This window comes from Pseudopodoces humilis, chromosome 2 (assembly GCF_049639895.1).
Source record: "Pseudopodoces humilis isolate 2021_Gansu_Grassland_sample_001 chromosome 2, ASM4963989v1, whole genome shotgun sequence".
NCBI lineage: Eukaryota > Metazoa > Chordata > Aves > Passeriformes > Paridae > Pseudopodoces > Pseudopodoces humilis.
Window position 1 is genome coordinate 111,669,604 of NC_142201.1, and position 144,179 is coordinate 111,813,782.

The 144,179-nt window shown below is 40.1% G+C and overlaps 4 protein-coding genes across 14 annotated transcripts; 2 read left to right on the forward strand and 2 right to left on the reverse strand.

The window, feature by feature from the left end:
* Positions 1 to 36,413: 36,413 nt before the first annotated feature.
* On the reverse strand, positions 36,414 to 50,617 carry NSUN3 (NOP2/Sun RNA methyltransferase 3). Its single transcript, XM_088051314.1, has 7 exons — positions 50,597 to 50,617; positions 50,166 to 50,318; positions 49,337 to 49,443; positions 48,151 to 48,494; positions 46,720 to 46,874; positions 46,063 to 46,184; positions 36,414 to 37,051 (listed from the first exon to the last, which is right to left on the reverse strand). The coding sequence occupies exons 1-7, from the start codon at positions 50,615 to 50,617 to the stop codon at positions 36,781 to 36,783; spliced, it is 1,173 nt and encodes a 390-aa protein (XP_087907440.1). The 3' UTR covers positions 36,414 to 36,780.
* Positions 50,618 to 52,771: 2,154 nt separating this feature from the next.
* ARL13B (ARF like GTPase 13B) lies at positions 52,772 to 86,188 on the reverse strand. Of its 10 annotated transcripts, XR_015771969.1 has the most exons (13): positions 86,105 to 86,188; positions 83,529 to 83,697; positions 81,949 to 82,015; positions 79,897 to 80,146; positions 63,772 to 63,877; positions 61,315 to 61,517; positions 60,227 to 60,320; positions 58,892 to 59,108; positions 58,366 to 58,482; positions 57,850 to 57,918; positions 57,091 to 57,134; positions 56,240 to 56,258; positions 52,772 to 54,904 (listed from the first exon to the last, which is right to left on the reverse strand). XR_015771969.1 is itself a non-coding variant. In XM_088051932.1 (12 exons), exons 2-11 carry the CDS (start codon positions 83,595 to 83,597, stop codon positions 57,127 to 57,129), a joined length of 1,200 nt encoding a protein of 399 aa, XP_087908058.1. In that variant the 5' UTR covers positions 83,598 to 83,697; positions 86,105 to 86,188; the 3' UTR covers positions 52,772 to 54,904; positions 57,091 to 57,126. The 10 variants fall into 10 exon arrangements, 7 of the variants coding, with proteins under 7 accessions (XP_087908058.1, XP_087908060.1, XP_087908057.1 ...); XR_015771970.1 differs by lacking the exon at positions 57,850 to 57,918; XM_088051932.1 differs by lacking the exon at positions 56,240 to 56,258.
* On the forward strand, positions 66,498 to 79,890 carry STX19 (syntaxin 19). Its single transcript, XM_005524095.3, has 2 exons — positions 66,498 to 66,716; positions 74,849 to 79,890. The coding sequence occupies exon 2, from the start codon at positions 74,985 to 74,987 to the stop codon at positions 75,861 to 75,863; it is 879 nt and encodes a 292-aa protein (XP_005524152.1). The 5' UTR covers positions 66,498 to 66,716; positions 74,849 to 74,984; the 3' UTR covers positions 75,864 to 79,890.
* A 653-nt stretch (positions 86,189 to 86,841) lies between the features above and the next one.
* On the forward strand, positions 86,842 to 108,776 carry PROS1 (protein S). Of its 2 annotated transcripts, none has more exons than XM_005524094.3 (15): positions 86,842 to 86,972; positions 90,563 to 90,720; positions 91,143 to 91,167; positions 91,506 to 91,592; positions 92,726 to 92,848; positions 92,974 to 93,096; positions 94,895 to 95,020; positions 97,039 to 97,160; positions 98,833 to 98,951; positions 100,447 to 100,636; positions 101,305 to 101,472; positions 102,495 to 102,663; positions 103,107 to 103,255; positions 104,062 to 104,275; positions 106,411 to 108,776. In XM_005524094.3, the coding sequence occupies exons 1-15, from the start codon at positions 86,903 to 86,905 to the stop codon at positions 106,554 to 106,556; spliced, it is 1,989 nt and encodes a 662-aa protein (XP_005524151.1). In that variant the 5' UTR covers positions 86,842 to 86,902; the 3' UTR covers positions 106,557 to 108,776. The 2 variants fall into 2 exon arrangements, with proteins under 2 accessions (XP_005524151.1, XP_014109080.1); XM_014253605.2 differs by lacking the exon at positions 86,842 to 86,972 and adding an exon at positions 87,142 to 87,326.
* The last annotated feature ends 35,403 nt before the right edge of the window (positions 108,777 to 144,179 follow it).

Consider the following 144,179-nt stretch of genomic DNA (forward strand, 5'->3'; position numbering starts at 1 on the left):
CTAAATTTTACCCAGTTACCAATGAAATAAGCCCAGTAACTTCTGTACAGCTAAAAGATGCCATCCATAGAGGGATTCAGTCTTGATTTCCAAACAAACCCAGCAACTCGGGTGTTAAATGTTTCTCTTGGGAGCATGTACTCTGCACAATTAAAACTGTGCCTCATTTGAGTTTGTCTGGCATCAGCTTCCAGTGACTGACCTGTTGTGTCTTTCCATGCTCATTTGAAGGGCCCATTAGTGCCCACTAATTTTTCTTGTCAAAGGCACTCACATTTTGCAATCAACTTATCCCATTGCCATTTTTTTGAGACCTACATAGACTGAACTGGTTTTGCATTTCTTATTGCTAAATGTCCTCTCCAGCCTCTGGCTGATTTTGGAGCCTGTTTTCTACACTGGCTGTAGTTTATAATAATACTGGATCACAAAACAGTTTTTCAAGAACTGAGGGGAAAAAACAGTCTTTGCCAATGCTCTAGACAGATAAAAATCCCTTTTTTATCACCTCCTACTCTTAATTCCTTACCAACAGTCCACATCTTAGTAGGCCTCTAAAACAACCTTGCACTGAAGGCTTGAGATTATCTGATGCCAAAACATTCACCCTTTTTGATTTGGGAGGAATCATTTCCCTGTTCCAAAGCTACCACTGCTGTTCAGTGTTTCTCAGTTGCTGGTGCTCCACACTGGGCTGATTTGAAATCCACGTTGTTTGAATGTGACTTCATGTGAGTGGGGCCCTGCTCCTTGGTGACCTTGATCTGCAAGACTTTTTGCCCTCAGCATTTAACATTTTGATGCCCTTTGTGTCACAGGTTTTATGAACCTTAAGAGTAGTTTTACTCCCAGTTGTTGAATGCCACAGACCATGCTGAGATGCACCAAAAATGTCACTCTTGTTCATGGTAGTGGCTTCCCACTGATGACTACTTCCACATTTGGCATTTCTCAAATAAATTAAAGGCATACTGACAAATCCAAAGACTGTTCCATCTTCAGGCAACCATGATATTACATCAAATTCTGTATCACTGCAAAAGCCTATTACATCTTTGTGGGTATCACTGCAGTCCTTAATAAAAAAACCAAAAATCTGACTGACATTATCCAAAAACTCCCCTTGCATTCACTTTTAACTAAAGTTATCAATTCTGTATAAATCAACTCTGTGTCACTAGCCCAATACTGGGCCTGAGAGAGACATCATGCTAACATGGATTTCACTGTCCATATCACCAAAGACAATTTGAAATAGCAGATCTGTGATTTCCCCAGTAACCCAGAATCAACAGATACCAAAAAAATACAGTTTCATGTCACTGTTTTCATCCTTGATAAGAGACACCTTAAATCAGCCAGCTTGTGTGTTCACCTCTCAGAGACACTATTCAACATAATAATTTAGCAGTTCCTAGGTATTTGCCATCTAACAGGCTAAGGATTATTATTTCTTAACATGCCTTCCTGAAGTAGAAAAATGCATTTTCTGGGTCCTGAGTGCAACATTACATTATACAAGATAGAAAAAGAATTAACTACATTCCACTTCTGGCTGCATGTCACGGTATATGTCTGAATCTCTAGTCAGTATATGGATTCTAGAGATTTAGACACTGAAGATTTTTCCACCTGAGAGGATCTTGAGTTGGATGATCACTGGAAGATAATCACCACACACCAACATAGCAGAGAATTCCTCCCCCCAGCACACAAGGCCCTTTTCTTACATACAATTTTAAAATTTACACAAACTACTGACCAACAGAGCTCTGAGGCATACAGAACTGGCCACCAGATACAGGCTTGGTCAAAAGAAACTGTGAGTCAGAGAACATTAATTTCAGAACTGAAGATCTATATCTTCCTGAGGAAAGCCCATGCAAACCACAGCTGAACTTAGCTTTTGAGCTGGTTTGTATGGCAAGGAAAACAAATTGTGCTCAGTGACAACCCAAGCTGTTTTCCAAAATACTGGCTTGATCTCTTGAATTTCTTGTAAAAACAATTTGTAGTTTGATGCTGTTGTCAGAGACAAGATGGTCCTTGGGATTAGCATTAACAAGCTGCTAAAATTTGGCAGGAAGTGCACGGCTTACATTATTCTCAAGAAATGTACTTCAACTACTTCAGGATAATAACAACTAATTCTGCAGATCAAATTAAAAAAAAAAATAAGCATCAGTCATTAAGTTGTCAGATACAGAATTAAAAACCAACAGCCAAACTAACAAATAAGAATTTCAGGAACCAGATCAGGTTTCAAGAAGCAGCTGAAGAACAAAACACTTTTGAGTCAAGCTCCTTAGTCAAGATGAGTAAAATTGCCTCACCTTTATCTTTGAACTATCTTATCCTTTCATTTGGTTGTCATTAACATCAAATAAATCACTCACCTGTCCCCAGATTTAAACCTTATTTAAATGGATTGATAAGGAGAGGGCATCACTGAACTGCTGGTGTTGTTGTTCCAACCACCTTTACTGAAAGAAGCTCTATCAGAGCCTCAGAGTCCCCTCCCAGAGCCAGCTGAGACATCAGCCATGAAATTAATGCTGGATTTACATGGAGAGAACAGCATCAGTTTAAGGAAAAAACTTAGAGTTTGGAAGTAGTACATAAAAAAAAAGAGCAGACTAACCATGGAATATACCCTGCCTGTATTTCAGCTGTACAGAAAGGGCTACAAAACTCAGGGACCATAATTAATTTATTCACATTCTCCTGTAAAATGGGAGGTTACCACAAGATGAATATCCTGAGAAGGAAAAGAAGGTGGCTTCACATGGGAGGACTTGTTCTCTGTTCTGTGGAAGAATGCGTACCTTACATGGACATAAAAAACCTGGCAGGTATTTTGTGTCCAGCTCTGATGGTGGAACATGTTTACAGAGCTACAGGCTAGAAGGGATCTTAAGAAGTAGTGACTTCATCCTGCCCTAGTCCTAACACCAGCACCACTATGTTTGTTTAAGCTCAGTCCAAAATAAAGATGCTGTTGCAACCTGGGCTTAAGAGAGTCAAGCATCCAACTTCCACACCAAAGATCAAAACTGGAAATATCCCCAAAACCCTCAGGGAATTCAGCATGAATGCCAGGAATATGATGTTTATTGCAGCATTGAGTCTGATTTATTTATATATATTTAACCAGGAAGTTCCCACAGCTCTTACCTTCCACACATAGTCACAGAAGCCAACCTTTCAGTCAGAAAAGTCTAACAGAGTGAAGCCTCATTCTGCACTTCATTTAATCAACTACCTGGAAACTTGTTCCTGACTAAATATAAAAAAATTATTTTGCATCTCTATTAAGCTTCAGCATAGAAGGTTACAATGCTCTCACAATATAGCAAATTCTGAGTGTGCTACTTGTCCATGAACTATCCTATATTTCTCATCTGTCACAGGTCATTTAGCTCAGACAGGATGATAATAATAGAAGGAAGATGCAGGAAAAAGAACACTTACAAGTTATCATGTTGACAGCGAAGGGCACAATATATGTGAGTTTGTTTTATCTTTTACCATAAAATACTTGTCCAGACTTTGTGCTTTGTGAGGTTTAGGATATTTCAGTGCACCTTTCTTATGGATAGGGAAGATGACACCACAGCCATTCCCACATCATATTCCTCTCAGGTTTATATCATATATAAATCTAAGTATATATATAAATCGTATATGCCTGTCCATTGCATCTATATTAAACTTATTAATAAAAATAATGGACAACCTTTTCCATGTTCTAGTGTACTTTTAATCTTATAAAGATACACATTTCAGATTGTTACATACAAATATTGAGTGTTTCATATGATTTATCAGAAAGCATTAAAACTTAAAGCAGTGAACTGTAAATGAAGAGTGTCCAAGAACAGAACTATGCAGCTTTTGTGCTTTTTGTTCTCCTTTTACTTTTTAACCTCTAGATCCCCTTTCTGGGCAATCAATAAAAGGCTTTCACTTATGTTTTAATGTCTCACTCCAAACTTTGTGGAGTACAACATATTACAGTGGGATGTTGTCTGCGTTACTGTCATAACTTTGTTTTAGTGGATGCAGGTTATCCTTCAGTGCCTTCTGTGAAGAGTTGAAAGAACTGATCAACCACTGAGGAGCAGCCCTCCTGTGCCTGGGGAGGAGTTTTCTGCAAGTGGGAAGGAACAAGCCTGGGAGCCAACCTACTGCAAAAATGGCCTGGGATTCCTGGTGGACAACACAGGGAACATGAGCCAGGAATGTGTCCTTGCAGCGAGGAAGGCTGAGAAGATCCTGGGCTGCAGAAGGCTCAGGGGAGAGCTGATTAGTGGAGATAAATACCTGAATCACAGAATCATTTGGGTTAGAAATTCTCTTTAAGATCTTGGAGTACAACCCTTAGCCTAACACTGCTGAGTCCACCGCTAAACCATATCCCTGAAACACCTCCAGAGATGTCAGCTCAGCCACTTCCCTGGGCAGCACATTCCAGGGCTTGATGACCCTTTTGGTGAAGAATTTTTTCCTAACAGCCAATCTAAACCCCCTCTGGGTGAGCTTGAGGCCATGTCTTCTCATCCTGAAGGGAGGGTGCAAAGAAGACTGAGCCAGGCTCTTCTCAGCAGTGCCCAGGGACAGAACAAGAGGAGATGGGCACGAGCTGAAGCACAGGAGCAGCTGCCTGAACATCAGAAAACACTTTTTCACTGTGAGGGTGACCAAGCAGTGGCACAGGTGGATCAGAGATGTTGCAGAGACATTCATGAGCCTTGGAGACACATGGAAGGCATCTGGACATGGTCCTGGGCAGCAAATATACTTTCACAATCCTATAAACCTGTGGGAAAAGCTCTTCCTAAACACAGGTTATTGCAAATTGGCTTATGATCTAAAGCATGAGGGTTTATATCCTTCATGGTCTCACCTCATTGTCAACTGTTGTCCTTTCCATCAGGGATGAGACCAGAATAAAGTGAATTAGCAGAGTCCCTCAGTCTGGTTGTTAAATTCACCTTGAAGGAGTTCTGGAAAATACAGAGATGAAGATCTTCATCAGCTTTACACATCTGGGGAAATGATTGCTTTGTGATACAGGTCTAAGCAAATAAAAGAAAAGGAAATGATTAATTTACAATGCTTTAAAACTCTTGGGAATCTCCTTTGTTTTGTGTACTACACACACACAATTCAGATCAACTCCCACGCATATTTCTACACATATATTTTATTATTTTTTTCTCACTCAAAGATCAATAATCTTTGAAGAACTGCTTCAGTTAAAACTGCAGCTACTTTGCCTGTGAGATACCTGGTTTGGTCACCAAAACTGGCCATCTTTACAGGCTGCCTCATACAGAGCATTTAGAGGTGAGGGTAAAATCTACCCTCTATGAATCCCATAAGGTCTTACAGTAAGTCATATCTGACATCCCATTTGTCATCCTGAAATCCTGAGAACATAAGACAAAAACCCCTCAAAGTTGAAGGGAAACCTTCAGACAGAACTCACTTAAAAAGTAATAAGTTAATAAAGTCATTAGGCTCATGGGCTGGGGTTTTGCTCAGACCTCTTTAAATAACTTCCTAGATAACGAAGAGAATTTAATTTTCCTGATAAAATTAGACCAATTAATCAGAGAGCACAGCAAAGGATATATTTCCCTTCTATAAGGGGACAACCAGCTATGTTATGATAAAGAATTTATTAGCATGAAGAGTTCTCCTTAGACTTCCTTGGGAAATGAAGAGCAAGCCAATAGTAAAATATTTTAAAGCTCATTGAGGGCTTTTGGAGCACTGGTGGAATGTGCACCATCTATCAAGATTATTAAGATGAAACTATTAACCCTCTGACAGTTTAATAACCATTCTTTACTTTATAATAACACAGGGCCCCTTTGGGATCAAAGTTCCAATTTTGGAGGCACTGTCCATCATTTGTCAAGGAAACTGAACCTTTGGGTTGAACAAAACAGCAACAGAACCAGCCTACCCTACCTTTTGCTCCCTAAACTATAGAACCTTGCTGTTCAGGTCCAGCTTTTTCTCTTTTTATAGATCTTTTAGGGTAAATAGAGCCACTGGGTCAGCACACATCTTGGGCAAAAGAAACAAATTTGAGAAAAGGATTAATGAAGTGTGGTCTCACAGATCTCAGCACCCCTGCAGCTCATGGAGGTTTGGGCCATTTCTAGAACTGACATGCTGGGGTTCCAGACTAACATCCAATCCAGCACAGCCATCCTCAGGGTAACATGCCAGCACTGCCCAAAACATTGCCACCATAACAAAGATGAGAACCATTCTCCCAGACAGTGAGTAATTAGCCCTGAGAGGATGTGAAGATCCCACTGAAATCGCTCTTACAAGCTCATAAATGTCCTTATAGCTATTCCACACTCACAGTGTATTCTGTATGTTTTGCTTTATCCTTGTGAATATTAAGGTTCACAGTGCAACCAAGAATTCTGCTTCCCTAAAAAGTAGCAATGCATGATCGCCCAGCAAAGGAGCCTTTTGTAGAAATGTCATTGCAGCCATGTTAAAGTTTCAGCCAGATTGATTTCCAAGCTGTTTCTGTATTAAAGCAAAGTGCTTTGTTGTCAGCTTGGTTTTCTTATCCAATTCATCCTCAGCTGCCACAGCTCAGTATTTGCACCATAACCCTTTGAGGGGACAGTGCTCTAGTTTTGGATGAGACAGAGTTCACTTTCTCCCTAGCAGCAGGTGTAGTTCTGTGTTTCAGATTTAGAATGGGAATGATCCTGAGAACACACTGCTTTGGTTTTTGCTGAGTAGTGCTGGGTCCCCACCCCACTGGGGACAGTGAGCAGGGAGCTGCACAGCACTTTGTTGTCAGGGTTAAACCACGACAGACAATGCTGGAGATTCTCCTTGGCTTTGGCTCTGAGGTTCACCTGAGCTCACAAGACACTTGTTTTGGAGTCTGTGCCATATATCTTGCTCTCCCAAGAGGGAAAAAGAAATCACAAGGACACCTATAATTTTGCTCAAAAATGATATCCCAGAATTTAGATCATAGCTCTGTTTTTCTCTTACCTCTTCCGACTTAATTTTCTGCCTCTTTTGTATCAGGGGGTTGGTTGGTTGGTTTGTTGGTTTTTCCATTCAGTGTTCCATAAATGCCTGTTCTTGAAACAATTCCTGCCCCATTTTGCAAACCAGCAGCACCTGGACAGGCCATCCTTCAGGTGGTGTAAGAAAACACTCCCAGGCACTGAATTCAGTACAGCAATGGACAAAGTAAGGGTACCCCTGTATTTTTTAATACAATAGAAACCTGCTGGTGTTTTCCCAGCACCAATCACCAGCAAGCTCTCAGCAAAGCCTGTGCTAGCAGTCAGGGGAAGAGCTGGCAACAAATAGTGGGAAGTAAAAGAAATCATACCTGAATACTCCTGAACTCCAAAAATTCCAAGGTGGGGAGAGTGGGAAGGAACACAGGGTAGGAAGGATGAAATTACAAAGATTGCTCCCAAAGAGACCCAAATAAACAGAGGTGATTATGCTCACTGTCTGCTAGAGATCTGTAATCAACAGTCCTCAGAGGTACCTTTTTTCCTCCTGTAATTTTTGCTGACTTGGTTTATGTTTAAATGCAGAAATTACTCCAACTTTCATAAACATTTGTGCATACCAGCATTTCTAACGTGCACTTTTGGCCCTGTGCCTAATTTGATGTAGTTCACATCTGTAACCTTGCTACTTTTTTGAGAATTCAACCCTGACCTTCATCTATTCCTTCTCCAATGCAGCTCAGTTTTCCATCCTACCCTACACTTGGCAAAATCACATTGTGTTCCTCACTGACAGTCCTACCAGATGTCTTTGGGTGACCTCAGTACCCTTCTGCAACTGTCAACGCTTCCCAAGTTCCTAATTTAAAACATCTCCCCCAAATCTCATCAGTGTTCTGTGTCAGCAGTATAGGAAAGGAAAAAAAAACCAATAAAAAAATCCCACTCATTTGCATAACCTTTCCTTTCTACAAGGATCTGAGTGCCTGATGTGGCACTGAGCATCTTCCTAATGCCATCTTCTGTCCTCATGTTTAGGCAAGGTCAAGCTGGGCTTTCCCACTGAACTGGGACCATTTGAGGAAGACGCTGATGTTTCCTCCCTTCCCTTCCACCCCTGGGAATTAAGTGCAGCTCCCCAGAACCCTCTCCCCCAGCTCATCACACTAACTACAATCAGAGCTCCTTAGAATCCTTGCAAATGTAGGGATTTTCTTTTTGCTGTAGTTATTGAAATCACTCCTAGAAAAATACTGCGTCTCAAACTTGATGTCATGTGAGAAGTCACCTATGTCATCCAACTGGTTTATCAATGATTTCAAATTTAATGTGAATATTCATTTTGTTCATCAGAGCTCTTAAGGACTGCTTTCCTTTGATCTGAATCTTTAGGCTTCAGACAAAAAATACCAACATAAAACTTATGCCATGGCATCCCACATTGGATGACGATGTTAAAAATCTCCTCCTCTGTGCAGTTCACTCTCCTTATATCAGAAGTAAAGAAATCGGATGCAGTCTGTGCCTCTTTCTCTCACCAGCCTTTTCTCCTCTTCCAGTCCCTGGGAACGTCTGCAGTTTTGTCCCTAGGATTAGAGTGAGGAAGGAGAGGAAGTTTTCTGGTGTTTAAAGTTTTGATGGGTTAGTTGATTTTGTAATTCTTTTCTTCAGCATTGTCTCCATGAGTTCGTACTTTGTGCTGTTCTAATTAACAAACTTGCTCTTAATTAGGCTGCATGAGAGCTTTGGCTGTGAGGAACATGGGCACTTATTTTAAGTTTCTTTTTATTCTGAGCTTTTAAGAAGGTGTTTTTCAACTTCAGGCAGGCATTTCAGTCACATGAAGCCCAATGGCTTTTAAGAACCTGTGTTCTTTGCTGAATACAAAAGGATTTGGAGGCATCTTTAATTAGTCTGATGAAATTGGAGCTGGAAAGAACAGATTATGCTACTTTACTCTGACTTTCTCTAAATGTGTACATTTTCCATGAGAGGCACACAAAAAACTCCCCATTTGCTATCCTGTCATGATTTTAAACTGTCATGATTTATAAAGTATCCTTGGACTAGAAATGGCTTTTAGAATGGGAATAAATGTTTTGCAGATTACAGAACATTAGGGCACCAAGAAGCACACAGTAAAGACACCATGGGTCAAAGACCAAACAATTCACATTCCTTATTACTTAAATGATGGCCATGTCTATAGTTGAGCACCACAAAGTGGTAAAAAAAAAAAAGAAAATAAAAATCCACAACAAATCCACTTGGAAATTTACTGTATATAGTTCATTAAAACAAAGAATAAAAGAGGCAAATTGGATAGAAGAGGCAGAGAACTGAAATTAGATGTCTAAAAAGAGCCCAATCAAAATTACCCTGGTTTTATAAAATAATGTTTAGCAGCAAACTCCAAAGCATTAATTATCCTGTGAAAACTTTCAGACAGCCTGAAGGCATTGTCTGACCAGCTGTACAATGTATCAACTAAATGTCCTCTGAGAGAATAGAATCTCCTAGCAGAGGCACCTGCAGGATGTGTAACTTGTGTGTCACACATTCTTTCAGGGCAGCCATGCAGCTCCACAGGCTCATCGTTTGCATTCACAATGGACAGCTGGCATCACCCAAATGAAATATTACATTTGCTTTTGCTGGCAAATAAATAAAAAAGCCACCCAAAAAACCCCACAAAAATACACCCAAGAACAATAAAAAACAGCAACAAAAAAAGAGGAGGGGAATGTCTTCAAAGGTTCTTCCGGATTCTGAAATGTTTAATTGGACTTTCAAATGACAATAAATCAAAATATGCAGCTTTTCATGTATAATGAGAACTAAGGAAACAAAAAATAACCCCTTGCAATAACCCCAGAATTCCAGATAGATGAGCTTGCCAAATCAGGAAGTTTGAAGAGGGAAGTATAATTATCTTAAGTGTCTGCTTCATTAACAGACCATGATGCAGCAGGAAAGTTAACCATATGTTGCACTTTGCTAAGGGCGAGGAGAGAGCAAAACAGAAAGCCTGACACAGTCTCCCAAGCATCTGCTGAGTTCTGCAGGGTAAAAATCCTTCCCTTGCTTGTGTGAGGGGAAACAGATCTACTGATTTTTAGATGTGGTCATGGACTTGACATGAGCCAAGCCCCAGTCTCCTGTCACAGCTCACCCAATCATGATGGTGCAGACACCACGGATCCTTGCTCTTTCTAAATCCTGATAACCTCCAAGGCTGAAATTTGTCAGTAACACATGCACATTGCAAGTTCTTAATTTGGAGAATTGTATACAAACAGGATGGGAGAAGCCCCACTGGTTCCAGTGTCATCATTTCCAAGGCTCACTTTGCAATAGGAAAACCTTCAGCAAGAGAGATCTCAGCCAGCAGCTCTGACTTACCTCGAGTCCTTCCCACTCTGACAAATGCTGCCTGAAAAGTTTCAACTTCAACCCTTCCGGACTCAGTTTGGTGTTGTAGAATAGTTCTCAAATTTCTTCTTTACCTCTGTGCCAGCAAAAAGAATAAAACTTCTCTCCAAGATCCCTTGGTTGAAGCAAGATTTATGACTCTAAAGAACAGGTTTAACTTTGACTACACCAAACAATGCAGCTTTCATACAGTGAAGGTATTTCTCTCCTTTTGATGGACAGGCACAAAGAAACAAGAAGAGATTTAAAATCACGGAATGACTTCAATGGATGTCTATGCAAGAGAAAGCATCTTTAAACAGATAGCCTGGTAAAAAGCACAATTACATCCCCAGTGAACAGAAGACAGAGTCCAAATACCCCTTTTAGTATACATAAATACAGTGCTTTTATTTTTCTTACCTTTTTGCTATAATACTTCAAATACAAAAGTGTATCTATAATTTTATTCCAAGCAATATTTGTGAACATTTCTTGCTGTGCTCCCATTGCTGTGCTCATTATCATTTGATAGCTCCTCGCCAGGTCACGTTTTTTGATCTCATCTTGGATCTAGAACTTGGAGGTAAGCACTGTTTCCTTCTCCAGTACTGATCCCTTGAACCTCATATTTACCCCTCTGACCTCAATCACATCAACAACACTGGAGTGGGGAGGTGAGGGAAACTAGACTGAAGCTGGACTGAGTCTAGCATTCAAGAATAAATGCTGCAGGCAAGCTCAGAAATGTGATGCTCTCAAAAAAAAAAAAGAAAAAAGAAACCACTTTTTTGTTGTTGTTTTTGAATGTCTGACAAATTTACTTTTAAGCAGAAACCTTTAAAATTAATGACAAGCACATACTGGAACTATTTAACAGCCTAGTGAGAGTTTTGCTTCTTTCCTCTGGGTTTTCAATGGAGCATGGAATCCAAACCCATTTTGTGCCTTGAATAAAATGTCAGTGTTATTCAAAATGCTGAGATCTGTGGAAATCTTGGTGCCTCCTTCCTCTCACTTCTGATGGCCACATTTATCAGTGGGTAAAGAGACTTGTGGCTGCATGGATCCCGCAGCTCTCAGTCAGTTAATGCAGATGTAATTTCCTGATATTGTGAAGAACTGCTAATTGTTATTATCTCTCCCTTTGGTGCTATTAAGAAAAGGTTTAAACTGCTTCAAACTTCTGGACTGGTGAATCTCTTTTAAAAGCCACTTATTTAATCCTGGAAACATTGGGGAAATGCTACCAGTGATAAAGCCCTGCTGTTAAAATAAATACTGGATTCTGGTTTGCATCTGTATTTATTTTTAATGCAAACTGCTAAGGACTTGTTCAGCAGTGGGAGTCTATTTATCTGCATAATGCATGCTCTTGTTTACACATTATCACTTGTTAAGTGTTATGCCTGCATAAAAACAGACAAAAGAAAAAGCTGGACTGAAACCACATGAATCTGACAGGGGAACAGTCTTGACAGAGCAGACAAGGTTATGGGATTTTAGCACAGCCTTTTATGAGTTGCCAAGTGATGACAATAGGCAGAATTTTATTAAGGCTTAAAAAAGGCTCTGCTGCACTCTGCTCTTAATCAATATGGTGCAAATATTTTCATAAATAACACAACATCCTACACAGGCTGATTATCAGAACAAATCAGGCCAGAAGAGAGGGAGAATAAATGGAGTTTCCATCCAGTAAGAGAGGAACCACTGCATTTTAGCAGGAGTTTCTAAGCCCATGTCTAACCCTTTCTTGCCATGACATTTTTTGGGATGGGATTTTCTAGCAGGTTTGTTATTGCCATGAGACTTTGGAAATCTATGTCTGGCTTCACTCAGTCAACATTTCACCCACATTTAAAACATAATTCTGAATTATCCAGGAGGCCCCTTATAGGTATAAGTGGATGTAGCCCAGCATCATGCCTCTCATCCATGTGATACTAAATCAACAGGCACCTTCCACTGGATGATTGTGATGACTTCCAGTAATGTGTAATTCCTCATTTCATACAAATTTTACAGGTAAAAATATTATTTAGGATTAAAGATCTACTTTAGTCTCAAAAGGAAGAGATTTAATTGGTACATCTGTAGCTGGAGAACAGACATTTTAATTTATACATAATCAATTTTCATCATGTATTCTGCCAAATTTATTGCTGCTGTTTTATTATGGTGTTATTTCTGGACAAACTACAAAGCATAGCACTGAATACTCTGTTAGGCTTTTCTGAGAATCCATTTTCATGCAGAGTTTTTTCCATCACCCCTACAACCCAACCCAAGTCTGAAACGAGCAGTAGTGACATTTTCTTTTGAATTACCTAACACTATTTCAAATTTTACATCAAGCACAGGCTTCTTTTCTTCTATATGTAACTTTTTGGTCTACATTGCACTAAGTCTGAAAAACAGTCTTCTATTTACCAGGGAAAAATAAATATAATCTTGCTCCAAGGCAGAAACTCATGGCCCAGTTTTGTGGAATACAATAAATATAGCTTGAAAGAAACATCTGAATGAATTTGTATAAATGGCCACCTCACCATGAACTGCAGTGTGACAGGGTTATGATCTCTAAATCTTGCACTTCATCTCCTTCAAGCACTGCCAGACTGAGCTCCTTGTCCTGGCTGAAGGGACAGAACTGGAAAACAGAATCAGTGCAATTTCTCTATCAGTTATCCCATTTCACATGGGAAAAGACTCTTAAATGCCAAGGAAAGAAATGTGCACCGAATTTATGTCCCTCGGGTACTAGTTCAGTCAATAACATCCAGTGGACTCCTTTTGTCTATTCAGGGAGGGTATTTACTATTTTAAGTCTGCTAAACAGGAGATTTCTTGCTTTTCTCTAGAAAACCATCAACATTTCTTTTTTGGTCAGTTCTCAAGAGGCTTTATCAATAAGTGGATTTCTAACTGTGTAGAAAGCCTGTGTTAACAGTTACATCATATTAAGCACATAAGTGCCTTTTTAAATACAACTACCAGCATCCTACAGACATGGGCACATCCATTACAGCCTTCAGCTGTGTTAATACAGAACATTAACTGCAAAGCAGAACATTTCTGTGTAAGGCAGCAGATGGGAGCTCAGTGCCGTGTGTTTTCTGCTCTCAAATGGAGCCTTAAAATCCACCTCCTCTCCGGGGGAAATCCTCAAACGACCTGCAGAAATGCAAAGCCTGTAGCCAGCAAGTCTCTGTGCCAAGAGGGGCTGATCTCAGCTTTCCAGCTCCCTGCAGGTGGGATGGATCCTTCCAGATCCATCCACATGGATGCTGGAGCCTTGGTGGGTGCTCTCCAGGCTCCTGGGCCAGCTCTCACCACCTCAGGAGCTGACCCCCAGACACTGCTGCTCTTCTCTCCCCTCCATTGGGTGGACTAGCTTTGGTCATCAGGGGAGACAAACCATGAAGATCTGCTGTTTGCTACATTCCCAGACTGCCTTACATGTTTTTACCATTTTCATTCTCTTCCCTCATAAACCAGTCTAATCCTAATCTCTTTTGGTGCTGGGCTCTCCACAGAACAAAGGTCAGGGAAAGATCTCATGGATTCCATCTCACTTAGTAACTACTTTCTCCCTAACATAAGGAACTGGTGAAGCTGAGGTTGAAAAACCTGTCACTCTTCTGGATTCATCCCACATTCCTAGATTCTTTGCCAGTTTTATTAATTGAACAGATTTTTAAATATAGATTAATTTGACAAGATGTTTGCTTTACTGTTTCTTCTGCCTTCATTAGCATTTAAGAGACATTTGATGATAAAGTCTTATTATATCCATCACAGACATTGCAAAATCTGCAAAATTTCCTGGATGATCAGATGGGACTTTGGAGTACATTGTGATAGGCAGAATGTAGTGGTATCTCAAGTTAACATGCTGCATATATAGGAACCCTTCCTGGCACAGATTTACCCACCTCTGGTGACACAAGAGAATTTATGCAGACCAAAATTTGGCCTTTACCTACAAAAGTTGGCTAAGGGGGCAAAAGGCTCCCATTTTAAGCATGGAAAGCAGAGCTCAGGCCAGCCCCCCACAGCTCCCTGTGCCTCTTGTGTGCCATGGGGCACCTCCAGCCCCCTGCCTTCCATGGTGCCCTGCAGGGACAAGCCCCAGGTCCCAAGGAAGAGCCAAGCTGTGCAGAAGGGCTCTGCCAGAGCAGAGGTCTGAGGACCTTGCACAGCCTGGGAATCCACACCATCTCCTTCCCTTCTTGGGGAATGCATCTGTGGACATTTCAAACACTGGTGCCATCCGAAACATCCTTGAACAGCCACCCAAGCTGGAAGTGAAACCCATCTGCTGTGTGTTCCATTCTCTGCCCGAAGAACTGCCAGTGGACTTCACACCTGCTTCTTCTCTGTAAATATTTTATTCCCAGGGAAGCCAGGTTGTTTGTTTTTCTTGACTGTAACAGTGCTGTTCTGAGCATGTTTTTGAGCAAAAATGCAGTTACAAAACCTATTTTAGATCATCACAGCAACACAAATATGGCTGATTCAGAAAAGCTGTGCAAGGTATCCTAGTGCATCTCTGTGCTGGATGATCCAAGTGTTTGTAGCTTTTAGACTTTTCTAAGTTTGTATCAGTTGTTTGTAGATTTTATGACTTAAAACAAACAAACAAACAACAGCTACAGATAGGAATAACACATGAAAGCAGTTACAATAGCAGAGTACAATGGAAAAGCACAAAAGCAATTACCAGGTTGTTTGTTTTGGTGTGTTTGAGAAATGTCTAATGCCATCACATCTCAAAATTACACATAGCTAACCCCTACACTGAGTGGAAACTCCAGCAATATCTAGCATCAGTTTCAATAACTGCTGCTGCTTCTGTGCAAACGTATATACAGAAGCACACAAATTATTTAAGCAACATTACCTCGGAGTTTAATGTGTTTGCATTTCTTGCTGCAGGCACCCCACAAGGTTGCTATCATAAAATACCCCACACCTACCAATTCCTTCTCACCAGCTGGGTAGTCCCTTGAATTTCAATTATGTAGGCAGCCTTCATGTTGAAGGTGCTGCTCATTTTTGCCTTATGATTGCATATTTCTGCTTGTGACATGAGCAGCAAAAAAACATCTCCCTCCACAAACTGCAGCCACTCCAGGCTGGATCAACACAGTAATTCCCTCTACTCCAGGTCAAAATTTGCTTTGTTTTATTACTTCATGTGTATACTGCTGTTAGTTTAAGGTAGTTTTAGTACTAAAGTCTCTCCTACAGCTGAAAATTATGATGTCAAGACTAAAAATTCATGAAACATAAGCTACAGAATTGACTACAATAAATGAAGAAGACAGGGGCACTTTAAAATTATCTTGGTGAATTATCTAAATAATCATGCACACATTTGACATATTTTCATATATTTGTCTCATTTATTATAGAACAATCATTCTGAAGTAAAAGCATCAGGAAATAGAGACCCAAACATGAATAATCACCTTGGAAATTAACATGTGAAATCCCACAGAATTATCATTTTTGTACAAATTTCTCATCAAAATTTTCGTTGATTTTTTTTTTGTTGTTAAAAATACGTCCATGAACACTTTATGGTAGTCACTGTATCTGTAGATCATTTAGGGGATTCTTCAAGCTCATTCTAATTTACCAATGAGAAAAAGAGGAAATCTACCACATGAAATACCAGCATAAATGAATGTCATGGTCCTTTCAACACTCTTTTTCCTGAGCCTTAAACAGAAATCAAGCAGACCATCTCTCTTCTGTATACTGGGGAAAAAGTGGAAAAGGAACATCTGAGGAAAAGTGCTCCCAAGAAATGGAAAGATGGGAGCAGATTTGTTCATTTGGGGTGTGCCTGGGAATGGCACTGCAGGCTGCAGGGAATATCTGAGTACATAGGTAGTGAAACATATTGCAGCTTTTGAGGCTCTGATCAGTGCTACTTTTAAAAGACTTAAAATTCACCAGTTTATACACTCACAACCTTCACCAGCTAAATTAGAGTTGCCTGGGACCCATATTTTTCCCACAAAATGTTTTGAGAAATGTTTTCCAAATGCTGCGGACTTTTCTGGATTCACCTACTTTGATCCCAAAACCAAATACCCAAAATATTCTGGAAGATTCACTGCTACATATAATTAAGAAATTGATGTTAGATACAGCTCAAGGCCTTGCAGCTCAAAAAACACAAACCTTGGCCAAATCACTCCTTTCTTCCTCAATTTGTTTAAGCAGGAAACAAGAATAAAGCCTCTCCCTTCACAACAGCTTAGCCAAAAGGTTTGCAAAGCGTTTGGAGATCCCAGGGGATAAGTCAGCACATAAAAGCATAACATTTTGATTGCAAGGGGCAGGTGTATTTTATCACCTGCTGGATAAGTCAAGAGTGCAGAGGATTAAAAGCAAGTGCATCAAAGGAAAAGTCTCCATGTCCACGAGCTGCAGTCCATGTAAATGCAGACAGCCACAGTCTCCTCACGCCTCAGCTACTTTAGAAAAGGCACACAACCAAGCCACCACTCTCAGCTGAATGACTCCAACTTATTAATTCCTCATGGACAAGATAAGGAGATAGGAAACCTCTGAAGCATGTAAATTCCATTGTTTGAAAGTGTAAGCTGTTTTACAGTGTAAGGCCGCCTAACCCTGCAGAGTCGTACCAGATGTTTGGAGCTCTGCCAACACCTCAATGTCAGACAGACACCTCCTAATTTTTTTTGTTTTACTTCAGTTTGCCTTGAGACAAGGAAGAACTCCCCTCCAGGAGCCAGTTAAACAACTTGGTGGTGAAAAAAGTGGAAGAAAGAACTAGGTAAGGATCCACACTTCAGTATTGGGAGAAACTAGAAAGAGCAGTGTTCAGCTTTGCGAAGCAGCTGTGAACAACAGGACAGGGATTTAGGATAATATTTTTAAATTTGCCAGAATTGAGCGTGCAAAATCACACAATTTTCAGAATTAACCAGGAATTGAGGGGATCTGTGATCCTGCTATCAGCAGCCTGTGTCCTCAGGTACACTGGAGTCCTTTCCAAGGCGGGAGAAACAGATTCCCTCCCCCAGTCCCACACAGCATCTTCACAGACACTGCAAAAGTTTGGGGCAATCTTTGCCCTCCCTCAACAAAAACTTCATTACAGATGCTGTTGAAAGTCTTTCTTACAGAAGTTGAAGCTTGATTCTGGTGACTTTAGGACTTCCAGAAATCACAGAAGATTTTTTGGCCTGAGCAATTTTACCCAGAACCTTCTCTAGGCTTTCCTTAAAGCAGCAGCCAACCATCTCCTATATAGGAGCAGCAATTCATCCAGAAATAGTAATTTGCTGCTGACAGCCAAAAATACTATGCAATAAGCAGAATTCTTTCCTCATCTGCACTGGTTTTATACAACTCAAGTCACAAACTCAGTGAAACAGCTGCTAATTTACAGCAACTGTGAACAGAGCCAGGAAAAAACATCTTTAGAGTAAACCCCTTAAACTATGACCACTAAGTGCAGCTAACAGAGCTGTACAGGGGCAAAACAGGGATAAATCATGCTCACATTCTGGATCTCAGTAAAAACAGATCCTGCTTCACTCTGTGACTTCTCCCCAGCAGGTGCAGGTGTAGATGAATTCCACTGACAACCACCCCAATACACTGGTCCATGAGAAGGCAATGCCAATACTTTGAGAGGTGTAGCTTTTTTTTTTTTTAATTTTTATTTTTATTTTCTTGCTTTCAGATTGGTTCCTTAGGCTTCCCTATTTCTCAGCAGCAGCTGCTTTAGCAGTTCAGCCACCACTGCTAAGACAAAGTGGTTGTTGAGGACAGCCTGAGGAAGGAACAGGTGTGCTGCTTCCTGAAATGTAATCAGTTCTGGGGAATCAATACTACCAAAACAAAATAGTGGCTTGTTAATAGACAGTCTTGATTCAGAATGGCAGATCAAGTGATGATTGCACTTTTTAGGTTCATTCTTTGGATAAGCAGACCATTTTAACTTGTGCCAGAGGTGAGCCTATAAAGGCACTCACCTGCTAGAATTAACTCAAGCCAGATTGAAATCCCCTCATTATAAACAGCTGAACTGCATTACAGTCCCCAGGAAGGAAGGAAAAGGGCTGGAAAGGAAAACAATATCTGTTTCTGGGTACACCATGAGCTGTTGAAAACATAATAACCCTTCTCTGACACCACTGCACGCTGGAAGGATTTGGGATTTCTCTCATTCGCTCAAATAGGAATCACTCAACACATTTGGATCAGAAACACAGTTCAGTGCTCCAATAGGCAAAAATTCAATATATAGAAAATGCAGTAAACCCCAGAGGAATGAAGAGAAAGAAGCATCTCCTTCACAAGGTAAGTAAAGGGTAAAAACAGACAAAACAGATAAAATCTTGTGGACAGAGTAACTAGGGCATACATTGGATTTATGTCAGCATATCTTTACCAGTGTCAGTCCCACCCACCATCTGATCATCAATTTATTTTAATTGTGAGGGGCAGAGGTGACAGATTCAGCTGTCACATTCTCAGAACAGACATCTTTCCTTAAAAATAGTTATCAGAATCATCCACCAGTGCATATGGCCTTTCTTCAAGCAACATTTCCCTCTGCAGATGAAGCGTGACAGAAGAAACAGAATCTTTTGACTTACAGGACACTCAGTTTCACTTAAAAAAACCACAAAAAACAGGGCTCTCAAATAGCAAAGATACTTTTGGAGAGGATGTATTCTACATCTTGTAGGTATTATCTTAAAAAGGGAGAAAGACAAAGAGTAAATCGTAGGGAAATTATACGTGTGCAACTTAGATGTCAGGGTGCACACAGAGACAACAGAGAAAAGTATTGGGAAGTTTTCTGCAATCAGATCAGATTTTGCAACAGAGTAGAAATTCTTAAAACAGAAAACAGAAATAGTAGGAGCCTCAGCATGACTGTCCCTACCAGAAGTGACAAAAGCCCAGGTGACAAAAGCCACACAACCTGCTTTTGCTGCTGTGTAAAAGAGTCCAAGGGGTTAAAGAGCACCTCAAAAGAGCCTGCAGCTCCCAAAATATGCTCAGTGACCTCCCTGGCTGCTCCTGCAGATAAGGCCCAAGTGCTCAGGGAGAACACAGAGCCTTTAAATCTTTTTTTGCTGGTACAGTATAAACATCTGCACCCTCTGCTTTGCTGGTGTCCTAAAGATGAACCTGGCCAGGATAATTGACTCTCAATCTTCCTGATATAGTTACTGAAAATAACTTCATCTAATGTAATCCCTTTATTACTACTGTAAAACACTTTACTCCTTCTGCAGGTCACAGGCAGAAGGGTGAGCTCTTTGCATGCCTAGCATGGTCTCAGGAACACAAAACTCCAGCAACCACTAATAGACCTCCATATATAATCAGCACTGTTCTCAGCTGCAAGGAAATCTGATTTACATCAGGCTACCACTGCAGCAAAGCCAAGAAAGGTCCTGCAGAGATGCAGAGCTCCAATAAATTCAGATGCCTTTTCAGAAATTAAACTGAGGGTCACATTCTGCCCCTGGTAAGGCTGGAGAAATGGCCCTGCATTCAGTGGAGTTATTCTTGATTTATGTCATACCTGGTAGCATAATCTGGCCATCAGTCTCCTGAACCAGGCTTCATTCTCTAGAGAACTCTGAAATCTTTCTAAGGTTGTTATTTTTAAGCTTGCAGTAACAAACAACAAAATACTAGCTTTTGGAAGCAAAATATTTCCTCCTCCCTAATGAGGGTGTTAAAAGCAGGTCTCCCATGTGTGGCTCTCAGAAAAATTCAAAGCAAGGCTGAAAGTAGGAAGCAGAAGCAAAATCTGCAGGACTCTGATGGGCCAGAAAGCAGAACTTTTCAGATGATTAGTCAACTTCCACTACTGAAGTTAGGAAGAAGAAAAAGACCAAAAAAAAAAACAACAACAAAACAAACCCAAAAAAAAACCCCACAAACAAAACCCCACCACTTTCTCCATCCGTTTACCACCAACAGAGAGGCTTGGGAGTGGCTGTGAAGTGTTCAGGGCCAAAGGAGTGGGAAGAGACTGAGATGTTCAGTACCTTAAATGCAGACCACGAATGTTAATCCTTACACTCATTTTATAGTCTGAAGTTACAATGGAGCAACAGCAGCAGTTGGTTGTCTCCTGTCTGTTGATTACAATAGCTGGCATCTTATCAACACATCAATTAGATTCAGATAAACCACTAGGCAAGGCAAGGCTATTTTTAAAAAAAACTCAAACAAATATAAAAAGGAGAAGAAAAATTCTTTCTATGATGTCCATCCTTCTGGAATATGAAAAGCAAGGAAGAAAAGCAGATTGCTGCCTGGAGAGCAGAATTTTTTATGTCACCATCCCAGCTGTTTGTCACCATCCTTGTTCTCCAGGAGCAGTGGGACAGGCCTGTGTCCTCTGCTGGTGCTGAGAACTGAGACAACCTCACAGGGTCAGCCCGCAGCAGAACGAGGTCAAAGCTGCATTAGGATCGATCCAGACCATTGTGGCTGCTACACTGACAGGGCCACTTCTCATTTCCTAGCCAGAGCCAAACGCTAAGAGCCATTACAGGTTGCTCTGGTTACATCCATCCTTTCCTTGGAAAAGGAAGGATGCCTCCAGCCCCTTTCATCTGTAACACTCTACCCTCAGACTCAGCCATCTTCTGACACTCAGGGCTTGTGACTGGAGTTGGATCTTCTAATCAGAGATAAAACAATTGGGAAGCCAAACAAAGAAGCAAACAAACACCATCACCTCTGCAGAGGTCAGAGCTTATCCAACACGCAGGGGAAAGAAAGGAAGCCACAGAGAGTGTGACTAATTTTGTGTTTACTGTTCTGGTGCAGTGCCCACCTACAGGTGATGCTGGACTCTGTCTAATATTGATTTGTGCTGGATGTTTTGATCTTAACCCATTACTCAGAGGAAGGAAAGCCTACATTTATATCAGACACAGCAGAGCAAGAGACCTCCACTTGCTGTTACAAATCTCAGTGCAATTAAAATGATTCATCATAAGCGATCCCCAGGATTTCAGCGCAGAAGAGTCAAAGGAAAAAACAGGAGTATTCTCACAGAGGCACTAGAAAACTGCTGTGCCAGGACACACATGCAATAGGTTTTAATCAATATTTAATATTAATATTTTTATGGTATATCTGAACAGAGAGATATGAAACCTACTTGGTACTACAGCAGGAGTTCAATCAGAAGGGGATAAAGGTCAAACTAAACTTTGTTCCTATCATAAGACATTAGCAGATGCCATATAAAGCAAAAAAAAAAAAACCAAAATGAATGTACTCAAAACACACACTGCATGCAGACTAAAAAAGCCATTTTGGTGTAATCTAAAATGGATGAAAATAATTTTTCCTAAAGACAACGCAGCTGTAAAGCAAGATCAATTATAACAGTGTAGCCTGAAATAATTGTCTGAGAAAGATCACCCAGAAGAATCCTGTCCTTACAATGACACTTTGGAAAGGAACAATTGCACCTTAACAGAACAGGGCAAAGGCAGGGACAGGAGCCTAAAGGATGCCTGGTCTTTAGGGTGAATGGAGTAGGAAAAGTGTTTAACCCCAGACTAATTTTAATGAGGAAACAGACATTTTTTCACATTCACAAACCAGATTTGAGAATGAGGAGAGATGGATGCTTTACCTGGCCCTCAGTAAAATATGTGTTCTCCATTTTCTGAGCCCAGTTTTAAGGAAATTACCACAAAAATAATGTGGGTCACCCTGAGCATGGCCAGGTGGCTGGTAAAAGCAGAATTATAGAAGCAAGATACCATGCTAGTGATTGTTCATTAACAAAACATAAAGATGGAAAATGGATTGAGGCTGAAAACAAAAACAATACTAAAGAAAGATATGGAGAAAACAGGAGGAAGAGAATATCCAAAGGAAACTTCACAGGAAAACTTTGTTCAGGTACAAATCTTCCCTCATTTCGACTGGGTTTCAAGAACCATCTGGCATCTACAAATGGGAACCTCTCCAGCCACAGAATTTCAAGGATCAAGTGCCACCATTATGATGCCAATCCTGTCTTTTATTATCTTAATAATATCCAACATCTTAATCCATCTAAGGTAACCAGATATGAACACACAACCTCATATTGATCCACACAAGGCTAAATTTATGTTTACTATATACGTGGCTGAAAAGCAATTTTTTTCTGACCTTTTTGTTCATGGAAAAGTATAACTGTCTCTCACATTCAGTCTTCCCTCATCCTGCAAATTACACAGAGCCTACAGATAAATTGATTTAAGATGTCTAAAAGAGCTGCTGGTGGCTCTCAAACCACTAGTTATAATCTTCTGCCTCCCCACTGAAAGAGTCAGGATTAAATGCGGGGTGTCATTGACGCTAAATAAGTTTCTTTTTACCAGGTTGGAGGTAATAAACTGCATGGAACTCTTTCAAACCAATCTGTCAGAGTGCAATAGGCACAGGTTTTATTTCCCTCCACCAAGTAAGTGCTTGCTGTACTTGCAGCCATCTGTCTCGCATTCCCTGCAGAAGCAATTTCCCCCTTCTACCTTTGAAAATAGCACAGAGAGCTCCTGTCAGCACTGGGGTGACATTGGCCCATGGGCCTGAGACAGGCAGCTTTCCTGCAGCGCTGCTTTAAGCAGAAGGCTGCAAGGAAAAGTGAGGGACCATGGAAAACCAGTGGATGTCAGTGGGAAGAGTTAAACTGAAGTGGTAGGAAGCTGGGGGTCTGGTAAAGGGGCAGTGAGTAATTTGGGAACGACCATCCCAAGTGGTGTGAGGGATGTAAGGAGCTCAGAGGAGAAGGTGAGTTTTCCACAGGTAGCCACAAGAGAAGGTGCAGCCACAGGCAGGCAGGATGCAGACAGGGGAAGGAGGAGAATGGCTGTGCGGGGCAAAAAGCCCAGGTTGACTCCTGTCCTCGGGCATCTCTTTCAGAGGAGGGCTGTAGCAAGCAGGGGAAGAGCCAGGGGCGATGCTGCTCCCTCCTCACAGTAAGGCAAGCAATTGCAACTACTTGGAATTACAATTAGCATTAATGTGAACACACCTCAGTGCAGTTGAGGCTCCCACCTCTCAGTCTGGATTTAGTCCAATGTTTCTAAAACAGAAGGCAGATGGTTTTTAGCTTAATTCTCTGACAAAAGCAGAACCTTTAAAAATGATGCTGTGTGAGAGCCCTGCAAGACATTTGTTTATAAGCACTTTCCTAAACAGCATTGCTTACTGTTTGGATAAAACAGCATTTGTGAATGTTCTCACCTTTCAAAGAGAGCTGCACTCAAGATTCTTCTTACTCTTGTTTCATTATTTCTGCAGACAGAGGACAGAACTTTGAATAGTAAATGGTTAAGCATCCTAAATAAAGATGAGCTAACATTGGCCAAACAGAGCAACAGAAGTTTACTGAAGCAGTAGCCATGCATAGCTGCTAGAGCACAAAGTTCATTAGGGGACAAGTTTTTTTCATTCACCACTGCAAATTAGCAAAGACTTCTTGTTTGATGAAGGGCAAGAAAGTCATAGAGTACCAAAAGAGAAAAGCTCTTCCTTTCAAAAGTACCAAACCCCCTCACATTTACACATTAAAGTTGATGCCTAAAGTCAGTGAAGTTGTTTCCTAGATTCAGCCAGTTCCATATTCAGCCAGATCATACATAGGTGTTTGATTTTCTGAAAGGCAGAGCACATATGTTTAGACATTGATGGACATGAAGCATATACATATGTATATTAAAAAAAACAAAACAAAGTGAAGAGCTCCAGCCCAGCTGGAAATCACATCTCAAGCTCAGATCTGTATATCTGATTCAACACATTCAAAATACAGTTAATTATACAGAAGAAATAGTTATAAAGATTTGTGAAGTAAGCTGCTTACATTTCATTGCAAATTCCTATTTATAGGGTGATTCCTTTAGTGAGGGATTTTGGTTCCATTTAGAAGGTTTCATTCAATGTTTATATTCCTGAGTTTTTAAAAGCACCCATCTTTTGTTAGTTATACATGACTTCTTTCATTGTCTTTTGTCTTCTTGGCTTCAGTTTACAAATTTTCTGTCAAGATGTTTTAGTAATAAAATCTTAGTTTAACAAATGAATTATCAATTTTCACACTTGAGTAGAGCAGGCTGAGATCAAAATACCTAAAAGACCTCTACCTCAAAGCAGTTTATCCTCTTTCCTAACTTGATCTTACATAGTTCAGAATCCAGAAATGAATTACATGAAAACAGATCCTGATGTGGGGAATAGCTGTTTTCCTAAAAAAATAAAAAATCCCAAACCAATAAAACAAACCAAGAAATCAAGAGTTGAAGGAGTAAAACTGCCTTTCAGGCTCTGTGCTTTTGCCCATTCCCAAACTGTCCTTTACTGATAATCTGCCTAAGCATTGTTTTTCAAGAGTATGTGAAATAAGCTGCAAAGCTAAAGTGCATTTGTCACACTGCTGCTGCACTTTAATTTGTTACCCATGTGAAATCAATTGTTCAAATCTTTAGGAGGTGTGTGCGAAGGCAAAAAAAGGTTAATTCTTTCTATGCCCTTACTTAGAAGGCTTCTCTATATTTAGAGAACAACCATTTAGCTAATTGCTTTCATGGTCCTAAGCTTGAAGGCTCAGAGAAAACAGTGGGGGAACAGCAAACCCAGAGAACTGTCAAACCTTGTACAGCAGGTCTGGATCGTGGCTGACAGCTGCAAAAGGACAAGGCTGTTTAATCAAAGCCAGGAATGTGCACAACTGGGTATGAGACAATGTTTGGACTTTAAAGATAAATATTTCCTTGGCATGACAAATTGTACATCTCTACATGACAAATTGTACATCTCTACATTACAAATTGTACATCTCTACCTGCGCTTTTCTGATTTTGGAATTATCATCTGAATTAGGTCATTCTCTCAAGATTAAAATTCTGCTTGGTCTCTGCTCTCTCAAATAGGAATTCTCGTATCATTGGATACCAGGATTTGATATGTTGCATTCCTAACTACAGGCAGAAAGATTTGTTTTTCCATGCATAATTTAGGGACAGATCCAAGGAAAAAAAACAAAAAAAAAGCAGTTTATTCCAGCAGTGTTCACCTACTCCCATATCAACAGGAATGTGTTTCACCAGGTGTGTATTTCCCAATAAATATTCAGATGTGGAGCTGTGGATCAGAACACAATAATGTCAGACCTTGCAGAAACACCAGAAAAGGAGGACAAAAGGTGGTAATTGCCCTAGAAAGCCCCACACAGTTTGACCTCAAAGCTTTGACCTTGTTTCTGGTGTTTCCCTTTCAGCTGCAATTTATTTGCAGCCCCTTCACTGCAAAATTCTTGGATGAAGAGAAATAAAGCCATGACTCAAAATATTCTGCCCAGCAACCTGCTGTGGGGGGAAAAAAAAGAAAAAAAAAAAAAAAGTGGATTTATTGTAGTAAAAAGTGTACTAATAGTGATTTTTAATTTATTATTCATACCCAGAATGCACAATAATTTTAATAACTTTAGTGAATAGAAGTCAAAACCAGGACCAGATGGAAAAGAGACTACAGGAAATTCAGCACCTCTAACAATTTTGTATTAAAATGAAGACAGTTATACTTTAAACAGCAAAAGATCCAGTTCACAAGTCCCAGCCTAGTCAAAAGAAATAACCAACAACGAGCAGCACATCTCTGACCCCATAAGTGTTTCAGATTTCTCTAATGAATGCCATTTTGTACCAATCAATATATTTGTAATATCAGAAAAGCAGATATACTATAATTACAATAAAAATATACCAAACACCACTAAAATTAATCCATCACTGAATATCCACATGTGAGTGTAAATACCAATTCAAAACTATCATTTTATGTTGCCCTTGTAATTTCTGGAGGAATCTTTTTAAAGTCCACTGTCAGTCACAGATTTGGTTTGCCCACATGAATCAGAATCATGCAAAATCTCACCTGTTTGGAATTTAAAAAGAAAATAAAGAATGAAAATAAATTGACCTAGTAAACATATCATAATCAACACAAGAGATTTTTTCAACTAATAGGCACAAATGATCTTCTGAAATAAGCAACAATGCTCAGTAAACACAGACCCATCCTTGTCAAAAGTACATTTCTTTTGCATTTTATGCCATGGGTCATACCAGGATTTTAGCAAACCACAAGAAGGAGATACTCTACTTCTTTATGGAAGGTTTTGTGCAGCCTAAAAAGGGGTAATTGGGACAATTAGATGCCACAGAGATGCCATGGATTTATACTGAAATTATTGTGAAAAAAAATTTGAGGAATTTGTTAGATAGAACCTTGCTTTAAAATTGTGTTAAAGCATCCCACAGGAATGAATATCACAGATAATATTTCTATTAAACACTACAGGATGTCCAACATCAACCACCAGTGTGCAAACAGTTTTACATCAGAAGACAAGAGGGAGTCAAAACTATTACCTACAGTAGCTGAAATGGTTTTTAAACAGTATTTAACTATTATAAATTTTGGCTGATTCAAAGCATGCTTTAAAAAAGCTAAAAAAAAAACCAGGTGGGATGAGCATCACCATCAATGGTAGAGAACAAACAGCAACAGTAAAGCACTTAATTTTATCTGAAGCAATCAATCAAAACCTTCTAAATAATAATGGAAAAGAAAAACAAACCACAAAAAAAAACCCCACAGAAATACAATACCAGAACTTAAACAAAGTAATTTAAAGGAGAATATTTGTAGCATATTTCCAAACTACTGCAGTAGGAAAATTCATGAATAATATTAGGAGCATTTATGTGATCCACTTTCCTCCTGTACAGTGTTTGTCCAACATAATGAGATCTGGATTGGTTGAATATAATACAAATTTGAGAGTGTTATACTTGAAACTGATCATGCATGTTAGGAGGGGGGAAAAAAGGCAAACGGAGCATTTTTAATGCATATAATCCCATGTGTGAATATTGACACTCAGCTGAGCCAATACAGGTTATTGCTACTGAATTAACAATGCTCACAAATTAACAGCCAGAGAAGTCCCATGGATTACACTTGCATCTTCTGTATAAATATTTTTTTAACATTTGTTTCTATTCAGGTCAAGTCTATGACATTCTAATTTGATTGGAAAAATTCAAGTCCCATTCTCTGAGGCAGGCAACGTGGGAGAACTATGACCGATGGAAGACATGTTTGCTTTATTCTCTGGAATTGAAGTGAAAATTACATTTGTGTCATTACACTTTAATACAGTCTGCCATGAATATACATACCAATATACATTTCTCTCTCTCCATATATATATATTTATATTTTTATATATATTTTGAACTTATTATCATTCCAGACATTAAAAGTTGAGGTTTACAGCTGCAGGAATTCAAATAGGATTAGACAGAAAACTTTCACTTGTTTGCAAGCCCTGCATAAATTTTGAACAGCAGTTTTCACCAGGCAGAGAGCATAAAAGTCTCTTCCATTCTGAGAAGCCAGAAAATATGAGGTGGGATAGGATGGGTAGGTAGGATTGCAAAATTTCACCCCATTCATGCCTGATCCTGCTTCATTCATTATAAGACTAATCCATTAAAAAGTGTGAACCAGTTGCAGGTATTCCAACAAAACTTTTCCTTTGCTCTTCCCACAGAAGTCTACACAATATTTTTATTAAAATCCCTCCATAGCAGATCAACGAGACTTTCCTCCACCAGCAGTTGTGTACCTGAAGAGGTGAAACTCTGTCTGTTTTGAGCATTAAGTTTAACATTTTCAAAGTGATGAAATTATTTTGAAGGCCCAATGCTCCAAGGAAGTGAAAAGGATTTGACAGGGTCACTTAGCCACTGTTAACCTTGCAGACAGACTAAAGGGGTCATGTAAAGATGGATGTGCTTCCCTGGGAAGTTTTTATATTATCCTTCTTTTACAGCCTGTTTAAGAAACAGTAATTTCCCCCTTTGTTTTCCTCAACAGAAAGGAAAAGGAAAAATAAGAAACTTAACAAGATTTAAGAATTTTAATATACTTATCCCTAGCATGGGTTTGTTTCTTTCCAAATGTCCTGTTTATTCCAAGTCTAGGAAGAAAAAACAATAATCAAACAGGTTCAATAAAACAGACAAAATAAAACATACTCTAGTTTAAATGATGAAGAATGTGCTGCTTGCATATTGTTAGAAGCTCCACAGCTACAAACTTCTGTAACTCAGACCATTGAAAGGGGACAAACCCAGAAGTTCAGAGTTCTGTTCCCAATACTCTTAAGACTCCTTTTTCAAAGTTTTCTGCCACTTGAAAACACCTGGAAATAACTGAAAAAGTGGTGTTTCAGCCATTTCTGTAATTACCTTAATTTTCTTTTTTACTAGATCTTCTAGATAGCTGTTGCACTTTACAGTAATATTTCCAGCATGGGAAATCTGGGCTCAAAATCCATTTTACGTGTAATTTTCTATTTCATGGGTCAAGCATCAATAACTTAAAAAAGCAGCTTATATCTTAGATTAAAGCAAAGCTGAGTTCAGAAGCTAAAGCAATTTGTATTCTGTAAAAAAATAATAATAATATAAAAAGGAGGTAAGCTTTTGTCAGAAAGCCAGGCATTTATGATTTGGGGTTGGCGAGTTTTTTGGTTTGTTTGTGTTGGTTTTTTTTTTGTCTAAGAAAGAACATTCTATACAATTCTTGTTTAACAACTTCCACATATTCTATTCTCCATCATCTCTGGACCTGAGAGTGTGTTGCCAACAGCCACTGTGACATCTGCTAGGGAGGGCAGAAATAATTTCCAGGTTACTGACAGCTGCTGTGGATTGCCAGGCTGTCATTTGAGAGCATACACTGGGGGAAAAAAAAGTGTGGTAAAAAGCTTTCTTCATCCCCACCCTCTGCTATTAAAGTATTGTAGAGTCTCAGCAAAAGCAGTGAATCCTCTAAGCACAAAATAGCCTCGTAAAGTAGAAAATAAATTCCCAGATCAGCTGTCTTCTGAAAACTGGTGGAATCAGTCAGACCTTTAAAAAGGTGTGAATTGCAGCAGGGGAGGCTCAGGGTGGAAGTCAGGAAGAATTTCTTCCCTAAGAGGGTTGCCAAGCACTGGAACAGATTTTTCAGGGAAGTGGTGGAGTCACCATCCCTGAAAGTGTCCAAGAAGTGACTGGATGTGGCACTCAGTGCTATGGTTTAGATGAGATTCAGTCAAAGTTTGGAATCCATGATCCTGGAGGTTGTTTTCAGCTTCAGTGAGTCTGTGATTCTGTGGAAGTTAAATGCTCCTGGTGCAAGCGTGGGTTTGTTCCAAGATCTAGATGGCTCATGTGTGCATAATTATCAGGAGACAGATGGAAAAAATAAATCCTGGAGACTTTGAGGGCAAACCAGCCAATGTGCTCCAATAAGTCTTAACTCTGTTTTCAGGTAAGGCAATGGGAAGATTTGATTTTTGATAGTACTTAGGCCTACACTAAGTGCTTTTAAAAATCACAGCAGAAGCAAATTGCCAAAGGAAATCAATAGAAAAAGGAACCAGGAACTGAACTCTGACCCACACTGAGGCTCTCCACAAAGCCCCAGGGGTGGTTTACAGGTGCTGTACAAGGAATGGTGCTGTGGTGCACAGCTGAGCACTTGGGACACAGCTCCAGCTGAAACTGCTTTCAGCACTGGAATTAAAGGTCTGCAATCTCCTGAGAACCACTAAGGAATATAAACCCCAGCCTGGCAGTTCAGGTCAATTTCATATGAATAATTTAACACAAACAAACAACCCCTCCCCAAGTAAAGTGAAAACCAATAAAGCAAAATATCTTACATATTTTAAATAAACAATATAATGAAACCTGAACATATGAAGATGGTGAAAACCAGTCCACTAAAACCAGTTAATTCACAGGTCCTAGATCAGTGCTGTTTTCCAGGAGTGCTGTAAGAGACTGGATACAAGCGGGCCGCTTGTGCATTGAGATGGTGGCATTTGTTTGTTCAATTGCTGTGTCACCCCCACACAGTACAGCACTTAACACCATCAGAAAGAGGGACTCTTCAATGTCCTGGCACTGCCCGAGGCACGTGTGCTTCAACAAAAGCTGGATATGTTCCTGTGTACACCCAGCTAAGCAAAGAGTTCCCAAGTCTTTGCATAATGCAATTGCAGGAGCTGTGAATGCAGCGAGCACTAAGTGAAGTGTTGTACAGCAAGGCCTGCTGAATTATTTACTCTCTACCAGCACATAACTCAAAACAACATCCTAAAAGTTTTAGTTACACTGAAAACTTCTTGTCTGAGCCTTCTGCAAACCCTGCTCCTGCATTAAACTGGGAATGTACTGATCTCCAGCATACATTATGGTGAGGAAAGGAAGCGTCCTGAGTGAAAACAGCAGCCTGGCAGCTCATTCCATTTCCACTCTGCACATGTTGAAGGCTGCTATGAATCCAGAGCTTTCAATGCATAACCAACAAGGTTTACAGCCACTAAAATATGGCTCATACACTGTGCATTTTCTTTAAAGAGGGTCAAGGACGGTGGCTTCTGCAGGAAACAGGCACCTTACCTCTGTTCAAAACATTTCCCAATTAGAACATAACTTAAAATACTCATCCAATTAATTTTTTTTTGTTTGTTTGTACCTTGCTGATTGAGTGAGTTGCTATCCAAACAGCTGCTTTTCAAAAGGGACCTTTCTTAGCCTCTGGTGCTGCAGAATGCTGTATTATGTACTAACCCACTGATCCATACTACCTTCAATTTTCTTTGATGCTTTCTAGTTTTTAAGTGCTGTAGCTTAATGTTAACCTTGCAAGTGCAGCATCTATTTCTAACACAGTTACCTCCTGCAATTTATCTGGGCAAATTTTTCAAAGGCAGTACTCTGCGCCGGGAGATGTTCTCTGTGCATCCTGTGCCCCTAATAAATTAAAAAATAGGTAGATAAATAAATGTCAACCTTTAAATCCTGTTTTGAAGGCAGATCACATTATCTCATCAGCTGGAGACTACATCAATGGCTGTGACTTCACCACTTTATAAAACACTCTCTGAACCTCGGATGAGGGGCACGTTATACACAAAAAAATGTGTGTGCAGGAAATATCCATTGTATATCTACAAAATGGGCCATATCCCACTGCCATTAGAATTGATGGGAGTTTTGCCATTGCCTTCAATGGGATCAGCAGCAGTATATAAAGATGGATTGGCTCTGAGCGTGCACACTGGCGCTTTATGGGCGTGACAATATAAAAGCCCTGTTGAAGTAATGGAATGAATTATAACAGTGCTGGGGATGTCAATTTGCCTCCTTCTACCTTCACTTGCTGTACAAGGAACATTAAACATTTCCCTGGTTAGCCACAGAATCATAAAAATTAGAGATAAAAAAAGTGCTATTAAGTCTACTTCCTGCCAACACAAAATTACTCCTCCTTGTACCTTTTCTAATCCTCTCTGCAGCCCTGCTTTACACCACTCAAATGTTCTGGCATGTTCTCCTCCCTGTAAAAAATTATTCCATCAGCTACTTAATCACACATTCAGATAAGATAAATTTTTCCTAGAGTAAATCAACAAAGCAACATACCCTCTTAAAAAAAAAAAATATATATATATATATATATATATATTTGTCTGAATTTGCTCTTTGGAATTTTATTCCACTTTGGGACAATTAGGAAACACTTGTCGAGAACTTTATCAGTGACATTTTCCCCTGCTTTTCATGGCATTTTCATGTTCATGGCATTTTCATTTTCAAATGCAGGCAGGAGGAGCTGCTCATTTGTTAGTGGTGGGACAGTTCTCAATAAGGCTGAAATCATTTAAAAAGGAAGCCACCTTTCTGATTTTACCCTCATTTGCTCCTCTCCCACCTTCTCCCTACAGCCTCATCACACTTCTGGGCTTTACCCTGTTTTGGTGAAGGTAGAGAAAACCCAGTCTCCTCTAATTTTTAGGGTAGGATGTTCAATAAGGACGCAGCACATTAAAGAGGAAAAAGTAGATCTAAAAGATGTGCTATGAGGCACCCTCAGATTAGGGAACTCGAGTAGGTTAAGGTGCTACAACAACACCTATTCTGAGACAGAAGTTTTGCCAAATGACATCAAAAGGTGGCTTGAAAGCCATTCAGATTCTCACTGAAGGTATGTGACTCTAAAGACCTCCCCAGCAGCAAAGGAAGTTACTGTGGACAGAGAGAATCAGCAGGACTCGTGTCAGGTCCATCCCCAACACAGATGCTGCTGTACAAGAATGACCCTAGAGCAGCACAGGGACTGAGACAAAGCAACATCAGCCTAAATCTCTTGTGGATGGCTGCAAGATCTGCTCTGACACTGCATACAAACAAGCCCCTTCTCTGTTTTGACTGCTTTATTTGATTTGCCTTGTCAGAAGTGAGGTCAGGCCAAATGCTTGTGGTCCTTAAAGAAAGCCTTATGTCAGGAAAGCATCATTTTGGAAAGAACAAGGTGAGGATGTCACTGACCAGATGAAGTGCTGCCTCCATTCAAATCTGGATTGCTGTGCTGCCTTCTAGTGCCTTTATCATCTTTTAAAAAATAGTTCTGCAGCAACATTTGCAGCACCTCTCACTATAGGATTATAATAGGATTAACCTGTGGGTTTAGGGCAGCATATCCATTTCTTTTTCCTCTGAACCCACAAAGGATCACATCACCACAACACCATGGTGACCATGTGCAAAGGGCCATCTCAGCAGAAAACACAGATGTGAAGAAGCACCTTGGACACAGCTGTAGGGAGCAGAAATTCCTCAGTGGAGTACAGAAACCAGCCCAGGTTTATGCTCCATCTCTTCCCCTCAAGAGCAGCTGTGACTTTTTGATCCAGGCATTTTGTTTTGGTAGCACACAAATTTTTTTGAAATGGAGTCATGGAAGCTTGTATGATGCTTGCCCCTGCTGAAAACTATGTACAACTACTAAGAAAATAAAACCTTCCAAGGTCATTAGACCTTCAACTCAAGTCGTAGGATGCAGACAGGAAGGTCAGAAGGAAAACATTTTCTGACAAATGATTGCTGTGATCTGTCTGAAAAAAAAAAAATCTTTAGTCAGGAATAGCGTGGTGGGGTGACATCTAAAAGCAGTATGTAACCAGTGACTGTGTGTGCCCAGGTTTGGCAAACAGAGAACTCCCAATTTCACTTTTCCCTGGAAGTTAAGAGATTACCAGCATGTGCTGTTCCAATTTCCCCTGGAACGAAGGATCTCGTTTATAGCCAATACTGCATAAAGTTACATCAGCTTAGAAGTAAGCCATATTCTACTACAGCCAGGCCTGATTCTCAAATTTTCCTCCCACTCACTAAATCAATTTTTATGATAGGAACACCTACCAATAAAGCCATTTGTTTGGCAAGAAACAGGTAGACACGTTTGATTTAAATGCTTATAGCTAAGTTAAAGACCCTGCAAATTTAAAGCAATTCCACTACAGTCTTTGTAACTCATGTCCTCAATTCTCCTGCTAACAGTCAAATGAAATGAGGGGATCCTCCCAGACCAGTAGACACCTGTGGCTCTCCCACCACTCTTCCCCTCCTCTCACCACTCACAGAGCTCTTCCTGAACAGGCTGCAGCACTGCTGCTCTTCCATGATAAAAGCCACAGAGTCTCTTCTCCAGTATTTCACATTTTTCACCCACTGCTGTAATAATGGTATTTCCATTTTTCCCCTCCTTTAACATGCTTCACCTTCTCTCTGCACACCTTACTGAGAAAGCCAGGAGTTCATTAGTCCCCTGGTCAGCTGCATCAGTCCACAGACATTGTGTAATCTGTTTTTCCGCTCTGCTCCACAGTGGAGAATGCTTTTGACAAGCCATAATTCAACCGTGTCAGATGCCACTGAATAAAGGATAAAATTTGCTAAATACTGAAACTGCCTTTACATAAGGCTTTCCAATTTCTTACTGTGCCAATCCCCCCTGAAACAAGGAAGTGACTTTTTGGATGTTGGAAAAGGGAATGCTGGAAAAGCATGAGAGCAGCTGAACTCCAGAGCTCTCTGTGGCCTCCGAGGTGCTGGCACTGGTGGTGTGCTATGCATACAATTGTGGGCAGCTTCAATACAGACCATGAAGATTTCTCTGGGACTCCTCAATCCAACAAAACTGGTAATCTTCCTGCCCCCATCTTGCTTGGGGCTGCAATTTCCTTTATGATATGACTTGTTTTCCAACCCATCTCCATCATCATTGCTTAGGAAAGAGGAGGAAGGACCTGGCAAGGAATTAATTACACTGACCAAAAAGAAAAGGAAAAAAAAAAAAGGATGTAAAAAGGGAAAATGTTTCAGCCTTGTAATGAAGGGGAGCAGAAATCAGAAGTACCCAAGAGATACTTGAATGGACAAGAAGCCTTTTCAAGAAGGGCCTTTGGGTGGACACTACTTGCCAACATGTGCAAATTTTGCCCCTCATCTCTACAGGCCTGCCTCCATCCTTTCTGATTTTCCCTTCTCACTCCACATGTGCTCACCAAATTCCTGTCACCAGCCAGAACTGATTAGAACAGAAGAAGAAAACCAACTCCATAGCACTCTGGAACAGAATACAAACCAAAATTCATCAAATACAAACAAAAATAAGTATCACTAATTAATTAGCCTTGTTTTTACCTCCCTTGTTGGTGCATTTCTAGACTAGTTGGAAAGGGACTCCAGGAGATCAGCAAAGGGTTGTGCAGAACTCAGAGCAGCTTTTAGACACACCAGGAGGCCTTGCTGCAGGGCTCAGGGATTTGCCCATCTGCTGAGACTGAGAGAAGTTCAGCTTTCAAGGCTCTCTTTGCTCTTCCTGTGATTACCCAGTCCATGTCTTACTCAACCATCCAATTCAAGCACATATTTCAATTCCATCCCTGAGCAAGTTACATTCTTGCCTTTCCATTTCAATTTCCACAGGGCAAATGAAACTGACGGGAAGCATTTTGCCAAAGGTATGGTTATTTCACCCAGCAGCCTGACATGACTCCAAATCTGGATATTACATTTAACGTTCCTGGGACAGATGCTGTCAGGCCTTTTCACAGAATCATCTGTATACTCAAACTGCATGAACTTGACAGCCTCTCGAGTTTTTAGAGACATTGCTGATAATTTAACACTACAGGACCACCTCAAACAGTTTTCATCCCAAAGCAGGGGAAAGGATAACAGTGAAAGCTCACACAAGAAAGGGTGAGGTTTCAGAACATCTGATGCATTTGTTTGCCTCAGCAGAAGGTACAGCAGTGTCCTGAGAGCAAACTGTGTAATATACACATAAAATATACTAAATGTTTTCAAACAGAAGGGAGGCAGATTTGGATTTGATATTGAAATTATTAAAAAGAAATTATTTACAGTGAGGGCAGTGAGACAATGGAACAGGCTGCCCCAGAAAAGGGGTGGATGCTCCATCCCTGGAAGTGTTTAATTTGAGATTGTTTTGGATGGGACTCTGCAACCTGGTCTAGTGGAAGGTGTCCCTACCCACAGCAAGGAAGTTGGAACTTGATAATCTTTAAGGTCCCTTCCAACCCCAACCATTCTGTGATTCTGTGAAATTAATAAATGTACAATATCACACACCCCTCTTTAAAACAACATTTTTAAAAACAATGATTATCACCTTCCATCTGGGAGAAAAACCCAGATGGGGATGAAAGGGTTCCACTCTGCTTCAAGACAAGCATAGGCTGGAATATATACACCATTACTCTTTCAATGCACATTTTTGCAAGCTCAAAATAGAAGAATATTAATAAATTAAAACACCAACAAAAAAGCTGGTGTTGATCTAAGTGCTGACGTTTGCATCTGTGTAAACAGGACACCTTTGTTTCGTAAGTAAACAGCTTAGCAAATATGAGGCCTGTTCTGTCAGTGCTTGAAGATGGCACTGTACATACAAATCAGCTCTTGCAGAAACACAGATTTCTAGATGTGTTTAGAGAGAATGCAGGATTTCCATGACTTCAGACCGCTGAAAACCATTTATTTAAAAATATACTGTATTAGAACCAAGTTAGTAAATAAAAAACCAAAACCAGTGCAAAACTCTACCAACATTAAACCTCTATTCTGGAATCCAAATCCCTTTGAAAGAACCACCTTGAAAACAATACAAAGCTCCCCTGATTTCCTCAGGACTTCTCAGACGCCCACAAGCCCAAGCTGGAAGGCACATTCAGTATTTTAAGTTAAAATAAATTAAACTTCTTGCTTCCTTTTGATCAGGAAATTGCATCATACTAATTTCAGTTGCCTTGGACGTGTTCATATACACACACTATATTTAAATCAATATTAATTTATCATATACTGCTTGTAAACCACCGGCATCAGGTGGAGGATACTTTTTTTAATTTAGCCACATACATGGGACCCCACGCTCTCCCTTTCTCTGGGAGAACCAGCAGTTCGTGCTGCTGCATTCCAAGAAGGAAAGTGAATTCCTGGGAAACACCTCTGGCCATCCCACTTATATCCACAGGCATCACATTCCTGCAGGAGTTCAGGATGAGACTGATCACATCGCTGTTTTCTGCCTTGGAGAGGGTGCACGTGGAATAGACCAAGGACCCACCAGGACGCAGGGCTTTTACAGCAGATCTGCAAAGAACAACAGGAAAAAGGGAAAAAAATCAACATCAAAAGTGACATACTGCTAGGGGGAGAATGTGTAGACTTCTAAATCCAGAGTATAAATAAATCTGACAAAAGTAACATTATGAAAATGTCTTAACTGTATATAATTGACAGTTCAGGAAACCACCCACAACACAATTTTGCTTTTCATTTATTATAGTATTCTCAGTTAGCTGAAGGTATTTTTTACACACAGTGACAAGTACAAAGCAGCATTTATTCAGAATATACATCAAGCATTCCTGTGCCCAGCACTGCTGTGAAAATGCTAAAACTATCAACAGAATGGGTTACCCCACATCAAAAGGGCATCAGTTGGACACTTGGCAAGATGCTTGTGTAAATCTGAATTAACAGCTTGAATTAATGACTGGGCTGTAATTTTAGAAACATTCCTGATAATTCTGCAACTTATTTAGCAGGTAAGAGGATTTGGGGATGTCACTGAGCCACTGCTTTTCAACCCCATTTTTTAAGGATCATATATTGTTTGTTTATGTGCCCTTCACTTATTAAACCATTGACAAATTCTGACTAAACAAAGGCAAAATTGTGGCTTAAAGCCTGAAAGCTTCTCACCTACTGGTGGATGGAGGGGCCAGAGGTTCTTTATCACTTTACCACTGAAACTGAATTTCAATAAACTGCTTATTTCCCCTTACAGTAGATCTGCCAAGTTCTCATTCAGACACATGAAATACAATCTATGAGTATAAAAATGTGATATGCAAGTTATATTCACCTACTCCAAATTACGAGAGTAAGCAGAAAACTCAAAAATCTTGCACCACAGAAGAGTATTCTTCAAACCTGGTGCTACCACATTTCTGAAAGAGGAAGCTACACAAAAGGTTCATTTGCTATTAAAACACTGAAGATAAATTCCTTTAAATCATATATTTTTGAGCCATTTTTGGCTCAAAGACTGCACTGTTAGCTGATATACAAACGGATACTACAGGAAAATACCACATTAAATACAATTGTTCCCTCAGTAAGATTTCTTTTATTTAATAACAAGAAAATCAGAACAGGTGAATGGTGTAAATGACACTGAATAATCAGAGATTTGTAGATATTACTGACAAAACTGTGCTCACACAGCCCCCATAACCCAGGGGAAAAAAATATCCTGGAACAAAAAAAAAAGAAGAAAAGAAACAACCATCTCCTGAAACCAGATGAGGTGAGCAGCCCCCAAATGCAGAAAGTCTGATTCCAAGTCTAGATAAACAAAGACAATGCCATGGAAACAGCAATTCCTTCAGAAACAAGCTGAGGACTTCCCAAGGGTGACAGCTGACCAAAAACAGTGACAATTGAGAAAGGAAAGAAGAAAATAAAAGGGGGGAAAGATAAGTCCTTTTAACAAAATTACAACTTTTTGGGAAAATAATCAATAAAGAAAAGCTTCAGCTTTCAAAGAGGATCAAAGCTGATCACAGATCAAAGCTGCTCTGAAAGTCCTGTCCAAAATAGTATGGGAACACCAGGACAAATGACTGCTTCAGTCAGATAAGACCAGGTGAAAACTCCTGAGGATTATACCTAACCTATTTCTCTTGGGAGCATAAACATTACCTTGCTCAATAATTTTATGAGTCTTGGTTATGGTAATCAGCAATCCAAGTATGTATTTTACTGAAGTGTATGATTTTACTTAGTGTAAAAGGAGAGAGCTCTCTTAACTCATGGTGCTCGAAGAAAAATGTGTGTTTAATGCCTCTGTCACATCAGTTTTCCAGAAAAAGATGGAGAGAGTGAGCATATCCAGCCTTAATGAGGGAGCAATTCCAAGTTCAGCCTGATAAAGGCAAAAATGGGTTACAGTGCACTTAGGTTTTCAGTTTAACTGGGCCTAGGATACTCCAAAAATCAGTTAAACCTATTAATTAGTTAAAACTAGAAGCTTATCTCACACCCCTGAGTAGGTTTTCAAAGCCTGCAGAAACATTTGAGAACGTTCCTGCCACAGGCTGGTATAGCACAGCATTCACACTGCCATCCCAAGAGAGTGAAAGAGAGCAGGTGGAACCCTGACATCCTTCCCAGCTCTCATCTTCTAAACTTCTGCACTTACCAGCAGCCATTTGAATTGCCAGATAAGCATCCTGGCATCTCAACACACATTCACTCCTTAGAGGGCTCCAAAAGCAGCAGTTCTGGACCCAAAAGCTGTCCCCACTTCTGTCCAGCTCCTTTCCTTGCTGGCAGCTGCCCATTTAAAAGGGCAGGGCTCACTCATGCTGCTGTGCACCCACATATATGGAATTAACTGCTAAATTAAAGCAAAGCAGGGATGTGCAACCTTCCCTTCTCATGAACACCAAACCAGCAAGAGAGCCTGATGCACTATCTCTCGTCCTCGCTCCCATCTGCGGAAATTTAAAATGTTTTTCCCCCCATGTATTGGATCTTGCTTTTTATCTTTCACATTAGAACTCAAAGAGAACACAGCTGAAGTCTATATGGGCTCTCATAAAGTCGTGCTGATCTTCAGATTATTATCAGAATCCACCTACATAACTCATTTTTGATAGACTTTCCCCTGCCAGCTACACCTTTTCCATGCATGCAGGAGTGCCAAGCCCTGAGGGCAGCCAGTAAGCTTGGGAATGTTTTAATGTGACAATTGAGATGTACTTTTAGCAGACCTGAGAATTTTACTCAGAGAATCAGATAATAGCAACCATTTTCCTATCTCTAAGACAGCATTTAGACAAGAGAGAAAATTCTTTTACCATGTGAAGTGGGAAAGGTAAAAGAAAAAGTAGATGTAGCTACAGGTTACAAGACTAAAAGCCTGGACACTTGCTAAATGTCCTTTTCTACCCATATAGAAAGCAAGAACCCCTCAACAAAACATTTTCAAGGGCACCATGCTCCTCCAGCTGAGTCCATCAGAGGAAAGAGCAGCACAGGCCTCTGAAGGAAAACTTGAAAATCTCACCTCAAATCCTCCCCCATGTCTAAACCTCAACTTGTGAATCTTTACTGGCCCGTGACCCATAAAGGTCAGCCTGCTCAGTGCAGCTCTCTTTATTTTGAACCTAAACCACGAATTAAAACACCTGACGAGAATTACTTCAAGGCAGCAAGGTTAATCAATGTATCTATCCATCTTGTCAAGTGCAGCAACAGTTGTTTCAGTGCCTGTGATCAAAGTCAACGCCCGCCAGCCCTGATTAAACCCTGCTAGGCTTCTGATAAACCCGCAGGGAACTGCAAAATTCCAAGTGAGGGAGTGCTGGGCTCAAAGTCACACAGGATGACACTGAGCTGGGCCAGCAGAGCCAGGGAGTTTGGTCCTCTCCTCATCAGCAGCACAGAGATTTCATTCAGGAGAGGATTTGATCATCAGACAATTGTTCCAAGTAAATTTAAAGAAACTTCCTCTCTAATCACTGAAGGAAAACAAGCTCATCCAAGGGAGAGGTTGGAGATAAAGTATAACTTAGTCCTACTAACTACAGGACCATCTAAGTCAAATCTAGAATGATTAAGATGCCAAAATATTTTTTCACCTTCCTCTTATTACAATGCCCTGTTTAACAAAACCCACAATATTTAAAGGTAGTTAATCTGCGGTTATTTTTCTCTTAGTGGAACACATGACACTTGTGTTTATTAAAGACCTAAAACTTCCAGCTGAAATAAAGATCTAATGTCATAATGTTATTTCAGGTACATATATTTCCTGTAATGGATTTCACATTTCACAGTTTACAGGCACTACCACTGCAAGGTTTCGTGCTTCACATGAAGATCAGAACACGTGATATATCACACACCATGTGTGATACACATTTTAACATTTTAGTGAGTTCACACAGAACACATTAAAAGCCCTGGAAACTTTTTCTGGAGCCTTTTTCTGTCCATCTCATTCAACAAGTTCTGTAAAAAAAATTAACACATGCAGATTTCTCCCCTCCTCTTTCAAAATGAGATTTTACAGCATTAGGAAAAAAAAAAAAAAGTAAAAAAAACCCTTTTTATTTTTGCAGGTTGTGTCTCTGGGTACAGGTTCATATTGTACTGTGGAAATCAGAGATACAACAGATGCCTTAATCTGTCCTAACTCCCTGTATCACAGGAGTACCAGAAAAGACTTTTTAAAGAAATACATTATTTCAAAGCTATTTTTTTTTTTTTTCATTTATTTCTCAAGACTTGCTAAGTAAGGGAAAACAAAACAGCATTACTGTTTTAATATCTCAGGAGAAAAAAAATGATCATGCTAGAGCCACATGACAAACCCAAAAAACTCTTCCATGCAACTAAAACGTAGCTAGCCAGGACTTAGAAAGGATTTTTCCCTCTGACAGAGAAAACTCTTGGTGTCTCAAACATCCTTTTAAAAATAGGCAGACACAAAAATATCTGTTTCACACTATAGGCAGCATCTGCATGTCCAGCCCAGGCTCCTGTGCTTGGGTTTATGCTGCATGCCATGGGAAGGGGGAGCATTAATTATGTTAATCACTAGACCATTTTCAGCATTAAAGTGAAAAGATGATACATTTTTAGGGCAATTTTAAACTGACACAACACTTCAACAGTGCCATCTTTTGGCAATGACGACGTATTTCTGCTCAACAAGGCAAGATAATGTCTCACCAGAATAAAAAAATGCCAATTCTATTCCTCTCCTTGACTTAAAATACCCACATTACGTTTTGCCTCTCAGAAGAGTCCAGACACTTTGTGGCAATATGGCCTGTGTACCTGTTAAAGGTTTTGCTCCTATTTCTTTCAAACTAGAAAAAAATGATAAAGAAAATCCTTCTGTGTCAAAATACCAATTTTTTTTAATACTTTGTGATGGGCAGTGACAGTAGTTCATGCACTCCCTCTGCTCCTCTCTAAGTAAGCTTTGCTCCTGTGGAGAAACACTGCAGCCCAGAGTAACAGGAGAATGATTAAAATCAACAGCCTTTTTCAACACTAAATTGAATTATAAATAAAGGGAGACACAGGCATCAAAACCCCCTCAACTAAACAACTAAAATCCACAAATCCAAAAAAAACCAGTCTATTCTACTCTAGACAAAATTTGCCCCAAAAATTCTGATAAGCAACGTTTCTATTGCAAATAATTCTAAATTATTCTAAAGAAGAGACCAAACAAACAGCTGGATTTATTGTTCTTTCTCCTTTAATGCATGGTGACTTCTGGAATACTCATCCTGTTAAAACAGGGATATTAGACAGCCCAGAAGGGAAAATAAAGACCTTTGAAGCCCACTAAAGAGAACTTTAGGGTAAGTGGTTAACCTCACAGCTCATAAAACACAGAGAAAGGACTGAAGGTAAAATTAAAGCAAAATGTGCTTGAATTCAAATATGTGATCCCAAAAAGCTGCTGAGTAGCTTATTTGTTTAGTCATATGGTAATTTATATATTCAATAAACCTGGCTTTGCAACATATCCTAAGGGACTTGATCCATAAGTTATTCACAGGGTGCTGCCACACTTAAAATCAGGAACCATTTATTTTAACATCTGTGATGAACAACAGCAGTGGCACAGCACTCACTCTTTGTGAAGGAATTCCAACCAACCATGTAAAACCTCCACCAACCCAATCAAAAGTGTTTTGGGGAATGGCACAACACAAACACACACAAAATATTCAGCTTTTTGGATGACAGAAGGTGGCTAAAGAATCCTGCCATCCACAAAACCCACAGCAGATTTGTTGGTCCAACAGTTGGAACTCTCAAAAATTTCCAGTGGAGCTATTGAGAAGATGGTTTTGGACAATAAAAGGATTAACTGGGCAGCTACAGAGGATCAAAAGGAAAAATTCCAGTGGGAAGAGCGGAAGATGTGATGAAGCAATTCCCACCACAATTTACTCCACATAGCAGATATGGTACAGTGGTGACATATGCTAAATGTATGATTTTGTATTTACAAACACAATTTTTGCCTTCGCTCTATAACCACGAAAAAGCCCAGCTAAGGGCACACAATTCCTCTCCTGTGGAAAACTCCACAATGCAGTGAAAATAGAGAGCTGTTTAATTACTCAGAAATGCTGTGTATAGAAGAGTTCCAGCAGTCTGAATGCCTTTGCTGAGTTTTCTAAATTGTATTCTGTTACATTTCTTTTCTGCTGAGCCCTAACACGAGTTCCTTTCAGCTGCAGAAACCAGTCTAAGAATAATTACAACATCCATTACAGTTTAACCACCACATAATTGGGCATTCAAGCTTAGCCCAAAATTTAATTTCTCTCTGAGAACCGGTAACATTGGTAAATTTGCTTTTGGGAACCACTGTATTTTCTGTTAGCATTAAGCATCAGGAAATGAATACAACTTTTTTTTTTTTTTTCACTTTGCGATTTGTTTTCTGCATAAACACTCCAAATAATAACAAGATTTGCAGTGTGTTCTTGGATTAGAGCACTCAGCAGGGATGCTTTGGTTTGGGTATGAGCAATCATTACAATCTCAATTTCCCTCAAATCAGTGGTGCCCTCACTGCTTAGAACATTTGCTGTTCAGCATATATATCACTTATTTACATTTCAGATTTTAAGCAGGCTGCAGGAGGAAGGTTGTTGCAACAGTTTCTTCCAGATCTCCATTCTCTGAAGCCTCTATGTACTTAATTAATTACATTGTATTGCAAATCCTACTTTTCCTTCCTTAACTTCCCTCTTTGATGACCCCAGCTTCCTCCAAAACAGATCCATAAAAACAAATTAGAGGTGAAGCATTCCCTTTATTAAGGAGGGAATCTCAGATTTTAGGCTGTTGCTTGACAGAAATAAAAACAGAACTCCACTTTGCCATTCATTCTACTAGTTTTTATGATTCACTTAATCCTCCTGCTAAACTGAAATAATGCTTGATCCCTCGAGCCTCACCTTCAAATCACAGGACGGTTTGGGTTGGAAGGGACCTAATGATCATCCATTTCCAAACCCCGGCCAAGGGCAGGACACCTTCCACTGTCCCAGGCTGCTCCAAGCCCTGTTCATCCTGGCCTTGGACACTTCCAGGGATCCAGGGGCAGACACAGCTCTCTGGGCACCCTGTGCCAGGGCCTCCCCACCCTCACAGTCAGGAATTTTTTCCTACTATCCCATCTAAACCCACTCCCTCTCAGTCTGAAGCCACTCCTCTTGTCCTGTCACTCCCTGCTCTTATCATGTATTTCTTACATTACTCTCAACAGAACTGCTGGGATTCAGTCTTACACTTGTTTTTGTTTACAGATACAGGAACCAAGGGCAGGAATACCTGGGAGCATAAAGCACCAGGTAACCTGAACCAATGAACCAGAGAGCCCTGCATGAGCTGGCTGCTGTAAAAAGCAGTACAGCTGGATTCATAGAGGCTCAGCCATCCTGAATACTACAAGAAGTACTACAGAAGGGATTCAAACTCAACTTTTTCTTTATAATTATGCACTCCAGTCATAAAACACAGGCTTGAATAGGGAAGCATTCCAGAATTTTAGTTCTAATGCGCTTGTCATGAACCAATCAGCCTTTTCTCATCTTGCTTTATTATTTTTTTTTCCCCCTTTCACGTGGGATCTGAGATGTCTTTAGAACTTCATTCTAAAGTGATCAGGTAAAGAGAACAGTAACCAGCCATACTTCAAATATTTTACCCAATAACCCAATCAATAACTCTTATATCTTTCACCAATAACCCTTTTAATCCAATAACGCTTACAAATTCTAACTCTTGAAAGTAACCATCCTTTTGCTACAATTTATAGCAAAGGTATTTTGTCTTTACAAGTTCTTATTACTGTTTCTAAAGTAAAGAATATTTTCAACAGAAAGTTCTCTCTCTATTTAGGAATAATTCAATTAAATCTGATTTGACAGGAATTTTTATTTTTTTTTCTTTAAAAACAAGGTTTCTGCTGTCATGAGTTCTCCAGGATTACAATGTGGAATGATTTATGCAAATTCTCAAAATTTCTCTGCATGATGTATGCTTCCTTCTGCTACGGGTTCACAAATTGGGTTTTCTATGTCAGATATTGAAAAGGGAAAACTGAAACAGGTCAGTGTTTTAAATGTGATTGATTTCTTCAAAGGAAATGGATGACATGATGCATTACTGCAATAAGATCCTCATATTTCTGTTATAAATCACAGGCTTCTGCCAGGCCTTTTTCAACTGGAAGTCTTGCAAAACTATCTTGAACTGCAATGGGAACTTTCCATAAAAATTTTCCTTTTTTTTTTTTAATAATAGAAAATTATTTTATTATTTTTCCCTCAATTTGCTTTGACAGATGGACTTCAGGCATGACTGTTACTCCACAAATAACATTCAAGTTTAGAAGGTTTTATTGAAAAGTCACTCTTTTCTTTGCCCCCATGAAAAAAAAACCTGTGCAGTTTGAAATGCTTCACAAATGCCAGCCCATGGCTGGTAGCATTAAAATGTGTAATACACAACAGCCTGGCTTTGGGTTATTGGGGAGATATTCTCAAAAATAAACAATCCTCTCTTTCCCCCACCAAACCTCACATTCTTTTACTTTTTTTACCCTGTCAGTTAGGCCTGGGAGCCTTTCTGTGCTACAAACAATCAATATGGAATATATCTAAACCCATTTTAGCTGTATCCACCTAAAATATTTTGATTTTACAACAGACTGCTGTGAGTCATCTGCAAATGGACATTTCTGTGAATATGTGAGTTAAGAGGACCATGGCCTCACTGCTGGTATCACCCACAGAGATTTCCACATCCTCATAACCTCAGACCCACTGGTTATTCTAAACAGCATCACAATCACGTATTCCTGACATTATTTTCAGAGGAGGAATCCTGAGTTCTTTTATTAAATCTTGATCCCATGTAATTTTTATTTATTACAGGAAGTCCTCAAAATAAATAAGATTAATTACAATTAATTATCAAAATAATTAAGATTACTAACTTTTTAAACTTAAAATAAGTTCAAAAAATAACTTTTTTGCACTTCTCACCTTAGAAGCTGGAATTGCAGGGAGGACAACTCCTTCCTTTGCATGAGCCTGAGCACAGCTTGCTGAGGGTCAGCAGAGAAGAGCCAACTTCTGTCATTTGAACAAGGAGCATCAACCAGTACCTGAACAATTAATAAAATCAAATTTTAAAAATGTCAACAAAGATGGTCACTCTTTAAACACCATGTACCAAAATTTAAAACCCCAAAATATATTCAATTTTCTTTTGCAAGTATTACCAGAACTTTACTTTCCATTTTGGGGGTGAAATGATGACATTACTACTTTTAGATGTTTTTATGGGGTTAGCAGGTGGGGAGATAAAAAAATCAGTGCTCTGAAAGGAAGATCTACCTGAGCAGCTCCCTCTTGTTCTCCTCCCTTTCCTAATTACACATCATGCAAAGATTACAGCTACAAAGTCTTCAGACTTCCCTCCCAGGGATGAATGCAGAACATCATCCAACATAGGAATAAATGCACAAAAAGCTTCATAAAGTGTTTTCTCTGCAAATCCTGTACGTGAGTTTATTCCCTTGATAGGTCAGGTATTTTCATGGGGGTCCAGGAAAACAAAACAAAAATACTAAAAAGACAGCAGCATAGGAAGAAGAAGAATCAGAATTCAGAAATACAATTTGCCAAAAATAATGTTACCTTGTCATAAAATTCAGGCTGAAGATCTCCAATCTGTCTACCATCCAATTTAGAGACTGTTATCAAGTTGATCACAGGATCTGGGATGAAGGATTCTATTGTCTGCTCCAACCATCTTGACCTCAAATCATCATATTCGTTACAGTAAAAATGACCTTAGAAAATTAAGGAAAAAACAAACAAACAAACAAAAAAAGAGAAGTAAACTTCAGAAGAGAATTCTTTATAATTTATTTTCTCTTATGTTTTTACAAATGCAAAGAGCTAGACCCCTTTCAGAAATTCTACTGCATTGCCATGACTACCGTGGAGTTTATACCTTATGTGCCTGTGTTATTACACTTTTTAGAATACTACTGAATTTTTATACACCTAAATAAATTTCTACATGCTCCTACAGAGCAAACCCTAAATATTTACTAGCAAATTCTTCTGTAGCAATAGAGTTCCAGAGTAAAACAAACTTTAATCAAGACCCATATCCAAAGAGTGAGTGCCTTCCTGGGCTCCCTGAGCTACCAACTAAATGAAGTGCATGCCCCATATTATTATTAAACTGTCTTTTAAATAAATAAATCATCAATTTTCTGTATCTTAAGGTACATCTCAGCATTCACTGAGTTATATTAAGAATCAAATTCTTCACACCTTCCATTCTAAACAACAGTTTAGAACAGCTCAGAAGCAGACAGAGGGTGTTGGGGTTTTTTTTCCTTAAACCTTCTAAAAGGACAATTCCTATTTAATTTACTTCATTAGCATTACCTCATTCCTCTAGAAGAGGGAGGGAAACCAGCTGCAATCAGCTGGTGCAGGTGGTTATAGTAGTGGCCTCATCAGCAGGAGCATAAGGTGCTGTGAACAGTTTGAAACAATTATTATCCAAGCCAGCCAATAAACTTGGAAACAGCACTCACAGCTTGCTTTAACTCCTTGGCCCAAGCTGCTGCTTGCCTCCTAAAGACTCTGATCATCTCAGAATCCTTCTCCAACCAATTCCTTACCATAAACCTTCTCCCTTTGCCCAGATCTTGCACATTTCATTTCTTATGTTCTGCTTTACATCTGCATACTTAAATTTACCTGTAATATTTGCACAGCACTGAAAAATGAGGCAGCAGAGGAGAAGAAAAAATAAAATAAAAAAGGACAAGCATTCTAAGATTGCTGATTACTTACATCCCTGTGCCAACAAATTGACATGGCTTTAAATAACTTCTGGACAGGTAACAGTGGAAAAAAAAGTCCACAAAGCCACCCCACTTCTGCCTGTCACTCTGCAGTAACCTATGTTAAAGTAAGGACTGCATTTTCAATCCTCTTTTAGCAAACAGATTTCATAAAACCCTTATTAAACAACACTGAAATAGGTGTAATACAAATTGTTGTTTGTTTTTTTTTCCTCCACCAGCACCTGTCTCCCTCCATTACCTGGACAGGCACACTGCAGGATAGCTACAGATTTTCCCCCTGGTGCAGCACAGAGATCCAGAACATCTTCCCCATCCTTCACCTCCAAGGCCAGCACGGGCAGCAGCGAGGCAGCATTGAGCAGGTAATACTCCTTCAGTCTGCCAGGCTGGTGTTTCTGGGCAGGGAATCTGCCAGGAGCTGTCCTGGTATAACACCTGAAGGCTGCTGGGAGGTAGGGCAGAGCTGCTGGGAAGGCAGCATGATATCCCTGCTCAGCCAGGCTGCTCTCCAGGCTGGGGCTCTGGCTGAACCTGTTCAGCAGCACGGCGTGCTGCCAGCACCACGGCGAGGTCAGCACATCTCTAGGGTGAAAAAGGGAAAGCTGTTCAATAACCCATCAAATAAAACAGTGTAGGAAGCCATTAGTTACAACCTCACCATTGGATAATTCTGGAGTAGTCAGAAATTAATAATTTTGGTTAGGAAAGTATTCAGGAAAATAATTTTAATAGGAAATCAAGTCACTGTTTTTTTCTAGTTATTGCATTTAAAACCCAAATTTCTTCTGCAACAAGGCATTCTTTATTTTCCTTATTTTATCTAGAAGATATAAATGAAGCGTAACACTCTTCCTGATTATAAAGCACCTCCCAAGGGACAAAGAATAACTGTAATATTAGTTGTAACCAAGAAGAATAATCACACAGACATTGGCTTTACAATGCTCATTCCAGCCAACACTAAAATGCCATTTTCACAAGTGTTCTTTTTTACATTTTATGTTCTGCAAACACTGGCCCAGTAAAACTTAATTCAACAGATGTTTTTGGAAAGGAGACAGCAGTGGCATGTGATAGAAACATGCTTGTTTGGATTTCAGTTTGCTCTTTCAGGCCTTTCTTACATGGATTTCCCCCCTTTCTGTTTGAATTATTATTAGTAATTTTTCATTTAATCTAAAATAAATATTCTTCAGGAGCATTCAGTGCCTAAAGCAGAAAAACACATTGATCCAATCTAAGAGTTTTTAAGTTGACTCAATTAAACTAATGCTATGCATCTATGCCTTTTGTTTTTTAATAACGAGGTTCTTTAGCAGCTGCGTGGTCAAGACCCAAATTAAGTGACAGCCTTCGCCATACATGTCATTACTAATTTAATTCCTTATCTCTCCCCTTCCTTCCATCTCCCCAAAGCCACAGACCTGACAGTGCTCCATGCCTCTCCCAGCTCTGCCGTGTACTGCTTCTCAAAGTGATCCAGAACCACCTGACAGATCTGCTTCTGGAGCTTCCCTTTTTTCTTCTCCAGCTTCAGAGAAAGGAGGAAAAAAGAAAAACAGTAAAGCCAAATTAACCCCTCTCTAGTTCTCACTAGAATGAATAAAAAACATTTCTCTAATGACACCAACTTGGTATCGGTGATATTAGAACGCTAAAATATTAAGACCACATCTTCATGTGATCAAGATTAACAGACATTTCAGAGAGTGAAAGAGTTAAGCTATAGCACACTGTTTTCGTCCCTGCTCGGCTGGTTAATAAGTACCCCTCCATATCCTGTATCCTGTGCTGATAATGCAGAGGCTTCTGGGCCTCTGATGGAGTTTAACCTACGAAAGGAAGGGAAAGAGCTTTTGGTTTCTCAAACCCCAGGGGCAAACGCTGAATTTCCCTCCCTCAGGGCACCCAGCAGCCGTCCCGTCCCACCGCGCTGGCCCAGAGGCGGCACACGGACAGGGAGGGAGCTGGGGCACCGGGGCCGGCTGTGGGGCCGGCAATTCTCTCTGTGTGCCGGAGCAGCTGCCCGCAGGAGGTACACAAACCCAGGGGACGCTCGGTGCTGTGGCGGAGGCAGCGGGGAGCGCACACGGAACGGGCGGGCTCTCGCCGCTCGCTCTGCCCGCGCAGGAAGCGGCCGGGGCCCTCCTGCCGCGCTTCCGCCCGGCCCCGGCTCCAGCCCCGGCCCTGGCTCCGGCCCCGGCCCCGGATCCAGCCCCAGCACCGGCCCCAGCTCACCCGGCCCCAGCTCACCCGGCCCAGGTCCGGCCCGGCCGCCCGGCCCGGCCGCAGCGCGGCCCCGGCGCGGCAGGCGAGCGGCAGCGCCAGGCCCCGCATGGCCCGAGCTCCCCGGGCGGGCCGGCAGCGCCGCGGCCCGGCCCGCCGCTCTCGTTCCAGCGTGCACGGCTGGGAATAAGAGTTTTTCACAGCGCCACAGAACGTGAAGGGGAAGGAACGGGCCTTAAAGAGCAGCTGGTCCCAGCCACCTCGGCCAGGGTTGGGGACACAAACCCCCTAGAGGATGCTCAAGTCCCCATCGAGCCTGGCTTTGAACGCTGCCGCGGCTGAGGCATCCCACAACTTCCCTGGGCACCTTGTTCCCGTGTCTCACAGTAAAAAAAACAAACAAAAAAAAAACCCACTTCCTAATTCTATTTATTTATTTAATTTTTTTATTTTTTTACCGTGGGAGGCTGACCTGCCATCCCGACTCCTCTGCCTCACCAGTAGAGAAAAAGCACCCGGGCTCTCACTTAATCAATTTACAGAAATGATCCTCATCCCAGCGCCTGCTGGAGGCTCTGATGGCATCCACATCCACCATCAGGCCTCTCTGCTCGTACCTTCTCACCAGACCTTTATTCCTGTCTGGCCCAGGCTTTGGAGTGCTACTCAGCTCATCTGAAGCACACCGGAGATCAGCTCCAGTTTAACCCGCTGCTGCTGCCACGAACAGCTGCCGGAGGCTTGAGAACTATTCACAGAGATTTCCCACACACACTTTCAGATAAAACACTCTGGGGACAGGAATCAGGAGGACCACTGTACCCCAGTTCAGCAGCACAAAAATCTGAGGCTGCTCTCTTGTGATCCCTTCATCTGGACAAAACTCGAGACCTGCAAACTGCTCCTCCAAGGAGGGACATCCCACTCTGTTGGACATCGCCTGCTGCAATCAAGTGTCCCAGCAAAATAAATCCCCACACACCCTCCCTTTCTTGCCCACTGGTCAGCTCTTGCTAAGAACAAGCCCTGTGGAAGCAGCAAAACTGTTCAAGAGTAGTTTTAATTAAAGCTTCTGCAGGCTGAACGCAGCAGAAAGCCGTGCAAAGGTAATGGCAGGAGTGCTATCGTATGGATAAATATTTGAGTTTCAGGCACCAGCTAACGAAGACTAAGCATTTTTGCTCACATCATGCAGATTAGCATCAGGCTTGAAAGCTTATTTAAAATGCTTCTATCAGGGTTATGACAAAGGGCTTGGAGGCAAAACAGAGACCTCAAACACAAAGGAAATGTGAAAGGCATTTTGCTAAGTGAATTTTACCAACAGAACAAAACTGGTATAAATAGTAGTTCTCTGCGGTTGTAATTCTGCCGGGGCCCGTACCATACCAGAAAATATGCACAAGAATTGAATTTTACTGTACTAATAAAACAAAGGTTTGCTGAATGAGACACCTTCCCCTAAATCTGTGGCTATATTCCACTGTATGATAGATGGTGCCATCGGTGTTACTGTGTCTGAAACCAGATTTGCACCAAAGCAAAGCAAGGACTCCAGTTCATCAGCACCACCACCACCACAGCCAAACAGCAAAAACGCATCTTGTATCTCTCTCATGTCCTACTGCAGATAAACTTATCTCAAATTACATTTACAACAGGCTCCATTACTTATTCCATTTACAAATCCATCTATTGAAATACTGGTGGGTGTGTTCTATTCAAAACAGTAAACTATTTCAAATTTAATGAATCCCAGGTGCCACAAAGCTAACATGATGGCAAAGTTATTGGGTAGCATCCTGAAGTTAGAGTAGTAAACTTTCCACTAAAATACTGGAATATATTACTGAAAAGAATACTGCTTGAATCTTAATTAAAGGGAAAAAATTCTACATTGTTTACTTGGTTACGATCCATCAATCCTTTCCAATCTCACATCAGAGACCTAATGGACACCAAATATGTCTATTTTTAATAATTTTGATTTTAATACTTTTTGATTTTAGAACCTTTAAAATCTATGAGTAAGGTCTTTCTGTGAATTCTAGGATGTAACTAAAAGGGTTGTTACCTGAACAACGTATTTTGAAGTACTGAGTCCCACATTAATTCAGTTAATGAACATTACTATTCATTCTCAGAATATACTTACCTTTAAAATATTTTGTTTAAAATGTATTTAAGATGTTACACATAGATAATGCAAAATGTTCTGCGAATACCTGTGTTCTTCCCACTCCTCTATTTAAATACAAATACTCTTAGCTGCATGCACAGATGATGTGATGCTATGATGAGAAAAATGATGATTTGAAAGTGATGCTATGGATGAGAAAAAGTCTGACAAAGTCTAATTTGTGCTCTCAGTTTACAGCTGCACAACTTTTATCTCTCAAATGTTAAGTGCACTATCAAACCTCTTTATAGATATACATATACACCAAACTTATTGCCAATCTATCAGTGCATTCTAAATTTGATTGCATTTCTCCTGCAAAAATGTGCAAAGATTCTGTCTATAAGGTATCTATCTCATACATTGTAGAAATGTGAGACTTGTAGCCCTTAAATATTTTATGTCTAGACTTACCCCCAAAAAATTGTAAATTTATGGTAATACAGGCAACATGTTGATGTTTTGCATTAGTTTTATTCTATATATAAATGTCATCTTGAGCAAATAAAAAGTCATAGCAGTATAAATAGCTGAAAAAAACCCCACCACAGTAAATAATTACAAAGCATATTAATAAAATAAAAACTTATAAAACATTTTTGAGTACTTTGGTCACATACTGATAACATTTATTTTAAAAGCAAAAATCAAAAATGATACGTGTCCACACACACAACACACAGTTCATATATAAGCATCAACATATTAGTTTCTCAAATTTTGTTACCACAGCAGTATTTAGCTTAATTTTTAATAAAGACTTCCATTACTTTGTTTTAGGAAAGAGAGAAAACAAAAGGTTAATACATTCCTATAAATTGAAGCTGTAAAAAAGTAAGCCTGAAAAAGTAGAGCCTTTAAGCCAAAAACTTAAGTGGTAACAGAGCTAGTGTTAGTAAAGTTGAGATTGCACATATAAAATTTTTGTGGAACCTCCCCTCCACTTAGTATTGTGTTGTCTGAAGGGAAAATGACCAAATCCTGAGAATAATCCAACAGAACTGTGTTACAGTATTAGAATACAACAAAAGTATTCTCATGCTGGTAGTCACATAGAAATTGTTTCCTCCTTTCTCTAAACTAGCAAACATAGAGGAATAAAACTCTCCACCAAACTTAGTACCCTTAAGACTGATTCCACCTTACTCTTTTAAAATCTTAATAATTTCATTTTAGTATGGCAGATGTTTGTGCAACTCCTTGCTGCAAAGGGCGTATGGCAAAGATTTCCAATACCAAAAAAGTGCTGAACATGTAACACACCACATTGTTCCAACATCAAAACTCCTTTGGTAAAACCACATTATTGACAACAGAGCATAATATAAAATTATCAAACACTGCTTCTCCAAAAAAAACCCCTGAATGGGCACTTCATTCTGTCATTAAATGGCAGAACAATGAACCTTTACAAATACACCACTGGTTGTCTCCAACGTTAACAGTAAAAACATTAAACAGGAATATAGCAAATTGTAAATCTTCTTGTTTAGGTATCACTTTTATGTGACTTCCAACACATTATATGGAAGTGTTATATAAATCCTTAAAAACCTGGGGTTTCTTTAGTATGCAAGATGGTATTTTTTAGTATTATTGAGATTAAAACCTGTGGGAGATCATCTGCATACTGGTTGATTCAGTTTCCCATCAAAAATGATGATTTAATTAGTGCAAATTTCTCACTATGTGCAATTTTCTTGTTTGTTGTAGTAGACAATACAGTATTTGACTATTTTTTTTTCACAGAATTTATTACCTATGTCAAACTCAGTTAACAAAGAAAACAACGGATAAGAAAACTTCCAGACAGTTCAAACAGCATTATTTTGTATAAAATACATTTTAAATTTTTTATCTTACCCTCTGCTTTAGATTGCCAGAAATATGAAATATGTAATGTAATACCTAAGAAAAGTTATTGGTACTGTAAGATAAATGTAAGAGTCAAACACATTTTATTTTTATGCACTTGACTATCAGCTTTCTAATGCTCCCTAGGTATCATTTTATTGGTAATATAGGTACATTTACCTATATTACCTACTTTATTAGTTTGTAGGTACACCATTCCACACAAACTTTCAACTCATTTTATAAAAAGGTAGAAAAATATATTCAATATTTGTTTAACCTTTCTACATTCACCCTATCATACAGGAATCTTACAGAATGCTTTAGAATCATTTATTCCCTGAAAAAATGCCAACACCTGCACAGCACCTGAAGAAAGGTCTCGGTGGGAATGTACAATCCAGTATTGTAGGATCTTGAAGGTATTTTTCTTCAGGTTTATAGCCATGTCTTTTCACAAGTAAACCAAATAAATCCTGAAGAGCTGGTGATGTGAAAAGTAAATGATAAAGTCTGACCACCTAAGTACAACAGGATGAACTCCATGTTGAGCTGTCCCATGTTGATAAAATGTCATTTAAAAAAATTTCCTTCAAGGGTAAAAAAAATGATAGGATTTTTAAATTATGTTTTTTAAAATTCTCTTTGTGCTCCAGTTAAGCAATGACATCATGGGTATCACTGTTGGGTCTCTGGCGTAGAGTCAGTGGGGGCAGAGGCTTTCCATAGAAATCTGTGGAAGAAATCCCAGAGCAGAAAAACACATCAGTCTGTCACCTACTACCTTCCTGGCTCTAAGAATGTTTACTAGATTCTTGTTTCCTTAATGAAAGCCAGGTATTCCATGAGTTTAGAGCTAATTCCTACAAGTAAACTTTCAAACCTAGGGCTAATGAATGTCTAGAGATGGATTGGCCAAACGAGGGTTTAATTACATTTTGTTATACGTGCATCAGCATTTGCAAGATCAAGCCCAAAGGGGATCTTGTAAACATCCCTGAAAATAGGAAAGGAGAAATCCAAAGTGTACAAATAACTGAAAAAATGAAGCACTGAAATTTGTATGTTGCTGTAGTCAAAGCTGCACTGCAATATAGTTTTAAATGACAGTAAAACTGTGCAGAATCAAAAATTTTGGGACTGTTTATGGATGGCATTTGTCTTGGAAGCTAAAATAACTTTCTAAAATAACTATTTCAGAATTTTTAGATAAAACTGCAACTTTTCCTTTTGTCAGTAAAAGAATTTAATGTGGTAAAACTGTACATCACAAAGTTAATAAGTACGTCAGGAGAGAGTGACAAGTGTTCACAAACATTTGTAATGGATATAAAATAAAAAACCCATGCAGACTGGAACATGCAAAGCACTTGACAAGCAAAATTATATGGAAGATGTTAAGAGGAAAGAGATAGAAATCAAGAAAAAATAAAAGCAGCTTTTTGAAGCATTCAAATCTCTTTTTTTTTTTTTTTTTCATACAGACCACCTCTTCCCCAACAAAGCCTTGATGGCCTGCCAACACAAAATTCAGCTTTAATAAATCATCATTTTCAAAGAAGAATATATCCCACTTGTTCTACAGATGCAGTAACTTCTCTTAAAATTGCATTCCTGAGCTAACAAACCGGACTGCACTACTTTAAGCACATGTGGACCTGTTTGTAGGATCAAGGTTTTAATTATCCTTACATTTAATCAGCAAAATGGGAACACTTTTATATTATTGTCATAAATATTTTGATTTCAATAGCACTAAATACAGCAGCAAGAAAACTGCAACAAATAATTCTAAGGTCAGTGAAAATCTGTCCAGTGGATTGGTTTATTCACCCATTTTTTGAGGACTGGCAGAGCACTTTAGGACTGGCAGAGAATTTTACCTCCTATAATGAAAGAGGTTTAATATTTCTGCAAATGCATCCTCCACTGACAATAAACAGGCACTCATCACGTTGTGTTGTGCCAAAATTATTAGCATGACTGGAAAAAATACAGTCTTTAGTGAATGTAAGTAATCAAAAAGTGTATACAAAGTTTGAATGTCTGAAAAAACTTTTAAACCCACCTTGGAATTTTGGGCAGAGCTGGGGGAAGGAAAACAAAAATCAACAGTGATTCATTTCTCTGCTGAAGTGACAACCAAAAATAAGTTGATTTTCAGAAAGATGCAATTTAGGCGTTATGGTAAAAAAAGAATCCAAGTTAGGCTCCACTGGTCTTAGGGAAACTCTGAGTTTCCAGTCAGGAGCAGGTTCTCAGTATGCAAAATAGGTAAGAATTCATTGAGAAACAATGTTGTGTGAGAGAAAATGGGCAAGGCCAGATGGGAAATTAAATCAGTGCAAGATGAACTTAGCAAGTGCTGGGTTAACAGGGGAACTCAGTGATCTTAAGGGTCCTTTCCAATCTCAGTAATTCCCTGACTCTATGGTTCTCCAACTGACAGAGTTAAAGCCCTGCAGCTGCTTTAAGCAAAAGAAATAAATAAATTATGTTTTTGGAAATCAGGACCTAACTAAAGGTTTGACAGTGCTGGGCAAAGGACTTTCTTCATTTATAAATAGTCCTTTCCTAATAGCTGTTTCCTTGCTAGGATTTATAAGTGTGAATCTTGTGAGTGGTTCAAAATTCCTGAAAAAAAGAATAAATCCCCCAAAGAGTAGGCAATGCCTTGAATTCAGCTGTAAATTCTGAGTACTTAAAGTTTGCTCTTACACCTCTGGTCAAGAAATTTCCCTACCAATGTATTTGCCATTGTTAACTTCCAAAATTATTTAATAATTATACTTATTTTACAAATTAACACTTAGCTTAAGCAGGTTTTTTCCTCTTTGTCCCACCCATGCTCTTCCTACAGAATGCAACACTTCCCTTAGGCACAGATAAAAATTGAGTTCCTTTTCTTCCCCTCCCTACCTCTTCATCTGGCTTTCCTTTCTTGTCGACTTCTCTCTACTTGCCTTTAAAAAAAAGAGCAAGATGGGTTTACAGTTAAAATTACAAATCACATTTTAAGCAGATGAATTTCATTCCTGTGAGAAATAAATATTTTGGGTTTAGAAATCTTATTTCCCCTTCAGGCATCTTTTGGTTCTCTGGCAGAAAAGCTCCTTGTTCTTGTGTTCCAGATGTCTCCAAATTCACTTTTCAAAATTTGAAAAATAAAAATGTAATAAAAATGAAGAAGCTATAATCTCAAATTCAGGAAAAAAAAATGTAATACCAACATATGAAAAAACAGTCTTCCACAATCTTCCAAAAATAGAAAATAGTCATTACCGAAGCAAGAAATCAAGACTCTTTGATATTTCCAGTTAAAAATGTTCATTTTAAATGCAGTATGTATTTGGACTCTTCAAGTAACTGTCCCCATTACAATGTGTCACTTTATAATTTTTAGGTGCAAATAACTTCAGATCATTAACAACTTCTGACATCCCATGCCACTTTAAAGTTTATGAGGGAATTGGAGAGAACTCATTGTTTCTCCTAATAAAAAAATCAGACTTGAAAAAATCAAAAAGATGCTTTCTACTAAGCAAAAGAAAAAGCTTATGGTCAATGAAACATGGAATTCAGAAATGAAAAACAGATGAAGAATGAAGTGAACATAGAAGTGAATGGACAATGGAGAATGGTTTAAAAAGGTACAAAACCCCGAATACTTTCAATTACCAGGATGATGTGTTTCACCAAGAGGCTCAAGTTTTCGAAGTCTATTAAGTTTGGGAGTTCCCCATCCAACTAAAGGAAAACAAAAACTGTCAGAGCATTCCATGACTGCACTGGATTATTCTGAGCTGTACAGACACCACATCTCCTTGGGAGAAATCAAAGCATTTAGAAATGCCAAGCTATGCATTACACTGCATCCATGCTGAACAATGATGAAATACTTAAAAAAGAAACTGATCCACCTTAAAAATATTGATATTTTTAATCACTTCAGTGAGTAATCAAGTTTCTGGCTCTTTTTTTTGGGAAAATTATGTTTTCTTCCACGGAATAGGCTGAGTTAATATCATGAAGTTCATATCATGAAGTGGGAAACTGCATCAAAGATTTTCTAGAGAGAAAGGTTTAGCAGCTCCTCTTTGTATGAAGACCAGTCAAGTTTCATAATTCACAAGTGAGACTTTCAAAGGATTACCAACCACAAATTGAGACATCAACTATTGTTTTTATACTTACCTGGTGGAAGAGCTGGTGGTGGTGTAGGATTCTTGGGAAGAGAGTCCTCTGCATTAACAGGTTCTACTCTGTGGCCCCTTTTTAATTTTGGTTTTTTACTTTTTTTCTTGCTGTTATCTACATCCAACAGAAATAAAACATTACGTATCCTACAGTTATATTCAGGTAATATCCTACATCAGATTCTAATACAATTGTTGGGGAGATACATCAGTTTTCAGTCCAAACTTAGACATAAAATTATGGGAAATGTAAATCATACAACAGTTTGCTACAGAAAATAAACTGTGGGCCTAAAATATTGGCAAACACAGGTCACACAATATTTTGCTATAAGAAAATAAACTATGGGCATAAAATATATGCAAACTCTATGTTTCCATGAAGAAATTCAACTTATATAACCTATTCCTGCATTTTTCTGTTTCAAATGGATGACACTGGTATGTGGTATAATGGCAATATGGACAGAAGGAAGAAGAATGCGAAAAATCACATGAAATTATTTAAAAGGCAGCAGTTTTACCTGAGTCAAGGCATTCTGAGGCTTGTTGGTCACTCTCTTCTGCATGCTGCAAAAGCTGGGCAGTCGTAGAGTTGTACCTTTCCAACCTGCTGTCATTTGTGTTTTGGCTACTGCTACTTGATATGTGGTCCTGCTCTGCTTGAGAATTCAAGACAATTGTAGCCTTTTCAGTCTCCAACTTTTGCCTCTTCTTTTCTTTTTCCAGCTGTTTTTCATTCTAACAAAATGGACAAGATTTTTTTTTTAATTACTTTTAATGCTGTAAACTGGCTAGTAAGACAGGAAAGTTATTAAAAAATGAAAATATTCCCTGAATATCCTACATTTAGCATAGAATTTATTTTCAAATAGATGAAGAAATTAAATTTCCAATCTCCTACCCAGAGGAAGGGAGGGGGAATCATAAAACAGAAGGATTTTTAGACTTATTGCCTGTTCTCTTGTTTTACTATTGGTTTTATTAAAAAAACCCCAAAACTATCTTCTACTTTCTTTCCCCTCAATTATTTTTTTTTTAATGAGTTACTTAAAAAAATACAAATGCACAGAGCCTAAGTCTTCAGAAAATGCTATCCCAGTTTGGATAAATACCTGTTGTGGCATACAACCACAATGACAGGCTGCTTCACAATTTTCTGCAATATTCACAGCTGCACCTTTATTTTCTTGCTTTTGATGTTATTGCTTAATGGATTATTGTGCATGTAGCTGCCTTGACATGTGCTGTGGATATGGGTGCTTTTGTCTTGGAGAAAAGCAAATGTTTGAACTACTTGCTGGAAAAGTTCACATGTGTCTTTAGATTGTGTTATCTCCAGGCAACTGAATAAAAAAATATGAACTCAGAAACGTAGGTTGAGGGAACTTTAATATATGAATGTGATTTTCATATTTCAAAATTAATAAAAATTCTCAAGAGTCTATTTTCAACTGAAAAGAGGTTATGCTCACAAATCTGAAAAACTGAAGAAGTCAGGAATGTTTGAAATGACTCACCACATCACTAAAACACTTTAGAAGAAACTAATAGACCTTGAATATTTTCCACTTCTGAATTCCAGGAGTTTAATTATGAAATGTTTTCAGTCATGTGTTTATATTTATACTGTGTCTACAAAAGTTTTGTTCGCCAATCAATAATAGAGGTTTTCTTATGACAAAAACATTGATTCAATGCACAGAATACAAGGCTGTCAAGATTAAAATAAGAGTTAAAAAAAGTGCTGTGCAGACAGACTTAGAACAACTCTTTCAAATGACCATTTTTCTCACTGCCTCTCAGACATCTGTTAGTGGTAGTGCTAAACAGATCCAGAGTTCCACATACTATCCTACCTCAGAGATTACAGCAGATATAGGCTGGAAGGGGTTTCCACGTTTCCCAGGCTCAGGGTCTTCCTCCTCAGGTGCATTTCCTTCTTCTTTTTCCCTTTGGCATTGTTGGTGGGTTTATGTTGTTTCAGTGGTTTTGGTGTTTGGTTTTGAGGGTATTTTTTTGGGGCAAGGGGAGTGCAAAGAGGGAGAAAGAATAAAGAATTATTAAGAAACCATAAATTTTATAGAGAACGATGTCAACCTTCCCCAATACACCTCTTAGTGTGGCATAAACAATCCAACATAGTCAAGAGGTTTTGTGTGTGTAGAGACACGTGGCAGATCAGGAGAAAACCAATTTTTTTAGAAATTTGTGAAACATATGAACACCATGCCAAGTTCCAGCTGCTTAAAATGTACTTTACTAATTTACTTGCTTATTTAAACCAAAACAGCCAGAATATAGTCCAAGACACTTCCCAGATACTTCACACAGTAACTGAGACTCAAAATTCTCTGCCTATATAAGGCAGAGGACAATGGTGCTCAGCAAATATCTTAGGAATGCCCCAGTAAAATGATTAACATCAGTTTTTCATAGGCACCACAACAGGCTGCTAAAGACCAGAAAGAGCTCTGAAAGGGAGTAATCACTTATCCTGCTTCCTCTCAGTGCATCGTCTTTAGTTCCTTCATGACTCACCTGTTGGATATCCTGAAGTTTATTAAACATGGTATTAAATAAATTTTCATATCTAGTCTTTGGTAATTCACATATGGGTTACAGAATCTAACTTAATACTTTATTTTAGAAGGTAACTTCAGATTAAATTACAGGAATTATTTTTTTAGGCCAGCCTTCTGTGAAGTTGTATTAGTAAGGCCAAATTTATTCCACAATTACTTTGCAATTCTCATTCACAGTACATTTCCAGCATGCACTAAATCAAATAAAGGGGATGAAGAGGCAAAAGCTTCAAAAGAAAGATTCTTGGCTTGTAAGCTTTAAATCCAGGATAGCCTGGTTCCCATAAGAACTATGCACAGGAATGAACCAAATATCTTAGAGAAGGGAGGAAGGGATGGAGTAGGAATCACAGGCAAAATACCTCTGCTCCCGTATCCTCCTGACTCGCTCAGCTCGTTCCAGTTTCTTCTGCTCCTCAAGTGCTTTTTGCTCTGTTGTGTCTCTCTGGATGCGCTCATGTAAGGCATCAAAATCCTTTGCTATGATATGGAGGAGCCAAAATAACCCCTTTTTTATTGATTTATCGATTTTTTTTCCACAGCCCATGACCGCTGAGCAAGGTTCCTGTAAATATATGGAGAAGGAGGGAAAAAATATTTGTGGTTCAGACCACATTCCTTGACTGGAAACAAGAAATTAGCTGAACAAATACGGGTTATAAATAGTACATGCTAGATTTATCAATCAAAATGGAAAAATCTGAGATGAAAAAGAATCAGCTTTGCTTCAGTTCATGAAAAAAAATTCAACATGTTCATAAGCACCTCGGGGATAAATAAAATCTCCTGTGAATTTGTCAGAAAAGCTGTCAAACCAATTCAATTTTTTGTACCAGAACATGCACTGCACCTCGCCTGGAGTAAAACTTTTTGTCATTATACTCTCAGCAGCAAGTGAGAGAAACATGATCTAGGCAAAGCTGTTGGAAGTGACAGGCAAACCTCATCAAGAAAATAGTTCTGAAATAGTTAGGAAAACACATCTGGTAAGAAAACATTGAAGGGCCAAGAGTGCTTCTCTTGAGATTAAAACACTTCAGGCAAATAGAATAATAGCTTTCAAAAACGTAAGGTGAAACTGCAAATAGGAAAAGAATAATTTCCTCTTAATTTTTCATTTCAGGATGACAAGCTTTAACTGGGACAAAAGAGATGGGGCTTGATCCAAGCTTGAAACATGGAGAAGATATTCTGTCAAGATCTCCTGGGAACTCTTTTCCAGAATGTTTTGGAGCATTGTGTGTGTCTCCTAAAACATTCTCTGAGTAACAACTGAAGAGATCCAGCTATGTGTATGACATGTAGAGATGGTATTTCATGCTGATCGTGTTCAGGATTTGTGTTTATGAAAAGAGACCAACTCTCCAGTGTCAAGATCTGAAAAACTCTCAGTGCTCTCTCCATCTGACAAGCATTTAAATGGCACCACAGTCAGATATGGAATGTGCAATTTATGACAGAAAAAAAAAAAAAATTCTGACCAGTTATGTTTAAAGTAATGTTCAAATATGAGTCCTTTTCACTATGGAACCCTGCAAAAACCTCCAGCAGGACCTACTCAGAAAGGAGATGTACAGAAGATGGATACAACTTGTTTCTTTGAGGAAACAAAGATCAAACACTGGCCAGCACAGGGACAATGTTCTCAGTTTTCATCAAGATCATTGTTACTGCAGTTTGGTTACAAAATATAAAAATTTAGAAATATGGAATACACAGACATATTAAATAAGAAAAAGAGGAAGGTCATTCTCACTGACACTGTCCAACAGCAAGACAAATTATTCCTCCCATTTGTTTTAATACTGTGTGGGGAAATTTAAAGATCCAGTGGAAAATTAACTAAAAGAATAAGAAGAAACAAAAGGTTTTTTTGGTCCCTGCCCAACTTTTTATCTTGTTTCACAATGCCTCTGTTTAAATTGACCCCAGGAGTCATCCTACTGAAGGAATTTGGGACCATGTTTATCTTAAAGAGCCTGGTGAAGAAGGTGTCCATTAGAGTATGGAACAGTCTTAAGAGTGTATGATCTGGTATCTTTACTAATTACACATAAAACAGAAATAAAGAAAAAGAAGAGCATTTTACTGCCACATGTCAGAAATTAGGCAATTCAGATGTACTGGAATACACTAGTATCTTTCAGGTCTTTTTTTACTGAAAATTTTTCAAGAAAATATTTTTGGCACTGAAGTTCCTCGAAAATAAAACAAGGATGAACTTGCGATTTTAATTTTTATGATTGCTATATGTGCATAGTGCAAAGTGCACTAACTGAAAGAAAGCACTCTGATAATCATGACATAATAAACAGAGCTGTGCCCTGCTCTAACTCAGCTATTTTAGCAAATAATAGCGATATGTAGTGCTCAATAAATTTTGCAAACCTCCCTAATGAATTAAAATTATTTTTAAATTTTAAAATCCAAAGCTGAAATGGTTTTGCAAAAATGCCTTATTTTGCTTAATAACAGCATAACATTTATTATCTTTCAAAATGATTTTAAAGCCATCAGAAAAAGATTGTGGAATTAAAACCCTACCTAAGACACTGGTTGATTAAAATAAAGGCTTAAAGAAAAACTTCAGGGACTACTAATGTGGATATATTATTTGAAATATCGACCAATATTAAGTAGGTTTCATAAAGATTTCTGATTTTGGCTCCTCCCACAATGACTTCCTGCTAGGTTTTTTTCTTAACAGGACAGTGAATACTACATCTAAATTTCAGTTTTATGCCATATAGCACAATTTCCTACCTTAATGGAAGCTTTACACAGATATGAGAAAATACAGCATCTTAAAATCTACTTACAATTTGACAGAGACACTTGTGTTCATTAACCAGCCTTTCCAGAGATAACGACTCGATTATATCTGCTTCTGACAGTGCTCCTTCTCTGTCTTGCTTATTTGCCAGCCTAGAGGGAAGATCAAAAGAAACACTCATCATCCTGCCACAAGAGAGACTCTCACATCTCCAAAAGCTGAGGAAGAAGGGGAAGACTGAGAAAGAGAAGATAAAATTCCTTGTTTCAGCTTTAATTATCTCTTCTACTTAATAAGCATGTTAGTCTAGGCACCATTTTCATCAGATACTAATGTTAGATAATCACTAAGGTGCTCAGTAATAATTTAATATTATTTCTAGAGAAAGCAATCATATTTACAGTAAAGAAAATGGACATAATAGACCATCCTGCTTTACATCTAAAGCAGCACAGGAAGATCTGTTAGAGCCTCTGGATGAAAGTTCACGGTTTTGCAACTTCCCAAACCATGAGCAGTTCCCTGTGTAAAAGTGCTTCAGGATCATCTCACTGCCTGCAACCCAGCATTTCTCTCTGATGCCAAACAATGTTTTGAACTTGCTCTTCCTGAGTAAAACTTGCAGTGTAGAGGGAGGGACCTGCATGAATGGCTCTAAAAACCTTATTTTACTAAACTGAGGAAAGCAAAAAAAAAAACAAAAACCCACATAGCTCACAAAGTAAGTATTCTGTAAGATGAAGATCACTGTCTTGCCACTTATATATGATAGGAAACAGGACTCTAGAAGACAGACATTCATTTACGAGTATAAAAATACAATCCAACCTTATTTTGCACTTTCTACAACATCAATAATCCAAGCCAAGTGCTGCACAGCATTAGAAAATAGGAAATTTGTACTTGCTTCTCTCTAATAAAGGAATTCCACTCAAACAATGCTCCTCTGAAATTTAGCAACATTTCAATGACATAAGAACTCTGACTCAATTTTCCAGATAAGAAGACAAATGACAGAAGGTTTTGGAACCAGACATCATAGTCCTTCCTCCTGAAATCTCAAGTCATTATCATTAACTCAAATGGCTTTTAGGGAACTTAGGCCAAAGCTTGTACTTCGAATTTATGTTAATTCCTTGCTGGGAAGGAACAGTCATAAGAATTCACTCCATAGTTACCAGAACTTGTCAGCACCTTAGTTTGATCTAAGACCTTATTCTTCCATATTCTCCAGAATCCCAGTATGAAAGCTTCAGTTCTTAATTATTTTACTCTCAAGAAAATTTTCTGCATCAAAAACATTAAAAAAAAAAGCTGTGTTGCATCTACAGCCCAAACCCCCATATTCTTTGTCACCATTACCCTCATGAGCTATGATTCATTATCTAATCTTTCATCTTCCTTTTCAAGAATTTGTTTATGAAGGAGACCATAGAAAAGCAGCTTCTCAAATGTCCAGTCTCTCTCAATCTTCACCATTCTTAACTATTTGTGGTCCAAACCATTCAAACCATTCACTTATTTATCATCATCCTGAGGATAAAAATCCCTATGTCCTACTGATAATCAAAACTTTGCTGGCTTGACCTGCAGAGCTGGAGAGAGCACAAAGCTCTTCTCCCTGCCCTTCCTTGATACTGAATTCCCACTTCTTAAAGAGAGAACTTCTACAGTGCTTTGTAAGATGTAGTGCAGGGATTCCCAAACTGCTGCTCAATGCATATACAGAACCTGTGGTATTGAAAATATGTTTATAAAACTCTGGCACTGCTTCTTTTCATCAACCAGCTAGAACAAGACTCGTCCTCTCAGTATTTAGCTATGAAACCAAAGTTAAACCAGAAAAACTGAGATGCAATGCAAAAAAGTAATTAAAAGACTGGAAACAATTAACTTCACTTTTTTTCTCCCCCACATAACCTATTTTGTTACAGTCTGAAAATCCTACTGTGCTGCCTCTTAGTCTCAAAAAGCATTCCTCAGCAGTGCTGTCAATTCATCTAGATCTAATTGAAGGCAATATTTCTGAGCAGTGTTTGTTGCCACAGCCTATTTCTCCCTCACCTGAAGATTAAATAACTGCACTATTTCTGCTGCTTTTGCTCTTCACACCCTACAAAGCACAGCTGAAGCAGAATGAAATGCTGGTAAACTGCATAGCTCGGTGGCAGCTTGACACTAACATTCCACAGCTTGCAGTACCTGCTGATTTTTAACCTCAAACACCTTGAAAGGTGTCATATTTGTCTTTCTGGTCAATTAGTTTCCACTTTCTCTGCAGCAATACTGACTGAATTCCAAAAATGTGGCTGAGGTGCTGTACCTGGAAAAGCAACATATCCAAATAGCTGTCTCTGCCTAATCTCCCCAGGAACTGAAGTGGTTTTGCTTAGGTCCATCTACTGCTGGACACCCCTGCCCACTTCACACTTTAGGTCAAACTTCTAAATGGAGTTCAAGTATTTTTAAGATACTGTAGAAAAATGCATTATTCTGCAGAGGCTTTTTTTTTCCCCCCCATGAACAGATCCATCTACCCTCAATAATTCTTTTTCCCTCCATGCTTTGGTACAGAAGAAAGCAAAGCCTGCACTTACACTTGTGCTTCCAAGGTAGGCACTGCTCCACTTGCAGCTTCTAAGGGGAGCTGCTCCAAGGCACTTCCTGCTGCTGGCACTCCAGAGGGATCCGCCTCCCAGCAGGGCTGGCTTTCAAACAGGCACAACCAGATTCCCCAGGCACAAAGTAATCAATTTGCCTGTCTCCTGCAGTGGCAGAAGGCAGTTTCAGTCTACCACTCCTGAGGATGATCACACTTGGACAACGATATAAGAATTAGAAGCAGGAAGAATGAAGGAAATACTTCATGGAATGTTACTCAAGACACATTCTTTAGGGAATATTCTGGAAAAATGTTTTTGGGACTATACTGAAGCTCAACCTCAGGAGTTCCTATGTAAAGGATAAAAGCCACCATCACAGGATTCAGAGGTAAATACGCTTCTCTTAATGTTTCTTAATTTGCAAATATCAGTAAAAGGCTTTCTAGTGGGGTTTAGAATGGAAATGTGTGTAAGTGTCAAGACATGAATATAATGTATGTATGTCTGCTTTGCAAAGAGTTAGGTATTTCTGTGGGTGAACATGGACTTACAGCTCTGCTGCTCTTGCACAGGACCACCAGGGTTTGAGGCAAGTTTTATGCAAAAAAAACCCTTTCTTTAGGGAATACATCAGTTATCTTAAAAGACAGACCTTGATTTTAGTCTTTCAAATCTGTTGAACTTCATATATAGCAATTTTTTCATGTTTAAAAACCTGTAGGAGGTATATATCAAACCATACTTGAAAGCATAGCGGAGTGGCTGTTAGTTTATCATATTAAGTTTGCTGAGTAAGAAGCTTTCATCTATAAAATCATGCTTGGCTTATTTCAGTTTCACATAAAGTATATTTGAATTGTCTTAGTATAACAAATGTACCTCATGCAAGAAATAAAGTAGGCACCTACTGCTTTTAGATCAAGTAGGATTTTTCTAAGCAACTGGAGAGCTTTTGAACTTTAAGAGTCACAGGAAACAATGTGAAAAGGGAGTGTTATGTGTGCATTGGCACAACTGACATCTACAGCTCAGCAACAATATTTCTCTTTAGAAGCCACTTCTGCCAGAGAAAAACAAAGTCTGAATGCTATGGAAGTTCCTTGACCTTTCTATAAAATCTCCATTACTGAGCAAAGAGGGAAAAAAACCCCAACAGAAACCAAACCAGTATTAAAAGTTTACTTTGAAATACAAGATCTGTAAAAATGTCCCAGATATGCTACTTTTGGGGTTATATTTACTCAGAATCCGTGATCACAACCCCAACATTTTGGGTCAGATCTGCATAGTGTCCATCAAAATTAATGAAGAGCAAAGGATGCCTGAGGTCAAAATTACAGCATCAGAACTACCCCCATGATTGAAAGAAACTGCAGGAAAATGAATTTTTATGAGAATGGTTTACCTAAGATCAAGAATTAGTCTTTAAGATACTTCAAGAAGCCATAGCTTTGAGGGATGGAATTAGCTGGGAAAACAAAGACAAAAGCTTTGAAATTAAGAGCAGTCTAAAGAAGGGGAAAGAACAATGCCATATTCTTCCCTCTACAGTGAATCTTCTATTTAAAAATGCTGCTCTACCCTTTCTCCCTTTGGAGTTTTTTTCTCTCATCCATTAACCTTTTTCTTGGGCAATCCTATGGGCAGCCATCAGAAGGATGTTTTTATTCCAGAGAAATGAGGCCTCAGCTGATGCAGCATGAAAAATTTTGTCTCTTCATGCTTTGCTCATGTCAACATCCATGAAAGTCAAACTCCTGACCCACACGCAGGCAAAAATAAGTGACTTGTTTTGCTTGTTCCTTCTTCTTCAATTATTGGCAGTTCACGAGCTTTTTGAGGAAGTCATGGAAAACAGAATTCCTCATACTTTTAACAAATAGGAGAACAGACCAACAGTTTCAAGTGGCCCATGGAAGGCACTCTTGATGAAGTTCTGAGCCTGCTCTATCAGGTGATTTTTTTTGCAGAGTGCCTTCCAAATGGAAGTGTTAACAGACCTTCAAGCACATTCTTCTTCAGCATTTCAAGTCCCTGCCCCTTCTGGGTTGCTGACAGCAATGACAAACCAATCAGTAGATTTTGATGGTTGACACATGCCTCTTTCTCAAATAAATGGACTTATTTCAATTCATGCCTTCAATTCTCATGCAAAACAGTACTTTGAATAGTATGGTGACCTATAATTAAAAAAAGGTGAATAAAGTACCACAAGATTATTGCCCTGCTCTCATGCAATTTCAGGGAGCCTGTAGGAGACATTTCTGAAAGTCAACATTTTCCCTAGACAATTCCTCCAGGTCACAAATAAGAGAACAGTTAAAACTAAGATTGTAAACTCCTCCTGTTTACAGTATCTCTAGGCAACTTCAGTCTCATATTAGCTTTTGAACATGTCACAAGAACATCAGCAGTTATAATTTGTTTCATTTTGTTAAGTGGCCTCATTCTCACCACAGGTCTGAATCATATTCCTATTTACTGAAAAGGTTTCTTGACACACTCTGCTATCAGTTCAATCCCACCTCTTGGTCAAACAGGCTGCAGCCAACAATGTCTGAGCTCACCTAAAGCAAGTTCTGTTCAGCTTCCAGATGTGTAATTCCAAAACAAATGGCAATAAATGATATAACAATATATTTTTAGACAAGATTAAAAAAAAATTAATTGCTTTCTTATACTCTATTTCACCTTGATATATCAAATGCTAGGCAAACTAAGTATAGTCAAATTGCCTGTATGTTTTTTTTTAAAAAATCCTACCTTACATTTATTACAGGTGAGTTCCAAGGCTGTGATAGGCAGCTCTGTGGTCTGACAGAGATGAAATGGGAATGTAAAGCAGGTGGGATGGTGCACAGCACAAATTCTGAGTCTGCACTTCTACTGTCAGGAAGACAAATCTCTCACACCACTTAGTGCAATACAAAGCTACTGAGTTCAAACTATATATCTTATTAAATAGAAATCATCCCACCTGTACTCTATCCTCCTGCAGCCCTTTCTCTTGCTCCTATTTTATTTTCAAATACTGATTTAAAATATATCAGTATTTGGACCTTAACGATGTGATCTTTGGGCAGAGGAGATCATGACTTTCTTTCTAGGTTTCTGCAGCCTCTAGGTTTGTCAGGACTCTTGAAGAGCACTATTGACAGCAAATCTCTGATTAAACAAGTGAAAAAATCACCATCAAAACATGAAGTTCTTACCAATTACAGAGAATTAGCTGCAGACTAAGCGACTTGCAGAGTGAGATCATTGTTTTGTCAGTGAGGTGAAATGCCCTTCACCCTCACTGGGATTTATGTCAGTGCAAAAGCATGAACTCCTCACCTCCTATTATCCAAAGTATCAGCAGGAACGTCTGCAGACATAGAAATGCTGGTAGATGCTTTTCCTCAAGTCTACATCTGCAGCCACACAATCATAACAAAGATTTCAAAACTCCAAGGAACAAGCTCAGATTTGCAGCTGATTCATTGCATCTATCTTAGAACCAAATACTTCAGGAATAGCAAAACACCAACACAAGACAGCTACATCTCCTACAACATGACTGTGTTACAGATTTGTGGTCAAAGGCCCAAGAATATTTAAAAGTATTTTAAGTCTGTTTTCCCCCTCTCCATATTTCTTGAAAAACTCATTCCAGAGCAGCATGATTTGGCTACACTTTTCCAGCAACTTTAGCCTAATTCTTCCCCACCTTACAAATTCTTTGAATACTCAGGTCTGCTCTATTACATTTGAATTTCTTGGTTTTACTCAATACCCACATTTCTCCACCTCCCACAATCCATTTCACACTAATTAGAGAATTCCCAAGCTACCTTGCTTCAAATGCAGCATTTCTATTCCTGTACATACTGGTAATTTTGGTTTCCCTGGAAGTCTTGTGGCAGCTTTTACAAAGTGATAGGACAAGGCTGAAGTGTTTTAAATGTAAGAGGAAAAATTTAGATCACATGCTAGGAAGGAAGAAATTCTTTACTGTGAGAGTGGTGAGACTCTGGCACAGGTTGCCCAGAGAGAAGTTGTGATCATCCCCTTTGCTGAAACTGTTACTGATTTTGCACTGTCATCTCATCTGTGGCATATTTTTAGGCAGGGTAAGCTCTCTGCCTTTGGTATTTTCTTGCTGAACCACTCCCACACTTCCCACAAACAGAAACTTGAACTTAAAACTATTTTTAAGTATATTTTTCCAAGGACTTATTTTACAACAGAGATGCTTAAGGGGGTATTTTCATCCAATCACCTTGTGTCTCATAATCCTCGGTTTAAGTACATTTGTTTACAAAGTATTTAAGTTAAAGGAAGCTTTTTAAACAAAGGAGAAAATAAATGTAACTTATAGCAAGATATCCTACTTTAGTTACTTCTGATGCATCTTTGAGTAACAGGGCAAGATTCCAGAACAACGTGGAACAAGTTCTTTCTTTCCTTGTGAGAACATGAGAGAGCACAAACTGAATTTCTAAACAAAACACCAGCTTTCCCCTAAGACTACTATAAGGATTTTAAACTATATTCATTTAAATAGTGTATGTCTCTAATTTTTTTGTTGCTAACTTAAGACATTTAAGCAGTCATCAAGCTCCTGAGTATGACACCAAGATTTACTCATTGCCATTGTGCTTGGAAAAAAAGTTAGGTGGGTTTCTTGGCACCACATGACAGAGCTGTAACGTAATTTCACTGCAGCTTGGAAATGCATAAAAAAATAATAATTGGGAAAAAAAAAAAAAAGCTTAGGATTGCATGTAACATGAAATTCCTTTGGGACATGTTGCCTGAAAGCATTGTCCACCCAGTGCCCTTAACTGACTCATAGCTAAGGGTCAGGAAAACAAACCTACCCTTACTTTTGGTGCAATCATTTAAAAAAACCCAAACAAATAAAACCTCCCAAAACAACAACAACAACAAAAAAACTACTAACAAACAAAAAGCCAGAAGTTTCAGCAGAGGTAAGGAAGGCAGCATGAGCCAGAACACAGATCATCCATCTCAAAGAGCTCTTAAAGAAAGGACTGTTTCTTGATTGCCTGCAAGTCCTCTTCTCTGGAAGAGAGTGCAGGATGTTAAAACTCAGGTAAGGTGGCTAATTGTATCAAAAGATCAAATAGAAACAGAGCCTTTGCTGTCAGGAATTTTAATCAAGGTGCTGAATAACCAAGATCTAGTGAACAAAAGCAGAAATTAAAATAAACAAGAGGCTTTGGGGTTAATTTGGGGACTGGGGAAAAAATAAAACAATCCAGCAAAGCCAAATAAAAAGCCATTAAACCCAATTACAACTAGAAACAAAAGAGTTCCGTACAATTAATTTTCCTACTTCACACATCCAATTATGTCTTTTAACTTAATGTAGCCCAAATCTTATTTTAGGATGTAGGCTCCATGTTTCTTGGGTCTACTGATAAATTAATCAGACAGGTGGAAGAATATTCTATGTGGTTGCTTTGCAATTAAGCAAGTGGACCTTTCAACTTGCCTTTTTTTTTTTTGAGTTGAGAAGATAATACAAAAAATTTCATTTCTGTCAAACTCATTATCTTTGAATTTTGGACTTCCTTTATCATCATGACAGATTCTTATGGTGGTCCAGGCTAGTAGGATTCCCCTAGTCAGTGTGCTGAGATAACTGCCTTTATCAAGACTTCTCCAGTCACATATAGCATCTGTTTAAATGGAGATTCATATAACCCTGTTCCTGAGGAACAACACAGCCAAGTTATCAGAAGGCAAAGACTCTTGCAATACCCTTAAAATATATTTGACAAGGATGTGAAAATTGCATTTCTGAACCTGACAAGTATTTATAGCTATATATAAAGATGCTTCAAGAAGAAAAAACTTAATCACCAATGGGTTTGCATGATAATAACTGCAATGGGCAGTGAATGTAGGGGCCACACTAAGTCACTGGAGTGCTTTCAGTCCACATATTCCATTTACTCTACTATAAAGAATGGGCATGTTTTCCTTTTACTGACAAAAACGTCAAGGAAAATGAAGTGCTTTCATCTCAGTGAAAAGAAAAACAGGATGTGCCCCTATATACAAACACGTAGGACAAAACAAGGACTCAGTAAATGAACAGAGATTGTTGTGGAACACTCAAGAAGCCATTTCCAAGGTTATCTCTGTCATGGAGACATCCTCATTTCTTTGAAACCAGCATGTGTTCCAATTGCCAGTATAATCAAGCACAATTATTGGCAAGCCTGTTCAGTAGCAGGCTTTGAAGGCAAGCCCAGCAGCAGAGAAGATATGAAACTAAGATTCAATTGCTTACATTCCAGTCTTTTGAGAGACTGATCTTTAAAAAAGAAAAAAAAAAAAAATCTCCAGTATTTTCTGCTCACTCCTTTGATATTTAACAATATTTGCAGATTTGTTTTCCAGTTCTGTGAGGCTCTTCCCTCCAGCCCCAAGGAACACAGTTATTTCAAGAGCAATGCACCAATTCTCTTAGATACAAGAAATTCTTGTCACCTTATAGCATAAGCATTAATGGTGCCCTTAGAACTCGCTCTTAATCCCAGGTCTGCCCAGCCCTGCTAAATTAACATGGGTCAACAGATGTGTGAGGCTGGACTAGAACAGATTTTCAGGTCACTTCTCTGAAGCCCTGTTTAGCAGCCCCCGGTCCTTTCACATGCCCCCAGCTGAACTTTCCCTGTTGGTAGCAAGCAGCTCTGGAACATTCCTGAAGAATGTTATCTGGGAGAAACTGCCTGACTTCTGCCATGGGGACATCCACTGAAAAGTTCAGCAATGTAGAGGCATTACTGTAATGAAATTTATAAATTTTGCATCTTCCCCACCCCAGAATAATGTTCTCCAATAAATAACTTGCACTCTTGTCTGATCACAAGTCTCAGCACATTACTGTAACTTCTAATGATTGCCAGACTTTTGGGATTGTCTTGGTGTGAATCAACAAACACTAAATTCAAATATTATGGTGTAAAAAAGGAGTAAGGAAAATCCACACTAGGGTAGACTATCAACATTCTTTCTCATGACGAACCTCTGAAGCATTTCAGGTTTTGTTTTTCAGCTAATCCTCCTGCAGAAAGCCAGATTTAAGTCTGTGAAGACATGTCCACAGTGCTCAACTACATGACTTACACAAAAATCTATTTAGAGATTTTAAATATGCATAGGGGAGCAGAGATACCACAGCAGTATCATTTGGAACTGTTCAAATAAAAGAACATCATTTGCATATTGAAAGGGTACTGTATAGACCTTTTGCAGCTTCTAAAAATGCATCTTTTGGATACTATTAAGAAATTCTACATTTGCTTGCTAAGAAAAAATAAAATCTCTAGAAACAGGGTTAAATAAGAGTTGCACCTATTTAATGCTGCAGTTTCAGAGAACAGCCCTAAAAGCTCTGAAACAGCCAGGAGATAACACTGTGCTGTTTAACCTTTATGCTTGAACAGCCCTTTGAAAGACACACATCTGATTGAACCAGAAGACCCTAAGTAAAAAATCCCATAATCTTCCAGTCCTGAACATGTTACTTCTTACTGAAATTTTCCATTCTTGATCACAGTCCAAGGAAATAATTTACGTAGAGTTTGAGAAAAATACCTTCTTCCCTATGATTAAAAATAGTTGAACTTAGTTTCCATTGGGCGTGTTTTAGAAAATATCTTGCTCTTAATTATCTCTCCAGTACAGCTTGCACAACAGCTAGGGAATAAAACAAAACTGTATCTGCTTTCTGTTAAATAAGAAACACCACTGAATTGTAGCCCACTGTGGTTCACAATGGGTTCACAATGTACACCTGCATGAATTTTATGAAGAATGTAAATGACAGTGTAAGAGTAGGTAACAGTAATTGAAAGAATGCTTAGAAAACCTTCATGCTGCAACATTAGTGATATGGATTCAACACCACAAAAACTCAAACATAAAAAATCAATTGATTTTCATGCTAAATTATTAGAGTTCTGAAATTATGAGAGTCCTGTTGTTCTGTTTTGTTGTAGCTAACTGCTTCAGTTGCTATCTAACTCTCCAGGCAAGGAAAGGCAAGGAAAATGGAGAAAGGCTTTTGAGTGTGGCCAAATTAATAATCTAAATTCAATGCCATAATGCTGATTCCTTACAAGGTCTGTCTCAATCTCGAAAACAAATGTTTCCTACTCAGAATCCAAAAATGGAACAGCCCCACTCACTTCTATTTCCAGAAAGATTTATAGATTGATTAGTTTTCATCAAGTAAAGAGTAATGATAAAATAATTGGAGTTACTCCTCTCTTCCTCCCAAAAATAAAAGTCCTCTCCACACTTCTCTGGTCCAAGTTCTGTGCTCAAATTTACCACAAAATGGCCTTGGGCTACAAATCACAATTTATTCAGAATACTCCCCACTTCCAACTCATTGCAACTTTTACTTTGGTGCAGAGGGAAGTAGCTCTGAACTCTGAAACTGCTTTTCATATATACATGTAACTACTAACATTGATTGTTGTTACATTTTGATTACAGTGCAATGAAACAAACCAAACAAAAAAGATACTGGAATTAACTTCCTGTGTTGCAAGAGGGGAGAAAAACCTAACAAACAAACAAAAAAAAAAACACCAAACAAAAAACACAGGAAATAATCCTGACCACATAAACCATGAAAGATCGTCTGCAAGAGCTCAAATTGAGGGCTAAGGAACTACAGATAGCTGGGGAAAACAATGGTGCAACTGTACAAGAAGAGGAGCAGGAGGAGTTTGAACAGCAGGCCATTATTTATGAAAAAGAGCCCATAACTGAAAGGCACTTGCATGAAATCCAGAAGCTTCAGAACGAAATTAATAATCTGGTGGAAGAAGTCAATAAATTCAGCCAACAACAAAAAAGCCTTGTGTCTTCAATGAGAAGATTCAGCGTTCTCAAAAAGGAATCTAACATAGCAAGGGAAATCAAAATTCAAGCAGAACACGTACGCAAATGTTTGGATGAACTGTCAAAAGCAGTGAGGAAAGCTGAAACTGAGCACGGGCCAGCCCGAGCCACGGTGAGGATCCTGGCAGCCCAGCACGCCTTCCTGTCCCACCGCTACCTGCAGGCCATGCTCTCCTACAACGAGGCTATCACCGCCAAGCAGGACAAGTGCAGGACCTTCATCCTCCGCCAGCTTGAGGTAGCTGGGAAAGAGGTGTCTGAGGAGGAAGTCAATGACATGCTCCAGCAAGGAAAATGGGAGATCTTCAATGAAAATCTGCTCACTGAAGTCAAGATTACTAAAGCTCAGCTGTCAGAGATTGAGCAGAGACACAAAGAACTGATCAATCTGGAGAACCAGATCAAAGATGTGAAAGAACTCTTTATCCAGATCTCAGTTCTGGTGGAGGAGCAAGGGGAGATGATCAATAACATAGAAATCTGCATGAACAACACTCAAGAATATACTCAAGTGTCTAAAGAAAAATTTGGGCTTGCAGTCAGGTATAAAAAAAGAAACCCTTGCAAAGCCATTTGCTGCTGGTGTTGTCCGTGCTGCAGATGACACAAGAAATGAACTGCTTGAAATACCAATGGTTCCTCCACACCAAACCGACCTTGGAAAGCACTCTTGGGATCCCTCAACTGCTTCACTTTTCTTCCCACCTTCCCTTCAGCACAGCTCTCAGGAAAAACAATCCATTTGTCAAAAGAGAGTAAAGAATTTTACGGTTTTCACGGAAACACGTGAACTACAGGAAAGGATCAAAGGATAAAAGTGACACTTTTTGGTTCTTCTGAATTTCTTCAAAGTTTAGAGGTTCTAAAGTACAGTTTGCTTCTTCCAACTAAAACAGTGTGGCAACAAACTCCCTGTGCTGTTGGGAAGCATTGAAAATACTGTTAATCTCAAAGACAGGATTCATAAAAATGTTCTATCTACTTTTCACAAAATAGTAACAAGTATTTTTAATTGTCTTGTGTTTTTTTAGCATTTATATTTACTTGCTCAAATTCTAAATCCTTTTTCTCCCCAGGAATCTGAAATTCTACAAAACAAATCCACACATGAAGCAGACACCACTAGTAACAATCCAGAATGGGATGCCTAAACCAAACAAGAGGTCAGAAAACTTACCAGGAATGTTTGAATACTACCTCTATAGGAAAAGTTCATAAACTTTTTATTAACTGACACAGAGATATTTATATTATTCAGCTCCACAGGCAGAGCCCTAGCAGGATAGGGGAATATGATCTTTAATTACACACTCACAAGGCACATTCTTAATGCTGCCTGTCATACCTAAACACACAGTCACATCTGCAGTCTCACTTTTGCTAGCACAAAAATTAACGAAAAAATAGAATAAAAAATAGAACTCCATCCTTACACCGCCTACTCCTCCCCCAGAATCTAGAAGCAGAGAATGATTTAGGTTGGAAGGAACCTCCTGTAACCAACTCCTTTTGGAGTGGGAAATAGCTCTCCATTCAATTTAACAGACAACAGCAATGTAACAGAGACAAAAAAGAGTTATTTCCAAAAGAAATTAAAAAAAGGAATTTGACACTAAAAACAAACAGCAAACCAGAAATGTTTTCCTGAACTGCTTTGTACTGTGCAAGGACACAAGTAATACCACTTTATTTGGGTAGTCAGAGAAGACATAAGAAACTACACTGCAATTCAGCAAAACACTGAGTGAACTGGATGTTTTTAGTTGCATGTAGTGGGAAAAAAAATTAGTCTGCTATCAAGTCATTTTCATATTGTGAGATTTAGAAATAGCTGGATTCCCTCCATCCCAGATTAAAACTGCAACTGAAATTAACTGCTGTCAAAATACAATCAAAGATCTGAACCTTAAAGTGAAAAAAATTATTTACACAGTAGCAGCAAAAAATAAACTTAAATGATGACACTACTGAAACTATTTCATTAAATACTCTCATAATTGCATATGTTAAAAATACCTTTATCTTCCAAGGGTAGAGTAGAAATTAGCCAATAAACAAGAGCTGTACTTTCAATCATGGAATAAAACTCAAGTTTTCAAAATTCAAGTTTAATACTTGGGAAAACAGCTGCCTGAGTAAGTAATTTCCAGGTGTAAATTGGTTAGAAACAGGCCAAACAGATAAAACACACTGAAGAAGAACTGGAAAATGGGAAAGACTTGTGGAAACCTTTTCCTTGATTGGGTGTACTATTAACTGAAAACAAATACTATGCAATCATAGTATGAGATAAAGTTTACACTGAATTTGATATTAAGCATTCAAAATTATTAGCAGCAGAAATTTTGCAGTAATCACTAAAGTAACTTTCCAGTATTTTCAGTGGTTACATAAATACGCAGAAAACCAAACACATTAAAGCCCAGCTGCAAGTGTTCTAAGAAGAAAATTGAAACATTAATAGCTATAATCCCTTATCAGCAAAATAACAGGTAGAAAGTAGCTTTCTCCTAACAAAACACCTACTCAAAAATCTCCTTGGTATAAAATATCAGTCACAGCACATGGACTTGCATTTCCTCTTGCACATGCTCTATGTCAACTTAAAAAAACCCCAAAACCAAACCAAAAACTCCAAACAAATGCAACTAATCCCAAAGAAAACCAGCATTTGCCTGCATAATATGATGTCTGTGTGCTCCTTTCTGATAAAAGAAAGGACAAAAGTAATCCTAAGTGAAGAAAATTTAAACTTGCATACATATATAAGTCTTGAGGATGCTGCCAGAAGAATTTACCCATAAATATAAATAAGTTGATAACACTGAACAGTAAAAAAAAAACCCAAATGACAAGTTTAACATCTCTAATTTATACCAAGAGGTAGTACAAGACAATACTATCAACACTTGAGGAAAATTGTCTTAAAATGATTCTGTAACACCTCCTTGGGCAGCAATAAATAACAACATGGGATAGCAGCAATTAAATTTGTAGAAGAAAAATCACACTGAACATCAGATTTCTCATACTCCCATACTTCTGTAAAATAGAGTATTTAACACAAATTTTATGTCCACATTGTGCAATTCAGCCTCTTCTCCACAGATTAAAATGCACTAATTAAAAATGTGGCGAGGCATTAGGGAATTTATTGCTCCATGAGTAGCAAGTATCTCATTATTAAAAAAAACCAAAAACAACAAAACCAAAAAACCCACAAACAAAATCTGAACGCTAAAATTAATATAATATTAAAGAAAGGCTAACTTTCAGCATAAATTTGGAAATCTGACAATACAGGAGAGAATTCTTAGTTCAAGAGGCAGTCACACAGGGAGCATAAACCAAAGAACTACTGGATCCCTCCAGAGAACTGGGACACTGCAAAAGCAAATACTGATCAAAGGCTCGATGTTTAATCTAATAAACAGTAATAACAAACTATTAGAGCAATTAATAAATACACTCTGCCTTCTGGTTAGCTACTGATAAAGATCAAAAAGCAGTATCAAGATCCAGGGAAATGAGTGAGAGTTCTCTATACATCCAGTCAGCCACCCAAACAAACTCCATTATAGGATTGGAGCATAGAGATTTCTACAAAACTAACAAAAATAACCCCAAAAAAAACCCAGCAAACAAAACCAAAATATAACCCAAAACCCCCCATAAAGTTGTATTTAGTTAAAAAAACACAGCAGTTTTTCACTGTCATAGCTGTATTTTCAAAACACATTTGAGTTAAACTATGTTTGCTTTATTTTCTTCCCTGTGCCACTAACATTCAGAGCAATGAAAGGTAAAATCTAATCTATTTTCAAAATATACACCATTACTTTGCTCAACTACCCTCCACTTCATCAGTACAATTAACCAGGTTCAGCTTCAAACCAGCAGAGCATCACTGTTTCTTAAAAATAAGAGGCCTCTCCTCTTAACTGTACAGATTCTTTATGATAGATAGCACTGGAATGTTGTGCAATTAATGCGTTATGGAGGTCTTATGCTCACCAGACAAAGATACTGACTTTATAAACCATTTTAAACTTTCAGAGTTTATTTTTTAACTTTGAAAGAGTATTTGTTATCAAATATTTTTGGTGTGGAATTTAATAAAATATGTTCTTTCTAATATTTTACAAACCCTGTTAAACAGAGAAAAAGCACGTGTCCAATGCAATTAAAGCAAGCCTCCTTTAATGAGATTTTGCTGATCACGTATCAGCAGCACCATGTGTTAAGTGTACAAGACATTTATTGCTGAGAGATCACACTAGTGCTGAACATAATCAACCATTTACCATTTAATTAATTGATGTAGGCATAAACAGCAACAATATTTTTACATCATGTTGCCATGCCAAATTTTTAAAGCCTTTTAACCTAGCATTTCAAGTAATATTAGAATTTTAAAGTGTTAAAATAATCCCACCTTAGTATTTTTCCATGGCTAATGAAAGAGGAGAGATATAAATATCCCTGAGAAGGATTACGTAAAACATAAAACCATAAAACTAATTGTAATATTGGTTAGTGCTAAAGCTACAGCAGTGTTAGTTACAACAGAAATAGTTCTTTAGGACTAAATTCACCCCATTTCAGATTATTAGGAGAACATTTATTACATTACTTACACCAACACAGGTTTTCCTGCTATCTTAGGGCTTTTTAAAACTTCTATCATGACTTGTTTTGTTTCTTCCATTCTTTCAATGTCACTGGAATCCACCACAAATATGACACCATAGGACTCAGCATAATAATTCTTCCAGATATTCCGAATTCGCTTTCCACCTCCTAAATCAAAGATGGTGACTTCAAAGCGTCCCTGTTTAAGATCAATTTTGGAAAACCCAACGGTTGGAGCCACATCTTCAGGAGACTCTGCCAAAGAAGAAAGCCTTCAGTTTAAAGAGGATTTTATAGTGGGATTTGTGTAGCAAAATTTGCATTTTAAAAACATGGAGCGAAACCTCCCTGTTAAATATTGCTGACCACATTTTTGCTTAAATGAAGATTTTTCCCTCTCCTCAGGGAATTTTAAATTAACTAGTCTTTCAACTAGTTACTTGAATTTAGATAGGAGCACTGGGGGAGTGGAAATGGGGAGAAAAGAAAAGGGCCCAAAATGCAGATATAAATATTTCACACTACAGGTCCATCGCAGTGATGGTTACTGTACTGCATTTTCAATTCCACTCATTTACATGGTAGTAATCCAACTTTGAGAAGGAAAAAAAACAAAACAGTTAATGCACTATGACCTGGGAACCCTTGTGCTCTGCCAAATTAATTTTTTTATCTTTCATGGTTGCCAAAACAGCTTCAGAAGTTCAAACTAAGGGCTGAGATGAAATGACTAAAACCATGTTTTTCTGTGATGTAAATTATTTGATTCCCTTTATTCAAGGACAGTTTATAGTCTTTGTTTGTTTGCTTATTTCTATTTGCTGTTTTTTTCTAATTTGCCATGCAATATGCTAAAAAAATTATAGATTTATATTTAATACTTTTGTTGCTGTCTCCCTTTCCTGAGGGCAAAGAAAGCCTGGACTCGCCTCACACCACTAAGCTGTGCCTGCAGGGCTGAGATAATTTGATCTCTGTTTTATGAAGCTGAGTAGCACAAGGCAAGAGAAATATGTAAAATTCAGCTTGTTGAGAGGAAAAAAATGAAGGCCTGGCTAAAAGCACCGAGCTCTGAAGAGCAGTGCAGAAACTGAATCCCCACCAGCATTCTGCTCCTACCCTTAAGACAGCCAAGATGGGCTTTCAGGACATTTAAGCCCTGGGAAACACTCAAAGAAATCTGAACTATCTTTTCCTTGAATTTCCCTTTAGAAATGCACATCTTTATCTCATTTTTTCCCCTGAAAAATAGAACTTTTAGATTTTGTTTCTAGAACAGAATACTGTTCTGTAGACAGTAGAACTTGTAATAGAACTGTTACATTCAGATTGTAAAGGCAGTAAAGGTGATTTTCAAATGGAATTCTAAATAATGAAACACTCCTGTAGCAAGTCTGTGAACTTGCATAACACAAGTAAACAAACTCGAGGTGGAGTCTCCAAGTCTGTCAAAACACTAGTAAGTAAACTCTTGTTCTTGCACAAGATGTAAGTTACTTAGAAAGACAATCCCACAAGGGGAGGAAAAAAAAATACAGAATTTTTGTTTTCATAAGCACAAGTTTTATCTCAAATTTTATCCTGCATGTGCCAGGGCAAAGTACCCTTCAAAATCGAGTTGTCTCTTAGTGGCAATTTATCATCATTTTCTGATTATAAATAGTGAGAAAAAATATGTAACACTAGAACCATCCTTAATGTTATACACACCAATTTCCTTCTTTTAAACCTTTCTGCTTATATATACACTTACTTACAACACTGATTTTTACATAAAAGTTTACTTCTGTATGCACATTACTGGAATGATCACCTGAAAGTAACTTCAGCACATGCAAACAAAGAAAAAAGAGAAAAAAAATCAAGTCCATTGATGGTATTGTCCATTGTAATGTTTGTATCAAGATGTGATATATGTGATATTTGAATGTACAACCAACAATATTTTCTTTCAACATGGGACATTAAGAGATGAAGCAATATTTTCAAATTTAAATGATTGAAAATTAGGAGTGATACTCTCACTGCTCCATTTGGATGATAAAATAATCACTTACCTCCTTGAATTCCTCGGACTGTAGCAGTTTTCCCAGCATTATCAAGACCCACCATTATTAGTGTCACCTTCCTCCATAAGGAGGGAAAAAAAAAAAAAGAGAAAGAGATTTATTTTTTTTTCCTCTAGCTACAAATAATTTATTCTATCTTTTAAACACATGCACAGCAAATTTACCACCAAATAATAGAAAGAAGAGGTATCAAAATACCAAGGCATTGTTCCCATTGTGTGTCTGGTGTTTAACCTGATTAGACAGAATGGTAGAACAAGGTATAAAATGAAAAGTCTCATATCATGGTCTAAGTTTCACATGAGACAATGATTCTGCTTTCAACTTGTACTTGCCTGCTGCAATTTAATTTCACGGTACTGTAAATTTTATTTGGTGTGGTCATGGTCCCTTTAACAATTTCTGTAATTGCAGTTGCATTCCCCTGTCTGTGCCTCCAAGTTTTTCCTGTATTAGAAAATTATTTCTGTCTCTATCAGTCTGTCTGAACAACACCACACAGTGTACAACACTTGTGTAGGCAACACCAGATGCTCAAAATAGGTGGGAATCACCATGACTTTGTTTCTAGACTGTTAATATGTAAACCAGTGGTGCTAGGAATGCACAATTTATTAGCAAACTGGTATACAGGTTAATATTTTTAGCAGGATAGGATTTTAAAAGCCACAGGAAAACCATATTTATGGGTGTATAACTCAGTTCTTCCTCCTATTCACAAAGGCTTGGTGGTCAAATCAATTTGCTCAATTTTATACACCCTGAAGTGAAGGAATTCTAAAAACCATTGTTATTTGCAGACTTAAAGCTGTAATGGTATCAAACATGAAGTGGAATTTATCCAAGTTCTTTCAGAAGAGCAAGAAAACTCTGAGAAAATAACTCCAAAATTAAACAAATTATACTTTAGAGTCTTAAAACGCAGAAACTGGAAGAGTAAGGCAAAAACCAAACAAACTTTACCCTGAGCAGCTTAGAGGCTTTCTGTGATGGAGTGACCAGAGCAGTGGACAAAGGAAGGGTTACAGGTTTGATTTATCTGGACTTCTGTCCAAATTGGAGAGATGGGTTCAGTGGATGGACTGGTAGGTAGGTAAGGAACTGCTTGGACAGTCACAGCCAGAGGGCAGTGGTGACAGCTCAGAGTTCCCCTGGACACCAGTGACTGGTGGTGCCCCTCAGAGGTCCATACTGGGACCAGTGTTATTTAATATCTTCCTTAATGAGACAGAAAAGGTGCTGAGGGCACCCTCGGCAAGTCTGCAGCTGAGTGGTGAGGCTGACACACGTGAAGGATGGGAAGCCATCCAGAGGGAACTGCACAAGCTCAGGAAGTGGCCCATGGGAAGATCAGGAGGTTTATTAAGAGCAAGTACAAGGTGCTGCACCTGGGTCAGGGCATCAGCACAAGCTGGGGGGTGAGCAGATGAGGAAGAGCCCTGGGGAGAAAGAACTTGGGGGTGCTGGTGGGTGAGAGGCTGGACATGATCAAATATGAAACAATGAATAAAACACAAGTGAAACACAGTTAGGAAGGTGAGAAATATAAAATATTTTCCCATGTTTACCTGACAGGTTCCCTCCACCGTTTTAACCAGTTGCAGCAATTGGCCATTAGATTGAACATCTCTCTTCATCAGCCATCCAGAGCCACCAAAGCTACAGGAATAATGTGGGCAGGCCAGAGCAACCCAAAGAGACTGGCAGAGAGACTTCAGAGCCAAGGTTTTATCACTCCTAGAAACAAAAAAAGGGGAAAAAAATAAAACCAAATCAACAATAACATAGTTAGGCATCCTGCACAAAGAAGGCAGCAGCCTGGCTGTTCAGTCTTGTTATCTTTCCCTTTTCCATCCCCTCACACTTCATCCACACCTCATTTTACAGATCTGGGCAGTCACCACACACTACTTATCCCAAATAATAATGCCAGGCCACAGCAGAGAAAGGAACTTGCAAGTTAGAGGAGCAAGACACATCCAGCTACAAAATTTCAGTGCTTGACTCACTAACAGGTCCCACAGCCCTGCTGATTGACAGAGAATAAGGAGTAATTTCAAGCATGAGTAAGACTTACATGAACATAACAGGATAAGGCATTAAAAGCAAACAAAGAACATCCCTACCTGCTAAGTGTATTCATTTAACTGCCAATTTCTTTTGCACAAAAAGATCCCACAGCAAGGAAACTGTGGCTGTCTTGTGAGTATTTTGAGGTGCTGCCAATGATATCTAGTAATTGTCCCTAAATTAAATAGAAGCACCAAGTACTTCCATCATTCCACAATCCCACTTTCCACTCTTCAAGCAGAAAGAAACAGAATATTTCTCTTTTTAAGAATTACCATAGTAGGTGTCCTAAAGCTTGTATCTCAAAATTCCCTTCATATTTTAAATTATAACTAACCTCACACTAATGTAATTTTAAATTATGCCATAAATTGAATAATTAAAGATTACAACAATCCTAATAAACTGTGATGGCTTAGATAATTTATAGAGGTAGGAACTGAACTCCTCCTGATCTTACGAAGCTCATTTTCAGGATGCCTTTGCATGGATCTGCTGTCATTCAGTATCAGAAATAGGTCAGGTTTCATCCAAAGCAGACAGCAGATACTCTTTAAATATTTATACTCCATTATCCACTAGAACCTGAGAACAGCTTCTCCACAGGAGACCTGAGTGTATGAAGAGTAGAGAAGTTCCTAAAAAGAGCAAGATGATTACAACTGTTACAAGTATTAAAATCAAGCTCTGAAGAATACAAAATCATTTTAAAAAAAGAAAAAAAGCCCACATGCAGTGGGCTGTGGTGCCTCAACCCACGAGCAAGTCTGAACAAAGCTCACTTTGAGAACAGAGCTACACGAATTTCTAGAAAACAAAATGTAGCAGCTCAGTGAACAAAATGTGCCATTGTCATTTTGTCAAATGACAAAGATGTAACATTTTCAATGCCTGAGCATCCCCACAGAACAATTCCCATCCCATTTTATACAGACTATCTTTGCAAACTGACACAAAATTGCTCTTGAGCTTATATATGGCCTAGAGCATTCAGATGGGATTCATGAGATCAAAAGAACTTATTCAAGAATGAAAAGCAGAAAGTAACTATGCCCTAGCACAAGAATTTTTTTGTTTAAATACAAAATTATAAAAGGGGGTGGGCAGGAATTGACAAAATAGATAAAAATTTTCAGAAACAAACCACTCTAGGAGAAAAGGACATTCAACACTGCTGAAAATATTATGGTAGGGAGGCAAATCCATATCCTGATATGCCAGTTTGGAGAGACTGGATCTCTGAAATATGTAGGGAACATATGAGAAGCATTTTATAGGCTTCATCAACATCTCAAACCTATTCCAGATATTACATCTGTCAGCTTGTTGAGGTCAAACAAAACCAACAAGCCCAGAAACCTGTCAAACTTATGAGTGAAGCCTGCACACCATTTAGGAGAGTACATTTAGCTCAGCACCTTCGGTACAGGCTTTTACAATACAGATTTTATTTCAGTCACACCAAGCTTTCCCTTTCTTGGAAACACAGGTAAACAAATAATTTACAGCTGACCCTCCTCACACAATTTAATTATTTAACTTCCTGCTGTAATGTTCCTTGTCTGAATGTCAGTTATAAGGGCACTTTACTGTGTTATATTTTGAACAACAAACCGAAGGACTGAGCAGCAAAGTAGGCACACTCAGCAAAGATCTGTGAACACCATCCCCTCTGCCAAAATTGTAGTTAAGAGCTAAATGAGGTGTAAGGGACAACTGTGACGTCCTGAAAGCCTGAAGTACTCAAATATTTGTGCGGAACAGCTTTAGGACCGTCATATTTCCTGTAAAAAGACGTTACTACAAGTCCAGAAGTTCAAGGGAGCTTCTGCACTTTATGGCCACGTTCCCAACCTTCCTTTCCCGTTTCCAAGAGAGCAGCAGCAACTCTAAAACCCCGGCTTCGCTTCACGCATGTGTCACTTGCTCGTCTCTCCCCCTGTGGAAGCATTTTTTTTAGCTTACAAGCCTAATGCTTTCTATAAAATCCCCTCTCTGATGCGGAAGGAGAGAGTCAGCCCTCAGGCTGCCGAGCCCCCGCCGCCTCCCCCGGGCCCTTTCCCGCCCCGCTCACCGCTGGCTCCGCCGAGGCCTCGCAGCTCAACGGCTGCGCGCGGCCCGCGGCCCGGAGCGCTCCGCCACGCGCGGCCCGGCCCCGCCACGGCGGCGGCGGCCGGCGGGGACCGGCGTCAGCTCCGGGCTGCAGCGGCCACGCTCCGGCCGCGTTCGGCCGCTCCCGGTGAGGCGCTCAGGCGGGGCCGCGCATCGGCCGCACCGGGAGCTCCGCGGCCGCGGGGGCGCGGCACCGAGCCCGGCACCCCGGGAGACGGCCGACGGCGGCCGGCAAGGGACACACTTAATGGCGCGCACACAATCGCCGGGGGCGGGGCTGCAGCCGACCAATAGGAGGGGGCGGCTTGCCCGGCGGCCGCGGAGGATCAGCCAATCAGCGGCGAGGGTCGGCGCCCTCGGCCCCCCGGCGCCGTCCGGAGGTAAACACCGCAGCCATGGGGGCGACCCGGCCGCCACGGGGGGCTGGGGGCGCTGCCCCCCCGCCTCGTCCTGCCCCGCTCCGCCCCCGCCCGCGCGGGGCCCCGCCCCCTGTGCCCCCTCCTCTGCCGCCGGGGCCGCCCGCGGAGCCCGCTGCGTGCGGCCGCCGCCCCCGCGGGGCGGGCCAGGCGCGACCCGCCCGCGCCCCCGCGGCGCTGTCCGCGGCGCCCTGGTGACGCTCCCGCAGGGCAGCGCTGCCCGGACACGGCCCAGCCTCCCCCGCCGCGCCGCTGCCCCTCCCTCCCGCCCCCACAGCCTCGCCCGGCCCCGCAGAGCAGCAGCCGCGCAGCCCCGGCGCCCGGTCCGGCCGCCCCCGGTAGCGATGAGGCCGCGGGGCCCGCGGTGCCTCCCGCTGCTGGCGCTGGCCATCGCCCTGGCCGAGGCGGCGACCTGTGAGTGAGGCGAGGCGGGGGGACGCGGGGCCGTGGCTTGGGGCGAGGGGCGGCCCGGAGCGGTGCCGGGGGTGGGCGGGCCTTCCCGGCCGTCTGGGGCATCGCGGGCTCTGCTCGGTGCGGGCCCCTCGGTGCCGGGGGTTGGGCAGCGGTTCCCGCGGGGCAGCCGAGCTGCGGCTCGGAGCTGTGCGTGGCTCTGGAGCTGTGCGTGGCCGCAGCGCGGCTCAGCCGCCCACGGGAAAGTGTCTGCACAGGGAGCTCGGTTCCCTTGCTAGAACAACCCGCGGGAGATCAGGGTCTGCTCAGAAGAGTGGCTTTATTGTGCAGTCCGGGAAAGCGGCACTGACCCTTCCTGTAAGTTCAGACCTCTCAGCCTAGGTAAGAGCTACTTGCTCTTACATACGGATTAAAACAAAACAAACCAAAAAATCCCATATATATAACTATTCTGTGTTTAACACAAAAGTCTTTGAGCTTAATAGTGAGAGAAGACAGTGGAGCTGAAACAAACAGAATTGCAGCTCAAAGTAAGCCTGTTTCTGACCTGTTTTACTAATGATTAAACTGGCAGAACAGAAACCGAATGTTTACTGTTCTGTAAGGTGCTGGGGTTTCAGACTTAGGGAGTAGTATCAAAAGATGAAAGTTAATTTTATAATTTTTTAATAGGTCCTGAAAATAAATTGTCTAATAAATATTTGATAATGATATTTTCTCCTGTTTTTGTCACGTTTTCTGTTCCATTTATCTTCTCCACTGCATACCTTGTAATTTTTCTTAAGAGCAGGAAATAAGCTGTCCTGCTTATCCAGAATTTCCCTGGTCCATAATGTCCTGTTTCCTATCTCTGGCTCTGAACAATGCCAGAGATTTCTGGAAGGGTGGGGAGGAGAGGGGGAAGAAGAGAAAACAGCTTTAATAATGCAGCACATGCCATTCAGTAATCATGAAGTTGCCGCTGCAAGCCTCAGCGCAGGTGGATTTGGTCAAACATCAGATGAGGGACACATTTTGGAGCAGGTGCAAGTAAATATTAGTGGCCAACTTTATTTTGTTGGCTGCATAATGTCACTGATGAGCTTTTCAGGATACTCTTGTCACTGGAGTTACAGAGCTGGGCAAACAAGATTATGACACTTCCTACAGTGGTGTCACTTTTTATTCAGTTTTATTCAACTGCTTTCCTTGGCTGGGGTGTTAGGTAAGCCGCTCTAAGTTATGTTGAAGTGGCCCACTTTAAGCAGGTTTATGGTTGCATCTGCACAACAGAACAGCTGTAAGAAATCACTGAATCTCATCCTCTCCCACAATTTTTTTTTTTCTTTTTAGATGCTTGATAAGCATTCACTACACAGTGGCTGTACAGCACCTCTGGAAATTGTTAGGCTCTGGAGTTGCACAAGTGATCACCACATGAAGCACCCGAGTGCATTAAGGGTTAACTTGGCTTGGCAGGGTCAGAAATGGGCTGGAGTTTCCTGTAATCAGACTGGCAGCAGCAGCAGTCAGGATTTTTTGTTTTTAATAAAGGTCCTATCATAATCTTTGTAATTAAAACACAAATGAAGAATTACACTGCTAATTCTGTGCATGGGGATTGAAATATTTGCACTACAAAAACACAGAATTTGCTCTGAGTTACATGTTTTAAGTCAGACGTTATAGAAAACCAGCTTGGGAGGAGGATAAACTGCTCCGATGTAGGGGAAAAGACTTGTTCCCATTGCCCCACTGTATTGAGGACATGAAGTAGAAATTGTTACATCTGTTTGTACACAATTGAAAATTTCTTTTATGTACTGTAAAACTGTGTGAAAATGACAATAATGTCCCTAAAGGTCAAAACAAGATGGTTTAAAGTCAGCTGCGAATTAAGCCTCATCTCTACACCACGGAGCCTGTGCACTACAGCTTTGATGTCAACATCTTTGTGGGGGCAGAAATCTCCCATGGAAATAAACCCAGCAGCTATAATACACAGTTTTCCTGTTTTATTGTCACTGCTTTTGCCTCAGGACGGATGGTCTTTCTGCATCTTTCTTATTAGTGAGAAATAAAGCATTTAGTCTGATTAATTAACACTTCTTACATTTCTAAGCAACTTGCTCATTGCTCTCTGAGATAGAGATGTGCTGTAAAACCTTGGAGGTGAGCTGTGGTACATCCACCTTATGCTCAGGAAATCTTATTTACTACCTTAACAGGATGATTAGTTTTACCAGAATGAAAGCAAATAGATTAGTTTGTAGTAATAACCTCAGTCCGTGTCAAATTCACTCAGGAGGCTGTAACACAAAGGTTTCTTCAGGTCATTACCCAATGTTACAGCACTTCAGAATGTTCCCTGTCACTTGATAGAGACCTTTAATGTGTTTAGGATGGTGTGGTCTTAGTTCAGTGTTAAATCTGGCTCCATTCAAGCTCTGGGCCTGTTTCTAGTCAGCTTCCTTAATTTTTTTCTTTCCTGTTAGTGCAGAGAAACTGGGAGCTCTGCTGTGGCACTTGGCTGCCGGTGTGGCTCATGGGTGCTCTGGGTTTGAGGAGTTGTCACAGGCAGTCCTGGACTGACGTTGTGCTTGAATGGCTCTTTTCTGTGGGGATGGGATGGATGTGTACAGACACCACACCTGATGTGCACAGCAGGTGTCACAGCCCTCACACAGCTGGGCAGTCTGCAAGGTTAAGTTGTGCAGAGGCTGCAGAAAGGAGGGCAGGTGTGAAAGTGTGGTGCTCTCAGTTAATATCTGTCATCTGCACACTTAACCCAATCAGCTGGACTTCTTCCAGCTGTGCTCATCAGTTTTTCTCTTGGTCACAAGCTATATCCAAAAATTAAACCAGGCAGTCTAATTTAGAGGCTGTTCCTGGAGTGTTGTGTGCTCTGCAAAGAACATCGAAGCAGACATCTTTCATTTTTAGTGTCTTTTCTCAATGTTCATCACTTGTTAAAAGTCACTAAAATGACAATAACCAGATACATGAAAATTAAATAATGACTTATGCTGAGACATAAAAGGTGGCAAGGGTTGTTTTACTTTGTAAAATGTGAATGTATTTATAGATTGCCTGCCTTGATATTCCCAGGATAGCATTCTCACCTTTGCCTGTTCTGAAAAATAAAATTACATTTATGTTACTTACATATAACAGGTAGCCTGACTTTGTAAGACATAATTTTGGTCTCGTATAAATTAAATAGGGTCAGAATGTTTACTTTCAGATCACTGAAACTGGTAATATAATCAGCTTTTTTTATCTACTTGTTGGTTACATATCTCACTCCGTAATAACCATAATCTAAAAACATAAATCTTGTACTGAGTATGACATGTAAATTAGGCTTCAGGCATGGATGCTATTAGGGATTAATAGCACATATTAAAGTTTTAGGATTTTTTTTGCTCAGAAACAGCTTCCACATAGAGAATCCTATAATTTCTTGCTCGCATTTTTCGAAACAATAGCGAACATCAACTCCTGACTAAGCATTTAATTCACAATTTTGTGTTAAATTCTCATATTTGCTCAGTGTTTACAGCACTTTTCAGCTGTTGCAAAAATAATAACGGAGTTGCTTTGTTTCTCTCAAGTTTTACCCCAGCAGTATGCCTCTCAGTTCCTGCTGAGGAAACGCCGAGCAAACTCTTTCATGGAAGAAAGTAAGAAGGGAAATCTAGAAAGAGAATGCATTGAAGAATTATGTAACAGGGAAGAAGCCAGGGAAATCTTTGAAAATAATCCTGAAACTGTAAGTATTTTATGAGTATCTATGACATAGATAGTAGTTCTTTGCAGGGGGAAAGACAGAAGCACATGGAATTCACAGCTCCCAGTAATAACACTAGGCAAGATCCCTCCATTTAAAGAGACAATTTTCAAAGTAATTTTGACACTCAGTTAATTTGCATTGGCTTCATTTTCAAAGTCTTCAATTCAGTGCAGTATTTTAATCTCTCCACTGAGTCCTGTGTGTATTAAATGATCTTCTGCTTTAGCCCAAACAATAGTCATATAGAAAACCAGGCCTATGTTCTGTGACTCAAAGTAACTTTTGTCTTCTTTTGTAGTTATAATACCAATATACTTTAGAATATATTCAATGATATATTTTGCTGTCATTTTATCTACCTGAAATTTTTCTTAGCCTTGATTTTTCTTTTCTTTCTGCAGGAATATTTTTATCCCAAATATTTAAGTAAGTACAAAAAAAAAAAAACAACCTAAACAACTGTGGTGTATGATTCAGTGATGCTCTCATTTGGGTAATTCGGTCACTGGTTTAGTTTTTCTGCCCCTAGCACTGGGATGATTTCCATGCTGATTACAATGCAGAGCATGTCCTGTGTGCTGAGATCCTCACAGAGGCACTCTGAAGGTTGGGATGTGATCAGCTGTCCTTAACATGCCCAGACCAGTTTTGCAATTCGAGCTGTGAGAGCAGGCTCTTTGAAGATGCCATGCAGCAAGTGGTGTAATTTCAGTGTAAATGAGCTGTTTGGACCCTGAGCTGATTGTGTGGCTTTGCATTTGCAGGCTGCCTTGCCTCCCATCGAGCAGGAGTGTTCAGGGTGGCTGCAGTCACTCCAGACTCTCCAGCTGACCTGAGGGCTTGTGTCAAGGGTAAGTCCTGATGTTGGAACACACAGTGGCTAAAAAGCAGTTCACAGGGACACAAAAAGAGACAAATAATCATTTAGCTCAGGCAAATTCAATAATCAAAACCAGAAACTGACCAAAATACGTGAGGTGAGACAGAACATTTCCAGAGAAAGTAGTTTAAGTGACTGCTTTTAACTTCATAAAAGGAACACAATTGACTGCAACCTGGAAGACAGGGTTCCTCTGCAAACAGAAGCGTCCTATACCAACCCAGCAATATTACCCAGTGTGTCCTCTGTACTCTACCACATCTTTAACAGTTATGCCAAACCCTTCGCCTCTAGCAAGTCATATTCTGTCAGGTGGAGTAAGAGATTCTCCTGTTAATTGTCATTTCTACCACTCTTTAGCCCATAGTTGCATTACCAGCTAAAAATTTCAAAAACAAAACCAAAACCGAACAAATCAAAATATTATTTGGAACACAGTCATTGATTCCAAACAAAAGATCACAAAGCATGAAACTTGGGATGTTTCTCAAATGTAAAGAAAATTCCAATTAATTTGAATAAAAATACTTATCCTTTACCATCTGACACTGTTTTTATCATTGAAAGCAATGGAAGGCAAAAAAAATTCTTAAAAATTACACTGCACATGGTCATGGCTGAGCATGTTTTCCAGCTCAGTTTGTAATAATGCAATAAATTACCAGTTTCTCTGTCAGACCACTATTGAACAGAGAAACTCAACTCTCTAATCTTGAATTCTTGAAACTTTGACCTTTCTAGTGAAATTCGTGCTAGTATGATGGGGGCAGAGCACTGTTCTTTAAAAACTGAAATACAACTTTCAATATAATAGTATCAAGTCTGGTCACATTTTGCAGGGATTATCTTAGCAAGTAATTTGTTTTGTAGTTATTTTCTGCCTGACAAAGGAAAAGTACCAGTAGCTTTATATGTTCTCACTCACTTAAAAATTCTTGCTGACAGAATGAGTAGCAAGATTGTTGTGGGAGTGCTTCATATTATTCATCAAGACCTTTCCTATTTCATAACAGGTACCTGTAGGAAGAGAAAAAAAATGACTAAAGTGATTCTTAAGGAGAAATAACCCCAAATAACAAGGATTTTATGTTTTCCATCCCACAGAAATTTCAAACCAGTGCAGCCCCCTGCCGTGCCATAAAGATGGATATAAGGATTGCATAGATGGACAAGCCAAGTATACCTGTGTCTGTAAAGCAGGATGGAGAGGAGAGAACTGTGAGGAAGGTGCAGTCTTCAATTTCATGTTGGTTCTCAGAAGCACAATTACATTTTTACAGTTGAATAGTATTTGCAGCTGGTCAATTGATGCCTTCCTCACAGCAGAGAGTTTTATTCCCTTTTCTTTATAGATATCAATGAATGTGAAGACTTCAATGGAGGTTGCAGCCAGCGCTGTTCCAATTTCCCTGGGAGCTTCCGCTGCCTGTGTGAAGATGGCTACTTCATGCATTCCAACAAGCGGGATTGTGGAGGTAGGGAGACTCCAGAGGAACATCTTTCCATGCCACCATAGTGCCTGCTGACCAGAGAGAGGGAAGAGTTTGACCCAATAGTTCCATAAATACTCTTGCATTGCCTCTGAAATATCCAGTCCTGGTGTAATTTGGCTGCTCATTCCTGACACACTGCAGGCATTTGGGCAGCTGAATAATGAACCAGATTAAAAAGCAAGGAAAGAAAGAGGGAACGGCTATAGATGAGATTCTTCTTCATTACTGGAGCTCCATAAAGCTCATTTTGGTCTCTCACCAGTTTCACATATCCTTTAAGCTTGCTGAAACAAGAATCTAAAGTGATATGAATAGCTGATATTGTTACCATGGAAGTTCTCTCTGGTAAACACTTAGGCTAAATCACTCCTAATTAGCCATGCTGCTCTTTCTGCAGTTTGAAGTTCATTGGAGAAGAAACTATTAATGAATCAAAAATATCTCATAATGGAAAGATTTTTCTTTAATTCACCCAGCATAATTTTTTCTGTACATGCTTGTGTCTACCGTTGGCCATGACCTACATGCTTCATTCCATTCCAAATAAAGACTGTATTGACATAATTAACAGTTCTTACTGCATAGTTAGAAAAAATTGCAACTTCATTTCATTTTAATGTCATATTTTATTACCAAATTATGACAACAGTTTTGGATAATGTCAGATTTTTAGAGGTTAAACTTGATGGCCATCTTCTACCTTTCTTCATCTTCATCTTTCTTTAGTCTAAATATTTTTGTGAATTAATAACCTCTAAAGACATGTCATAATGACAGAAGACTGAGGGTTTATGAAAAAGGGCAAGCAGATAAATTGGTTAGAACCGCTGTAATTCTTGGAAAGACACTGGAAAACCTGGTAAAAAACTAATCAAAAATAAGCTAATATACCTTAGTGCTTTGAATGTTAGTTTAATCATTGGATAAACTGCATTTAAGTATTTTATTACGTGCAACTACAAAGTTAAACAACCAGAAGTTTGGAATACACTTATTAACTGTAGAAGGGTAGTCTGAATTCAGGGCAGCTTTGACTTAATACAGTTCCAGGACTCCAAGCAAGCCAGTGGCAGAATCTCCTGTTTCCACACCTGCTACAAAACCACAGAGAAAATCAGAATGATCCCTGCATTCACAAGTGGGAGTGCAGTACTACCAGGGATCTGATGCTTTTCTGTCTCAAACACACTTAATAAGATTGATACGATACCCTGAATCCCGTTGTCACATCTGCATTTGCAAAATGACATTGACAAATTGGAAACAAGACAGAAGATAGACACTAAAATGGTTTGAGGGATAGAAAGTGAGTGAGAGACTTGAACACCTCTCAGCATAGCCAATTAAAATAAAACTGACATGAATTGATTGTAGCATGGAAGAACCTCTAATTGGATTATCTCTTGTCTTTCTGGACAAGAGATGTCTTTTTCTAAGATGGAATTTTACCATGCAGTCTGGTTTAGTTTATGGGAAATCTGCAGTCTGTTTCTCTCTATGCCTTCCTAGACATGCATCCCTTTCCCTCTTACCCACAGAGGGCATGAAGGGATGGTAAAGATAGGCAGGCAGAGAATTTTTTCACTGGGGGCATGCAAAAGTGTGTTTTACAGCCCTCTGGAAATCTTTCTGGCTGTAGCTCTAGTCTGCTGTGACAGGATGGTAGAACTACCAAGAAAATTTGCCAGCCTCACTCAGTTTGCACAATGTTGGATAAGGCTGGGAAGAAAAATGGTGTGCAAGAGTGGGAGTTGTTTTTTAATGACTTGTTTGTTTCTAGATATAAATGAATGTGTGCTACATCCAAACATCTGTGGGACAGCCATCTGTAAAAACACCCAGGGGAGATATGAGTGTGAATGTCCAGAAGGCTACACATATAATTCAACTTCCAAAAACTGTGAAGGTGGGTCTTTGCTCCCAGCTCCCTCTTTTCCATATCTTTCATCTTCCCCTTCCCCTTTTCTTTTTTTAATCCACTGCTATACCAAACTGAGCTCCTCATCTACTGACGGATCTTCATATTCTTTATTAAATTAGTTGTTTCTTAGGTTGTCAGGCTTTATTATGTGACAGCATGGGAGTTCTCTAAAGGTTTTTCCAAAAGGTTTTTTATAAAGACCTCAAATGTCAAATAAAACTATTCCTAAATATCCAGAGAAAGAACTGTGAAAAAAGGAGTTGCTCCAAAAGAATCTTTCCTGAAATTAAAATCTGGAACTAAAAATTTCCAAAGTTCTGTAATAATTATAGCAGAGTTGAAAAGTATTGATAGCTAGCAGTGAAGTAGCAAGAAGCCACTCATACAAAGACCATAACTTCTCCAGTGTTGAAAGTATTTTCATATTTGTCTTAGAATATTTTTTATTTCTCTCTGCTTGTTAAAGCTTCTGTTTACTGCACATCAGAAATTAAATTTCAATCTAAACAGATGTGAAAGCTCTTAGAATTTTACAATGGAGACAAATCTACACTGTCAGTTTAAGAAAACCTGTCAGTGAGTGAAAAAGCTGCCTTATATTACTGCTAAAAAGGACACAGAAGCAGCTTCTTGGTGGCCATGAGTCTTTTGCTCCATGGCTTTTCCTGCAGGTCTCTTGTGGCAAAGCTCTGCACAGTGGTAGCGATTGCATATCCGGGTGTCAGCTCTTTGCCCAGTGGGATTAAAACACTACTGAAAATTTTCTGTTCCTGAATGCACCAAAGTGAGAAAAACTTCACAGTAATTAATTCTTACTCTTAGGGTTTCCTTCAGATAAATTCAATTTGATGCAACCCACGTAAGTGTTGTATTTCTGCTGGAACATGGGTTCAGGAGGTTGCAAGATGACGACGTTCCAACAGGGAAAGTCTTACCTCCCTAGCAGGAGGATTATGGTGCTAAGCTTTTAGACCTTGTTGTAACCACATTAAATGAGTCACCAAATCCTGTCTAAGGACAGGATTGTGCAGCCTGACAGGAACATAGCCTTACAGAAATACTAAATGACATGGGCTTTTCATTGTTGTATTGCTTGTAGGTGGCTAAACTCAATTATGCTTATTAGGAAAATTGAATTTACATACATTTTTGCACAGCTTTCTCTATGATGACAGATACTATTAGACTGAAGAACAGAACAGGGTTTGTTTTTTTTTCCTTACCTCTCTTCCTCCAAGCAACAGCAGCAAAAAAGAAAAGTACTTCAGTCTTAAAACCCCCCCAGATTTAGATGCATTGCATTGGTACAAAATAAATTTTTTCTTCCCACTAGAAGGGATATTTGTTTCAGAATAAATGTTGCAATTTCTTTATCTGAAGCCCAAATCATCCTCATTTGAGTTTCTTGTCAAGGAGAGATTTTGTTTCTATATTAGAAATGTAAGATTTACATTAGCCATTTAAACAGCTTTTCATTTCTAAATTACTTACTTTGCACAACCTAATAAATATAAAATGAAATTCTTTTAGTTGATATTGCTTAAATCAGCTCAAATCAGACTATTCTCCACAAGCAGATGCTGTCTGAAACTTAGGCATTATGAGATTGTTGTATGTTATTTTAAAAGGTATTCTGCCCTGAGATTATTTGGGATTTATATTAATAATGCACATATTTTCTTCGCATATTTGCCATGTATACTTTTAATCATCTGAGCTCTCATCATGTTTTACAAGGAGAGGAAGAGATCTGACTCAATAGGATTTGTGCCATCTGTGGTAGCAATTTATGAGGTCTCACAATATTCAGCCAGCTTATGCCTCAGAAATCAGACCAAATTGTCTCCATCTCTGCAGTCCAGGCCTGTTATCAGATTACTAAATCATCTTTTGGATTCATGTTATTCCAGAGAACCTCTCTGGTCTGTTATTCCATTAATTCGTGTTAGTTTTCTGTCTGTGCCATGAAAAAAAACCTTTCTGTCTGCTTCAATTTCCCCTAGATATTGATGAATGTGCTGAAAATATCTGTGCTCAACTCTGTGTGAACTCACCAGGAAGTTACAGCTGCTATTGTGATGGCAAAAAAGGGTTCAAGCTCTCTAAGGACATGAAGAATTGCGAGGTAAAACTGTACTATGTACACTTCTATGTGGAAAATCGCAAAGTTGAGTATTTCTTGATGAGAGGATTGCTTAGATTAAAGCAAATAGGAAGCTATTTGAGAACTGATTAAAAATTCCTGAGAATATGTCAGGGATTCTGATCCCTGTTTGGCTCACAAAGCAGCAGGGATTTGGATGCCACTCAGTTCATGCATGCTCACTTACAGGAGTCTTGTCAAAAGCAGCTTGCCTTAGCCAGGCATCTTTATTTCCTGCTGCTTCCAAAATAAGTCTCAGCTTTCTCCTACCAAACAAATAATTCCTGTTCAGCCTACTCAGAGACAGAATGTTCCTTTTGTCCATATGTTCCCAAGTTTTCCTTAGGCTGTGCAAAAGTTTTCACTCACTATTTCAGAATTACTTGGTTTGATTTAAAAAAAAAAAACACCCTGGATTGTTTTCCACAGTTCTCATCTGCCATAGCTTAAGGAAAAGCACTCAGTAATTCTTGCCATTTGGAGAACATCTTGCAGCCAAAATTGGCTGCTCTTGATCAGTTTGAAAATTTACACTTCTTAGGAGCAGAAAGTTTGAAACTCCAGAGAATCAGTGTTCAAGGATTGAAGTCCAAGGATTTTTTTGTAAGTGGTTCTCTGTATACTTTGAAAAGTTCAGGCAGTCTGAGATGTTATGTGAAGTGAGCTCAGATAACTGCCAACAATGAAGCACTTCTAACAACAATAAAACACTTCTAACAGAGTATAAGAAAATTTGGCTTAAAGTCCAGGAACAAGATCTGACACAAGTTCCAGAATCCGTGTATTAGGTCTTGTTTGTACTTACTGATATTTAATGAACAACACTTGGCAGTCATTCTATTTCATTTTGCTCATCCTTGAAATGGTGAGATGTAATGAGGTTGGAAGATGCTCTTATTTTCAGTACTGTTGTTCAAAAGCGATTAATTCTCTATCTGGAAGTTAGTTCATGCTTTTTAATTTGGGGTAAAAAAAAAAAGTTCAGTCAGCTGAAAATATGTTCAATCTTTAGACTAGTGACACCAGCAGCCATAAAATGAAGTAGCCATAAAATTCAAGAATAGCACCTGTACATTTAATGGAACTGCTGCATCAGGAATAGCAAAGTCAGAGTGTAGAAAACAGTCACAGAATGTTTTGAGGGATTCAAATTTGATCAAAGAGACTTTGAGACTCCTACTTGTCCATAAGCACTGTGGTTCTTTAATTCCTCTTTAACACAGTCTTCCCAAGATACAGCTCTGGTCTGTTCCCTTCTAACACCTGAGCAGGTTTAGGTTTAAAGCTGCAGAACTTTAATAATGAAGCTTGGTAGTTCCCTAGAAGGTGGGTTTCATATATCCCTGGTAAATGAAAAATGCTTCATGGAAGATTGGAATTCTTAGTTCAAAAACTAAATATTTAAATATTAGTTTCAATCCACCAGAACTGTGTGTCAACTTGGATTATCATCCAGCAGTATAAATAATGGATGTTTCAAATAAAAGCAAAGCCACACCATTTCATTTGTACATAGGTATGCAAGTTTAAAAAAAAATAAAAAAACAGAGGTAAGCCATTACTTTAAAAATAAAAAAGTGTAGCAGGCAACAACAGGAGTTGCTTCATAAGCTATCACAATGCATTAACAGCCTTTTTTCTCTACCATTTTCAGTCTGTTACTGAGTGTATCCCACTGAATCTTGAAAAGAATTATCAACTGCTTTACCTGGCAGAGCAATTTATAGGAATTCCCGTTCTCTACTTAAAGTTCAAACTGCCAAATGTCACAAGGTAAGCATTTGCTATTGATTAAAGGATGCATTGGAATGACAGACATTTGTTTCCATTCATTTTCTGAGGGTTTAGGAGGAATGCATTGCATGCCTAAATTATATCACCATCTCCCCCTTGGATAAGATACTTTTATAGGATGGATGGATGGATGGATGGATGGATGGATGGATGGATGGATGGATGGATGGATGGATGGAAAGGCATTAAGAATTATTACATAAAATTCAGAAGTTATATGAAAATAGTTGCAGTGTAGCTTCCAGTTATACATGGGAATGGCTTTAGTTTGGATGTTGCTGCTCCTTCACCCCTGCTTCGGGTAGAAGCTGGGACATGCTCTGCCCACCCTGCTGAGCAGCAAAATCAGGCCATTGCCCCCCTGCCCCTTCCTGGACTTCCTTTAACACACAGAGTGTTCCAAAGACATCCACAGAGCACGGTGCCTTGTCTAGGGCACCAGCTGGATGATTTTCTTTACAGCTATCAGAGCGATTGCTCGTGGCACTGACCCCCTTTATCGCTCTTGGACTTCTTTGCTGCCGCAGCCGAAATTGCAGCAATCCCTGACTTAGTGACCAAACGATTGGAAGGTAACAGCAGCAGCAGCTGTCGAGCTGGTGATCCCCAGAGCCTCAGAACCGTACAGATGGACATAAATACTGAGAACTCTGTCCTCTGCCGCTGTTCCAAGCTGACCGGGTGCTAATGCTGTCCTGGAAGAGCTTCCTGAGATAATAAATGTTTGAAGTCTGTGTAAATACAGAGCGGGTTTCGGTGCGTCTGGCGAGGGACAGCCCCATCTAGGGGACACAGAGCAGCGCTGCGAGGGACAGCCGCCTTGCCAAACCCCAGCTTTCCAATTTCCAAATGCTTTGCTTTCTCCTTTCACCCTTAACCTGTTTTGTCTAGTCCCAAAGACTATTTTTTTACTCTGCTTCTACTCTCCTTTCTTCCACTGCATAGTAAATCCTAATTTTGTTACATACACACATTCAACCTAGATCCAGCCAACAAATCCTCAAATGAGAGAATGGCATATAAAGGGCAGAGTGAATTTCTAGGTTATAATTCTCTCAGGACAACGCTTGGTAACCCTTGGTTGTACTGAAGCACATCATAGATCTTCTATTTTGTCTTCATTGCATCCCTACAAAATACAATAGGAATATTACATCTCTCTTCTTACTCAGAAGGGAGTGGGATATCATTCACAAGTAAAGCTCAGAGGGAATTTGGGAACTGCACCAAGGTTCTTTCAAATCCCAGGTCAGGGTGTTAACCTGAAAACTTCCCACTGGATTTGAGTGAATAAGGCTTATATTCCTTTTGACTTTGACTTTTGACTATGTGCAAAAATCACAACTGCTCAGAAACAGAGACAAAAAAGTTACTACCTGTGAACCTTTCTCTAACCCTACTAATGAGTTATCCTGTGCTGTACAGTATTTCACCTTTCCTGTCTTCTTATTAAGATTCCTTCTTCACAACTCAGATTTACAGCAGAGTTTGATTTCCGGACATACGACGCAGAGGGGGTTATCCTGTATGCAGAATCCCTGGACAACTCAGCATGGATCTTGCTTGCTCTTCGGGATGGAAAGATTGAGATTCAGTTCAAGAATGAGTTTGGAACAAAAGTCACCAGTGGAGGCAAAGCCATTAATGATGGACTGTGGCATATAGTGAGTTGGATTTTCTTCTCCCATTCCCTTCCTTTTACACACTGTGGGAAGTTGTTGATAAATAAAGTAGGGAGAAACTGAGCAACTACTAAAACACTTAAAATGATGCACTCAAGCTCCAGATTTAAAAACCAACCAAGAAATGCATAGGAATGCCTTGCATCAGGAAATTCTGCTACTTTTTAAGAATCAAGGAAATTATATTTACCTCTAGCTATCAACATAGCAATTATTAATTTTAAACATGGAAAGGAAAGTGGCAGAATATTCAAAACTCTGATTGCATGGTCAAGTGCACATTTATTGGATACTTTGTGTTTAGAGCAAAGTTTAGATCTGCTAGACCAAAAATTCATCTTGCTTTTCAAGCCTTCCTACCTGAGATGAGATGAAAAGCTCATTTCTCACTTACACAATCTACAGAGCACCCCAAATTTTTAATGTCAGTTAGATTTTGTTTGTTACTTTCCTGTGAATGTCCCTGGATATGGACAGCTGTCCTGCATCAAGTTTAAATATAATTTAAATAGTGACTGCACTAAAACTCTTTTACAAGGTAGATATTTAAATAAACATTAATCAGGCTTCACAGGGCTTATGTAATTAGTATTTAATATATTCTATATTTGTGTGTGTGTGTATATATAATTATTTGTATTTTATTCCAGGTATCAGTCGAAGAATTAGAACATAGCATCAGTGTAAAAATAGCTAAAGAGGCTGTGATGAGTATTAACAGCCCAGGAACTCTGTTTAAACAGTCCCAGGGTTTCTTGGAAACCAAGGTGTACATTGCAGGATTACCTCGCAGAGTGGGCGGTGCTCTTGTTAAACAGGTAATTAAATAATAATAAGACTAATATTGACTGATGGTACTCTATTCAGTTTTGTACTCCTGGGAGTCACAGAAGAAGCAAGCTTGGCATGGAACCTATTTAGGAAACGAAAATGTGGTTATTAAACCACTGTTTTGAAAATAAACATGTGTGAAGCTTTCCAGTCTGCCTTCAGTAAGGCTTCACTTGCAAAAACACAGCACTTCTGGTCTAATCTTTGAGGATTCTATAGCCTGTTTCCTAATATAGCTTTAAGATTCCCTAAATCACCACCACTGCTGCTGCTGAGGGTGCATTTCAGGGTGATTCATGTCCTAGTCCTGGCTTTTGCTAAGCTCTAAGTAAGTGCAGCATTCACTGTGTAGGCAGCACAGTGAGCTTTCATTTTCACAAGGTTTTACAACAGCCCAGGATGGACAAGGCCCATGATTCTTTCAGTCTCCCAGCCTCAAGAATGGGTACAGTCAAGTTGTTGCAACTGTCTTCTTTACAGTCCAGGAGCCTTCAAGCTAATTGGTGATCTCAACAGAGAGCTTAGATTTTTTTTTTTTTAATAAATTTTAAAAAATCAATTTTTGCTCAGAAGCAAATCAGAGAAAAAAATTATGGAACAACACAATAGCATCCCTTTATCCAATAGAAAACAATTCCAGAAATTTCTTTGCACTCTGGTATAAATCTTTGAACAAGGAATGTTTCTAGAGATCATTTTCTTTCAGCTACAGAAAATTGCCTGCCCTTTTGTCTAGGTTACAACACGAGCTTTAAAAGTGGAAGAAATCTCTTCTTGTCCAGATCCCTGGCAGCAAAGTGGGAAATGTTGAACCAGAAATACCTTTTGAAGGCTGAGATACCAAATGCCTGCCCTTTATTTCCTCCCAGCATCACTGCTGCAACCTATAGCATTAATAAGACTGGTATTGGCTACATAGAGATAAGCTGATATGTAAAATAGTGCCTCATTATTAATATTTTAAAACCAGCTTTGGACTCAAACCCCCAATGCTGTCATTCTGCTGTAGATTAACCCTCGTCTGGATGGTTGTATCCGGGCCTGGAACCTGATGAACCAGGGACATTCAGGAGTAAATGAAGTTATTCAAGAAAAACAAAGCAAACACTGCTTAGTAGCAGTGGGGAGAGGATCCTTCTACCCTGGCACTGGAATGGCAGCATTCCAGATAAACTATAGTAAGTATTTTTCTATCCCTGTGTTTTTTGTTTGACTGGTGATGGAACTGATGACATTTTAAAAGAAAGAAAATAAAAAAAGGCACACAAACGAAGATATACACTTCTGCATCCACCAGTGGTTCCCTTAACTTCTGTTAGGAATTTGCTTGAATGAGAATTCAGGTCCCAGTAGTGTCATCTGTTCAATTTCTGGAGTGCTTTACATTCACAAGTTTATTTGCGGAGGTTGGGCACTATTGGAGATCCAGGATTGAAAGTTCGCTGGGGAATTTTTGTTTTATTTGCTTGGGTTTCTTTGGAATTACAGTTCTTTCTATAAGTTCAAAAATTATCACTAATTTTTCCACAGTAGGGAGGAGATTAAATACTAATTTTTAACCCCATATTAATTTTTCATCAGCAGGTGGATTTACTAATTTCAATTATTCTCTTTAAAACAGATAATCTTGACAGTGCTGAAGACTGGCTAATAAATGTGACTCTGACTATTCGCCCATCCACAGACACTGGTGTTATGTTTGCCTTGGTTTCTAATGAAACAGTGCCTCTTGCATTGTCCATAGTGGACTCTAACTCCTCTGACTCACAGGTGATCTTACAATTCTCCTAGCGGCTGCCAGGTGAAAAACCAAACTAAAACAAAGCTACTCACACTTGCAGTGGAGCTGGTAGCCTCAATATTTTGAAAACTAGATCATATAATAACATACAGAAAATATTTCTATTAATGATTTGCTGCAGCAGTGACTAAGCACTAATCACTCCTGCCAGGGAGATTACATTATGTATTCTGAGCTCAGATCCATTACATCAGGTTTTCTTTAACCTTTCCTTCCAAATGCACAGAGCAGAAAGGGAACTATGACAGCACTGTATACAGTAATGGCATCATGTTATAAGCATGTTTATAATTACATCAATTATTAAATATTTATTATTCATAATATATTATTCATATATCATCCTATATTAATATATTATTCATAATTTATTCATATGCTTCCAAATTATAAACAGATTTTGTTGTCCTTAAGTTTTACATCCCTCTACATCAGCCATCCCAAGCTAGAGTATAACTATGCACTGTGGCTAATGCAGGCTTTTGCCCAAAATAAGAACCTGTTGTGAACATTTGGCTACCTTTAAAACTGTAGGTGAAACAGGATTTCACCTCAGAACTGTAGCCAAGGTTGTTTCCTGTAAAATATTCTCACTTAGAAATTTAAGAACGGCATTTATCATCAGAAGTGATGGTTGCACTTCAGCTTTTCAGCTGAAGGTACCAGTATTTAATATTTTCTTCTAATTGAAAATACAAAGTGCACCAGGACCAAGTATAATGATTTATTAAAGTTACATGTGACCTCTTTGGTGATCTACCATTGTTCCATCTAGAAAATCACTGTGACCATTGGGAACATCACTGTTGCACAGCTGGAATCAAAGAAGTTATGTACCCCCAGAAAAGTGCAGGTTGGACTTCTAGTGACCAAACAGGAACTTGAACTAGCTGTTGATTCACACACAGACAGAAGCAATTCCGAGCAGCTCTCAACTCTGCATCAAGCAATGATGGCAAATGTTGTCACCTATCTGGGTGGTCTGCCAGGTGAGGCCTGTTTCTTTTTATTAATTTGATTATTTCTACAAGCCTGATTGTATTCAGCCTTCCCCATGCTAGGAAAAGTCCACAATTAAAAAGAAATTGAATTTTTTTTTTTTTCTCTCAAATGCCTCTTGTTTCCTCCAGTCATTTCAGCTTTGGAGGCAGCCAGCTTTTCAACAGTAGCATTATTTGGACATTAAGACATGGCTCGCTCTCTAGAGGTTTGCATTTGGAAAGTGTCTTGATTTTTGAGTTGGGTGAGCATTGCACGTTTCTGAAATGCCACCATCTGGCACAATTGAGGAACTGCATCAAAAATGCAAGAAAAGCAGGCATTTGTCAACAACCCAAGCATCAGAAGTGCAGAAGGGGAAGTCAGGAATACGGTTTCAACAATTAAACTCTGGACAAGAGATGACCTGCAATCTTTATGAGACAGAGAATGTGTTGAAGCAGAAAATATTTTGTTCAAAGCAAGCTTCAAGTTAACATTACTGAGACACAATGTTAACATTATCCTTATCACAAGGTTTATTGTGTCCAGGAGTGTGCACATACTTCTGTATAGTTTGATTTAAGGCTAAATCAAGAGGAAAAATGCACTGCCACAAGTGAGAAATAGTCAAAACCTGAATTAAAACTTGAAAAATGCTAGAGGAAAGGTGCCATAGTTACAATGTTGCTACTAGTAGAACTGTTATACATTCTCTATTATTTTATGGAGAATGAATCAAAATTCCTAAGAAAATGCTACATATTTGACTGACATGTCTTGAATTGACAAGGAATGGGTCAGTATTTATTTAGTGCAGGGGAGTCAGCAGTTTAACAGAGCCACAGTAACTAAGATTCCAGTAATTTCTTCGGCCTCTTCATCTTTGTGTTGTTTAAATTATTCTTTTTTAGTACATTGCCAGCCACAGAGAAATAAGACACCTTAAGAATGAAGAGCTTGGCATTATTCATGCATCCCAAAGAGATAAGAAGCAAGTATTACTCACTTGCTTCTCCTTAATCTCAGTTTTCTGTCATCTTTGTTTTAAGTTCTACAAAGTATCTTAAACATGCAAATTAACACAATAAAACAAACAAACAAACAAACCCCCCCAAAAACAAGCCTCTTTATTAAAAAACCCCATGCATTTAATGAAGATAATAAGTCCCCATTTTTGATACCCCTTTCTACAAACTTGTGACAGTGGTGGGAGTATTCCTGTTACTTCAGCACAACCAGTGCAGGTTACATGAAACTTCCATGGTTCTCTGACAGTAATGTTTTCCTTGCTGGGGGAAAAAAGCAGAAGGGAAGGATTCTGCAGGACTTTTTGTGCAGCTTACAGCAAAATAAAATCACGATAAAACAGTGTCTCTTGTTCCTAAGATAACCATATCTGTCTCCTAAGGAGGGATAGGGTGATTAACACCTGAGGAAAGAGGGTGCTTTTGAGATCAGCTCTTAATCACCCTCGTTCTAATTGCTGAAGGTGCTTGCATCCATTAGGTCTACCTTGTAAGAAGCCAGTTGTACCCTAAGACTTGAGAGCAATGCCTGCTTGATTTTGTGCTTAACATATTGTTTCCTGGAAGAATATCCATGATCTGATGCTGCCCTAAGCCAAACAATACCTAAATGAGCAGCAGATAAAGTGAGTCTTTCACAGAGAATTCACTTGGAAGCAATGAGGAAGCAGTAAAATGTCTGAAGTTCCCAGGGGTGCCCCAAGTGCAGATTTGAATCTAGAGTAGCTTCCTGGCAAAAGCAGGACAGTTCTTTATGTGACCTCTACGCCCAGAAACATCTGTTTGTAGCTCAGGACAGGAACAGTGGCCTCCAGGAAACAAACTCTTGGTTCACTGCTGATAACACAGGAAAAGCTGCTATGGAAAACATTCCTGGAGTTTGGCTTCTGGATGGGAACAGCCTTCTAATGCATATTTAACATTTTACTGGCCTTTCTCAGCTTTGCTGACTTGATCTTGATTTTAAAGAACTCAAGTGTTTCCTGCAAAATTGCTCCTTTTCTCCCATGACTAAATAATGGATGGGGAGTGGAGTATTCCCTATGTTTTGACTGATCTGAAAAATCTACAGGAATTTGCATGCCTTGGCCTAATAAACTGAATGTTTTTCTGTGCAGATGTTCCTCTGGGTGCTACACCAGTGACTGCTTTTTATAATGGCTGCATGGAGGTGAAGGTCAACAGCAGACAGCTGGATCTGGATGAAGCCATTTCCAAACACAACGACATCAGATCTCACTCCTGCCCACTGATCATGCAGTAACTGTTCAGATCTTAATTTAACTTTTTCCCTTTCAAATGTAATTGGTGTAATTAGTCTCATGCCATAATGGAGCTTGCATTATTTCATGCAAGATGTGCCAGGGAAATAAGCAGCAGCACGGTTTTCTCCCTTTTAATATAGAATGGAGGGAAAAACGCTCTCTGTTCAGCTGGAAGGAGACAATCAAGATGACAATTTTGTAAGACATTCTTTTATATATCAGTGGGAAGTCTTAAAGCTAGATTTATCTTCCATGTTCATGCTATGTCCTTGACATATTTAGCTTGGAGAGAAAGTTTAGGAATTTCTGTTTAGAAATAATTTTATTTCTTATATTTCATATATCAGCACAAAGTTACAAGTTGCAAACAATTTTAATGTATTAGAATCTAAATGAAACCAGACTTATTAAACTTTTTCAATCATACCATGCAAAGAAGAATCTCTACAGGTTTTGTAATATATGCTTTTGGTTAAAGAAATAATAACCTGGAATCTCTCTCTGAATATGTTTACAGGTTGTTTCTATGTTGGTAAAGCAACTTCAGAATGGAAGTGTTCCTTTAAATAGCTCAGTTTTTGAAAAGTTTTGGTTACACTGGACCAGCTTTAATTTGTCTGTCTTTAGAACCCATCTTTAGAATTTGAAAAGAGTTCTGGATCAGGTCAGGTCATTTACTTTCAAAGTGAGTTAAGGTACACCCCAGGCAATTTTGAAAAACAGAGGAAGGAAGGAGCTCTGCTGAACAGGACATCAAACTGGAATTTGCTGAGTAAAACCAAAGAATTGCAGCAAATACTTCTTCCATCAAATCTAGCACTGCTCAACATAAGCACAGTCTGATGATCCATCATATTCCCTTTATTTAGGGTAACCTTGCCTTCAGAGAGCTCCAGAACAGATTTATTTGTGAGCCCAGCTGCCATTGAAAGCCTGAATTTTGCCAGTAAAATCAGAATGTAAAGCCATATTCTGCTCAGCCAACTTTAATAAACCAACAGGTAATTAGAAAAGTATTGCTTTCCTCAGGTGTGCTGATTTTGAGCATTTCCAATATTTCTTTAACATCCTTTGAGTGCGCTTTCCACTTCCAAGCTCATTTTCACCCCACCAGAAGCCTTCCTGTGCAGCTCACCTGGTGGTTTTGTTAACCCCAAACCAAATAAATAGCAAGAGAATTGCTGTGAGGTATAAATATATCCTCTCATCCATCAAGCACAGAGACATTTATCTGCCAGCATTCCTGACCCCAGCTCTGCTGTCTTCACTTGAGACACTGAAGCGGAAATGTGCGTCCAGAAGGATGGATTGTGACAATATTCATTTGGAGGACTGCCTTTCTCCAGGGATATCCTGAGTGGCATCAGTGAGGTTTCTTCCAGTGTTAAATGCAAGGGTTAGTACAGCACTGTTGCAGAATCTGAGCCCATCTTTCAGTGTTATTGTTGCTTTGGCTGAACTTACTGATAACTCCACTTCCCACTTGGGTTGTGGAATACAGAATTTGCTCCCAGCTTTGACCCAGTACAACCTCCCAGTCTGCCCAGCAAGAAGCTGACACCCAGGAGCTCATTGCCAGTAATACTAGGTCACTTTTGTAGGATGGCATGGAAAACAAGCTTGGAATTCTGACTCCATGGAGGGGAAATCCTTTCCTGCAGTCATCCTTCCCTGCTCTTCCACCATTCCAACACACACACTCTGCATGCAGGGCTTGGTTGTAGAATAACTTGACTGAAACAAGCAGGTTTTGCTTGCAAGGCAGAGCTGAATTGAGACTTTTGACGTCGAATAAACACATGATCACTTTATTTACAGTATCTCTGTGGCACCCATTAATCCTGGAAAGCCCCTGGGTCAGACTCTGCCTCCTACAGCAAGCACAGAAAGTCAGAGATGAGGAGCACAAAGCAAAGTGTCATCAGTGTTCTAAATGCCTCTGGCCTGCAGGAACAGAGGAAAAGGTTTCTTGCTGTTGGCTTTTAGGGATTTTTTTAGGTTTTGTTTGTTTAAATGTAATAAATTGTATAGAAATGAAATGAAAGGAAAAAAAACAATCTCTTTGTCACACAGACACTATTTCTCTTTGTTTTCATGGAATAATATTTTAGGGTTTTGTAGTTAATAATGAAACATCTGCACTTCTTTTTTAATGTAAAAGTGCCTCCCTATTGTAAGAATGAAATAAAACAGTATTTGCAAGTTTCTTTTCATTTTAAGTTGTATTTGCATATTTTTATTCATTTTTGCTGTGCAAGTCTTGTTCTAGTGGTCTAATGCTTTACTCAGGAGATTGTGATCATCTCCAGCATCAGAGAAAAGAACAGGCTCCAATTAATAGGCTATCCAAATAGGCATCCATACTCTCTAGATATTTAAGTTTATTAATTGCCTAATAGTACCTGAGGAAAACAGACTTTGCTTAAAACTACATGTGGAAACAAGATCAGGGCAAGGGACCAGTTCCTGTTTTTTGTCCTTCATCAGATGTATTTCATTGTATTTTGAGGCATAATCATTTCAGCAAGGGCCATTCAGGATTTATACAGAACAGCTGGACCTGCTCTGCATTTTCAGCTCCTGTGCACTTGTGCTACAAATCCACATGTCCCAGTTTCCTTGAAAGAGAAACCCAGTCCTGAAATTGGTTCTCAATTACACTACAGCAGTTTAGTTTACATGCTTTGATGCCTGCATGTTTTCTGGTGGACTGAGGGGTCTTGATGCTCCAGACTGGCTCTAGATCATTTTCAAAGAAAGCGGGGCCACCCTCATTTTTGTCATTCCAGTCCTGCCTGTCACTGACTGGGGCATTGATGTTGGTCCTTTAATGCCATTCATCATATGTACACACTTAGTATTTGACTGCCACAAAAACTTTTTATATAAAAATTACCACCCTGATTTGGGCACAATTTTGCATTTTATCTGCCTGAAATAGAAGTTATATACTCCCAAAAAAAAAAAGAAATAAAAGGAAAACCAGAATAGCTAACACCCAATGGATAAAAAGGTTATCATTAGACACCACTTTCTGAGTAAGAAACAAGGTATTGAGATGTTCATGCTTTTGATAAATGCTTTCAGTCCACAAAATAGCTATACCCTCCTTGTTACACTGGGCACATCCTTCTGCTCAAGGGGCAGTTAATTCCAGTAGGAATATGTGAATAAACAGCTGAATTGTAAGGGAGCTGGTGTGTTGCTTACAGGCACTTGGAACAACTGAGTGGATGCAAATTGATGCAACTTTATGCAATTCAAGACTTAATCACATGGTTTTTAAAAAGAAATTTTTAGAGTTTATGTTTTGAGGGCTTTTTTCAGGAATTTCTAGTACTCATCAAATAAGAAAAAAAGTCAGAGACTTAACCCACCGTGGTACACTGGCTTCTGGCTGAGCACTGGGGGTAGGACACACACAAGGAACCAAAATGACCATTCAGATATAGCACTTTGAAACAACCTCCCCCAAAGCCCAGAACACGCACACAAAAAAGCACCAGCAATGCTGCCACCCTCTGTGAGGAAACTGAGCAGGTGTGAGGGCTACAGAACTGGAGAGCAATGCTTCCAGAATTCCAGAATATTAAAAAAAATATTTAGAAATTTCATTAGTAGGACATAAGGCGCATGCTAAGCTGCATGTGAATGGTTTTAAGTTTTGGGGAACTTAAAATACCAAATAAAAATGGTTTTGCATAAAACATGCCCCAAGAAAGAGCAGTTCATCTATAAAACAATATTTCTGACTGCCACTTGGCAATATTTCACCTTTCCAGCAACATTGTTTCCCCTTCTTTAAGTTCTCATATGATTTTCATCAACCAGAACTCAGCTCACAAAAAACCTCACCAAAACACAGTTGTCATTAAAGCTAGGCTAACTCTTTCCTAGCTTATCACAGAGTGTTTGATCATTGCCAGCAGCTGGTGACAGACTCCTGCCAGCTCAGCCCATGGAAAAGCAATCTGCTCTTTTAAACCTGGGTAAAATCCAGCCTTTTGCTTAGAGGTTTTTTTTTCTGGGACAGGAGGTCATGTGGATTTAACAAACCCATTTGCCTGGAGCAGGCAAACCCCATCACCTTGTAATTCCTGACTTTATACAAGCACCAGGGGCAACAGAGGCATTACCCAAGCTGTACAGATGAGCTGGTGTTTGTGTCTTGCTGGAGGTTTACACTTCCACAGTCTTCCAGAGGTCTCCTAAGTAGTTCATTGGCAGCTTCACAAAAGGCTCCCAGTGAAGTCATTGTGCTGCATTTGCTGTTTTCCACAGATGGGAACCAACATCAGGGCCTGCCCCAAACTGCCCTTGCATGGGCTGGGGTGGGTCCAAACCCCAGGGCTTCAGCCCCTCTCTGCAGGGGAAATGAAATCAATCTGGGTCAAACAGCCAAGAGAGGGGCTGGTGTCCTGTCCCCACAGGAGAAGGCTGCTCTTGCAGGCACTCAGCATTTTAGACAAGGATAAATGAACAACATTTCCAAGCATGCTCTATTTTAAAACAGTCTTCTTCTTTAAAAGCACACCCTATAAAAATAAACACATAAGATGAGCACACTGTCGGTCTTTTTTAAGCCTTGCATTATTACTTTCTGAACTTTATTTACACACAAAAGACTCTCAACAAAGACCCTGACAAGAATTAGAAATACAGGCTTTTTTTTTTTTTTCCAAACAAGGGAACAGAATCTAATCACAATAATTTGGCTTAAGAGGGATTGATGAGTTCTTTACATGTCACTGAAAAGCCCAGCCACTGATGTGAATGATGAGTGAGTCAACTTTCCATGTTCTGTTCCCACAGAAAATAAAATGGTTTTTAGAGCTACTGTAAAGCAGGTAACTTCAAAGGTTACTCTCTCACCTTTATGCACTCTGTAGCAACCTTTCTTCTCAATTGGCTTTGGACTTACATCAAAATGTGGAGATCCCAGGAGTCCCAGGTTCCTCACCACTAACAGTATTAGTAGTGGGTACATTTAGCTGTTCCTTGCTCTGTTTAGGGTGTCAGTGACATCCTTAGCTAAAGCTGGTGAAGCAGAGCTGTGATCTATGATCTCAAGGGGTAAAAATGTAGTTTAGCTCATCTACAAGAAAGTAAGAACAAACTCTGTCAATATTTGAAATGCTGAGCTGTTACCAGAAGCCTGGAGAGACCATTGCTAATGAAGGATGAAATGGATTTAATCAGTTTTACGCTACACCCTGTTGTAGTGTAAAAAAAAAAATAATCATCCCTCCACCCTACCCAAAAACCCAAAAAATGAACAAACAAAAAGCAACCAATGAAACTTAAAAAGTGGACATTAATTTCTCAAAAGTTTGCATAGTGAATATTCAAACAGAGCCCCAAAGCTCTTTGTGTCTCTGCCCAGAACCAAATGGGTTTTCTTCCTTATGTGCACTGGTTAATTCCTGAATTGCAAAAACTGTTTTTCTAGGCTAGTGGCAGAACAGTACACAAAGGAATGATCTCCAAGGGCACAGAAGGAATTTAGGCCTCCCCTTGCTGTTGGAAGTCAAGCACCCCACAACTTTTCGTCCCTCTGGAAATCTGTCTTGTTACACTGAGGATCTCAAAGCCAAAATTTAGGTTATGTGCTGATCTTCACCAGAAAAAAGATCTGCCTGTATGCAATTGCAGAGGTTTATGTTTTCAGTGAGAGGAGAAAGGCAATAAGTCCAGAGATTCTCTGACTTTAAAAAAGAGCAACAAAAACGTGTTTGTGGCAGTCCTACATGGGGACACCAGCTTTAAGCTGTCCCTGCTGCATGATGTATACAGAGAGTGAGAAAGCAACTTTCCAGACAGGCCAGAAATCTGATGACTCCCCATGTCTGCTGTACATTTTGCTATATATAAATGCACAGTATAAAACCTTTTAAAGTGTTGAACATAAGCCATGCTGGCTTTCTGCAGTGATACCAAGTTTAAACCCCCACCAGGAACTTTCTGTCCAGATGCTCAGTTCCTATAGATGAGGGAAGTTGCAATGACAGCAATGTCTTTTGCAGACTGCAGCTGGGTTTATTTGCCACTGCCAGCCCATTTGTGCTGCTTTGTTACGGGGAGAGAAGGTGCAGGTAGCTCTGGAGCTGCAATGTTCATGTGATGTTCCACACCTCCACATTACCTGCAAGGGTTTGTCCACTCAGACTTTGTGCTGCTGGCCACAAGGTTCACTTTTCCACTGAGTGCAATGCCAATTTTGTTACCCCACCTCACAGGGCAAAAGCCAATCCTGCCTCCCGACTCTCTTGCTAAGAAAAGGTTTGTCCAAAAAGTGTCCTGAGGGAAATTCTCTCTGTTAGTCCCCTCCTTTCATGTATGAAGAGAAAGCAGATTCCTGGATGTCCTGCTGCTCACTGGGTGCTCACACAGAAATTCACCTGAGTGCAAACAAAGCATTTTGAGGTCCCTGTGAGTGTCTGTGCCTCACCTGCTTACCTTAGCAATAAAATAGCTTTGTTTGCAGTGTAAAAGGCACACTGGGCTCTGCTAGGCTCAGCCACATCTGTACTGCAGAGCCCACCACTGGTATTTAATGATCAGTTCCCTTGCTGTTTCAAAAACCAGGAAAAGAAACTGGGTTGATCAGATAGGACCTTACCTCTTTCTCAGCTTTTGTAAAAGGTCATCTCTTTCACTCAGTTTTTCTCAGCTCCAAGATTTCCAAGCATCCTCATGCTTCTGGATGAGGCAGTGCCTACCTGGGCTTCCTTCTGTGATTTGCCTCACACTTACTTTTCTGCTTCTGTCGTTGGATTCAAAGCATCTGGTGACATCCAACAATATTTTGGTCTTAACACTTGGGTTCAATAGCTCTTCAAGCCGTACTTCTGGGAGAACAGAATCCCTTGCTGTTCTCCTGGGCCAGGCTGTGGTCTCTCCACAGGGAATATGTTGTATCCTTCTGGATATGCAGTTTTGAAGAGAAAGATGTTAGCTATCATGGATTTTTAGCACTGGCAGGGCAGAGGCAGGGCAGCAGAACTCCTCTCTAGCCCTCTGAGGTGGCATAACCAGCTGCTGTTGAATTCAGTACCTGGCCTCACCTCAGGAGCTGAACTTGCATCTCTCCCAGTGCAAGAAGTTGATGGTGCTGTGACTTCCTGGGGACCAGGGTCTGCTTTCATGTACTCCATCACTGTGTTTGGAATTTCTATCTTTTTGTGGAGGATTTGGGCCCTTGTTTTGGAAAATACGGGTCTTGACCCTTCCAAAACTCCACTGCCCTGCCAAAAGAGACCCAGCATTGACATGAGACAGACTGTGCCGAGCTCTGCAGGGGAGAGGTATTTTTCTGCTGCTGCCCCTTTGGAGCCTGACTCTTTACGTGCTGCCATGCGCTGGTCTTCAACAAATACCTGGAGAAAGTCAGTGGTTTGGATCTATTACTGGAAAAAAATCTGCAGATGGTTAGCTGGTCATGTAAATTGTATTGTTGCTACACTTATTAAATATCTAATTATCTCCTTTGGAACATAAGCACCAGACCTGAACTCTGTTTCTCCTACCTGCTGAGGGCAGAGGAAGAGAGTTAAACAAAATACTCTGATCCTTCCAGGAAATACACATCTGGAGTTGATGGTCTTGCAGAGATGCTGAGCAGCTGCTTGTTTATTAATTCTCTGGAAATCTTTGTCTTGTTTCCAATAAAACACTTTCTGTCACAGTTTCACTACATTTCCCTAAGACTGGGGCACTGTTTTTCATTTGTATCCTCTGTTTCCTGGCCAAACACTGCATTACAACCAGAGAAAGCTTGCAGGAATGTAGCAGCATATTGAGGTGGAAAACAAACAGTCCAGGGATATTGCAAGTGTTTCCAAAACAAGCAATGCACCCTCAGCAGGGTCAGAACCAAAGTTCATCCGAAAAGGAACACAAACACTCGATGTCTGAGACAGCACAAATAAGAAATCCCATACAAAGCACTCTGATCTGTGGGGCAGGAGAGCTCAGGGGACAAAAGGGGATGGTGTATGTGCCATGTGTCTGCTGACATCAGCCACGGTGAGGTGACCACTCAGACACTCCACCTCTGCCTCCTTGGGCAAATGTGTTCAATTAAGGTACCAAAAACAACGAGAAAGGGATGTTTCTCATGGCTGAGTACTGAAGTGGAGCCTGTGTTTGTGGAGAATCCCATATTTTAGAGACAAAACACATCATCCCCCCGCCACTGGAGAGTTTCTACCTTGGCTGGCAAAAGTCCTTTCATGTCAAACTGCGTTATTTTGGATGAGCCATTGCCAGTTTCTCGCTCAGTGCTTTGATATTATGTGATATACCAGATCTTGTTATGTTTACATGAGCTATTAAACCCAGCACAGTTACCTGGAAACACACAAATTAGGTTTATGTAAAATATTTACTAATATTGTTATCAGTCTGACAATGTCAGCTTGGAATTCGGTGATCTTTTCACATGCTTCTCAGCGACTATTTACCTTTTTTTCTTCCTCCTGGGGATCACCTATCCCTCCATTTGCTGTTCCATAAATCAATTTTCCAGGAGTAAGGCCCCCTTTTAAAGGTTTTATTCAGATTTGCTGTAGGGTAAATACATGTGCATGTATTGCTGTCTGTGGAAATCCTCCCTGAGGCTGCTCAGGCACGGAATTTCCCGGGTGAGCAAGGCAGGGGATGGCCCGGGGACACCGGCATTGCTGTGGAGCTCAGGGGGGCAGCACCGCTTTGTTTCCTATTAAATCACGAGGCACGGTGCTCCTTCCTCATCCCGGACATCCCCAGCCAGCTCCAGCTGAAGGAGGGAAGGGACAGGCTCACACCCAGCCCTCCGAGGCTCTTTGGGAGTTCCAGAGGTGTTTGTGTCCCCGCTCCCCGCGGGCTGCGGATGCCGAGGCTCCCGGAGATGCTCCCGGAGATGCTCCCGGAGATGCTCCCGGAGATGCGGCCGGTGATGCTCCCGGAGATGCTCCCGGAGATGCTCCCGGTGATGCGCCCGGAGATGCTCCCGGAGATGCTCCCGGTGATGCCCCCGGAGATGCGGCCGGTGATGCGCCCGGAGATGCTGGAGCGGTGCGGGGACGGGAGGGGACGCGCGGTGGCGCTGCGGCACCGGGAGAGCGCCTCGTCTTCATCCTCATCTTCACCTGCATCCTCATCCTCGTCCTCATCCTCGTCCTCATCCTCGTCCTCATCTGCATCCTCATTCTCGTCCTCCTCCTCATCCTCATCTTCATCTGCATCCTCATCCTTATCCGTATCTTCATCCTCATCCTCATCCTCATCCTCATCCTCGTTCTTATATTCATCTACATCCTCATCCTTGTCCTCATCTTCATCTGTATCCTCATCCTCATCTTCATCTGTATCCTCATCCTCATCTTCACCTGCATCCTCATCCTTCATCCTCATCCACACCCTCGTCCTCATCTTCATCCTCATCCTTATCCTCATCCAGATAAACATCCTCATCCTCACTCTTATCCTCCCCCTCACTCTCTTCCTCATTCTCATCCTCCTCCTCCTCCTCCCTACCCTCATCCTCATCCTCATCCTCATCTTCATCCTCATCCTCATCCTCTCCCACAGCCCCAGGGCAGCTACAACCCCCACAGTGTTTTAAGCAAGAAAAAGACCAGTGAAAAAATGGTCATTTCTGATTTCATTATATTTTATTTTATTTTGTTTTGTTTTATTTTATTTTTTTTTTATTTTATTTTTGGCAGAAACACTGCCGGGAGAAACCAAGAGCAAAGCAATCCTCAGGAACAGCTGTGGTACAAAATTCACCAAGTCTTGCCATTTGCAGACTGGTGATGTTCTGTAAGCACAGACATAAGAGTTTTATTTTATTTCAATTGATGGGCAAAGAGGATTTCCCCCCACCAATAAAAGGAAGAGATTTAGTTTAGATGACCATCTGAAATGGCGTGTGAAGATCTCATGAAGTAACTGCAGCACATCTGAAGTAAATCTCAGTAAATTCATCCTCCCTTCTACAAGTCATACTGTCTGTGAATTAAAAGGAATTAAGATAGTTCTGTCTCAGTTTGAAAAATTACAAAATTTATAATTATGCAAGTTTCATAAAGCTGGAAAAAATCTCACCCTTTGAATTGCAAACAAAGATAAAAGCAAAAAATCATTAATGTAGACAGCTATGATCATCATAAATAAAAAAAGAATATATTTGAAGTATATTAGAGAGAAACTACATACTTTTCCCTTGTAGCTAACCCAAAATATTTCACAAAAACAGTATCAGCAATATACTCTGAAGGCATTCTCAGGTAAGCAGGTGATCCTTTCTAGTTATGTTTTCAAGGGTCACTGAAAGGCCTGCTCATTCCTGAAGGCTTTGCAGGCAATTCCAGCACCACAGCACCCAAAAGGTTTTGTGTCTGACACTAAAGAGGACCAAAACCAGCAGCTCAAAGTATAACAAATGCAACCACCACCTGGGGATGCTCATTTACAGTTACTGTCTCCATGTACCATTCATGACTAGAAGAAAACCAAACCAAAACCTCAAATAAAACAACAAACAAACAAACAAGATGGGTTCAGGGATCAGTGTTTAAGATCCTCCTCAGTACAGCTGGGTTCCAATTCCCCATTTTTGGTAAAGCTTATCTTTATGTTCAGATAAGCTGGCCAAAGTTTTCCAGCTGGGAACAACCACCCTGCTTCTCAAAAGTAAAACTGGAAAGTAAAATTAAACCTTGACCTAAACTGAAAGCAGCAAGCCCACATATTGCCACCACCAACGTTCTCTGTATTTAAGAAGCACTGGGATGGAATGAGCCCATCTGGTTTATATCAACAGCCATTTGGGGTTCATCTCCACACACAAAATGTCCCAGCCCTGCACCACACAGGCAGGAAGAGTTTTACTGCACAGAAGTGGGAGCTTTGTGCTATTATTCAGCACAGCCCTACCACACAGAGTTTACCTGCTCACAGCTCCTAGGAATGTTTATGTGCCTCCTGTTTATGGCACTGACTGTAAAAACAGAGGGCAAAAAAAGGGCCAGATGAAGTGATTTTCTGTGCAGAAGCTTAGCAGGTACAAGATGGGCAAAATGGATTTTTATCCTCAAATGTACTTCAGTTCTCCATGCAGATGGCAGTGTTTGTGCCAAGGAACAGGAGTGCTGAAGGAAAGAGATGAAGTGCAGAGCTCTAGGCTTTTTCCTTGCTTTCCAGAGCTCCAGAGGCACCAGAGGAAATTGGATATGAACTGACTGTTCTGACTTTCTCTGGTGATCAGGCAGGGACCAGGTGGCTCTTGTATGTCTTAACCAAAACTATCACTTAATCCTTATTTTCCCCCTGAGCACTAGGGTCAGAGCTGAGTCCAGCCCTTCAAACCAGCCACAGTGATACACATGGAAGTGGGAACACCAGCCTTTCTCCTAAATATGAGCCACCAAATGTCTCTCAGTCCCTGTTTGATTTTTAGGTGGAATTGTTTCTTCCTCTCCACTCCAGTTGGGCAGTGCATGAATCTGAATCAGACTGAAGGAGCTGGTTGGACTTCAAGCTGGAACAGAAATTGGTCTCCTGTCAACATCAAGCAAAAATAAAGCCCCAGTATTACCTTTCAACTGGATTTGGAACAATTATTCATACAAAAGAACTGAGGCTGGAAATTTGAGCTGTTTTGCTCTGCAATAAGCATGGGCTTGGGTTGGGGTTTTTTGTTGCTGTTTTGACTGTAACAAAGGAATATTAGATCAGTTTGGAAATATGAAAGCCAGACACATATTTATCATTGCCTGGCTGTCCTGAAGTCTTTTGGAAAAGCAGAATCAGACACAGAATATCATAAATCTCTTGCCCAAAGCTGACTGAGGGGGTAAGGCGCCATAAGAGGTGACTGCTCCTTCAGTTTCTTTAGAGTTTTTGCACAAATTGCACCGGTACAACACGGCCCTTACCCCTTGTGCTGTGTTGATTTATTCTAATCTCTTTTACTATCAAACTGCCCCAGCATCAGCATTTCCTCAGGACAGTCCCCAGCAACTGGCTCCAACAGGGAAACCCTCCTTAATGAGCATTCACCCTTGTGAATGATACTTTCCAGCTTTTCTGTTATGGACTTGTCCTTCTAGAATGGTCTTTCTACATTTCAGTAATATATTGTCCCCATCAGCTTGCTGGCAAACTTCCTGCTTTTGATGTATCAAAAAAAAAAAAAAAAGGTTTTATTGTTAAATTTTGAACCATTCCTCCTCAAAATCGTTTTTGGCCAGCTTTATTATGGCTTCACATTTAGCTTGCCAGAAGGTTTATTATCTTTTCTGCAATCTCCATTTGGATTCCACTTACTGAAGGGTGTCTTTTATACTTCTAATAACCTCCTTAGCTTGCTTTTAGCCATGCTGGCTTCCCTTCTTGTCCCTGGTTCTCTTAGACTTCGGGAGTCTTGGACTAGACTCCAAATGCTCTCTCTGAAAATAAAAAGTAAGCAACTCCTTGAAAGAGGCCAGAAATATTATTTAATTTTTATAGTGATTTTTCAGTGAAGCTGAAAACTGTGCCCACTCTGTAGCAGAAAATAAGGTCCAAGGTAATTTTCTCCCTCTTAGACTCCCCCTTGGAGTCATGACAGTTTTCCAGGGTGACAATAGAAGCATGTGCAGAGCTGAAGGAGAACACCTTTCGTGTGGGGAACCCCGTGAGCCAGCAAGCTTTAAGGGTGAGATGAAGTCCTTCAACACACAAAATATCCACTCACAGGTCTAAAAGGTTTAATCAGCTCTTCTGAAGCCATGCAGGTTCAAAGGATTTAACGTGCTTGGGAAAGAATACTGAGCTGTTGATAGTGCAGGAAGATCTGAAGTGAATGATTCCCAAAGCAAGTGCACGGAGCTGGCAAAGACTGTACCCTTAAAAGAGTGGTCAAGAGGGAATGTGTGATTTAGTAAATCAGTCAAGCAGGCAGCTCTCATCTTTGGAGTCCTGGGTTATGACTTACTTAAGGCGTTAATTATGAATGTCTTGGGTATCCACCCCTCGCTTAATTAATCTCCACACTCACGTGGAGTGAGAATCCAGATCACAACCAAAGCTCTCCCAGCACTGAGGGTCTCACCCCAGTGGAGGAGAGGGGAAGCTGCTGCAGGGTTCAGGCAGGGTGGGAAGACACCTCCAGCCTGAAGCTGTGCAAATTCCTGTGCACCACAGGCATTTTTCCTGCAGCAGTGTCTTCCAGCTCTCAGCTTCCTGATGGAAACAGGCATGCTCAAAACCACAGCACAGCGTAACACCCCACCAAAGGAGCTTCTGCAGGTTTTAGTGTCCCCCTATTGAAATCTCCATTGATGAAAGGAAAAGGAAGCTGAAAACAGTTAAGAAAGGTCACATGAAAGTGGGAGACAACAGAGATCAAGAAAGAGCTGGATACCAACAAGAGAAACACATAAAATAGAATTAAAAAATATAAAAATAGACATAGGCATGTCAGAGGCAATTAGATTTAAATGTTTCAGGACCTGGACTTTTCTCATAAAGTGTATTAAGTGGGAAAACACTGGCAAACATGGCTTGTTTCACTGCACTACACAGAGCACTCACTAATTAAAAATAAATAAATCAAAACAGATTTCTCTGCACATTCTGCTCTTGTTACCTGTGTAACTTGATTTTTAAAGATTTTTGATGTCTTCTAAAGCTTTTTGAGTTGCCATTCTTTTCAACCAGCTTCAGCATGAACATTCTTCCTCTATGATTAGTCTTGCACTTGAGTTAAAGATCTAATTCCATAATGAGCTCATCAGGTTATGGGAGCTTCTCCATCTATCATTTATGCAATCCATTTATGACTGAAAATTATAGCAAAGCATTACTAACCACTGTAACAACCTCTAAGCATTTTTTAAGAACTTTTTTGTTTCGTTTTTCTGCCCACAGTCAAGCTTTAATTAAGATTGCAGTTGACTGAGGCCTCACAGGCTACGTCTGGGCCATTTTCAATTTAGTGGCTCATCTCTGGCTACATTCTGGATTGCTACAGCACAACAATTTTCAGAAGCTAAAACTGTCTAACCAGGGATTATTATACAGAATGTCTGACCTCTCTTTTCACACCTAAAGGATGGAAAAGCAGTATTTCTCAGGTAATGCAATCTTTGCCTGCAGACCCACTGGATTTGGCTCTGAAACTCCAGGTGAAGATCATGCTTGATGAATAATCACAGATTTAACATCCTCAGTCCAACTTTGCTTCTGCTCAACATTTGCACCAGATAAAGTGTAGTTAAAAAAATAATTTAAGCAAAAAATATTTCTTCTGAGTGAACAGAGGAATAGTTTTATCATGTAGAGTTTTTTTTTCCTGACCGTGCATGCATAAATTTTACTATTCAGGGTAAAACTATGGTTTCACTATTATTATTTTAATAGAGACTAAAACAACATTTCCACTTTCTGAGCAGAACCAAATGTGTTACAGAGGCATCTGTTTATAGCTGTCAAAGGTCTGGCTTCTCAGCAGGTGTGAAATCACCAATAACTAACATACCTGCAAATTCCAGTCACAGTTTTTATATGGAAACAGTCTGGCTGATGATGCAGAAGTGAAACGTGGACAAAAGGCAGGGTTTTTTCCACCAAAGACCTGGCTGGATTTCAACAGATAACCTAGAACAAATCTCTTTTGCAGAAATACAATTACTATCAAAGCTCAGTAAAATATACATATGCCACATCACCCTCATGGCTGTTGAAAATACTTGGAAATGTGCTGCTTAATAGCTTAGCACTGGAATTCAAATTGAGAGCACTTCTTTTTATTTCATTAAGACTTCTGATTTGGTTTCGATATCCTAACTTTTCGTGACTAACTTCTGAGTAGTGAGCACTTGAGAATGTTGTCATTTTTTTAATCTACTATTTTTTCCAGTTGAAGTTAACCAACACTTAGCTTTCTACAGCTGATTTCTTCTCCTTGCTGCAAGTTTTGCAGACAGAGATAAGGATCATGGTTTCATCTCTCATGGATCCAAAGTGCTGCAGAGGAACAATTTCACATGCCATTACCTTTAGGCCACAGAAACATTAAGTTGCAGCTGCATTGTAAAAGGCTAAAATGAATCTCAATTTTTGTTTTACTTGGAACCCCGTGGACAGTCTTTGGTTCAGAAGTCAACCAGAGGAAGGATCACATAGTGACAGGAGAAGGGGCTTCAGATGGAAAGAAAATGGGTTTAGATTGGATTTTAGGAAGGAATTCTTCCCTGGGAGGGTGGGCAGGCCCTGGCACAGGGTGCCCAGAGCAGCTGTGGCTGCCCCTGGATCCCTGGCAGTGCCCAAGGCCAGGCTGGATGGGGCTTGGAGCCACCTGGGACAGTGGAAGGTGTCCCTGCCATGGCAGGGTGGCACTGGATGAGCTTTAAGGTCACTTCCAACCAAAGCCATTCTATGACTTTGTGAATTTGTTACTCTTGAGCCCCTTGTCATTCAACACAATGAGATAAAACAATTTTATCAGTTCATCTGGATGTCTGATGTGGCCTCCCACTCCACATGGGCGAAATAAAAAGGAGACCCTCTTTAAAAATAAAAATTTCATACAAACGAGTAGGTTCTCAAAAAAAAACCCCAAAAATCACTGAGGGATTTTTTTCCCCCACTCAAATAGATTATATTGAAACATCACTCACCAAAATGCAATGTTTCAAATAGTTCATACAGTCCAACCCAATCATAGGCAAAAATTCCACAGTCCCCATGAAAGTTTGCTTTTTTATAAATCTTTTTTGAGTCCACACCTTTGCCTCTTTGGGAGCACCACCATGCAGGCAGAGGGGGGTACTGCTGCAGAGTGTTAAGGGTGGCAGCTTAAATAAGAGCCATCACTATGTAAATAGTTTGACAGTCATTTCAATTTCATTTCTTTGTGATGGGGACAGACATCTGATGGTCTTATTTCCACATGAGAGAAACACATACTTTAATAATCCCAGTATTTCTCACCAGCTGGCTATGAATATTCAATTAAAAAAATAAATTTTCTAAAATATTTTCCATCCTGGCCTTTTTTCCTTCCACATGAAATTAAAATAAAGATGTGGGAAAAGTCATAGTTGCTTGCTCTACATTCCATTTTCTATCTCTCTTGCTGTGGACTTGCAGAAGACTAAAACTATTCAAAAATCACAAGAAATCTTGGGTGGCAACCTCCAGATCTCACAGCTTTTGTTCTGCTCTAAATGCTCATCTGTAAGGACTTAAAAAAAGACCAGAAAGTGGTAGCCACCACGGCTTTATCTGTCATGCTATCCTCTCCTCTGTGACTGTTTGATACAGAATAAAAGATGGTGTAACCTGTACTAGCCTGACACCAGGAGAAGATTGAGTACAAAGTTAATCAGAAAAAAATTACTTTCATTCCTTTATCTGACTTGTAATCCTCCAGGACTGGAGGAGCACAGGAATTGGAGTCCATGCTGCTGCTCCTTAAGATTCATACCTGGCCAAGGATGACAGTTCTGTTGTATCTCTACAATGCCAACTGAATATATAAATAGATTAAGGGACATCCATCTAGAATCCACCAGGAACTACAAATATCTAGCAGTTATTCTTACAGAAGTCAATGGAAGTATTACAACAATTCTAATGAATGTTGTACAAGATTCAAGGACAGGGAAATCAAAGGTTTTGTTCCTGTGACTACCTTACACTTATTCCGATTTCTGCTATAATGTTTGTTTGGTTTTTTTTTCTCCAAGCATTTAAGAGGAACAAATATTTGCATAGGTGCTACACAATTGTGCTATGGGGAAATGTTGAATTACAAACTCAACTTAGTTCCTGAGAAATTGTAATTACTGCCCAGGAGAGCATACAGCAAGAAGCTGCTTCCTCTCTGGTGTGGGAACCAGAAGTGTGCTGTGCACCTGATCAGAAAAAGAGAAATAAATCCCCCAAATTTAAAAAAAAATAAAAAAAATTCCCACAACCAGAGTAGTCACACGGATTCACACCAATATGTCTGGAATTTCAGAGCTCTGCACAGATGTCAGAGAGGGGACTGGGATAAGAGGGACCAGTACCTGGTAATTATGGTTACATGAGCTGACAGAAAGGAAATTTGAGTTTAGAAACTCTCTCTCCCAAGCCCATAGGCCAGTAGAACACCTTCTGTTCAGCAGAAGCAATCCCTTTCACTTCCACAGTACGGCTCCAGGTAACACAGGACACATGCAAAGGGCAGGATCACGTCTTGCTTTTTCCTCAGCCATGTATCAAGAGTTCCAAAGATGTGCCACCATCACCTCAAAGCATTGCAGAAACCCTCAGCTACATGTCCAGCTTCAAAATTCCTGAGATGTGCTAAAAGGTAGGCCTAAAATCAATAAATGCTTAGGTTTTTTAATTTGCCCACCTGCACTCACAGTATATAAAATTCTCATATTTCAAAATCCATGGGGGGCAAAAATTCTTTTCCAATAAAAACTCAGGTGAAAAGCAGATTTCAGCCCATATTGTGATACTGATGAAGCCACTCAGCTGTGGCAATGTGACAAACCCCAGCTGGATGAGAGCAAGAGTTGTGTGGCCAGCCAGAATTTCTTCTTAAAAGCCAGACCAGCGGTGCCTTCATCCTTCCCATCTTCTGCATCAGATAAAGCCAGCCCAGAGAGAGCTGAAGATTTTGGTAATGTAGAAACCAAAGCTCTCTCCCTCGAGAAGTGCTTCCATGTGGGTGCATTCTGAGCTGCAGCATTTAGAGGATCACAGCCCTTGTGTAAGTTGCTGCTTTTCTCGGTGGCTGTATTGCAGGAGCAGCAGCAGAGGGGCTGTAACACAGCTGGAGAGCCCTGGAAACCATTCTGATTTACTGGGGTGGCTGCACACAGCACTGTGGAGCTGCCCCTCGTGCTCCTCTGAGGGCAATCCTGTGCTCAGAAAATTCTTCTCTCCCTTTCACACAGCCTAGGGCAGAACCCCTGAAGGACTGTGGGCTTTTAAAACACGCTCTTTGGAGGGTGGAGATGTGCAAAGCCAGCTCCAGGCTCGGTGGGAGTGCTGATGCTGGGCTTTCCACCCAGCAGGGTTCCTCTCTCCAGGCCAGCTCCCTCATTAAGAACAAGTGCTGATTGTAGCCATGCACAGTCACTGAGGAGGAGGATGCAGGCAAGCAAATTCTCCTTAAGCCTTTGCCCTGTGGCTTGCATTGCTGTTGAGAAAATCTGCATATTGCCTTCCTAGATCAAATTCTTAAGAGGTATTTGAACTTCCAACTAAGCAAAGCTTCCCAGAGAGCTGCAATCAAGGGACTCCATCAAGATGGAGATGCCTCACTGATGGGAAGCAGACCTCACGAAACACTGGAGCATGTTTGTCCACAAGGAGAAGGAAAACCTGAGTTTCCAAGCACAGAGATTCTTTAGAGAGCAGCCAGGTCACCTGTAATGGGCCTGTCCTCTAAATGTCACTATGGTCCATCCAATATTGGCAAGGTGATTATTCTGCTTTGGCCATGATAAAAATAAGCACAGCCTGGCTCATTAATTTCCTTTATCCATTTTTGATTCAGGAGCTGAGAGTTTCAAATGGACTGAGCATCTCAGGAACACAGATTTACCACCTTAGGCAGCTCCAAAGTCGTGGAGCACACTGAATTTCTTCCTCTGCAGGAATTGGAAGAGGCCGAGTCCTCAGCACACTCTGAACAAGTGAAGCTCATTTGGCTTTGCGAGTGATAACTGATTTCCAACAGCTGTCAAACTGACCAAAACAGCTTTAAAATACACTGTAGAGCAACAGGATGAAAGTCACACTATATTCTCATAGAGCTGCAGAAGCTGTGATTTCATATTCAATCTGTAAGTCTGAATTTCTTTAGAAGAAATGGATGTGAGTTCATTTCCTGGTTGTGCTGTAAAGGACCTCTGTGATTATAAGGCACAGGAGAACGAGGGCTCTATAAATGTGAAGTAATAAACTTTCCTTACCTAAATAACACAGGGGCTGTGTGTTCCTGTTTGAACTACACGCTCTGACAGTACAGGTTAAAGCAGAGGATAAGTCAATTCATCCAGGGGCTGCTACTGGATAAATAATACAAAATAATGGCAAATGATACCTCACAAAAGGCATTCATTGGGGTGGGCAGTGTGGACTCTCCTCAAACATGGTGCTGCCTGCTTGTAGGAAGTCTTTAGTTCTGATTAATCATTTGTAATCTGATCAAATGGAAGAAAGCAAGCTGCCTGGTGCTAATGACTATTTTCCCTTTCTTAACAGCTGACCCAACAATTGGGCACCCTTCTGGGCTGAGGGACAAATTAATATTCCTAATGAAGGCATTTAAAGGCTGAAGCAGCCTGCATATGGGGATGCAGCTAAAAGTAGGGTAAGCAGTAAGCAATTAGCTGCAGATAAACCATGGATCAGTCTGGCTGGATGATAAACTGTAATTTCAGCTTTTGCTTCCTCAGTGTGTTTCACAAACACAATAGGCAGGCTCACACTGAAATGTGAGCAAAATATGACTCTTCTGTTGAGGGAACACATTCCTTCATTCCTTCCTTCCTTCCTGCTCTCTAGGAGCCAGGGGGAAGGTTTGGTGTGGACACTTTCTCAAGTTTGTACAATCAAACCCTTCAAAAAACCCAAGGAAAGTGTTCACATTACCATGTGAGTGTTCCATTGGGAAAGGGAAGACACCACCAGTGTGATGAGCAGATCAGACTCTCTGTTTGATATTATGCATTGGAGCAGTTAACTGTCTGTCCATAAAATCTGATTGATGAGTACTGAAAAGGTGATGTCTCGTAGCTACAGTTTTTATTGAAAATAAAGCTTGTATTTCATGTTCCTTTGTCAACACTGGGGCTTCTTTAGTATTAAAATATACTAAATACTCACTTCACTACCTGAATTCACAAAGTAGAGTTTCTACTGATGTTTGAAAAGGACTAGAGGCAACACAGAAGTTTAAGAAATGCCAAATGAGCAAAACATTAATCTGGGGGATACGAGAAAAAACAAAAGAAACACTAAAAACCTCTTCAGATTAATCTTAGGATTTCTGTTACAAATTATTTCAATTGGAGTAATTTTAAGGTTCAACTCACTTGCACCCCTTGGTTTGAATGACAGCGTCAGAGGCCTGGTCTACACCTTCATTAGTAACAAAAAATCTGATCAAACACCCTGGTTACACTGGGGTCAGTGTTAAAAGGAAGTCAAATGAAAAGAAGGTATAGCCAGGGCTGTTTGAACCACTAACCACAACATCAGGTTAATCTGAGCAACAATTTTACAAGGATTGACTAATTTCCTTTTTTTTTAGTGGCGATTTTTATTCTTTTGGATGCAGAGACACAGGAGAAGTTCTAGGGGACCTGTTCACTGAGGCCCAGTGCTGTAAATTGTGATAGATACCTCCAATAATTCTGTCAGCACTTCATGTGTGAAACACATCACCAAATTGTGTGTATTTATTTCCTTCTACACACACACACACACACACACAGACACAGAGGAAAAGGCCCTTTCTTAGGCATGCAGCTCCAAAAATCACCACTGAAAGTTATTTATATTTATAGTGCACTGGACCAAGTCCTGACCTCTTCTCAGAGGTTTTCTCTGCATGCCAAAGCATGGGCAGGGCTGTGGGATTTGCTGCAGTCTCAAGCTGTATTCCACCCTCTCTCTAGCTGTGAACCTGATTTCTAAAATCAAGTCCTCTCTGTCTGAAGTGGATTCTGGAACACATTCTGATAGTCAGATAGAGACAGGAGTATTTTGGAGCTGGTCCTTCTCCTTATCACAGTTAACAACAGTGAAGATAGCAGGAAAGTTATTTGGAAGTTTAGTACCTAAGTTCTGGATGACCAATGGAAAAATGATCTCACCTTGATAGAATTTTTGGGAGGCATTTACAGAGAAATAGAAATGACAGAAGTGCTCTTTGTATGTTTCTTTTGTAGAAAGTTTACTATAGTTGAATAGAATTTACTTTAAAAGGCCGGCAGGAACCAAAGCACTTCTACCCTCAGTGAAGAAAGGCAGGCTGAGAGACTGTCAAATAACACAGAACAAAATAATTTCTGTTTTTAACCATCCTACAGAGTCCTCTGCATGTGATGTAATTCCCAGTTCAATTCCACAGAGAAGCTATCATTTCCTATTAGAGTCCATGGGGTGTTTGCATGTAGGTTTCCTTTCTCAGACTCCTTAGCATAACCAGAAAATTCATTTTCTCTGTACAAACTAAATGGTGGAGCTCTTTTTCCTCTGAAGTCACGTGATGTCTGTCACCACAAAAAACCAGCCTAACGCTTGTTTTGGAACCTATTTCCTTGCATATGGTTTCTGGATGGAGGCAAATATCACTGCACTATTTAACCAATATATTGTCATACAGTGATTAATTTCTCTTTTATTTTCAGCACAGAAAATCTGTGGCTCAGACCCCCATGTGGTAAAATAATAAGCTGAAATATTAGCCACCGCCACCATCTGTTACCTGTCCCTGACTTCACCCATTTTTTCAAGGGCCAATTGCAATTTCAAACTCTGTCACAGAATGAGTCTATTTTCTTACACATTATTACCTAGATGACTTCAGTAATTCTGCCTAAATGGGGCCTGAAAAAGAAATGCTGAGAGCAGTGAACACAAGTAATATATTTGCATAATGCAGTGGAAGAGAGAGTGCTGAGAGGAAATTCTCAGGGCTGGTGTCTCCTGTCAGTTTTTAAAGGAGGGTGACTCCACTGCCTGCTCTGGGGTCCCTCCAGAGAGCCATGAGAGAGAGAAATGAGGTTTTCAGCATCCCACTCCTTACCAAAATCATCCATTGTGTACAAGGAGTGAGAGATAATAACCCAGTCCTTCTTTTGGTAAGCCTGCCTATCACATGCTGGTTTTGTCAGATGGGTGTTTATACAGTCGAACTTATCATGTCCAAAACAGGAAAGTAAGAGGGACGGGGAAAGAAAGAAGAATAAGGAAACCCAAGCAAAAAGAGGAAACATATCTTAGGAAAATATGAGGGGGAAACCAATAAGAAAAGTATACTGTAATTAATATTCCCATTAACTCATAAGACTGATGACATTAATGTGCCCTGTAAGTCTGGCATGCAGCCCTTCAAATACATGAAAAAACACAAAGGTTTCCTTTGCAGAGGAATCTTTGCCACTGGAGGGCTCAGCACTGGGGGCACAGCTGTGTGACAAGCAGAAAACATTCCCATGGAGCAAGGTAAGGCAACCAAGCCTAGGAAGCAAACACACATTTAGAATCCATACTATCACTCTTTTATTTTTGGGTTTGGTTTTGGTTTTGTTGTTTTTTCGCTGTGGTTGTTTTTTGATTTTTTTGCTGTGGGAGACACTGCAAAGGCAGAAGCTGTGCCTCTGCATTTTACCAGCAGCAGCTTTGTAAACACTACTGCTGTTTCCAAAAAAGAACTAGAAACAAATGGCATTTCTTGTAGCAGCCCTTCTTTTGTTCCCATTTGAGCAGGAGAATAACTCCCGCCTTCGTGCCTTTAGACAAAGCTGTGTTTAGAGGTGTCCTCTGTCTCTGTGTGCAAGTTCTAGCTGGGGTCCACCCTTAAGGCTGCAAAGTTTGAACTTTGGAACTGCATGAACAGCATGGCATCGATAAAGAATGACACTTTTCTACCATATGTGTAAAATGCTAGATTTCTTTAGCAACGAGGTAAAATTTTGCTATGAAATTTTTAATTTTGCGTGAGCAATTGCTCTATTCGGAACTGTCTTAAATAACACTTTTACCACAGCACCTGCCTGTGTTAATTCTCTTATTTTTACACAGGCACAGAAAAACATTTCACTCAGCTGAATGAATGCTGGTGTGTCATGATTGGCCTGCATTTTCCCCACGAGCTGGTTCAAATCACACATGCTCTGAGGCACTGAGGTGCGGGCAAAGCACAACCACAAAATCCCACTCTCCCCCTTAGCCCGAGCCCATCATCGGGACACCACCAAGGAAAAATCCCTGAGGAGGCACTTCAGGCCACGTGGAGGGAGCTTTGTTTTCTACATCCATCTCTTGGGTTGCTCTCCCTGGGATATCAGGCCAGATTCCCGGTGGGAGTAAAGAGCTCAGCCTGGCTGCGAGGCACAGAGCTGCCCCCAAAACGAGCTACTCATGTTTATGTGCAGGAACAGTCTGGATGTCACCCTCATGTCTGGCTCACCATCCAGAAGACCATAACTGTTTGACATAAGCCATGTATTTGTTATTTTAGGGGGCTGGTTGGAAGGAGATGGCAAAGGTTTAGGAGTCAATGATCTCCATCAGCTCTACAAACAAGGCAAGACTGCTGGGCTTTGTTTTCTTTTGGGAGCTTTCCAAGCATCAGTACTTTGCAAGTTACCCCCATAAGCAATTCAGTGTCTGTTTCAAGTTAATGTGCTTTGTTTTTCAGGCCACAAATAAAATCAGAACAAAGTAAAAGTTCACATTTGTTTGAAAACAACCCACATTGTGTATCGTGTGAAAAGAAAGGTAAAAAGAGGGTCAAGGAAGCTGGGAGTAGAGAGGGCATGGGATAGGGAAAATCTCTCCAGAGGAGGGAAAGTGGTTTTTAATACATAGAAAAAGAATACACTGAAGAGAGGAGAAAAGATAATAGTATGAAAGTCTGCAGGAAAATAACTCTGAAATATTGTAGCTCTCATTTTCCTAGTGAGGTTCTGGTCTCACTCATAAGAGGGTCACAGGGACTGAAAGCACTCTCGTAATTCCATTGTATTAGAGACATATGAAGTAGATGACATCAATAAAACCAAGATACCAGGCCAAATCCTGCCCTTGATTACAGTCATTCAACTAATTTAAGAACCTTGTTCAACATAACCTTTTAATTCTCTGATTCCAGAGCAACCGTGGAGGACTTGCATTAATCAGACGTCGAACATACTCATACCTTTGTTAAAACAAACTTAACCATAGAAGGATTTAGAGGGATTTTTTTTTTTATTTTCTTCTTAGTAACAGCAAAGATCTGTTTCCAGATCTGTGTATGTGATGCTGTGATAGCTGATTTCCCCCCCTGATTTTTCTACCTTTATGATTTCCTGCCACAGCTGTTGTCTCAAGGATGGCACCAGAGTTAGGCTGCTCACCTTGTTCTCAGAAGACCTATTTTTACAATTCTTGGACCTGTTTTTACAATCCTCCACCCCTTTAGAAATCCTGGATGAATCTGGAGACAGTGACTCCCACCTGCCAGGTGGGGCTTATACTTTCCACAAAACAAAAATAGGGAAAAGGAAAAAGATAAGAGGTACACTTGGGTGCTGAGCTCTTCTCTGGATTGACAGGTTTTTTTTCCCGTGCTGGATTTGTGAAGTCACCCTCAGAAATTTCCACTGACTGCCATGGCAACTGCACTGGGCCAGTAGTAGCCGCAGTGATGCCAGATGGTGAGAAGTTATGCATATGACTGCCACAGAGAATTGCTCACTGAATGCTAAATTCAGACGAGTGCACTGGATCCAAAGTAAACAGAACTGAGCACAAATGTGGGCAGGGGACAACTTCCCTCCAGTATAAAACCTGTTTAAAAATAATACAAGTATTTTGTGGGAAATTAAAGCAGGATAAAGCCATGTGCAGTAGCACAACCACCTACCTATTCACTATCAGTGGGGTTGTTTCACCCTGTCATTCACTGGGCAGGTTTATCTTGCCATGAATACATGCAAAAGGGAGAAAAAGAGAAAAAAAAGTCCAGAAGAACTGATTTGACTCGGATGACTGCTGAGTAGTTGAACTGTCAGGCTCAGTGACCTCTAAATAAGAGATGAAAGCTTGGAAATCCATGTCACCACCTCAAGACTGGCTTCAAACCTGTGGTGACCCATGGCCATCACAATACAAGGAGGAGGTCTTGGTATCCTTCTGCCCTTATGTTCTTAATCCAATTAAGAACAGTAGTTCACATCAAACAATTAAAAACCCCAAACCTGCACTCTCAGAGGGCTGGAAAACATGAAAAAACCTAAATCTCATTTGTGACATTGAAAGTAATTGTGTCCTTGTCAAAAGCCTGAGATTGAGAAGGCCAAGCCTCCCTTCCTACACAGCACTAATAGTGAACCACAGTGCCTGGATATTACAAGGAGGATAGCCAAGGAGCAATTCCATGAATGTATTGTCACCTGGGATAAGAAAAGTGACAGAACAGGCAGAAATTTTTATTGCTCCTGTAAGGTGTGAGACTACTCTTTGCACTATTTCTGTTTGTATATTTTTTCTCCCTGGAAACAACTCAGAAAACTGCTTATGCAGAAAGCACAACAAATGTAGGCTTCAACATGCAGGGAAAAAAATTGGAATTGTCCAGTTATCTCCTTACCCAAAAATTTTATTTCATCTGCAAACAGAGAAAAAAATCCTTGCCTTTCAAAAGGTCCCTCAATAGAAACAACAAAGAGATGCAACTGAAAATCAAAGCAACATTTTAGATAGTTTCCTTTCATGACAAAGTTTCAAGGTTCTCTGTCAAGAAGCAGTGTCAGGCAGGGAGAAAAGCATGCAACACTCTTCTCTTTGATGATGTAAAAAAAAAATAATGGAAAAAGAGCCATTTCTGTAAAGCTGCCTTGAGAAAAAAAGGGAAGTGTTCCATGCTGTTAGAGGAGCAGCCAACGTGGTGAGATTAACAACAGCTTGAAAATGTTTCTCCACACACAAAATGAGCACATGAGAGAATATATTTTTTTGTTGCTTTTAGGATTAGTTGACAGATGATCTCCCCAGATGAGCTGGTCACTTACATGAGGTCTCAATAAATTTATTTCCACGAGGAGGGATGCTGATAAAACAGCGATTTTGTGTGACTCAGATCACACCAAACCATTGATATTTTAAATTCTGCAGCTGATCTTGCATGGTTGCTAAGAAATGCAGGAAAAGAGACCACAGTGATTGCAGCAGTGAGCTGAACTCATGTCTCACATGGCTCGAAGATGCAGTTTGACAAGTGCTGCTTAAGCAAACCTGAGCACGTCACTTATTTCCCAATGATTTACTCTCCACAGTCACTCGTGACATAAAAGCCAACAATCAGTCATTAGCACACAGCAAAGGAAGCTTTCCCAGGGTATTATGTATCATGTTTGGACAGTTAGAACTCACAGCTATTATTTATTCACACCACCATAAATTATTCTCCTCCAAATGAACCTGAGTCACGTAAGTGCTGACTTGGAAACTACCACAGGCCTCTCCTCTCCTGCAACATGTATTTTTCCTTTCTAATAAACTTCCTGCCTAAAAATGGCAAATCAAAGTGAAGCTGAGGTGTTTAAAATCAATGCCCTGGAGGCACTTTGGTTAACATTTGCTGTGTCCCTTTTCAGGCTCTAAATTTGTCAAGGGCTAAAATCATCTCAGCGCTGTGAAACAGCACCAGTGGTGCCAGTGAGTAACTTTTCATGCTGGTGTAAGCATCAAATCATTTTTCACAGGCTTTTGCCCTCCTTTTTTTTTTATTTTTAATGCATATTTTGTCCTGTCAAACAATACCCAACCAGGCATTTTAGATATACAGTGTAAAACCAGTGCAAACTTCCTGATGGGCACTGTTGTCGTCCTGTGGACGTGGTTAGCAAGGGTTGGAATGAAACCAGGGAAAAGTAGGACTGAAAACCCCCTGGGAGTCGTTATAAAGAGCCAGAATTTGGTGCTGAATTATCACTAAATTGAAGCCAATTTACCATGTCTGTGTGGTGGTCCATTTCCTCAGACACTTCCACAAATAGCAGATGAAAAATATCTCTCCTGTTAAGAATAGAGGGGAAAAAAAATGTCAAACAACGAAACAAAGAAAATAACAAACCAAATGACCCTATAAAACAACAACAACAAGACACACACACACACACACACACTTTCCCCAAAATACCCAGACTGCTTTCTGCTATGTTCTGGAATTACACGATTTTGAAAGAGAGGTACCAAGTGTGAACTGACAGGAGAGAAACTGAGTTGCCCTCACAGGTCTAAGGGGTGTTCCTGGGCTCATCCTACTCCTAACAGAAATAAATTAATAATGCAGTGCCCTCTGAAGTTACCCACACTGTTTCAGAGTTAAAACCAAGCATTTTAATGGATGGCCCTTGGGCACAGACCATGTTACACCCTTCATCTTCCACAGCAGCTCTAGAGATACCCAGGTGTGTTGTGGGCTCCAGGTATCCAACAGGGGGTGGTGCAAGCAACGATCAAGCTGGAAATTTCAGTAGAAAGTTGAATTTATCACTGGGTTTAGTACTCCCCCCAACACTCAGTCTGTGATGAACACAGCAGACCACTTGAGCTGTAGTGTTCTCAGAGATACTTGTGCTACAACTCCTGTATCTGACTTGTGCAAACACTCAGATCTGATGCTCTGTGCTCTGGGGCCAACTGCCTGCTCAAATCTCTGACAGCTTTATTGACAGGCCATGGCAGAAGAAGATACCTCCTTAGAAAATAACTTGAAAATAACTTTATTGTTATTTTAGGCATCTCTGACACTTCTTGGGGATGTTCTGTCTGCTGCTCCAGCAGATGCTGCTGGGAGAGGAACAATTCTATTGACAAGCTGTCCCTGCTGTAAATGTGATGTTGTGCCTCACTGGCACATTTTGGAGATGTCTTCTTGTTTCATCTACTTGGCAAAATTTGTCTCACACATGCTGGAAATACCCATGCTGAAGAAAATGATTGTTACTTAACTCACATAAACACTGCAGAAGGTATTGACAAATAAAAGGGTTGACCTCGACTTGCAGCTGCAGCCAGAAAATGTCTTCGGATAATTGTTTCTCCAGAGCCTTCCAGAATATAAGACAAGCAGTTTTAAACATGTACATCTTTAACTGCTTTGATAATTTATGCTATGCTTAGATACATCTATCTTTTTTTTTGTTTCAAGACAGAACCAAAAACAGGCAGCCACTGTCCAAATCAGGTAAATCTGATGTTACTTTCATCTGTCATTAAAGCTTGAAGAGCTCCTACAGGATAAAATCAAAAGAAGATCAACTTTTGCAAGCTCAGTAAGACTAAATAATGTGAATAAGCACCAAGAGGCAGATCTTTGATTGATATGAATTGTGACCAATGGTGTACACAAATCAAGGGCATAGCCCTGAGCTTTGGTATTTCTTCTGCAGGACCTTAGCTTTGAACTTCTGAGGTTTCTATTTACCCATTTCCTTGCAGAGAATGTTTCCCCTTTAAATAAACACTATCAGGGCTGTTCACACAGCACAGGAAGTCCAGGGCTGGGATTCACTCAGGGTCTTGCTGAAGTGAGTAATTTATTATTTCAATTAATTGTTCAGCTATACTTATGTGTTTGCTATCACTCTACCAGGTTTTGAACTATTTTTTTTTTTCCTTCTCATTTCTCAGGGCATGATCTTTGCAGGAAGGGACTGCACAGCCAAGACAGCTGCTAAAGAAATATGTCACTCATTAATTTCACACTGGAAAAGTAAATATTCTAGCAAAAGTCTTGCATGTCTGTTTATTTGTGAGAATGTCTGTGGCTGAGCTTTACGTGAAATAAACCAAAAGAAGACAAATGTCAACACCTCGGCTGACAAACGCAAAACAAAGGGCTTTATCCAGAAGGAAAGTCCTTTTTGCCTGCAGGAGGATGCTGGCAGCCCCCCCTTGCTGCAGGGGAGAGGCAGGAGCACAGGACTGAGCTCCAGGCACAGCTCCCCAGCCTGGGTGGGATGCAGCTGCCGGGATGTTTGTTTGTTGGGCTCCCCAGCTCTGCTCATCAGGCTCTGCTGCCTGAGCTCACGGCCAAGCTCTCCGCCTGACCCATCCCAGGGACTCCTGCAGCCCGTGGGGAGCCAGCAGAGGGAAGGCTTTTCCCCCTGTGCAGAAAAACAGTTCCATTTTCAGCACTTCATTAACTATTGCAGCTGCAACAGACCCACTGTAATCGGGGAAATGGAAACCGAACAAACCAAACCAAAAAACAAACACAAATCTCATCCATGATGCCTCAAGTTGCCACATCCAGCACTAAGGAAGGCACAATTCACACCATTTTTCAGCCTCTTTAAAACATGCTTTTTGCCTCAGTGTTTGCAGCTGACAGACACACCAACTTCCCTCATCCCCCCAAGTTTCAGCATCAAATCTGTCACTGTGATCTGGGACTCTTGAAAATCTGAATTTCTGAATGGACCACAGCCTTCTGCACTCTGCCTGTCCCACTGGCACGTGGTCCATAACCAAAATCAACTCTGGAGGGACCTGTTAGCATGTCCAGCCTGCAGCTCATCCACTTTGGGATTTTCCCTAACCACCTTAGGCTATAAAATATCACTGAGGGGTTTGCAATAGGCTGATGTGCGTGTAAGAAAAACAAGTACACAAAGTACAAAGCTCTGAATTTCACTGTTCAACAAAGAAATTTTAGTTTTCCTACAAGAGGTGGGTTTTTTTTTCCTTTTTTTTTGTTTGTTTTTTTTTTTTCTCTTAAAGAAGAGCTATTTCCTGGGCCATTCAATTTGCATTAGTAAGTGAATTATATGCACACTAGCTGAGAGTCACACTGTGAAGTGATGCTTTGAATGGAATACAGCATGTATTGGATTAGGGAAAATTTAAGACTACACAAAATCTCAGTTGTTTCTTTCAGTAGATTTGCTGCAAAAGGACTTTTTTTCCCCTAATCCTACCAGCTGAGACTTTCTGGTTGTGCACCCTTAAAGCTGTTTTTATAATTACATAATAAGAATTTAAAATCTCATAAACCTTGATTGAAGACAGAACTCAGGCAATTCATAGATTTTCCTTTTACGATCTCCCACTTTTAAACAGTTTTTAAAGCATCCAGCCACGCATGATCCAGGATAGGAACATGATAAGAAAAGGAAACCCAAGAGGTTGTTCCCAGAGGAATTTTAAGTTATTGCCCACCCCTAAGTGGTGCAAGTGTGTAATGCAATATACACACACCTGACAAATTAGGGTTGGATCAGTGAACATCTCTGACAGGGATCATTCAGTGAATCTACCAGGATGAAAGGTATGGAAATATGGAAATAAATATGGAAATAAATAAAGCCAAATAAAAGATATGTTTTAACTTGAGAAGGACACAAAGGGACACACGTTATTGAAATGTTCTAAGCTGTGAATTTGCATCTTTAATGGAAACTATTTTCAAAACATATGTATTTTTACTCTCTCTCTAACGAAATCCTCCCCACCCCAACCAAAATGTGTTTATCTCTACTAACAGAGATTTTGACAATCCAATTTTCTTCACTTGACTTTGATATTTGCTAGAAGCACAGAACTGGCAACTGCAGAAAGGCAAATCTCCTGATTGCCAAGCAAATGGACTCCCATCGTGTTGGCCATGGCTGCCTTGTCCACACTGACCTGGAAGGAGAGGTCTCGGGGGAGGAGGGTTGAACATAATGTCACAAGAATGCTGTATTTTCGCAGCTGAACTGCACATCATTCCCTGCACACTGTGTTTTTGCAGCTGGAATACCTAATTTCTCTTATTATCCACACCGTATAGGATCTCACACAGAACGCTGCCGTAGAGGTATCAGGACAACACAAATGTGCCATACACTACTGCAATGTGTTTTGCCTTCATTTTTACTGTCATCACAGCAAAAAAATCACCTCAATCAACCGGATGCAGGGCAGAGAATCACCTCTTACAGGCACATTTGTGCTGCACTGACATGAGCTGAGCAAAAGTGGCTTCTTCCTGAGCTCGTGACTCCACAGGGTAATGTGAGTTGCACATGCACTGGCTTGGCTTCCTGGGGCCAAAACCTGGATGAGAGGCTCCACAGACAGGGTAAAACACTCACTGAGCAGGATGGTTGGCAGAGAAGAGTCAGTGGTCAGACCCTCGAGCTTCAGCTTTAACCACCTGGTCGTGTGGGAGAGGGAACACACTGCAGGCAAACACTGCACACTGGAAGTTTGGAATTAGCTCCTTCTCCTCAGCCTCATTTTAAACAGAATGCCTCAGAAAGCATGAGAAATACTGCTCTAAAAGGCCAGGAAATCTCTGTGGGCTGTTCAGGGCTTTTCTGTGGCTTAGAAGTGTCCCATTCACCACAAGCTCAAGGGCACCACCCTGACCAAGGGGAGCACAGTGCCAGCATTTTGGGGGAAATTTCTCTAAGTTCAGGTTCATACCTGAACTTGATCTTCACAAAACTAATACAGAATGTGTGCTTTTGTATCTCTGAAGCTCCATCTGCACAAAACCAAATGTTAATCATCATCTGCCCGTGTCCAAAGGGACATCCATTGATCCAAGCACTGTGCAAACATGTTATAGACTGCACTTTAAATGTCATATGGCACAAACCCACCTGCTTACCTATCAAAACTCAGCGCTCCTTGCCCACACCAAGTCTCAGCACACTCTTCCAGCCCCTAATTAAAAAAAGAAAAAACAACAAACAAAACAGGGAGATGGCTACAACTACTTGCAGTTGTCTAAACAAAATCAGTTTTAAAAGCAGAGCTCAAGGAGTTTTGTAAAAGAGCATGGTTTTGTGCTGGATGTATTTTCTGTAGCAAAACCAGTGTCTCTTACTTCATAGTCATTGCCAGAGAAGATTAGGGTTACAGTTTATTATTCCAAATACACCTTGAGATAAGGAAAGAAAAAACCACCAAAAACCCCACAAAAAACAACCAGCAAAACCCCTCAGAAACAAACAAAAACCACAGCCAATCAAGAAACTCCCAGACTAATTTAAAATATCTACACTGCTGTCTGTTTATCTTCACTTAAATCAGCTTGTCTTCACTCAGATTCTTATCTTGTTTAGGTTGCTATGGTAACTGCATAGTTTTTAATTTGGAAAGAGAAGAGTGTAGTACTAAATGCTAATTGAATATTGGGAGCCTGGGAGCCTCCCAGATGTCTTTTTACAGACTCGTAGAAACATTTACCAGACGTGGGAAGAGACTGAAACTCGTGGAAAATGGCAGGGAAAGAAATCACCTTACCTACTCCCCCGGTTTCTACTGGAGAAGATGAAATACATTTTACTCACAAATAGCTAGTTTGAGGAATATAATCATATTACAGTTTGGCTTTTTCCAGTATTTCCCATGGAAGAAAATGGGAGAGTCTCACTGGCATACATAAAAAATACTCAGACGTGGAAAGGATGGCTCCTCTTTTTTGTCCTTTACTCCAGCCTGACAGTGAATTTCTCTGAGGGCTTCTACATTTAGCCTCGTGCACTCTTTTCCCCTGGATGCTCTGCTATGCCCCATGTCTCATGTGAGTTCAGGAGCTGCATCTATTTCAGATGCAGGTTCTCTGGAAAACAGTTTGTGTACAAAAAGAGCAAAGCACCCTCCTTTAGCCTTTGACAGAGGGGTGACAGCCCTCACACTATCATGAAAGACCGAGGGGTGCAGCCAAAGCAGACATGCAGCAGCAGGTTTTCACTTTCTACACTGCCCATTAATCTCTTCAATAGAGCAGAGCTCTTTCAGGGCTGACACCGATATGAATTTTGCAGGACTCTCTGCCGTTCCTGGCTTAGCACCACTAATTAATAGTTCCTCTGCTGAGCCCCTGTGGTGATTAGCAGGGCAGCTCTGGCTGCAGGAGGTGATGCTGCCAAGCCATGGTGCTGGGATATCACAGCCTCGGCGTCTCCAGAGCTCTGGCCCCGTGTCCAGGAGCCGAAATCCGAGAGCAGCAGCATCAGCAAGTCTGCCTCGTTACCCCGGTGCCAGCGCCAGGACTGGCTCTGCGCTCCTGCCCGCTGGGACAAAGGCCTGCCCGCTGGGATAAAGGCCTGCCCGCTGGGACAAAGGCCTGCCCGCTGGGACAAAGGCCTGCCCGCTGGGATAAAGGCCTGCCCGCTGGGATAAAGGCCTGCCCGCTGGGATAAAGGCCTGCCCAGCTCCCCGGCTCAGCACTCCTGTCCTGCTGAGCTCAGGCAGGCTGCTGCTGGCTCCTTGCTGAACACGTGTAGCTGAGTGTGGGGATGGCAGGAGGGTAACACAGCTCCCCAGCTCTGCTGGGGCTCCCTGCACCCTGCCAGGCCCAGGGGACATGGGTGGCACCTGTCCTCCCCAGGGTCAGAGGGCCAGGCTTGCTGACAGCTGCTGTGATCTCAACCCTCACTGTCCTAAGGGATTCGGCCCTTAGGGCTGTCCAGGTGGAAAAATAGAAACGAGCCCTGTGAAAAACGAGGTACACTCCCTGGTAAAACTTAAAGGTTTTAATAAGAGACAATAGGAGACAAAGCAAAGATTAACAGCCTGGTGTTCAGCCAGGAGCACACCTATTTCAGAGACACCCTTTCTATACTGTTTCTATTGCATCAGCCTATTGCATATTCATAAATTATACATATTTAAACTTTTCCTCAAACTAGTTTACACATTCTAAGAACTATTTTACATGACTCCTCCTTGAGACCACCTTTTCAGATGATGGCTGGCATATCAGCAGCAGGAGTCCTCATCATGGGGTGTTATCCCAACCAGTCTCAAGCATAACTATCAGCTATTCCACTGTTATGCCTAAATTCAGTTAATAGGAATAAAAGCTAGAGCAAAGCTTCTTTAGCACCAGTTTCAATATTTTGTGAAGAGCCAATATTATAATATGTATTCATGACAAACCCTGTGTGTGAGCCTCAGCCATCACTGCACTCTCTGCAGCAGGATGATCTGAAAGTTATCTACAGCTCTCTCCTAAAATGAGTTCCACTTGGGGCTGAGCAGGCTGACCTCAGTACACCTGCTGCCAGTGCAGTGCCATGTCTGAATGGCCCAATCCTCATCAAGCCAAGGAAAGCCCTCTGGACTCCCTGCCCACATCCTCCAAAACCATTCCCCATGGCAGGAAGCCTTGCAAGTGGATTTTTTTTTTTTCTGTGTATTTATATTTGTGTTTACATGTGCTGTAAGGTGTGATATTCAGAGTGAAACCTGTATTTTCAAAGCAAAACTTAAAATTTGATGTGTTTACATGGTCATTTTCAGAAAAATAAACGAGCATAATTTCCCACTTGAACACATCAACAAATCAAGAATTCCAAGCACTTTTTCTGTGACAGCACAGGAAACAAAAAACCTGGAGCACCTTTCTCCTTACATGCTTGCTGTTGTTTGATGTATTTATTTACTCAGCCCAAACTGTGAGAAAAGCTTTCTGCTTGAGGTTATTAGACTACAGAAAATCTGTTAAAAACTTATCAAGACTTACCATAAATTTGTCAAGGTAAAGTGAGTAAATGACGCATCCAGGGAGGCTGTCCTGGTAGTTTACTTATAATCAGTATTTAAAAATGACAACAGATTTTAAATTTGAACCTGAATGTCTGAAGCTGCATCTTGAAATACCTCTGCTAAATTGGACAGCTTGTTAGGATCAGAGAGACATCCTCTACCAGGATGGCATTACCTGCCAGCTGCCGTGGAAGAGGCAGGTCAGGCATTTTCTGAGCGCTCTCTAGACCTGGGGGATCATGTCTGAAGCAGCCTGCTTGTGCCCAGACAACTAAAAGCAGGCTGAGGGTTACTAACATGCAACGAAGAAAGAAGATTTTGCAATGAACTGTGACATTTCACAGAAATGTTCAAGGCATTAATAGAGAGAAAGGATGAAAGGTTTTCTCTCGAATTATTTATTTTTTTTCCCCCTCTCTGGGTAAAAAGAGGTGAATGAATTTCATTCCACCTACAAATCTTTCCTGGGCTACAACTTGAGTCTTTTCTCGACCCTCTGCTGGTCATGACACCATTCCAAGTAATCTAGACCAAATATTCCACACTGAATACCTGCATGGATGAAACACAAATCTGGAGCAGCCCTGAAGCTGTGAAAGAGAGACAGGTTTCCATCCTCTTTCCTGTTCAGCTGGAAGTGCATTGCATTTCTGGGGGGAAGGGGAGAAGGCTTAAAAGTGGAAAGCAAAATAAAGTAATGGAAAATATTTAATGCATTCCAGATGATTCACCAACTGCTCAGCTAGAAATGCAGAGGGGAACTGACAGACAGAGAAGGAAATGCAAATGAGATAAGCAATAAATCAGGAGAGCTGCACAGCCCCAAATTCTCCTCAGATTTTTCAGAAGTCAGTGTTTAGATTTGGCTTTGAATTGACATAATGGGCACATTTTACTTGATGTCTTACTAGCAACCGATCCAAATCACAGTGCACTTTAGTGCTCCAGTGTTCTAATAAGTATTTGCTTCAAAGCAGCAGTTCAGATCTCCCTGTGAATTTTGTCAAGTACACATCATATCAAAGGATAAGCATTTGTCAAAGCCTTTATTCAGCCACAAAGCAGGGGGAAGGTTTGTTTAAAGAATGTCAAGTTGCACCTGCTGGTTCACACAGGGAGGATGAAAGGAACAACTGGAATGTCTGTCACTGTTGAATTTTTATTTTTCATTTCTTAAAGTATTTTTAACCGACGTGAAAAGACTTGTTGTATTACAAAGGCAGAGTGTTGCCATAAGCTATTCAGAGCCTTTCAAATGAGAAGATAATGGATTTGTGGCTAATAAAGTGGTGCTTGTCTGTGAAGCAAAAGAGTGGAATTAGGCTGGCATGTTAACAAGATGCGCATGCTAAAGCAGCCTGAAGTATTGCACGGCCTTTGCTATGTCAGACTTTCAAGATATTAACCCATAAATTTGCAGTAAATGTGAGATTGCTCTTTTGGCCTGATGGGCAGAGCATCAGGACCCACAGCCATTTGGGGTTTGGCTTCCCTCTGGATATTTTGGTGAGGAGGAAGCTTTGTTTCTGTCCTTCAGCTCCCCCCAGAGTGATTTTCCCAGCACAGGGAGCTGTGAATCCTCTTCCCAGGGCAGGCTGGGGAGCACAGCTCTGGGGAAGAGCATGGCTGAGACCTGCCCTTCATACAAATAAATCCAAAGGCACATGTCCTAAAACAATCTACAACGTCAGATGTCCACGTCCTCTTGCCTTGTAACACAAGGTATGAGCGCAGAATGTAACTGGGCTTTTTTCTGTAAAACAGTAGTTTGTAGAAGAAAAAAAAAAAGGAGAGGGAGGCAACGCATACCTACCTAAGGGTAGATTGATGTTACCCTGAGCGTAGTGCACAGAGTCAGCCTTTCTGTGCCTCTTTTGCTGGCCAGGGAGAACCTCACCTCTGTCCCTGGTGCAGGGCTTTGACAGGGTGAGCTCTAAAAAGAACGAGGTGCTGAGATCCTTTCGCAGCTGAGCTCGGCTCCACAGCAAGGAGTCTCATGAAGGATTGCCTCCAACGGGATGCAGACACTAGACCCATTTAATAAACCTCAGCTATTTTCACAAGAGCACATGGACTGTCAGGGAGGAGAAAACAGGGCTGCCTTTGCTGCAGTCCCACAACACTTTCTCCCTTCCTCTGCACAGCAAGGGATTACAGAGTGGAAAGTAACATTAGGCAGCACAACACCAATCAGCCAGCCTGAGAACGGGGGACTCAGAAAACCAATTAGAGAGGCTCCTCTGGTTTTTGTCATCCACATTATTAACAACTGCCCTCAGAATTGTTTCCCAGGCTTTGCCTTTTGCTGTTCTGAAGTTCATTTTCAAGTTATTGCCTCTTTTCATCTACACACTACGTTGGGAAAGTGCAAGTTGCTCCTGATTTGCAAGCAACTACTTAAAAGCTGCTGATTACTTCAGAGGTTACCTGGCTTTCATTTTTAGGAGAGTATTCATAGATGTGTCTCCTAAGTCCAGCTGGCTGCAAGGAAAACAAGTTACCAAATCAGATAACGAGCTGGGGTTTTTTTTGTTTGGGATTTTTTTCTTTCTTTCTTTTCAGGTGTTAAAACAGACTGCTTTGAGCAGTCCTCAGAGACCAGCTGTGCCCTGGAGACAGTTTATCTTCCCTAAAACCTCAGCAGAGAAGATAGGTAACACAGAGCTACTGCTGGCAGCACACAGAGCATTTCTCTGTTAAGGTACGAGCCCTAATTAGAACTTGGCTCCAGTCGAGCCCTTGGATCAGGTACAGCAAAACTCTGCTGCATCCCGAGTCCAGACACAATGTTTAGACATGATCCAATTCCCAGTTCAGCCTAGCATTGTGCTCACTTGGAAGGGGATGGGACTCATCTCTAATTCCAGCCAGCCTGGTCGGAGGCTGTCCAAAGTTGCCATCTGCTGCATGATCTGTGGCCTGATGGAAAGAGTTTGCTGTTCTGCCTTGCTCTTCCAGAAGGAGGCTGGAAGTACCAGCAGTTTCTGCAACCACTAAAAAAAACCCCTAAAATAAAAATCCCAAACCCAGCAGTTATATCTACATCTACTTTATTTAGCAAAAAATTTTTGGTGACTTTTTCCAATTTATGAACAGGCTAAAGTACATCCCTCAGCCCTCCAAATCTTGGTCACTTGAACCCCTTCCCAACATGTTTACATTTCTAACCATACATGGAAAATATTACAGGATTCTCTCAGGAATTACTCATTTCATTTGAAAAAAGAAACATTACTGCAAAGAATTGGACTGGAGGACGATGTTCATGGATTTTCTTACCTAAAAGGGCTGTAGACCTTCACAGGGTGGGCAGCTCTTGCCTACTGCCCAAAACTCAGCACAGCATCCTGTGCAACAGCTTCTGCAAAGCATCGTCT

Excerpts from the sequence above, each read along its gene's own strand:
- STX19 (XM_005524095.3), top strand. The coding sequence starts at position 74,985 with ATGAAAGATCGTCTGCAAGAGCTCAAATTGAGGGCTAAGGAACTACAG.
- NSUN3 (XM_088051314.1), bottom strand. The coding sequence starts at position 50,617 with ATGGCAGGTCAGCCTCCCACG. Across the intron at positions 50,319-50,596 it reads TGGCAGGTCAGCCTCCCACG|CCGTGCACGCTGGAACGAGA; the intron begins GTAAAAAAATAA and ends TCTTATTCCCAG. Across the intron at positions 48,495-49,336 it reads GAGGCATGGAGCACTGTCAG|AGATGTGCTGACCTCGCCGT; the intron begins GTCTGTGGCTTT and ends TTTTCACCCTAG.
- ARL13B (XM_088051931.1), bottom strand. The coding sequence starts at position 83,597 with ATGAAGAGAGATGTTCAATCTAATGGCCAATTGCTGCAACTGGTTAAA. Across the intron at positions 80,147-81,948 it reads AGTCCGAGGAATTCAAGGAG|AGTCTCCTGAAGATGTGGCT; the intron begins GTAAGTGATTAT and ends CTTCTTTGGCAG. Across the intron at positions 63,878-79,896 it reads GCAGGAAAACCTGTGTTGGT|GCTGGCAAATAAGCAAGACA; the intron begins GTAAGTAATGTA and ends TCTTCCCTCTAG.
- PROS1 (XM_005524094.3), top strand. The coding sequence starts at position 86,903 with ATGAGGCCGCGGGGCCCGCGGTGCCTCCCGCTGCTGGCGCTGGCCATC. Across the intron at positions 98,952-100,446 it reads AAACTGCCAAATGTCACAAG|ATTTACAGCAGAGTTTGATT; the intron begins GTAAGCATTTGC and ends TTCACAACTCAG. Across the intron at positions 103,256-104,061 it reads CTAACTCCTCTGACTCACAG|AAAATCACTGTGACCATTGG; the intron begins GTGATCTTACAA and ends TGTTCCATCTAG.